Raw genomic sequence first — 114,756 nt, 5'->3', positions numbered from 1 at the left:
CACCTGATCGCGATGTATTTCGTCTGCTTAGCCATAACCACACCCCTTAGCACTCGGCAACATTGCGTCAGAGCTTGCGTTTTATTCGTTTAGCTGAAATGCCAATATGGTTGTCACAAGCTTTAGAAATCGATAATAGTACAAATTGTTACATAACCTATGTTACGAATATGAATCAATTCACTTAATAAAACGCATAGACCTACTCAATTTTACACCTAGGTATAGTTTCATATACCCTATCCTTCCTCTGGTTAAATTGTTAGTACGATATGGACCCATAATTTCTGGTTTTCGATAGAAGTATAAGTAGGGTAAACTTCTATAATATGATCCGTGAGTCGTTTTTGTTCGCCTATAAAACCGTCTAATTTGGGAGATGAGAGGAGAAGTGAATAAAACAAAAACTGAAGTAGTGGAGGGGCGGACGAGATGACGGGCTGATGAGTTTCCGCTAACAGGAGCCAATCTCGGCAAAACTAATGAGGAACGTAATGGAGAGGCCATATAAGCGTATGTTGAGAGGACTTGCCTTCATGCATCTGGTAATTTCAGACAAGCAATGAACAGCCCGTGTAATATCAAGCACCCAAAAGCGATGAGATATATATCTATCTCTATATATATTGCACGCTTGAAAATAACACGCAGCGCAGCCATCTAGGGAGAAAAGTTTTCAATAATTCATCCATGTTCCATTAAAGCCCGTCCCGACTCTTTACACGGTTGAAGCTGGTACGAGACGAATCTTGTTGCAATGCAAATTAAAAGGTTATTAGCGTGGAATAATTAGTCTTGAATGGAGTCCATTACCCTTCATATTTCTTTCATTTATAACGGCTTTTTAGTAAGGGAAACTTTCTGCTAGAAAGAAGACATATAGTAAGACTATTGTTAAATATGCATAAATGACTTACTTACCAAGTAAGCTGATTTTAAAACTATAAATTATGTAAACAAATTATTTTCCACGTAAGATTGAAAAAAAAGTTGATAAAATCGGCGACAATATATATTTAAATAAGCAAGACAAGAAAATTTTTAAAATGCTCGATTCTACTCCTCTTTATTAATATATACTTTTGATTTCTGAATTTCTTTGGCCGAATCCCCTAAAATGGATTCATATTGGACCAAATTAAGTCAGGAGAAAAATAAGTTCCGTTGAATAATATTAAATGGTGCCTCAAGTTTTGAAGCCGGTTACAATACATACAGTATGAAAAAAAAATAGAAACGGCTTAAGGGAATGCGAAGATATCCTAGATAATGAAACTAGAGGAAGAAACACATCTAATGTTGTATAGTATTGTCATAGCGGCCATCTTGAAGTTCGTCACCTTGGATTCAGGTCAAAATTTTCAAATGGGAAGAAGATCATGTGACATATCGTTTTGAGGTAGCGTTTCACCAGAAGCACAAATCTGGCACTATTTTAAAGATAGCTTTAGTCGTCTAAGAATTATTACCTGTGAAGTGATTTCTCTTGTTTACAGATAATAATTTATACACGACTAAAAGTAAATACATTAATTTAGCGCGAAAAGAACTAAAGGGATATGCACGGTTTCGAAAGAAAGAGGAACGCACAGAAAAACGCACTTCTGCAAATTATTTGTTAGAATTTTATACACCAAAAGACATGAAGGTAAACATTTCAAGAAATTAAGAGGAAAATCCAGTTGAATATGTTAGAGAAAGCGTAAATATGGATGCGTGTGTGTATCCAGACCCTGCAAGAAATGTCAAAGAGGAAAAACTAATTTTATTAGGCCTACTCCAAGACAGGTTGCTGCTCTTGATCTATATAAGGTCACTGATAGAGTAACAATACATATTCTGACAGCGACGGCAAAAGCATTAGGCCATAATGTAGAGGAACTAGTAATAAATGGGTCTTCCGTTCACCGATGCTGAGAGAAAATCCATAGCGAAGTTGCACAGGACCACCAAAATAATTTCGGAATGCGTCAAGTGCGTTAATTGTGCAATGGGACGGAAACCTACTGCCGAATTTGACTAGCAGAAAGACAACAGTTTATCAATAATTACTACAGAAGATGGTCATGAGAGGCTAATTGGTGTTCTCAGTTTGTTATTATCAAGAAGAGAACATATTGATTCTACTACAGTTCATTAGCTTGAAGAATAGACTTTGGTAAAGTTCGTGCAGGCAGTTTGTTTGCAATATGTGTCATGTCAACGGTGCCTGAATTCTGCTAGATCAGAAGCTCCAAGAATATCTTCTATATCTTCCTTGAAGACACTACATTTATGAATTGGTTTTAAAATGTGTATTTGACAAGTGTTGTGTTTCGTTTGCATCTGGACTGGATGTTCCCCTGTTTAAGCGTTTTCAGAACGAGTAATCTAAAATAGATTGTACCAACTTTATTCCAGGAATTGATGATGATGATGTAAGGAACAATATTTCCGATATAAGAAATGAAGTGTTGTAGTGAATTTTGCTATCAAACTTGTAGAAGCAGGACACTGCATAGAAGATTAGAGGGAATTTTTAGAACTGACAATCATATTCTTGGCTGGCATTCCTCCTCGAGGCGTTTTCTTTCGTTTACCTGGAGCAATTCACCATGCAAGGTGGATGGGAAAAGCTATCTACAATTTAAAAATACTTCTTTTTCGCCAAGAATTTCGTTTAATGAAGCAAATTGAAACGGATCTTCGGAGAGTATGCATTTTTCTGATACGACTGTATGTGCAAGCTTGATTTAAATGTGATCAAGCACCCCATTCACCATTAAAAGACCTGTAATATTTGAAAGGTTTGTACAGTTATAAACAAATAGATACTGAATTCAGTGGCGGCTCGTAAGTATATGATATGGTAGTGCCAAAACGTACACAATAAAAAGCGCATATCCGTAAAAAAAAAAAAAAAAAGTACATGTAAAGGCACAAATAAGATTATTTTATTACAGTAACATACACACACAACTCCGCCATTGCCGGTCCCAAGCCCGGATGAGAAAGGAGGAGGGTTAGGCATTAATTCCCTGTAAAACAAGAAGTCTGCAGACCAACAGTCAGACAAAGGTGAGCGTGAGCACCTAAAGAAGGCAACCCCTTCATCACGATAGGATACTACGGGCTGATAACTCGTATGTCCGAAATCGTCAAACATCAAAAGAACAGGGAAACAGAGAGCCGGTCTGAATGATCTGATAACAACAAGGCGAGGACTAGGATATATGAGAATTGGAACCTGGAATGTTCGAGGATTAACAGGAAAAGAACAAGAACTAACAGCAGAAGCAAAGGAGCTGAAAATGAAAATTATAGGTATAACCGAAACCAAAAAGAAAGGACAAGGTATAGAAAACATAGGGAATGGGTATACTTTATTTTACTCAGGAGTATCAAAATTCGAAAGAGCAAGAAGAGGAGTAGGTTGTATAGTACAACAGGACATTATAAACAGAATACAAGACTGGGAGTTTGTGAACGAAAACATAATGACACTCACAATCATACTAGATCAGGAAGAAGATAGACGAGAAAAAATAGTTATAGGGTACGGACCAAGTGAAGATGCTCCAGTAGAACAGAAAGAAGTATTTTGGGACACATTACAACAAACAATAGACAACAGCAACCTATCAACAATAGTAATTGGAGATTTCAATGGAAGAGTTGGGAGAAACTATAAGAACTATAATGGGCTACTAGGGCAATATGGTGAAACAATACAAAACGACAACGGAACAAGAATCCTCGAGTTTTGCGTCGAAAACAACCTCGTAATAACCAATACAAAATTTAAACACAAAAATATCCATCTGTATACAAGAGAAGAACCATCAAAGAAAGAGAAGTCTATAATAGATTACATATTAGTGCCTAGAGAAAACTGGAAAGAAATCAAGGATGTAAGAGTCATGAGAGGACCAGAAATAGGGAGCGATCATTATCTTTTAGCAATGGAATTAATAGCTACTAGAGAAGAAGCAAGAAAACCAGCCATTAGAAAAAGGAAAGTTACAGAGAAAATAAAGATTAAGAAATTGTCAGAAGAAGACTCTAGAAGAGCATATACACAAGAAACAGAAGAAGTATTCGAAAGGTTGCTACAAGAAGAAGAAATAGAGGACGTAGAAGAACTTTGGGAGAAATTTAAAACAACAATCATAAAGAAGGCAGTGCAGGTATGCGGGAAATCCAAAATTGGGGGTTCGCAAATTAAAAGAACAGCATGGTGGAATGAGGAAATTCAAAGGGAAGTCAGAGAGAAGAAGAAAAGATGGAAAAACTATCTATCAACGAAAACGGATAGCGACTATGAGAGATACAAAGAACAGAGAAAAAAGGTAAAGGATCTAGTAATAAAAAGTAAAAAGGAAGCTTGGGAAGACTTCGGGAAAAGGTTACAGGAGAATTATCAAGGAAACGTAAAGTTATTCTATGGTACACTGAAATCAATGAGAAAAGAACAAAAAGAGCCAATAATTAAAAGAATATATGATAAAGAAGGGAAAGTATTGGTCAAGGAAGATGAGATAATAAAAAGATGGGGAGAATACTTCGAAGAAACACTGAAAGAGAAGGAGGAACCAATACAAGAGAGAAATAGGAGAGTCGAAAATATAAGGCAAAAGTTAAGGAAATATGCTCATAGAGGAACCGAAAAACAGTCACAAGAAGACGACAGACACAAAGCAGAAGAGACGGAAAATAACATCCAACAGGAAGAATTGGAAAGGGCAATAAAGAAAATGAAAGCCGGAAGAGCATCAGGACATGATGGAATTGCTCCAGAAATGATAAAGCATCTAGGTACGTTTGGAAGAAAAATGCTGGTAAAGCTATTTAACTTGATTTGGAAGAAGGAACAAGTACCCAGTGATTGGGAAATCGCAGTGATAGTACCCATTTATAAGAAAGGAGACAACAAAGACTGCAATAACTATAGAGGGATTTCGCTCCTGAGTACAGTAGCTAAAATCTTTGCAAGGATTCTTGATGAGAAACTAAGGAAGGAAATCGAACCGCAATTGGAAGATTCTCAAAGTGGATTTAGACCAAACAGAAGCACACAAGATCAAATATTTTCGCTGAGACAAATCATAGAAAAAGGAATAAATCAAAATAAAGAAATCCATCTTTGCTTCATAGATCTAACGAAAGCATTTGATACCGTCAGAAGAGAAGAAATATGGAAAAGCCTCCAAAACAGGAATGTAAATAGTAAGTTAGCAAATGTAATTCAGAGTTATTATAGACAAACAAGGAACTATGTAAGGACATGTAATGAAACATCAAAAGAATTTTACACTACATCAGGAGTAAGACAAGGCTGTGTACTCAGCCCTATTTTGTTCAACCTTGTACTAGACGACGTTATGAAGGAATGCCGCAAGAACAACAAATGGTATGAAGTAGGTTTCTGGAAAATGAAACCAATAAAAATCGCAGAATTAGCATTTGCAGATGATGTAGTCCTAATAGCCAAATCAGAAGAAAATTTGAATTTTAACTTAAAGTTGTGGGACGAGCACTTGAAAAAAAGAAATTTAAAAATAAACATAGGCAAAACAAAATCGATGATAATTTCTAAAGAAGACAAAAAGCACCACATCAAAATCAGAAATGAAACAATAGAACAAGTGGATAATTTCAAATACCTAGGAACCTGGATAAATAAAGAAGGAAAACTAGACACAGAAATCTCTAACAGAGTAGCAGCTGCAGGAAGATGTTTTAATGGGTTAAAGACACAGCTCCTGAACAGAAAGGAAGTAACAAAAAGAACAAAAACAACAGTATTCAAAACGATATATAAGCCAATATTAACTTATTCTTGTGAGTCTTGGACCTTGAGTAGAAACCAACAAAAGAAACTACAAGCAACGGAAATGAGATTTCTACGAAAAATAGAGGGTAAAACCAGAAGAGACAAGATAAGGAATGTAAAAATAAGAGAAATGCTTAAAATAGCTCCATTGGAAGATGAAATACAGAAGATAAAGTTGAGATGGTTTGGTCATTTAACAAGAATGGATGAAAAGAGAATAGTGAAACAAGTATACGAGGCAAAAGTTATAGGAAAGAAACCAAAAGGAAGACCTAGGAAAACATGGCTGGAAGATATTCGAGAAATCGCAAAGAACAAGAAGGTTCCATGGAAGACGGTGCAGACAACAGCACGAAATAGAGACGATTGGAAAGCTCTCTGGAAACCCCTCTACACTGGAAGGTAGAAGAGGACGGCTTAAGTAAGTAAGTAAGTAACATACACACACACACACACACACACACACACATATATATATATATATATATATATATATATATATATATATATATATATATATATATATATATATATGTATATGTATATATATATATATATATATATATATATATATATATATATATATATATATATATATATATATATATATATATATATAGTTAGTTAGTTAGTTCGAATGAAGTTGTTTGTGCCTACAGTAAACTTATTATAAACATAAAGCAGATTTTGTCCAGCTTGCGTCCCCCTCAAACAACACACACGGAAAACAAAATAAAGCATTGGCTACATCACAGCCACAAATTCAAACTGTTTTTCAAATATATGTTCATGTTAAATTGATGCAATCTTTCCTTATTATGGATCACTTGCTTAACACATAATTTTAAATTAGGCATTGACTTTCCTAAATTTTTAACAGTTAGCTTGTCGTCATATGATAGGGACGAAAACGGATGTTTCAGTAAGTTACTTGCCGCATTCATCATAATGTATTGTCCTGATTTCACGGAAAGTAGTTACAAATATAGAGAAAGAAGAAAACAACACTACACTTAAATACTCAGCATCAAAATTTCGCAAAAATATATAATTGACAAGTTACATACACACATCACATTCAACACCATAAAACGCTCAGGTGCACAATATGTTTATGTTTCAATCAGGGGGGAATCATACCTGCGTTGACAACACAATAACGAAATAAACTCCAAATCGATTTTTGGGAGGGTCAAATCTAGATGGTACATATTGATATGTAATATGTAACTAGTTTGGAAACACTGCAATGGGAACAAATTAATCAGAAGTCACGTGTTAGAATTCCAAAAGACTCCAAACCAAAGCCCCCTTTCCTAGAGTATCAAAATATAAGACGAAACGAAACAAATCTCCCCCTTTGAGCCACCTTCGATCGTGGCACAAAACGCTAGTTATTTCTCCGTACTTTACTCCTGCTCTCCAACTAACGAGCATGCGCACAAACCATTTTTAGAACAGTCGGGAGAGCACGGGAGAACTTGGCACGAAGAGAGTAGAGATCAGAGCCCTGCAAACCCAGGCCCGAAGACGACCCGGCCCGACCCGAATGGATCTGAAGTCCGTGCCCGGCCCGGCCCGGCCGGAATCTCGAGCCGGGCCGGACACCGTGAAAGACGAATCGGAAACTAATGTTGGCAGCCTGTGTTAATCGTAATGTGTTTGGGAAATTAACTCTTCATTCAAGACTGTATAGTACTGTACTTCTACTACTCTTATTATTACTACTACTGCTACTGCTATTATTATTATTATTATTATTATTATTATTATTATTATTATTATTATTATTATTATTATTATTATTATTATTACTTCTACTACTACAACTGCTACGACTTCGCGTCAGAGTTGACATGTCTGGTGGTACATACTTTACAATCTAAGTACAGAAAGGGGGGCCGCGGTGGCTCAGTGGTAGAGCGTTCTCCTCTGGTGCTTGGGGTCCCGGGTTCGATCCCAGTCCCCAAGTGAACCTTGTGGTGGACAAACACCGTGTGCGTGGGTTTTCTCGGGGTTCTCCCGTTTCCTCCCACTTTCTTCATTCCACCATTTCATTCGTTACTCATCATCACCGTCTCCTTTAGCCTACGTGGCATAACCGTGGGACGTAAAACTGAAAGATTTCATTTCATTTTTTTTCAAAGTACAGAAAAAATCGAAGAAATACTAGTTATTATGGCCAGTCTGCGTAGAATGCGAACAGTTGCTTGACGAGGGGCAATGGTGGCTCAGCAGGTAAAGCATTCACATCTGGTGCTAGAGGTCGTCGGATCGATCCCTCCTCGTCGTCGGATAGTTGATATTAAGAAAATGAAAATATAAGTTTTCCTAAGAAACCAATAGTGCAAAATGAACATCGCTTTACTGTATGTCCTTGTACGCATCAAATAGCACGGAAACAGAGTCAACAGTTTCAGGCTTTAGAGCATTTCTCCATTCCTGAGTACTTAAAGCTCTTTCAGTAGACGCACTAGAAGCAGGGATGACGAGATACTGACGCGTTAATTTACACAATTTTGGTAATGTTTGTTCTTGTTGCTTCCACCACTGCAGTATATCTAGTTCTCTTACACATGATGACATGTTGAGGTAGATGTCTACTTCATCATCAAATTCACCAGAGACTGAATGTCTATCTTCCCAATCCATTAGTTTATTCTTCTTGGTAGGTGGTTCCAAGTTATGCCAACTAGCCTAAAGGAGACGATGGTGATGAGAAATAAATGAAATAGTGGAATAAATAAAGTGAAAGGAAACAAGAGAACACCGCGAACCCCCCACACAGTCCACCACAAAGTTCACTTGGCGAGAGCTCGGATCAAACCAGGGACCCCATACACCAGAGGTGAACGCTCAACCACTGAGCCACCGTTCCAGGAACACCTAATCGACCCTGGCGATTTGGTGATTTATTTGATCATTATATTTTGTTATATTTGTAGCATCATACTATAAACAATACATGAACATGTAACACCATTCGATATTTGCCTTGCTAATTGAACATTACTACAAATTGCACTGATCTTATGAGCACGCCAGTTCATGGTTTTGCCCTCCGTGGTCCAATGGTAGCGTACCAAATTCTACTTACTAGGTCAAGTACTTGACTTTATCATACGTTCTTTAGGTAACTAATGCTCAGGCTGTATGGATGATGATGGGATGAATTGGTGGAAAGAAAACAGTGGGAGGAAGCGGGACCACCCCAGAAACTCCCACGCACACGATGTTTGTCCACAACAAAGCTCACATAGCATGAGCAGGGATTGATCCGACGACCTCCAGCACCAGATGTGAGTGTTTTTTCTACTGAGCCACTGTTCTCCCTCGTAGATCAACCATCGGTTCACATTCTACGCAGACCGGCCATAATAACTAGCATTTCTCCATTTTATTCTGTACTTAGAAAGTAAATTCGGTACCACCAGACATGTCAACTCTGACGTGAAGTCGTAGCACTTGTAGTAGTATTAGCAGTGGTCGTAGTAGTAATAGTAGAAGTAGTAATAGATGTAGTAGAAGTAGTAATAGTAATAGTATTACCAGTACATCGCAGTCTTGAATAAAGAGTCAGTTTCCCAAACACATTACGATTAACATAGGCTGACAGTAAGACCGTACAAACACAGCAAAAATAGAGGTAGTGGAGGACATTAAAAAAACAAATAGGCTGACAACATTAGTTTCCGAACCGTTTTTCAGAGTATCCGGGCCGAGCCGGGCCGGCCCGGCTCGGCCCAGTTAGGCCCGATTCGGCCCGAAATGTGCCCGGACCGGTTAGGGCCCGGTCCAGTTTGATATTACTTGAAACGGGCCGGGCACCGGGCCAAACCGGGCGCGCCCGGCCCGTGCAGGGCTCTGGTAGAGATACATGTAGGCTTATGTACTGCTAGCGCGCGAGTAATTCTGAGCGCATTCAATCACTGAGCGCGACTCAAACCAGCTTCTCGTGAGCAATGATGACGTTGCAAGGAAAGTATTGTGCATAAAATTAAAAAGTTTGTTATTTAGTAAGATGCAAATATAATATCTATCTACTTTCTTGTCACCACATCAGTTGGGAGTATGCGTTCCTCATGGCTCAGGGGTTACAGCCCATGTCGCCCGACTGTATTATTCTCATCCCCATAAACAAGAGAAAATTTTCTTGAAACTAGATTTCCGGAATGCATTCAATGAAATCAACAGAGACTCTATGCTTACAGCCGTAAAAACGCACTTCCTTTATATATACAACTTCATACATCAGTGTTACTCACAGTCAAGTCATCTATTTTTTGGTGAAGATATCATACTCTCCCAGCGAGGTGTTCAACAAGGCGACCCCCTAGGACCTGCTTTATTTGCGCTAACACTTCAATCTATTGTCAGAAATATCAATACTGAATTAAACATTTGGTACCTCGACGATGGGACTATAGCTGGAGACAAGGAAGATGTCCTCGAAGCTTTGTCAAAGATTCGTACTCAATCTCGTGACATTGGATTACAGCTCAATTTCTGCAAATGTGAAGTCGGTTTCTTGGGAGTCTCAAACGAGCGAACTAACACCCTTTACTCCCTTTTCAACGAAGTTGCACCTGAAATCCAACTTATATCATCCGACAGAGCCTCCCTTTTTGGTGCCGCACTACACACTGATACTCGACGCATTTTGTTATTGGACAAGATATCTAAATTAGATCTCTTCTTCACTCGCCTATCTAAGATATCTACCCACTCAGCTTTTTATATCCTACGGGCCTCATTAGCCATTCCTAGAATGTTATATTTCCTTCGTAGTTCTCCATCCTGGCATGAGACAGATCTTCTGGAACAATATGATGAATCCATCCGACTTGGCCTAGAATCTCTTCTCAACTGCTCTCTCACAGACAACTCATGGCTACAAGCATCTCTCCCTGTGGATCATGGAGGTCTAGGAATTCGTCGAGCCCTTGACTTGGCTACTCCATCTTTCCTTTCATCCATGTATAGCTCTATGCCTTTGATCACTTCTCTTCTTCGCTGGGATATTCATCAGGATTCAGAAGCTGAGATAAATGATTGTATCTCCCAGTGGATATCGTACGGCGGACTCGATCTACCTGATTTTGATAAGAGAAGTTTTCAAACTTCATGGGATGCTCCTCTTACAGACTCCAGATTATCTTCTATTCTTCAGTCCTCCACCAATCCTGAAGATAAGGCACGTCTTCTTGCTACTTCTTCTCCTGAAGCAGGTGCCTGGTTACAAGCTACCTCATCTTCATCCCTAGGGCTACATCTTCCCGACGAAAGTTTTCGAATCGCTTGTGCGTTACGTTTGGGAGCAGATGTCTGTGAACAACACCAGTGCCCGGCTTGCGGAAGTTTAGTGGATAAGAAAGGTATACATGGTCTATCATGTGTTCACAGTGCTGGCAGATACTCTCGACACCACTGTTAACGATCTCATTATGAGAGCCCTCATCTCCTCGGGAACGCCTTCCGTGAGAGAGCCAATGGGGTGTAGTCGCTCTGATGGCAAGAGACCTGACGGAATGTCTTTGGTGCCTTGGAAACGAGGGAAGGCTTTAATATGGAATTTTACTTGTACCGATACCCTAGCCCCCTCTAATCTTCCTTCATCTTCCACAAAAGCTGGGACGGTTGCAACTCGCAGGGAATATGAAAAGAGACGAAAATATAACAACTTCTTGGACAAATACCACTTCGTCACTATAGCCATCGAAACTTGTGGGTCCTGGGGTCAGGAAGGTCTAAACTTCATTAAGGAAGTTGGACACCGCATAACTATTAACACAGGAGACACCCGAGCTTCATCCTATCTTATACAAAGAATAAGTATGGCTGAGCAAAGAGGGAACGTAGCAGCGATGCTAGGAACTCTCCCTCCGGGAAAAGCTTTGGACGAAATTTTCCTTTTGTAATCACTCTCCTCTCATTTATGATATTAGTCTTAGGAAGTAACTTGTTAGAAGAAAAAGAAAAAATAATATAAAATAGTTGTTGTTGATTAAAAGATGAAGATGTATGAAATTTAATTGTGTAACGACGAACGATAGAATTTATAGACAAACGTCGTTAAAGTGAATACAGGTTACTAACTAGTAAACATTTAAAAGTTTAAAAAAAAAATAAAAATAAAAAATATATTATTTTTTGTATTATTTGTGGCAGTGCCCTGGCATATTGGCTCCCCCTCAGCAGCCGCCGCTGACTGAATTGTCTGAAGGGCTCTTTCTAAACTTTCTCGGCATCTCTGGTACTTGACGGATGAATACGTAGCATTGTTTATTTTTATGATGAAGTTAGCACAATGGAGAAATAAAAATTTGTTGAAAAATTAAAAACTGTAAGGGGAAACCGTGAAGCACCAAAGTGGCTTGACGCAAGAGGTGATGCCATAAAAATTATTGTGAGAAGAGAAATCAATCATTTTGTTACAACAAATTTTTCTCGAGAGATTTAAAAAATTCAAATTTCTTGAGTGCGATCCGATTTCATGGTCAAATAACAATGACTATCTTCGAGGAAAGACAATAGTTTAATTGATCCACGTAACAAAATGATCCATGCAACAGAAAGGTGAGTGAAACTAATATAAGATTACAGCAATGTTCTTACGAAAAATGAGGAGCATAAACAGTTTCTTTTGCAGATAGTAAAGGCCCATAGAAAATCTTTTCCTAGATGTGACAAAAGTGAACTGTGTAGCAAATAAGATTGAAAACTTATTGAAAACTTAGCATAAAGCTACTACACAAATAAGGGATAGTTCGATTTCTTCCAAGTTCTATTTTTTCTTTTTCCTCATAATGGTCTATGAATCATTTTGATGGAAACCTTATTTCTAGTTCATGGGGAAACAAAGATTTAACTTTCTCTAGCAGTTTGTTTCCAATTTATGTAAAATACTTTCAAATTTCTTACAAATCTGTACTACAATAAAATAACATTACATCGAAGCATTTCGTTTTTCAGACGTAATAACTCTTACATGATTATTGGTAGCGTACAAATAATGCCAAATTTGTACTTCTCGGAAAACGCTACCTTAAAACGATATGTCACATGACCCTCTTCCTATTTGAAAATTTTGACCTGACTTCAAGATGGCCGCCATCATAATGCTATACAAGATTAGGTTGGTCTCTTCCTCTAGTTCCATTATCCATTGTATCTTCCCATTCCCTAAAGAAGCCGTTTCTAAATTATAAGGGTTTATTCTAGGTATTCCCCATATACTATATATTGTAAACGAATTTAAAACTTTAGGTCGCTTGAGGCACCGTTTAAAGTTATTCAATGGATCTAATTTTTCTCCTGGTTTAATTTGGTCCCATATGGAAACATTTTAAGGGGTTCGTCCAAGGAAATTCCTAAATTTATTTTTTCCCATATAAATAAGGACCACCCTAATATATATATATATATATATATATATATATATATATATATATATATATATACGAGATCTAATAACTTATTACTTTGTAGACCTGGTAGCCTCTCTCTCTCTCTCTCTCTCTCTCTCTCTCTATATATATATATATATATATATATATATATATATATATATATATATATATATATATATATATATATATATATATATATATATATATATATATATAATTATATATATATATATATATATATATAATATCGTAATTTATCACGAAAAACAAGCAAAATGTTAAAGAAATACTTATTTCCCAGATGCTCCATCTTTAATTCTACAAAAGATTTGAGCAGATGTTATATATTGTATTCTTTATCTTTTTCAACTCTTCCTCGTTATAACATTAAACAAATTTTATCTATGATTGTGAACAGAAAGTTTTAAAAAGAGAAAGTGATCAGAAGAGTATGCGGTCAGATATTATCATTTAGCTCCTATTTAGCCGAATTGTTAGCATGTTCGATCTTGGTCTAAATGGTGTGTAGTTCTTGGTGAGAGCGCTAAAAATTTTCCGGCATTGACACAGTATCATGAGGCAGTTAGGGAGCTACCTGAAAAAAAAGCCCCCAAAAAATGGCACTGGGAATCGATGCACTGGCCACGCACTCACATAGTTAAAAGTGAGCTAATCTTGCTAGCCATAGCCTTTCATGGGCCGTAACTCCAATAGTTTTAATTTAGGACTTCTTAGCATATTTCAATAATGCGTGATTAAAGAAAACTGAAATGAGCGTGACTTCTTTCTTATCTGTCTTACTTAGTATTCGCCTCACTACTGGGTACTAACAGAAAATTCTAAGCTTCTTATCGCAAGAACTCATGAAATATTCTGACCGACCATATGGCCCATATTTCTGCCGGTGCCTTCATATAATGCTTTATATATATTTAGGGGAGACCGGGGTATTTACGAACATTTAAGCTCTGACTATAAATAACTCTGTTGTTTTTAGAGATAAAATAAAGATTTCTTGTGTGTAAAAAGCTTGGAGTTTTTCCTGTTTACTAAAATGCCGCGGAAAGTCAAAAGTAACATTTTTCAACAAATCAGTACGACACTTTAAAAATGTACCTATATTCGGGATTACCCTAGTGGTCGGGGTAATCCCGAACATACTGTTTACTTTAAACTTTCCTTTACGAAAGAAGTTAAATGCATTAAAATACATTAAAATTATACAGTAATTTAGTATTTAAATCTTTAATAAGAATTATAATTACAAACATAACTCAAGGTTAATGAGAAGCATAACCAAACCGGTAATAGACTAAACAAAGTGTACTCTTATGAAACAAAATCATAAATAACGGTGTATTAAGTAAAATATTCATTAAAATTGCAGAAGTCAAAGATATACATATTAACGTTTACTTCAAAGGACAATGTTCTTTATTAGTTCAACATTCAAATGCGGTTAATAGGCTGAACAAAAGTGGCTAACAGCTAATGGACCCTACTAGGCTAAATAAATTTGTAAAACACTCTGAATCACACATAGGAAAAAATGCAACCTATGATGAAGGATCAGATATCTAAAATAGGGTTACTGACTATAGAGTAATGAAATAGGCTACTAATACCTTAAAATCATAAATATAGCAAAGTATTCTAATTAATAAAGCTAATAACGCTTAGGGTCTATTACTAAAACATGATCTATTTTCCAAACCAATTTCATTAACTTATTTCTTACTGTTCATATTTAATTATTATTATTATTATTATTATTATTATTATTATTATTATTATTATTATTATTATTATTATTATTATTATTATTATTATTATTATTATTATTATTTTGATAATTTATTTCATATCATGAGGCAATCCCGAACATTCTGCCCGGCATTACCCCATGAGACACCATTTTATTGCTAAAGTTGGACTACTTGTTGACTGCATACATCCTAATAAGATTTCAAAGAATATATAGCCCAAACATAGGGGAATATATAGCCGTATCCTAGGACGCCCAGCAGGGGGGCAAAGTGGGGCGCTCGCCCCCTAGAGGAAATTGTACTCCGGAATATCGAAAACCCTATATAATTTTTAGAATAGTTACAGCAAAATTTGAAACTATATTTGAAATGTCGCTTTTTCTTGCTCCCCTTGGAAACCACAACATGGTCGCCCTTGGCCGTATCAGTAACAATATAGATAAGATAAGAGCCAACTTACCTTGCGCACATTGTTGAATCAACGTTGTAAGTGAATCGACAAAAACAACAAAATATCTTCTTCCCGGTAATCCACTCCACCGACTCTCGCCAAATTTATGGTACACTTTCCCAGGCCTTTCCGCTAGCATGCAACAAAATTGTCTGTTTTCTAACAAGCTTCCTTGGGCGTAAACTTGGGTGTTCGGCATTACCCCAGTGTTCGCGAATACCCTGATTTCCCATTTTATATATATATATATATATATATATATATATATATATATATATATATATATATATATATATATATATATATATATATATATATATATGTGTGTGTGTGTGTGTGTGTGTGTGTGTGTGTGTGTGTGTGTGTGTGTGTGTGTGTGTGTGTGTGCAAACGCACTTGTGAATTATGGAAATTATTAGTGCCTTGCATGATGTGCTTCTGATTATGCCGCTGACCAGTATTGCACATTAGTTATAGCATTTGAAAGATTCGAAATTTTTATAACGAATGTGGTTTAGTTTTTTGGTAATCAACGTAAGGGAGCTAGAAATATAAAGTTGGGACAGAAAACTCGTTTTACCATTAGAACAAGGAACAACAAAGGTTTATTTTAAGATACATATTCTAAGGAAGTTAAAGGGAATGCAGGTCCTTTTCCAAGAACAAAGTATCTCAGCTTGGAAGATGAAACTCAGTATGCATCCCAAATCTTAACATGACGGTGCGTAAATACACATATAGAAACAACTTCGTTTTATTTTTTTATTTGAAAAAAAAAAGTATTAATTTTTGAAGTCATTTTATTTTAACTGTGCTTTTGTATCATGACGTACCATTTTGTGATGCAGCAAAACTGCAAATTGCTTAAGAAATTCAATATATTAAAACGAATTTTGCTTAAAAACAATTTTTAGTTATGAGGCTGCTCAGTGGTAGGGTGTTCACCTCTGGTGTATGGGGTCCCTGGTTCGATCCCAGCTCGCGCCAAGTGAGCTTTGTGGTGCGTGGTTTTCCTCGGGCTTCTCCCGTTTTCTCGCACTTTTTTCATTCCACCATTTCATTCATTTCTTATCATCACCGTTTCCTTTAGCCTAGCCGGCATAATCGTCGGACGTAAAACTCAAAGATTTCATTTCATTTCAGTTTTTAGTGATATGCTCGATAAAGCGGTAGTGAGACGACCCATTATTTTGAGAACAGAAATATACACATGCTTTAGTACATAAAGTAATAATATAGTATTACAATATAGTATAAAAGCTGCTCTTCCCTCTGAAACTGTGAAGACTGTGGCGCAGCCACTCAAGAAAGTTGGGTACTACAAACTACTAACTGCAAGAACGAATCAAATCATTCAGAGCACGTGAGTTTGATAGAGTTAGCCAATGATACACTTAGCTACTGCCAGTAGCAGACGATGCAGTTAGTTACAACTCTAGCCGGTAGTGTCGCAGCAGTGCCGTAACAATGGGCGGTGCAAGCGGTGCAACGCACCGGCGCCCCCAAGCTTAGAGGGCCCCGTCGAGCACGTTAATTACTCAGTAGGCTATTGAATACTTATATTTTATTATTCATTTCTTGTGTGCGAGAGAAAATCAATGTTAGTTTTAATATTGACAGCAATTTTTAGTAATATCTTTTTCTGTTTTTGAGTCCCCAAGCCACCTGTCCACAAAAGATCTATGCTCGAAATTGAGTATTTCAGAAACATTTCAAGAGAAACGCAAAATTTTAGTAAAGAAATATTTTGATGAACTGGCTACAGATAGTAGGCTAAATGTATCGGAAGACATTTCGTGTCACTGTATTTTCTCCTATTCTGGATTGTATTGCGTCACAACTTAGAACCCGTTTTCACGGAATGACTGAAATGCTCAATAGCTTTTCTTTTCTCACCCCAGCAACACGGCTGTCTGCATCTGAGGGAGACCTTCAGAAATCTGGATATGACTTTGCTACAAAGTACAGTAGTGATGTAAGCTCAGATTTTCCACGGCAAATACTGGTATTCAGAGATTATTCTAGGGCTGAAATAGGTAACCTTCGAACAATTCGGGAAATAGCTTTGTTCTTAGTGGAAAATGAGTATCCTACGTCTATTCCTGATGTGCTTACCGCATCTGTAATTTTTCTAACAATACCAGTAAGTGTGACTTCTGCTGAACGCTTGCTCGTTCTCGAAACTAAAGATCATGAACAACTTGAGAAGTAGTACCTCACAAGAAAGTTTAACAAATGTTGCTATATTAAACGTAGAACGAAAACAAACTTTAGAGGTAAACATAGACAAGACTGCTTTAGATTTTGCTGATGCTAAAGCTAGGAAAAAAGCTTTTTGAAACGACTTAAAATTTTTGTTGCATTGTATGGTACGTTGCATGTTTTAATATTTGAATCCATTACAATAAATTTATTTTGAAATGGTTTCAGCAGTTGTGAAACTCCCTGATATTGCCTTTTAATCATGATGTTCTTTTCCGTAAGTAACATGTGTATAACTATGATGCACTATGAATAAAATTATTTCTCATATTTTTTTGTTTTCTCTTTTAAAAAATGTATAATTAATGCTTTTCTCATTTTGACTAATATTGAAAAGACATTTCACTTACTTTGCACGATGGATATAGTACTTTGCTTTTTAAAAGCTCTGTAAAATTATCGTAAATTGTGAAATGCCTTATGTAAATAAAATATAACTTACCTTTTCTATCTTATGTTATTCCATTAAGATTATTTTGGAGGAAAGTATTTCTGTGTATGTATGTGTGTCTGTGTCTAATATTGTTTGCTGCTTTTACTATTATATTGAAAAATACCTTCTCCTGTGGGGGGGGGGGGCAAATATCCTCTTGCACCGGGGCTCCGAATAGTTTTGTTACGGTACTGTGTCGCAGAGTCATTTTTGTTGCATTGTGGGAACAATTTGAATTTCCCACAAAATATAGGGAGTGATTCATCAAGGTAATCAGTGCTTTAGTATATTTCGAAAATTCCGCTCTTAATGAAAAAGGTGCAATTTCTATATTAAAAATTCCGGCAAATTTGCATGTGAAACTGCAAAATGTAAGAAATCACTCAAATTAGAGGTGTGGAATTTAGTATTTAAACTCGTAATTTAAAAATTAATGGATGTTTCAATGTTGTCTACAATTCCGCTTCTCATGGAGAAAGGGAGCATTTTCTCTAATATTCACATTTTCGATCCTTTATACAGAAAAAAAAACACACAATGTGAGTATTCGTTTAGGTTGGAAGTATGAAATCCGGTATATAAACTTCTAGTTTCAATTACGAAACCGTATTTCAGCCTTTTCAAAAATAAGGCTTCTAAAAGGGACAAATTCTAGTATTAATATTTTCGATTCTTTATTCAGAAAATGCATAGTGTGAAGACTCGCATAAATTGGAGGTCTAAAATCCGATGTATAATCTCACAATCAAAATTACGAAAACATGTGTTACTGCCTTCTAAAAATTCTACTAGTAAAGAAGAAAAGAGAGGTAATTTTTACAATATTCAAATTTCTGGTTTTACGTTCATTAAACTTTTTCTCATGGGAAGAACGGCCATTTCTACTGGTTCTATTTAAAACGTTTCTCTTTTGATAAACACTTAACAGACTAACTCCATTTCGGGGGACTAGACCCCATTTGCCACCATTCATCCAGGATACACATTTATTTCCATTTGTTCCATTCAAGGTATGTGTCATATTGTTTTCTGGAGTTGATGAACCTCTCATAGATGCAGTGCTCTGTGGAGCAGTGTCCGCGTGCTTTGTGATGTCCTTTCAATGCGAGATTCTTCTGCATGCTGTTGGAAACTATGCCTCTTGACATATCGTCTCTCATTGCCAAACTTCCTTTTCTTGAGGTATTTCCTGTCATTGGTCTCCTAATGGCATGCATCGTGATGGAGGCTTGAGTGGGTTGGAACAGTGTTCTCACAATTTTTGGCCAATTACATAACGTGGGGGCCTGTTGAAGCACATCGTTGGATGAGGAGATTCACCCCAGCCTTGTTGATTTAATCACCTTATTTGTATCATTTTTCAATATTGCTTAATGGCTGTAACGGGCAACGGAGTCTCAAGTTGTTACTTCTAAATTCATCGTCCATGGATCGTGCTCAGCTACTATTCTTATCACCAGGGCCCGGATCTTGTTGACCTATAATTTTCTAAAAAAGTGACCTATAAAAAGACACTAAAATTCCTGTAAAATGACCCTAAAATTCACAAAAATTGACCTTAAAACTTGCGTTTTTTAAAAAGTTTATTTCGTTAAACATTTACTATTTTAAAAATATCTATTAGATTTTAATTAACGTTTCTCACTCATATTCACAAAGTTTTGTTTCAGTTAGTTGCAGTCCATTGATCATTTATGTCCATTGATCAGTCCATTGTACGGCATTGTACGTACTGAATGCGTCAATTCACTCCCGAGTTGAAACTAGGAAGCACTCTTAAACAATAAAAGTTTGCAAGTGTAGACTATTGAGAATAATAGATAAAAACTCTGTTTAAAATCCTTGTACGCCTTCTAATCCATTTTTATTTATTCACGTGATCACATCCTTTGTGGTCAACAACCCAAAATTATCTGTTTGGCCACCTACCAACCCCCACCTTTCGTCATCCCGCTACAGCTTTGTTTTCATTAGCTTGTTAAGAATGCAGTTTTTCCACCCCAATAATCAGAAAGCATAAAAAGAGATGATTTAACTTCGTCTTTTTCACATCCGTAAACAGTGTTCATTTTAAGATTTACTTATGTAGAAGAAAAAGAATAAAAAGGTCATAAGTGACCTAAAAGTGACCTTAAAATAGTGAAAAATGACCTGAAACTTCAAAACGGCAAAAAGTGAACAAAAGTTGACCCTAAAAAATTATAATTTTAAAACCTAGAGTTGATGGATAACGTTTTTATTTGAACTTGCCTTGTCCTATGCGTAACCGAAAAAAGTTGACTTGTCAACAAAATCCGGGCCCTGCTTATCACGTACAGGCTCCAGAGTAGGCAGTAGAGTAACCGGGACATGGCAGCAGTTAAATGCGTCGTTCGAGAGGACCAGTGAAAGTAGAGTATCGTTAAACTGTTGACCTACCTGGCTAACGATATCACTCTTGTCTGTGGCAGGCCAAAATTATGGGAAAATGAGAGGATGAGTGTAAACGCGGGTATGTCGCTAGCACGTCTGAGCACACCATCTGAGAAATTCAACAGATCTATTCCGTTACGCGACAAAGCTTAATACATGTGTCACTTAGCGACGTTTTCCGTTCCAAGGAGGTATGCACGGATTGGATAAGCTTCAAATGCAATCTCAACCTTTCATCGTGATGGATACTGCACTCTATTGAAGCAAAAGATTTGCAACTTCAATACCAATTTAGATTTGACGGAATCGACGAAGTCTGAGGAGTGACCAGACTACATGGTGTGGATTGGCAAGAACTAAGAATTGGATATTAAGTTACTTCCATACTGACAGCGTAACTGCAAGCGATTCTCCACCTATATTCCACAATCACCCTTGCAAGGGAGGATACGTTATCCCATCTCCCAAACGTCCATTGAATACTTAGACTAAGACATCCATTGGATCTCGAAGTGTGCTTGTTACCTCAGCACGTAAAATTGAGGTAAACAGAGCTTCTCAGAAATGGGTTGGACTCTGCCGACCCTACCGGGGGAGGAGCGGCTTGTCTCATTTTCCAAATGGGTCACCAACACGTGAAATTGGGTCCGATAGTGTATGTAGTCCGAACTAGGACTCAAGCCCCTCCCTGGTTTCCAGAGTGTTCCCGACAATGGGCAGGACAATAGGGGTTGTGGTCATACCGTGGAATTCGGTATCTTGTAAAACGGGGATATGAGCTTGCCTTAAAGCCCCGGAACCGATGTTTGAGATTCTGATAGCTTCCTACTCGCTAGAATTCCCTCCACCAATAGGTATAACTGCAAAATGGATTCCGTTCTATCGCACTAATGGGCGTTCCCCATTATTCTTCTTCCGAAGGGATTTCTTGTTCAGTGAAGTATTTTCGAACGAACAATCATGCAAGTTTTTGCAAACACAGGTTAGTTGAAATTTTAAAGTACCAGCCTGTACGAAGGGTGGTTGTCCGCCTATTGTTAAATTGGCTTCTGTTGTTCCAGAACTTTCAACCTTACCGAGATCTTGGCTTCAAAATAAGAAAATGCTTCTGCTAATAAAAGATGAATCATGTTTCATGATGAATGCTAAACATGTTTCATATAAATTCCCTTATGAAGAATTTTACAGTATTTTAACCATTTTTGGACATCGATATCTTAATTTTCCACCAGTAAACTCAACTTCAATGGAACTGAAATTAAAGTGGATTTGAGCTAACAGTGGCTCATTCTGAACTTTTAGGTTTTAGCATGTGCCGAGTTGTTTCTAAAATACAAGAGATAATCCCTGGCGCCCGAACCCAAAGTTATCTCTGTCTTTTTGGTGGCTCGTATCAGTATGTACGTTCATTAAAAATTAATTTAAAAAAAAAAGCCACTGGCACTCACGGCGCCCTATCGTGACTCACATTGGTAACTACTGATTCGAAAATGAATCGAATCCTTCAACAACTGCACAGCTACAAGTTAAGCAGCTCAAATTTGGATTTAATTCTAACTTAATTGTTACACGAAACTTGTGACTAAAGTGTATTTAACATTAATTTAGTGCTGTTAATTATCATCTCTCAACTGACCTAGTTATTTAAATATGAATAGGAAATTGTAACAATAGTAACAATTACAAGTTCAGATGGAAAGATCTTTCGCTTGCTATTAATCTACAGTAGCGACACCACGTAGCGGAATTCCGGTCTGAACGGCTTCGCAAGTAACTGGAGGGTATATGCTATCATTTGCAGTGTCCTTGCGCCAAGACTAGAACTTAATTCGTGCTTGTGAAGTACATCAGAAGACGAAATAGAAGCCATAGCCTTCCTTTTGCTTTACATTTTTATAGTAAGCTTTGTAGTCTTTAAACATATCTTTAAAATAAAAACAACTTACTTCAGAGTCTTTTCTACAAATTTTGAAAGAACACCAAAAATCGCCGCCTGCTGCGAAAAAGTTCGTCCACAATGTGTTTTAAAAGAACTGCAGTTTGAGAGGTTAATTGTTGAATATTTGCTTGAGAACAAGAGATGCCAGATGGTCTGCAAGTTAAGTTCAAACTTTGTTCTAACGTTCCGACTATTGCCCTTACCACTTTACAAACTATACTAACATACTATACGGTTATTAATGTGTGTAAAGTTTCTTTACATGATATTAAACTTTATATTTTCTATCATCACTGTCAAACTTCTACATTTCAAAAATATCTGTGTTTAGTTAGGGTTAGAGCCGAGTGTCTTTTTCTCTAGATTTGCCAAATATAAAATTTCTTTGGAGCTCATCGTGTGTATTCAGCAACGAAGCTATTAGGAATAATTTAATTTCAGGATCTAGATCTACGAACTACCGAGAATTAAACTCGGGTTTCCCGCGACGATGCGAACCAGTTACTCACGACGGATCTCCCATACTACAACAAAGAGTGTGTTGACAGTCATTGGCTTCTATTGCTTCTAACCGGTGATTGCCGACAAATTGATTTTCAAGTGTACTTTCCCAGACATTAACCTTCTTAACTCTTTTAAGATCTTTCGCAGATATAACTACGATAGGGTAGCATCTTCATTAATCTATTAAAACAAGTTACTAATAAAGCTTTTTTTAGATTTCTTTTCTTTTGGAAGCAAGGGGGCATTGTAAAACACGTTATGTATGGTTTCACGCCTCTCTGTGTTGACACATAGGGGTGATGACGTCACTTATTGTTTTCGTTAAGCCTATTTTTATTGTTTGGCGGGCTTACTTTTGCACCTAGAAGATTGGGATTTTGCACACATTCAGTGCACCCCTTAGTATTTTTCAATTTGCTTGATCTCTGCGTTAAAACAGAGGGGCAAAAAGGTACATCTCTTTTTTCGCAATTTTCCCGCCTCAGATACATAATGGAGACATGTGAATGCTACAGTTGGAAAAAGTATGTTCTATTCTGAAAAGAATGATGTACAAGTCATGTCGCTAGGATAAATAGGAATGCCTCAGGAATTTTTTATATTACATTCGGATCTTTTCCAGTGATCAGTCATTGTGGTGCTAACTGGTAAATATTTTCCCGCCCTTACTATTCAAGATAGAAACTTGAAATTTTCTACATATATTTAGTATACCCCTTGCTATTTTTCAGTTGATTTTGAGATTTGTGCGTTAACAAAAGGGGGAGGGGGCTCAAAGTTTGAAAAAGAAACTCACAACAAAAAGATTTCTTTCAAAATTTCCCGCCTCAAGAACATACGAAAATGTGAATGGTACCATTTGAAAGGTTGCACCATTGTGAAAAAAATCAAGGTACGAACCATGATGCTATGATAAATAGCATAAATAGCAATGAAGCAGTACCTGCTTAACTGAAAGTCTATCTATCTATCTATTAAAATGTTACAGTACCAATTAAGAGCGACCGAGCTATGTTAGAGTACCAATTAAGAGCGACCGAGCTCTAACCAATAACCTTAGCTTTCAAACCTTTGATTTACGGTTATTTGTGATTTCAAGTTTATAACAAAGACAAATATTTTTAAAAGAGTGTACTTTAAATAAATTACTTAGAGAGATATTTTTCACAAAGTTTATCCTTTTAAATTATTGTTCAAAGCCTTTGTCTTTTAGTAAGCCTTCTCCGAAATAAATGCAAATGAATTGTGCTGCCATCTTTGTAGTTCTTTTAGACTACGTTTATATATTTGTGGCCAATCCTTTTGACAATGAGATCTCGGAAACTACAGGCTCTAGAAAGATGATGTTTTCACTTATCGATTGCAAATTTTACGTAGATTGTCCAGTTCTAATTGAATTTTTAAAAAACATGGCCGTTATTTCTTTATTACATTTTTACGGGTACACTGGAAGTCTTGAAGTTAAAAAAAAAACAAAAAAACTAAAGCATCATATCCTACCTATTATACATTCCAACACCATATAATTGTATAGGGGCTGCATATCTCTCAGGTGTTTGTTTCATGGCCAAATTATAATGAAAAACGAAGGATAACCATTTCTCCATCTAAGTTGAATCTTTATTGTTTGAAGTGTTTTGCCCAATGAACACCATATATCACTGACATTATAATTGATTGTATGTGTAATGTATTAGCTTATTTTAAAATGTATAAAACAATAATCATGCCTGTTGTTCTGTATGGTTGCGAAATATGGTCTCTTGCTTGGAACGAAGAACATAGATTGAAAGTATTTGAGAACAAGATCCTGAGACGAATATTCGGATCCAAGAGAAACGGAAATAGGGAATAGCGGAATCTTCATAACGAGGAACTACATAATTTATACGGTTTATCCAACATTGTTGGGGTCATCAAATCTAGGAGGCTTAGGTGGGCAGGTCATGTAGCCAAGATGGAAGAAAGAACGAACCCTTTCAAAATCTTAACTGGAAGACCAGCCGGAAAACGACCATTAGGAAGACCTAGGTACAGATGGGAGGACAATATTAAGATGGATCTCACAGAAATAGGAATACAAAGTAGAAACTGGATCCAATTCGCTAAGGATAGAAGTCAGTGGAGAGCTTTTGTGAACGCGACATTAAACCTCCGGGTTCCATTGGTCATAGAGTTACTTAGTTTATGTATTTGCTTATTACATACTACATGCAAGAAGAAAGAAAACACAGATCATACATGATTAAAAACTGCAACCGGAAGTAGGCGCAAATCTTGCAAATGGTACGAGATATTGAAAAAGTAATCGAAAAAAATCTCCCCTTTACGGTATCTCTTGCCGATTTTTACCAAGATTTCTTTCACTTCTGTCTGCAAAGGGACATGTACAGATGTGAGGAATAACAAGGAGATTCATACTCATATATGAATGATGCGTTGTGTAAAGAGCGCAGGTTCAGCTAGTAATTTACCTAAAAAGACAGACAGAATTTCAAAAGGCTTAATTGTACTACATTACATGCAAAGACAAACCAACTCACATTACGTATAGGGAGATAGAAGCAGTTAAAATTAAGAAATTCAACACAGGAAATTATCTCTATATAAAGGTATATTTAGTACTTCAACTAAAGGAAAGAAAAACTTTGATCAAAATATTGAAAATCGTTGAGTGTAAATTTTATTTTTGTAGTCGGTATTTTTTCACAATAAAATAATATGGTCCAATTGTTCTATCAATAATTCATTTCAGATTTCGTAATCAATCAGGGTTTTAATTTCCAGGTATCTTCATCTGCCTACTATACATTTGAAGCTTACTTGAAGTCAGTCATATTTTGTGTCTGAAAGGAAAATAAATAACTTACACACATTTTTACTTTTTCTTATTCAAAAGAATTTTTATTATATGAAAAAAACAGTACAAAAAACGTAAACAAAAGAAAAAATTCTTAGCTACTGACTTATAATGTGATTAAATAAGTAAAAAAAAAAGTAATAATAATAATAATTGACGAAATCCAAAAGAAAATGACTTCATATAAATTTTCTAATGGTATAACAGAACTGGGGCGAAATATATTTAGTCTGTATGATTTAAATAAGCCTTTCACAGCCATATCTTGTACTTGAGGTAGTCTTTCAGTCGCAACGGAATGTCAGCCTCATCAATAAGTGGTGTTGGCATAAACTTCCTTACCGCCATGCGAGATAAATGCAGAAGAGTCGGAAATGATTTTGGTGTTGAATAGAAGGTAACATTGCCGTCAGAAGATCTGTAACAAAAGAAGAAAAGAAAGTTTCATTGAAAACGGGAATCACAGCACGCTTCAACAAATATTGATTTATTTATGTATATGTACATATTTCTGAGCATTACCAGTATCTATAGCAATAGTGTTATCTTCATATAAAAGTCTCAAATTTAAACACTTCCACCGCAAAGAAACTCAAAACCATAAACAAAAAATACATAAATAAATAAATAAATAAAAAGATAAACCCGCAAGGGCCCAAGTAAATTAGATTTTTACAAATAATAATAATAATAATAATAATTTCTCAAATCCTGATTTTTTTTTAGTCAGTGTGTGGATGATGGTTAAAAGCGCAGATATTTGTCAAAAAATATGAGTTTTAGTAATTGTTCTTCTAAACACTTAATTATTTACATCTTGTAATAAAGTGTGATTACCCTTTCGGGATAACCGCTGATAGAAAACTGAGTTGCGTTATTTCTTTCTTTCTTTCTTTCTTTTCTTTCTTTCTTTCTTTCTTTTTTTTCTTTCTTTCTTTCTTTCTCTTTCTCTCTCTCTCTCTCTCTCTCTCTCTCTCTCTCTCTCTCTCTCTCACTCACTCACTCACTCTCTCTCTCTGCTATCCTATAATACATACGAAGAGGTAATCTGATCTTATGAAAATGTGTGTGATGTGGCTTATTCTTCTTTCTGGAAAGTCTTTCTTTTTCTCCACCTTACCTTAGCGTTCTGATCAAAGATACGTAGTAAGAGTTTGGGGAAAAACGAAGAAAAAGGATGTGCTCTAAAATTAATTGAGAAATATAGTATTACCAGTTTGACAATCTTCGTGTCGGAAATCTGCATTTATGGGGAACTGAAGTAAGTAGATGTGTTCTCCATTAATTTTATTTATTTATTTATTTATGACTTCTTTTACGTGGCGAAGTTAAGGCTCTACAGCCTTCTCCGAGCACTTAACCACGTGCATACATTAGATATATTAAAAAAAAACACCAATATATAGAAAATATTAACAATTACAAAAGAAGAGTATTGAACCACATAAAAAAGAATATACTACTTAAGTAAAAAAAATGGTTAAAATGGTCAATAACAAAAATTGAAAAATAATATACAATAGAGGAAACAAAAATAACATGGAGAAACCTAAAATTGCATATTGCATATAGCGGTACTAGAAGAATGAATATATAAGATGTACAAATTAACATAGGTTACCTATTGGTTGTGTGTTCATATGTGCGTTATTAATAATCTGATAAAACGAAGATGCCTCATGTGCTACCAGTATATCCTTCTCTTTACTTAAGAGAAGGGAATTTACAGATTTTTTAAATTTGGCAACTGTGGAAACGTTGTGTATTAATTGAGGTAAACTGTTCCAGAGGCGTGTAGTACTTACTGTGAAGGATTTTGAGTATGAATCAGAATTGTGATTGGGAATGGAGAGCAAGAAATTATCTTGTGATCTTGTGCTTCTAGTATGAAAGTCTGATAAATATAAAAATCTACGGGCTAGATACGATGGTTCTGACGTAGTAAGTATTTTGTACAATAGGGTAAGATTATGTAAATTTCTTCTTCCAACTAACGTCAGCCATGACAGTTTTTTATAAAAAGATGTGAGATGTTCCCTGTAAGTTATATTGAAAATAAATCTAATGCAGGCATTTTGTACTCTTTGCAAGCGCTTTGATTGATTTTCTGTTAGATCAGAATATACTGAGTCGCAATAGTCAAGATGTGAGAACACCAGTACCTTGACAAGTTTGATCTTCAAAGATATTGGTAAAAAAGTTCTTAGTCGATTTAACGTATGTAGGGCACCAAATTCTCTCTTACAAACTCCATTTATTTGATCTGACCAGGAGAGATTTTGATTTATTATGACTCCCAAATTTTTGATAGTTGTAGAGAATGGAATAACAGTATTGGACAATTTTATATTTGGGAGCTGATAGATATTAATAGAAGAAAGAATTCTTGGGGAGCCAATTAAGATGCACTGCGATTTTGTTGCATTTAATTTTAACCCATGAGCCGTAGACCAGTTGCTGATTTTGTTTAACTCAGTATTTATTTTCTCAATCGCATTAATAATATCTTGTTGGGGAAAAGAAGCATATAACTGAAAATCATCGGCGTAAATATGGTATTTACAATAGGTGAGAATTTTAGGGAGATCATTAATGTAAAGGGCAAAGAGAAGGGGACCTAGTACGCTACCCTGCGGCACTCCACTGTTGATACAATGCCATGTCGATATGTGATCCTGATTGATCACTACTCTGTTTACGTTCGTGAAGGTAAGAATGAAACCATTTAACCACTGATTCAGAAAAATTAAACAATAATGATAATAACTGGTATTAACTGGTTGCATGCATATACTTATATTTTATTTAATGCAGTTGACTTACTGTACAATGGGAAGAGATACGCGTAGTATTGAATGTTTACCTTGAATATTATTGATATTAAATCATAGGATTGGCGAAAACTGTAAAGAAGATATTTACAGTTGTTGGAACTATTTTTGAAATGATAACTGCTCTGGAACAAACAAGTTTCATATATTCGTTACCTCATTATCTGCGGATGCGGATCAACAAGCTGCGGATATGGGTGCAGATACGATACATATACCACAGATGCGATTTATTTCGTATCTGCGCAGACTTTTATAGATGAGGATTTAGTTTCATTTCTAAGAATCAGTAAATCCCAGTTTGAATCAGATTATGAGAAACTTCGCATTCCTGAGAATCAGTAAATCCCAGTTGGAACCAGATTATGAGAAATTTCGATCATTAATAGGGTTTAGTATTACAACAATTTTGTAAAATGTACACTCATGTCCAAAATTACTGTCGCATGTCTATAAATATGTTGTAGGACTATAAACTGATAATGAATTCGCCCGGTATTTCTTATAATGTCAGTATGTGTATAATCAGCAAAGACATGTATGTGGCAAATTTCATGTCAAAAGAGCAGTAAATAAGAACAATAAAAAAAAAAAACTTTCTTATCCATTTAGGAACATTTTGTTTTACTCATTCTAATTTTCGTATTTATAATACTTTTCCTATGAAATTTACCACAAATATACATTTCCCGATTATACACATAGTATCAGTATTAAAAGTACTCTGCAAAATCATTATCAAATTATATTCTTATAAGAAGACAGTTATAGATATGCGACAATCATTTTGGACATGAGTGTACCATTATTGCTGTTAATAAATTATTCGAATATTGTTTTTTCTTCTTCTTCTTCTTTCTTCGGCCCTCTACTAAAAGGTTTTTCCATCACTGATCTAAACCAATAAACCTAACTTTTTATCTTCTTCTGTACCATCTATTTTTTAAAGTTTAATTTGTTGTGAAAGAAAAGTCATTTAATAAATTGTATGTTTACCCAATGGTCTTCATATCTTCCATAAGCAGCTATAATGCTTGTTAACATCGCTTGAGTAATAGGAACTCTGATTACTTTCATGAAATCTGATAGCATTTTTCTACCGTTCTAGATAGCATTATTCTAGCAGTTAAACTTTTCTGAGAAATACAGCAATTTCCCCGACTCACGGCATACTTTAAAAAACCTTTCCCGGACTCATTTTAAATTCGCTGATTTTTCCATTACCTTACTTAGCTTTTACGGTCAGTGCGAACCCTACATAAAAGGATGCATGCAGAAAGGCGAGGAGGAATAAACTACACCAATACACCCCACGTGAATTTCTGACTCTAGTGATGTGTTCCGAATACCGTACGTACTTGGGCTTAACTACCTGGTATCGAGATCATACTGGAGTTACTCTTTGTTCATTAAGTACATTCTGTTTCCGAAAAATCAATATTCGATATATCTCTTTATTACAGAGCTATTATAGAAATAATGACTACTAACCCAACAGCTAAGCATCGACCTGATGGTGAAAAACGACAGCAAATCATCTCATCATCCCGCACAGCAATAGCCTCCGGATCAATATCTCCCATCAAATTCCAGATGCGAACAAATCTGTAAAGAAACAAAATTTCAAATAAATTAATAAGTGGAATTCAAATCAATTGACATTTTTTTTAAAACCTTAACTAAGGAAAAGTATTCATAGAAATGTGCTTTGATAAGATTTTAACAAATACTGCGTCTCATAACAGAGATTAACTCATATTTGCGTAAAACCTAAATCTAAAAGCAATTCATCACCCTTTTTTTTTTTCGAACTGTAAACTAAGAAAAAAAGTTCTGACCTAAAAACTAGAAACAGCCATGTAATCAGAAGCCTTGCCCTTTATTAGCAACATTATATCACGTATATCTGAAGACTTCTGAATACATGATCATTTCTTAGTTTTCGGTTCGGAATAAAAGGAAGCTGAACTATTTTCGTCGTTGTCTTATTATTTTTTTATTTTTTTATTTCTTACTTTTCAGTATGAAATATAAAGTACTTAATTTAGAGAGAATTTATTTAATAAATAATATAATAAAGTTCAACTATGGTTATTAATATTATTTATGAAATAAATTGTACCAACGTAATTAAAAACCCGCACTGTCAACATCTTTCCCTAAATTTTATTGATCCTCTTTCTTTTCCTTATATATACACAGGTATTAATGAGCTATACCGACAAACTCTTTAAGAGGTGGTTCGTCGCATCAAATAATAATAATAATAAAAGTGAGAACGTAGGAAAACGAAAAACTGCCTAGTTCTGGAGCTAGGACCGTCGAAAGCGTAAAGAAATACATCACAGCATGCGTTATTTCAATCATGAACAACAGCGTAGCTGGTAGTTCCGAATACTTTCGACTTTCAGCCCATGTATTTCGTGTTTAAGGTTATCAATGTTTAGTTTCTACCTACTTGGACCCATTTTTAAATCCGTACATACCTGGAAACTCTGTTGGAAGTGTCTGGGAATTATGCTCTGTGAGGAAGGACTGGTGCTTCCTTGCGCACCATACATCATTCCACATTGCTGAAATATGAATTTCTGGATGATGTATGTCTGACTTCGTTTACGTTTATATGGACCACTACTGCATGGTTCCTCGCATTCAATATTACATATGTTCCATTTTTTGCACGCTTTTGGACGTCCTAGCTTTGAAACAATACTATTTTATCAACAAGTTCATTTAACTCTTTCTTATTTTAATGTGAGAAACCGCTTCGTAAAGTTTGTCGGTATAGTCATTAATGTAGGGTTATTACCCGCTCCGCTGGGTTAAATTAAAAAAAAAAAAAGTAATATGTTCCATTAGTCAGTCACTTTTACTACCGGTATTACTAAAGCGCTCTTTGATATCGTTCATTTTCGATCAATTTTATATGCCAACTTCTTTCCCCACCTCCATATTGCGTGGCTGAATTTGGATTTAAACGGTATCAGAAGTGTCACTGTTCATCACAGATATCCCAAAAACTACGGATTCGGCACTAATATCGGTCATTTTAAATGATTTTATATATATCTCCTCCCTCTCCCTCATGTTGCGACCCACGGCATGGGAAGTGTCACTGTTCATCTCAGCGGCCCCGAAAACTATGGATTTGACACTGATATTGGTTATTTTCGACCATTTTCAACTACCTCCCCCAAGGTGCGGGGCTGAATTTGGATATATATGGCATCGGAAGTGTCACTGTTAAACTCAACGACCCCGAAAACTATGATTCGACCCTAATATCGGTAATTTTCGATTGTTTTTAAATATCTCCCCCGTCTCCTAAGTTTAACCGTTTAAGTGATATTATAAAAAGCATGCCAGGTCCGAACTTCATCTATATTAAAAATTTGATCGAGATCGGTCGGGGAATTTAAGAGTGATGAAGTCACAAAAACAGTCACTCTCATATTAATTTTTTCTATACATCTGTCCCCCTTCCCTTCCCTTCGTTGTGCCGTCTAAGTGAAATGACGAAAACATCCCAGGCCCGAACCTTATCTATGTTGAAAGTGTGATCGAGATCGGCCGGGTGGTTCGAGTTATTACGTTTTATATATTTCCCCCTCTCCTAAGTTACACCATCAGAGTGAATAGATAAAAACACTTCCAGGCGCGAACCTCATGAATATTGAAAATTTGATTGAGATCGGTCGGGTAATTTAAGAGATTAAGAGTCACAAACATAGTCACTTTCAATTTTATAATATATCAACGGATTACGTTGAGCTGAACAAAATAGTGTGCTTAAGACACGCTAGTTTCCGAGAAAATCGAAAAAATGTTTATATCGTGAAGAAAGTGTGTCCTTCATTGTTAATCTGATGTAACTGATAGCACTTATTCTGTTACAATATATTATTTATTTAAGTACTCGAAAAATACACTTTTAAGAAAGAGATTGTATCAACTGTTGTTTGACTTTTCATTAACAGTGAGCACCACCTACTTGTAATCTAATTAACAACACCAAAGTTTGACTGTACGTACCCGTCGTCAGCAACACTCGCCAAAAAGCTTCCGTTCTTGCAATAAGAAACACCTCTCACCCAGGCACAGTTCAGTCCGGAAGCAAAAATCAGTCTTGGAGGAGGATATATATGGCACATAACTCGAACAACAGCCCCTGTGATACATAGAAAACAAGTAAATTATTAGTCCTCCGTAAATTTGTAATTACATACTTAGTTTTATAATTACATTAATCCTATCAGCAATTCACACCACGTCACCAATTTTTACAGCCTAAGCGCATATTAGTTCATCGTTGTTCTCAATGATACGATCAACAATAATACTACAAGGATAATACGTATTAAAAAAACTGGGTACACCAAACAACGCTACGCGCATAATGCAACGAACTTAATACAAGGGTCGTCCAGAAAGTAACAAGACGATTGTGCATCGCGCGCGACGCCGATCCCCAACCACTGTAATCGCGTGCGCAGCAGTTAGTCCTTCCTTCACCTCAGTGTAAGCCGAGTCTCATTGCTGTGCAGTCACGCTACTTGTTTTTACAGCGATTCAAAATGGCGGCGTCAATCGAAAATCCCGCCAAATGTGAAGTATTCGTTTTTTGAACGCGCAAAAAGTTAAGCCTATTGAAATTTATAAGCAAATAAAGAATGTTTATGGTGATAGTGCAATGAACGAGTTATCAGTGAGTAAATAGTGCATTATGTTTAATCAAGGAAGACCAGCGTGCATGATCAAGATCGGAGTGCGAGTGCATTACTTGTTACGGAAGAACTGAAGGAAAAAGTCGAAGAAAAAATTCAGGAATACCGACATTTCACTTTGAGCATGTTACACGAAAACAGTTCACAAACGAGAGAAACTCAAGCAGTGACAGCCTAGCTCGAATCTTCGGCGGCAGACGATTATAACATCGGCTTTGAAAAAATGGTCCTACGTTACAACAAGTATCTTGATAACTATGACAATTACAAAGAAAAGTAGAGTAAGGTCCTGTGGATTTGTAAATATAGTTTTGGGCTGATATCTTTTGTTTTTATTTAACCATGTCAATACGTTCTTTACTTTCTGCACGACCTTTGAATATTCCCTGTATTATTTCTAACTCGGTTTCGGGTTTGTCAACTGTTTTAAGTAAACTGCTCTTGTTAATTGACCACTGACCTATCAAAATTTTACTAACAATATCACGCAACCATTGAAGTATTGAATATTACAACAATGTGGACTGGAGAGTAATATACGTGTCTGCCACTGTCAATTTATTAAATAGAAAGTCGTGCCATCCACTAAGTCGTTAACAAGAACTTAACAAAAAATCATATATGAGCTAAATAAATGCCGAACAAGTTTGAAAAATAAAACAGTATTTCGTGGAAGGAAGAAACGTGGTTTCCAATACACATTTCCTTATGTAGAAGTCGTCCAAAGGAAAAATGAAAATAAAATATTTTAAGAAGCATAGGATACCTTGATGAATTAGAATAATTATACTAATATACAAAAAGAAAACAATTTCGACGTAGTATGGTGAGAAGAAGAAAGTGCTTTCACAGAATTGTATTTTCTGTTTCAACTTTGATGTCTTCCGTTCGCGTCTTCTACGCCTGGGCTGTAAATGGAAACGGAACCTTAGATGTATTAAGTTCCCGTGAAAATTAAATAAATGTTTTAATTCAGTGGGTTTCCAGAAGAGAACCAAACTACATTTTGACATCATTATTTCCGAACATCGTTAATTGCTTGATCATTACAAAGTGGAAACGATGTTAAGCAATTGTGAAATGATAATTCAAGAAAACCAACTACAACAGATATGATCCGAAACCTATTTCTTCTCTCTAACTTCGCTTCCACTGCAATATTGGTTCCGGGGATAGAATATATATATCTTCTCAGAGAGTTGGTTTCGGTACCGAGTTTAAAACTGATTTTATCACAAAATCTCTCTGGATTCCGCCTCTGCAATCGGTTTTCCGGGTACTTAAAATCAGCAGAACCTATTTACGCCTATTAATTCCGTTAGTGTTAACAACACTGTTTTACGTCCAAATAAGTGAAACTAAAAGATATATATCTTCCAAACTTTAATAACCACAAATGTCTTCACCGCAATCTCAAGATGTTTGAGTTTCAGAAACTACCAAAGTAAAGGCTGCAGTATGGTGTGCAAAGAATCAAATTCACTAATTTTCTTTTCGTTAGATCTATTGAGTGCCTTTGCTTATTTACTTTAAATAGGGTGAAGTTAACGTCTAGGACTAAGATAATCCAATTTAGCTTGGTCTCTATTACGGGAAAAGTATTTTAGGAGAACTTTACGAGCGAAAGAACATCACTTCAGCTACTCCATATACATCAAGCCAAATCTAATTTGCTGCATTACATCATCACACCAAAATGGCTGAACGGATTCTTTGCAGATAATTTATACGCTGATAGATTTCTATTTCATTTACTTTTATAAAATAACCAAGGGCAGAGGTAATTGATCTTGTCATGAACCTCTTGTGAGGAATTTTATAATTATAAGCCAAGCTCAAACAGCCAAATCTGCTACGTCACTGAAAATTGTTAAAAATAAAATATGTACACAAAAGACCAAGATGAACGATTAGCCTGTTATAAGTACAGTTGTTTTACATACTTTTAATGTAATTAAGAAGGAGAAGCGGCACTTTAACATGTTTAAAGTGTAAAACATAGTAGGAAGATTGTAAGAAACATTGAATGGTCTAAAGTAATACACTGTTAGTAGTAAAAAAAATGAATAAAAAAGTGAAAGTAAAGCTCCCCGATACTTATCGTCTAAAGCGCCATCTGCTTCTCAATTGATCTTCCCATAGGAAGCGTGCATACCACCTACATTGTTGCAACAATATAAACGTTGATCTCCTCAATGTTGATGCTCTGTTTTGCTTATATTACCCTCGTTAGTTTATTTTCACATTTCTTATCTAAATGGTTATAATTCTCAATCAGGTTGTCGTTTATATTTATTGAGAGAAGTTATACGTTGCATATTACATAAATATCTGTATACTTATTTTGTACCATATAACAAGCAAGATGATCGTGTGCCTGTGTAGAAATTGTTGCAGCAGCAAGTGAAACACAGTTTTCAGAAAATTCTGTGTTCTCACATTTATTTTCAGATTAACAACATTAATAATAACTAATTGAATATCAAGTGATACAAGCGGACGTGTGGTGATCAAGATCACAGAATTGATCGGTATAATTCATGAATAATATGATATTCTCCGTCGTGCAAAGGCTCCATTGTCTGCTATGACTATCAATGACTAATGGCAAATATTCAAGGTTTCAGGAATCAATTTAATAATACCCTATTTCTCTCATGGCCAATTGTAGGTGACTATTCAAAAGTCTGTATATGCTGTGAATTTTTCCCGCTTAAGGCCGAGTGCGAAGAACTATTATTTCTAAGTGAGGGTTGACAGAGGGAGCAGCCCCAGTTACGGCCAGCAAAGGATAACATTAAAACTAGAATACATAAAATAACTTTTTTTAGCTAAAAATAATGAATTAAAAAATAACACTGTTTTTTTTTCTATTCTATTGGCAGTGAATCCATTACAATTACAGCACTGAGATTATTTTCTGTTAATACATCGCAATTGCATTCGAACGATCAGACCCCCAACTTGAGCTGGTGGACAACTATCATATCATGTGTTACAGCTTATTGCGTTCTTGGCCTCCAGTGCCAAAAAACACAGTACATAAGAATGAGAGGACAACGAAGGGTCTACTGCAAACTCTATTCATATATATATATAATACAGCAGACTTACGATTATCTGATCCCCGATTAACCGAACTTCTGGATTAAGCGAGGCAGTTTTAAAAAATGCAAATTACACTTGTGAAAGATGGCGCGCATACTAGCTGTTGCTGAACTGATAGGTCCCAAATCTTTGGATTCATCCGTCTGTTATGAAACATCGCTATAACACTTCAGCATCAAAGAGAGACCAAAAGATGTTCCAGAAAAAAAAAAAAGACTAAAAAAATAATTTTGCATGGCACTGTATTTATGTAAAAATACTGTTTTCTTTTTTTTATGTTTCAATATACTGTATTCCTGTGTATAAAAAATGTATTGTCATTTACGGTACGTACCACTGTAACCAATAACGGCTGATCTCCGTATTATCCGAGTTTTGGTGTATCCGAAGTAGGCTTAGTTCCAATTACCTCGGATAATCGGAAGTCTACTGTATGTACGATATTGAACAAGATAAAGAATTACTGAGCACATAAGTCTCAATTCCTACATAAAATGGTATACAAATAGTAATAACTCTACATAGCACATAATTACCACATACCTGTGTACGCGTCCCATAGGATAACTCTGGAATCCCACGACGCTGTAGCCAAGAGTGCACTATCTGGTGAAAAATCACATGAAACGACATTGTGATGGTGTCCTTCAAGTTTGCACTGCAGTTTGTACGTCTCTGTATTCCAAATGTAAGCCTGTGGAGAAACAATTCTGTTATAGCTACACCTCTTTCGAAAACAAGGATGCCGTGATATTTTTAACAAAATGTGATATAATAAAATAATGTATATTCTTCTGCAACTAACTACTGCTCGGTTTCGTCAATTTGCAGATACACAGTTTCAGAATATTTTATCCTCAACATTTTCTTTTTTATGTTTTAGGCCTTTTTAGCACGTAGCTCTGAGACTGGGCCCCAGAACTCAACTTACACTTGTAGGCATACTTTGTCTACAATTTGTCTTATATATCTTGAACTAGATCGCAGTTTTCAAATCAGGAACTCAAAACTTTATTTATTTATTTACTTTTAATTTCGATAGCTTATACTTTCGAAAGGGAGAGTTTTGTGTTCCATTTTTATTAAAAGTTATGTCTTTCAATTCATAGCAAATCATGTCTTCAAGTTCAGAATATTTTGCTGCAGTTTGTAACTGTGAATATAATATTTAGTTTGGCCTCGTAAACACACATATATACTATATGTCCAGATTTATAAAACAATAATGAATATTTTCACAAAAATTACGAATACAATTATATCAGGATTTATTAATTATGGTTTTGTTCCACATTTTCAAGTTAATATATAGGAATAGTTTCTTCTAAGAGTGACGTATGATTCTAGTAACTACAATTGATTTCTATCAAGAGCATTATTGAAGAAGTCAAAACACTATTTTCCATGTAATAACCTTGAATTTTTTTCCTGTAGCAAGAGTTATAAATAATAAAACAGGGAAAACAACCTATTTTTAAAATTAGAAATTCTGCTTATACGCCCATCCTTCAACTGTACTTTATTGATATTGAATACTGAGTTTACCAAGAAACAAAATTAATACTTTACAATAGGGTTGCATACAGTATTGCAACAGAAAGGTAAATGGGGGAAAAACCTTGGATAATTGCTGCACTACAATTAATTTACTAGTACTTGTATTGCTATAAAATATTATCTTTAGTTATGCTAAAACGATGGGCCTTATGGAAAGGAATATAACTTCTTTACTACTAAAATTTTACTACGACAATAAGTAAAAAAGTAAATTTCGTATTAGATAATTTATTATGTAAAACTTTTTTTTGTTATAATAAAACTAAATAAAGATGTTTGCATATTATATTTTAGAAGCTAATACATTTCCATATCTAAATGATTCTTTGATATCTTCTTTAGAGCAAACGTCATCTTGAACTACATATAGGTGACATTTGCTCTGATGATAACATTGCAGAACTGTTTAGGTATTGAAATGATTAGCTTCTAAAAATATAAATACGCAAAGATAAGTGGTTTATTCGATTTTTATTATACACTATTGCGTATCATACAAAATACGAAAACTTCAACTTATTAATCACACTTTCAGTTGACACTTAAGTATTAAATACAACAAGGAAGTCGTACGAAAAGATACATAACTTCAGTTCATTTTTTGTTTATGATGTTTTCAGATTTATAGATAGTACTTTAAAAATGAAATGAAATCTTTCACTTTTACGTTCCACGGTTATGCCGGCTAGGCTAAAGGAGACAGTGATGATGAGAAATGAAGAAAATGGTGGAATGAATCAAGTGGGAGGGAACCGGAGAACGCTCTACCACTGAGCCACCGCGGTCCTTATAGATAGTACTCGATTTCGAAAAAAAAATAATTCTTTTGATCATCTATTGTTCGGATGCATGATGTCTGTTAAGGAGTTAATTACATTTTATCAGGTTTGTAATTAATCTATTTTTAAAAAAATAATGTTTAAATTAATGAGTTACAAATTTGAAAACTTTTAATTTGACCAATTATATTTTTCAGGAGTTAATTTTCAATTGATTGTCGTTATAAAATTTGCAACATTAAAAACATTTTTTTAAAAAAAATTATATGAAATTAATATTTCTGTTTTGTGACACTGTCAATTTTGTTCGAAAACAGTAATTATTTATCATACCAGAGCCCCTGCTGGAGTTCTGTCCATGTGTTTTTCCCATACCCCCCTCGAAAGAGAAGGAACAAGTTGCTGTGGCCGACATTCTTCAATAGGGACAGGATTGCCACATTGAATTATTTCACCAGCTTCTCTGTGCACTGTCTTGTTAGCCACTCTAAGTAGCCCACGATCTTCACTCGCCAAAACCACACGGCTGAATGCCAAATTGGCAACACAGCCGAGGTCATTCACTTCTTTTCTCTAAGTACAGAGTAAGCTTCCTCAGTACGAGGGCGGCGGAGGCGGGGCCGAAGTATGTTTCACATATTTTCCGAGGGCACACTTGAAATAGAGAAGCTCTAATCGACAAATTTTCTCATGTCCTTCACTTTATCCATTAAGTTTTACATTAACTTTCACAAATCAAAAGCAATTCTCATTGAAAAGTAATGAAAATTATCATTTTTTAATTTTAAATCTTAATACAATACTCTTGAAGTTAATTTTAATTTGAACCGTTTTCTTCTGACATTATTTCTTTTTTTCAATTTAATCAATTACATTGATATTGGCTTAATTTTTAATGTTAATCCGTTAAATTTTTCATTAATTTTCCAACTATGTATTTTAAGCTTACAAAAACCTAACACTGGAACAGAATCTTAATTAATCGAAAGAAATACGTAGTTGTGTTATTGTTTTGCAACATTTACGTTTAGAGGGGGGAAGGTAATTTCTTTTTTAATCTAATAAATTAATATAAATTTATAAAACTATATTACTTTAAGTAAGCAGAAAATAGCTAATAATATAGCATATAGATCCACATACTTGTGAGCATATTTAGTAAAAGAAATATATTTAAACCATCGTTAAAAATATTTTGCTTTTAATTATACAGAGAGGTGAGATAATACACAGACAAACTGAGCTGATAGTAAACATGAAATTAAGCCAGAAAAAGTCGAAAGCGACAAAGTTTTTCCGTGAGAGGCGTTGAAAGATCAGCAAAAGCACTGATATAATACCAAATATCGTATGAACACGGAAATATATTGCTGTCGAGTGAAAAGATAACACACAAAGTTATGCCCGACAAATGTAATGATGCATAGATGGGAGTAGAGAGGTCGTCGCGATACGAAGATTTATACAGAAAGACGGAGAATACACACACACATATTCCCCATTTGTGAAAATCCATGTTGCGCGGCGACCACACTGCTCTCATCTGTATATCATCACATTTGTCAGATGTGATTTTCTGTGTAATCTTTTCATCCAACAACGGTATCTTTCCGAGTTCGTAAGATAATTTTGTATTATATCAGCGCCTTCGCGGTTTTTCAACGCCTCTCACAACGATGTCACTTTCGCCCTATGTTTTTTTTTTGGACATATTTTTTTTTTTTTTTCTTAATTTCATGTCTGCTATCATCTCTCCTCTAGTTTGTCGATGTACTACCTTACCAGCCTTGAAGTTTATATTCCTATTCAAATAATAAAAAAGCTGAAAAGAAAAATTGTGCTTGGAAGTGATTTTAAAAAATAACCTTAAGAGTACAGTTAAAAAACATATCAGATGTTCGTATGGTTAAGCAGCAGCTGACACAAGTTGAGCAGTTTGAAAGTACTCAATCATTGTAATTACAAAACACATTTATTCTGTAACGCAGTAAGTAACGTGAATGATACCGAAAAGTCAAATATGTCTAAACACGAAGTTTGAATGCTAAGCTACAATTGTATCACACAAGGAACGACAAAATGTCGCATGTTAAAGTGAGTGTTGCGTCATAAGAGCATTGGTCCTCAAAGCTATTATTTCTAACTTTACAGATCCGAGTTATAGACAGCACAGAAAATGGATGAAATGATTTACTACGTATTATTTTGTATTGATGTGATTAAGCAATATTCACTTACAAAACTGTAAAGACTATTACGAAAAAAAAAAAAAAAATCAGCATTGAATTCTGAATTACATAATTTTAATTACATAACTTTGTGCAAGGAAAAATAAACACAGACAATCAATAAAAAGAATGTCTGAGTATCTGAATTCTTTAGTTTAGTCAGTAAAATATATCTATCGATATATACAGAGTGAATCAAAAGTCTGGACACGGTGGAATAAATCGAGAACTTAACTTCGGATCGAAAAATCAAAAAACACGTTTTTAGTAATATTAAAAAATCTATCTGATGAAACCAAACTTGACCCTCTAGACCCACTCCCTAGGGGTTGGAGTGGGGTCAATTTTGAAATTTCTAATGGAAACCCCAATTTTTGATTGCAGATTTGGATTCTACGGCCCAAACTATGTAAAGTTTCATCAACACTTTTCCGTCGATGCATAACATGGCGCAGTAATCGGGGAAAATAAATGGCCCCTAAATACTCCCATTTCGTTCATGAGCTTGGTACCTCTGTTCTCGTTCAGTGTCACTGGTTCACTTCTCTGTTCCTTCACGTCACTGGATAGAAGCACAACACACAGACAGAAGACACAGAGAAAGGCACACCTTCTTCATTGGGGCTTCGGGCAATATCAGTGTTGCAAACCAGAAAATTCAAAAGCGGCGAGTAGAGGACAAAAAATAAAACAATTAAAAGTAAAAGGAAAATTGAAGAAAAGTATAGCTATTGAAGTATCTGCTTATTGCACTATGGTGTTTTCTGACTTCTGTGTCTAAGATGAAAATGTATTGATATAACTGTTTTCTAATCGCTAAAATATGACATTCATTAGGGTCGATTGTACCATTCTCTGATAAAGATAAATTATCGGAATGATCCAACCTTGTCGCGGTAGTAGATCTCCTCTTACACAAAATAACACATGACCACTGTGACCAGTGTTATCTTATCTGACGATTAAAAGATATCAGGATAGTGTAGAATTGGCCCTATAACGTGCAAATGTTTCAATGGTGTGAAATTATCAAAAATAGCCTGTAACTGTCAAACTAATTTATGTTTGAAATAACAGGTAAACCAAAAGTTTGGCCACGGTAGAGTAACTGGAGAAATACACTTCTGATCATAAAAGCGCAAAAAAACGTATTTAATATGTTTCAAGAAGCTATGCGATGATATCAAACGCAACACTCCGCCCCCACCTTCTGAAAAGAAGTGGGGGGGGCAAGGATTTTTCAAATGGGAACTCCAATGTTTTATTGAAGATTCGGAGACTGCATCCCAAATAATGTAAGGTATAATCAAAACGTTTTCGTCGATGTGTGATATCATGCTGTAATCGGCGAAATTAGATGCTCCCCTCTTCGTTTATGAGCTTGATATTAGCCCCGACCGTCTGTACAAGGTGCAGTATTTTGAGAAATACGCGTCGGATCAACAAAGTTATTCAATGGTACCAAACACGATACCGCACCCTACCGCTAGATGGGGTTAGCTGAAAGATTTGAAATGGAAGCTTTTATTTCTTATTGCAGAGTCGGATTCTGCGCACAAACCTGTATAAGATTTAGTCGAAACATCGTTGTGGCTGTGTGACGTGGCGCTGTAATGGCGAAATCAGGAGAACTTCCTATATGAACTTTAATTAGCTTCAATTCTGTAGACGTGATGAAAGAAGTATACATGTGATCAAAAAACAAAAGAAAATGTGTGACTATTGGGTTTTTTAGGGTGTTTATCGTTCCTTTTCCGCAGTGGGACGAGAGAGACGGTACCTACAGTTGAAAGTGAGATCCGAACCTCTATTAGGTTTTGGAACCGAGACGTTCCCCATGAACAATTGCCGACGAAGTTTGTCCGACCGTCGTCGATTATTGGGTGACAGCAGCGAAAAGGGTGTGCTAGTGCTGGTTCAAAGGCGGCTGCCTATTTGTCGGCTTGGCAGCGAACACGGCAACTATGAGACAGACGGTTGTCTTGGCCCAGCAGTGGCACGACGTCGTCCCCCGAAGCGACGGCATCATGATTTTCGCCATCATTTCGCCTGATTTGTGCGAATAGTCGGACTGCGACTCACAAGACTGCTCGCAGTCTCGCATAGTTTTAGAAGGGTGAAATTATTATTGAATTCTTTCTTTACTTCTTCTTCTCATTATTATTATTATTATTATTATTATTATTATTATCTGCTAGTAGTTGTAGTAGTAGTAATTGTAGCATTAGTAGTAGTTGTAGTAGTAGTAGTAGTAGTAGTGATAGTAGTAGTAGTCTGTGAAGGGTAGTAGTCTGTAGTAGTATGTTTTATTTTTATTTTTAATCCTTTTATCCTTTAATTTTTAAATGTCTATAATGTGCAGTGGCGTATTTAGGGGGTGGCTTCCGGGCTTAAGCCCCCCCGAAATCTTACTTAGTATAGTAAAGTAAATGAAATATCTTGCAGAATTTTCACATTTCCAGGCAAAGTCCCCCCGAAAGTTAGCAAAGTCCCTCCCGAAACAAAATCGTAAATACGACATTATTAATGTGTCATCAATAAATTGATCACATCGGACCCTAGACAAGATTAGATTCTGTCGTTCCAATATAATTTCAAAACTAAAGGAGTTACCACTAAAGAGCATTGTGTGAACAGAGTGCACATTTCAATACATATGTACGGTACCACCTTAATTTCGTGGCATGGATGGGGCCACGGTGGCTCAGCGGTACAGCGTTCACCTCTGGTGCTTGGGGTCCTGGGTTCAAAACCTGCTCCCGCCAAATGAACTTTGTGGTAGACAAACACCGTGTGCGTGAGTTTTCTCGGGGATCTCCCGTTTCCTCCCACTTTCTTAATTCCACCATTTCATTCATCTCTCTCATAATCACCGTCTCCTTTAGCCTAACCGGCAAAATCGTGGGACCTAAAACTCAAAAATTTCATTTCATTTTCGTGGCATGGAGTCCTCTTAAGTACGTTGATCGAACTTTCGTTCGGGATAAACATGACGAAGGTTATAGGCGTAACCTGTAATTTGAGCATTATAGTGGAGCATTTGTACAAGAAGTGATACCTGTGTGTGAGTGTGTGTGTTATTCGTTTCATTATTGTTTTCTCTTCTCACATGCAACGTATGGATGTGTGAATTATAACACGTTTAGTGGCACGTGACATGGGATTGCAACATTGGGATGGCATTGCTCGTTCGTTCATTCACATGTTAAAGCGACGTTCACCTGAGCGATTCGTTTGTAAGTGGCAGGTCGTTAACGGTGACGGATCTGTTGGTAACGATTCTCGGTCTAACAGCAAAATGTCTTTCTTTTTCACCCCAAACAGTTAATTTATTTTCGCCGATTATGGCGCCATATAATGCATCGACGGAAAAGTGTTGATGAAACCTTACATAGTTTGGGCCGTAGAATCCAAATCTGCAATCAAAAATTGGGGTTTCCATTTGAAATTTCAAAGTTGACCCCACCCCAGCCCCCAGGTGGTGGGTCTGGAGGGTCGAGTTTGGTTTCATCAGATAGTTTTTTTAATATTACTAAACACGTGTTTTTTGGTTTTTCGATTCGAAGTTAAGTTCTCGATTTATTCCACCGTGTCCAGACTTTTGATTCACTCTGTATATATGACCTGCAACTTCAAATCGAGAATCAAATTCAGTTATCCCGCACGAAGGGTGAAATTTTTTGAACACGAATGCATAATGCACAACTTGCACAACTGCTTGTGTCTTCGTTCTTATGACATTTAAAATGTATTCCATTGTGCCTTATTGTCAAATTCATTCCTGGATATACTCTTTTGTCATTTAACTGCTTTTATCACTAAATATTCATAAAATACATACAGGTATTTTAAAATAAGTAATATTTTAATGGGTGGTTGAACTGATTATTCTGAAGAATAGACAATTCAAATGAACATGTGATCAACTCTCAATAAATCTGGCAATTTACTTGTCTGAAACTTTTATGATGAGTATTAAAGAACGACATTTATTTTATATTTAACTAGCTGCAAACACGTACCGGGTTTTAATTCAGAACCTGAATAAAAAGTGAGAAATAGGATGTCCTTAAAAGAATATCTCCACAACCAATCCATTGTCCGGGTATTTATCCTCTATTGCTATGTAAGCTCGCATAATTAATACGTAATATTAGTTGCATACAGGTCAGGCGTTCTTAGACACCACCGGAATTGTGCATACATTTTGAAAAGAATACGTATAAATACCGAAAATAATTCATGCATAAAGATATTATTAACAATAATGAATGTAACTGACAACTTATTTTCGTGAGTAATGTTATATAACCAAATTATCTTAGAGGGCAAGTGGAGAGCAGAGAATTTTTGTTTGGAGATAGTTAAACTGTAGAACACCTAATATTATAAATCGAGAATTCAAAGATTTCTCACAATCTTTCGTTACTTGAATGAAATACTGTAGTTTCAGCAGCTGTTTGGTAATCCAAAGAATATCTTTACACACTACCTTGACAAATTTCGATTTGCTTGCTGAGACAACTTCTAAAGTAAAGGACAAACTGAATGGAAAATGAACTAAGTAATGGAATATTACCGGACAACGTGTGAAGGTTAAGAGCCTGACATATTAAAAATAATAAAAAGTTTACCATTTTTCTTTTGCTTGTTTTTCACAAGTGAAAGGAGATAATGAAATACAACTTAACACAATCGTAGATAATGTTATTCTACGACAGAAAATATGAACCTGAAGAATTTTCAATGTTGCTATCCATAAAAAGTACAGTGTTGCTAGAATAACATTTCCTCCAAAATCTACGTTAAGGCTGCGACTAGAGGAACGAACTCAACTGCATTTGATTACGTATGTTGTCTTGGAATCCTGTGAACTACTTTTTAAATAACAGCTGTATTTAGTTTGTAATAAATAATATAGTTTTAACATACAGTAATTAAAATTAAATAATAATGTTATTTAAAAAATAGTTCACAGGATTCCAAAGCATCATGATACGTAATCAAATGCAGTTGAGTTTGTTCCTCTAGTCGCTGTCTTAACTTAGATTTTTCTTGAGGTTCATATTTTCTGTTGTAGAATAACATTATATATGATTGTGGTAAATTGCATTTCATTATCTCCTTTCACTTACGAAATACAAGAAAAAGGTAAATTTTGTATTATTTTAGTATGTCAGCTCTTAAGGATCTAAAAATATATCTTGGTCTCTTTACTATCTCATGTGGGAGAAGCTACTAAGAACAGCCGTTGTCCAAGTTTCGGACATGTTAATCGTAGTTATGTGGTACATACACATGATAATCAAGTTCCTACTATAGAGACAAATATTACGATTAGATTTGGAACACATGAATTATCCGCCCATAAACAAATTTAAGGACTCCAAAGAAAGAAACTGATAAATCAGATCCGGGGAATGGAATAGCCAAGGAAAAAAGATTGATGTATTTATTAGCTGCAACGCTGTACTGTGTAAGAGTATGATTGTGGTGCTTGTTTTTTTACCGCATCCCAGTGAAAATGACTACGGCATTAGATCTATGTACAGTAAAACTATCAATAATACATTACAAATTTCGACAGCTCCTCTTGCTATGGAAAAAGTACTATATAATAAGACATTAAACACCTGTTTCTGTATTCAGTTACTTTAAACGAACACACTATTCAAGCAATACATGATGTACGTTCTTTAATACTGCTAAGTTTCAGTGTAACCTCTGAATAGATTGAGAATTTGTCTCACATTCATATGAACTTCATAATTATTCAGAATACTCAATACCGTCTTTTATAAATCTGTGGAAAGAAAATGCAACATTATAAACACATAATGCAGTACATATTATATATATATATATATATATATATATATATATATATAATGTGTGTAGATAAAGTGTTCATACACAAATCTATACAAATACACAATTAATAAAATTGCATGGAACATGAGTCCAAGTGAGCATACCGTCAAAACTTTTTTTTAATCACTAACAGATGTGAAAGTGCACAGTTCTTGTACGACTGTGGCAACAACAACTGTTCCTCTGAACCTGTGAAGGAGACAGATGTCAAGGCAAAATGATTTCTACAAAAACAAATTATATAAAGTGCTAACAGCAAAAATAACAGAATAAACAATACTATAAAAAGAAGTGGATATCAGCAAAAAAAAAAAAAAAATAGGTGGCAGTTAAAAATTCATTCGCTTGCACACAAGCCATACTGAACACTGAGAGACATTAAAACAAAAGGAGACATGTTGTAGTAAACTGAACTGCTTTTTTTTTTTTTTTTTTTTTCAGCAGAAAGCGGTCTAGATAAATATTGGGAAGCTTAGATATTCGCTGCATAAGAGTTGTCAGTAAAATTAGTTAAGTTTGATCCATTTCCTTTAATACTAATAACACAGCTCGTTCGTGTCCCTAATACTCATGTAGCTTTGTAAATGGATCATTTCGCAAGGCTGTAGGTTGTACGTGCCATTTTGAATGAGTTTAAAGTAGTACCTTTATTTTATTTTATTATTTACTTCTTAAGTTATGTGAAAATTAAGAAGGAGAACGAGTGGAGACAGATGGTATGAATTATTAACAGCAACATTTAACATGAGCCATAAGCATTTTTCATTATACAGGGCGTTTCAAAACAACACCGACAACGTTTGGGAAGTGATTCCTGACACCAAGATAAGACAAAAAGTATAGACCAACCTCGGTGCACAAATGCGGAGTTACAGTCTGCCGAAAATATGAAAAAAATATGTTTAAAGGTCCATAGCTCCAAAACTATGGAACCTACCGTAGTTGGGTCAAGACTTCATTTAGGAACTAATATGTGCGCTATCCAAAAATACAAGTTTCAGAGTTCTAAGTTACTCGCGCAACAATTTTTATGGAGACAGTTTGACTACGGGCATATAATCTGAAGTACTCACCAACTACGTCTACTATAAGAATTGTTGCGGAAGTACCGCAGGGTTCTGAAACATGGATATTTGGATAGGGCACATAGTAGTTCCTAAAGTTTTCGACCCGACTACGGTAGGTCCCATACTTTTGGAGCTATGGACCTTTTAAAGTTCATTTTTTCATGTTTTCAGCAGTCTATACCTCCGAAAGGAACCATTTGTGCACCTAGGTTGGTCTATACTTTTCGTCTTATTTTGGAGTCAGAAATCACCTCCCAAACGTTGTCGGTGTTGTTTTGAAACAACTGTATAACAGATCTATGAAGTTGTTCGAGAACGAAAAAAAAAAAAAAAGGGCGGCATAATTGTGCAATGTAAGGGGTACACGCTACTGAAAGTATGCCAATGGAAGCTTCATGGATATATTAAAGTTGTACTATACCTATTGTACTAATAATTGATTTCCTTATAATCATCGACCACCTTATGAAGTTTTCGATTATTAATATAATACATGATGTCTAACCTTTTGAGGAGTTATTTGAGTAATTATGAGTTTGCAATTATACAAGTATCAATTATAGTTGATTCATCTTTTCAAAATAGCAATGGCAAACCTTCAGTTTAAAAAAAAAAAAAAAAAAAAAGAAACACTGTGATGCACCTGTATGTACGGGTAAAGTTATTAAAATTATTGCTGAACAGGTTAAAATTTTCAATTGATGTTTTAAATTATACTACCAAAGAAGATACATGTTACTATCGAAAATTTACGTAATTTAACGTCAAGATGTTTTGTAAGGTAAGCTTAGAGTTAAAAGATAAAAGTTTGTGACATCATGAACATCAGTACTAGAAAAAAGTGCTTGAATTTCTTGTCATTAGACGTTCAAAATTCAATTTTTTTGAAGTAACTATTTATTGGGTGAACAGATTTATAAAATAAAACAAACGGAGCACTCGGAAAACTGGTGTAATTGACAGATCACCTAGATGTAGTAACTGTTATGTCGTTATTCATGCCAGTGATAGTAGTAACTGTAATGTTGTTATTCATGTCAGTGATAGTATAACTGTTATGTCGTTATTCATGCCAGTGATGGTAGGAACTGTTATGTCGTTATTCATGCCAGTGATGGTAGGAACTGTTATGTCGTTATTCATGCCAGTGATGGTAGGAACTGTTATGTCGTTATTCATGCCAGTGATAGTAGTAACTGTTATGTCGTTATTCATGCCAGTGATGGTAGTAACAGTTATGTCGTTATTCATGCCAGTGATAGCATAACTGTTATGTCGTTATTCATGCCAGTGATAGTAGTAAATGTTATGTCGTTATTCATGCCAGTGATGGTAGTAACTTATGTTGTTATTCATGCCAGTGATACTATAACTGTTATGTCGTTATTCACGCCAGTGATAGTAGTAACTGTAATGTCGTTATTCATGCCAGCGATAGTATAACTGTTATGTCGTTATTCATGCCAGTAAGAATGAAGTCGCTAGTTTTTCAAAATAACTGGTTGTTATTTATCTAAGCTTATTCCAATTTTAATTTTTATATTATCTTTTATCACTTAAGAGGAACTAGATAGAATTAAGGGCATCGACTGTCTCTTATTTTATTATTGTATCACTGCGTTTCTCGTAGAAGGGTTGAATTTTCATATCAAATACTGTTGAAATTCATACAAGAAATTACTATAGATATACCACACTGACTTGACACCTAGTCTTACGTTCAAGGTGCTGCTATCGGCTGTAGGATTTCCACTCCCTTTCTCTCGCTTAGCAACAGCTGAACCCTTATTGGCTCAAGTGGGGGGGGGGTCGAAGGTGTTAGCTTTAGTTCGCACTTTGGCCACGGCTCAAGACATTTTGGCAGCACTACAGAATGTTATACAGTACAGTTCCAAAAGCAGTGCATTTTGCATCCCATTTGCATATTTCTCGGGACACCAGACGACTTCTGAAAAAAAGGGACAATCCCGCTAAAAGTGGGACTTCTGGTCACTTTAAACTATTAGTAGGCAAATTTAAATATGACATCCATTTTTGGGGTATTCTGACCCAGTATACTAAACGTAGTCAATAGCGATTAATACTCCTTATTTCAATTGTGGTGAGACCAAACTGGATAAAGGGATGTGAAACGAGATATTCTACACTATTTAGTTGTTTCTATCATTCTTTTCTTTTTCTTTTCCTACCGTTTCGAACATTTTTCGCAGATCTTTCGTTCCACTCAATTTTCATTCTTCTCCATAGCTACATTTTGAACGATTCTAGTTGATTTTCATAGATTTTATATGAATTCCATATTTGCACTCAGTACAATACAACACTCGAGACGAAACATTTGATAAATATCTGCAGAAAAGTATACTTTCTTTTTCAATTTCTGTCCTTTGTTTCCTCATCCACATTTTAAAAAACTAATACTGGAAATTTGTCTATGTTCTACATTCTTTTGACCTAACTTTAACAGTTTAGATTTTCCTTTGCACCACCTACCGGTCACTGCTTTAATGCAACTGCGATTATTTTAATAAACTCTACATTGTAACCACGAGTTTGTTCTATACAAAAATCTTACACACAATATGCATTCTGTGATACGAATGAGAAACTAAACAACAGACAGTAAAATAATACTAAAGAATCAATAGAATCAAATGTGTCAAAAAGATTCTTCCTTCGATGGAAAAAAATTCTCCAAATAATTAAAGAACTGTGTCCCCAAAATGGTGTACCTAATCTATGTCCTGAAATGGTTCCATTAGCCGTATTCTTTTTTTTAAAACAAATATTATACTTATATGCAAAATACCTTACAACTGAAGGTACAAGTTCAATGAGTAACTTACTAATAATTCTGTGCTAGTACTTAAGACATTCGTAACTACGTATGTTTAGCTTTGTTCTCCGCACTACGAACAATTTGAATCGTTCAATTTTTATTTATTTATTTATTTATTTATTCATTCTACATACGATGGACAACATTAGTTTTTCAGCAGTCTCGTAATCTGCTCTATATGTTGTGCTCAAAATTCTCATTTTGTTGCGTTTGTAGTTAATTTTCGTAATAAGAAATTATACACAGAATAACGACCTAAACCAGGTAACACTGCACAATTATTTAGTTGGCTGAAAAGATGCCTAGAAGTATCAAAGTCCGTAAGCTCGACACTGTGTGTCTATCTTCCTATTCTTTACCATAGGGGCGCGTAATTTTGTTGCAGTAATTGTTATATTTATATGTAAAATAAGTATTCATTGTACGTCTTTTGAGTTTTTATACGAAGATAAAAAGTTTCTCATTTTATTTCCAACATTCACACATTTCATCTTAGAAAAAAAGTTTTATGGCGCCTTGATATAAACAATGTGTATCAATAGAAACAGTTTTAATTTTAAAATGCACAATTTGAGCGTTGGAAGTGCTTAACAAATTCAAGCCATGCAAAAAATATACGTATTTCTATCGAGTCTATCATTGTGTTTCAAGCAGTGTACTGGTAAAAGCCCAAGAAAATTTACTTTTATATGATTAGAAGCCCAAAGCATATGCCAGACGTAAAAACAGTATCTAACCGAATATTTTCACATAGATCTTATTGTGACTGTCTCCATGTTTTTAAGTTCTCGTAAATAATGTAAAAATCAATTAAAGATATTAACATATATACTTAAATTCGTAATAAATTTAGATGAGAATCTCGCATATACTCAACTACATTATTTGAAGCAGATATACACTTCACGTCGAAAAACAAATTATGAAAAATGAACCATTAACTGTGTTATGATGGTTCATTTCCCATAGTTTAGTTTTTGACGTGAAGTATAGATCTACTTCAATTTTTCTTTAAATCCTTTTCCCCTTCCTACATGCTTTTACCTTTATAACTTTACTTCAGACATAAGTTGAAAGTACTACTTAATTTTTTGGACTTCGCGGTGAATATGAAGCTTTTTATTTTATTTTTATTTGCTATGATTATTACTGTATCACCACTCGCGATTTGTACCGTATATATATATATATATATATATATATATATATATATATATATATATTTCAAGAAAGAAAATAAGAACTGTTCACATGATACATACATTCTGATTTTTCTTCCATTATGATTAGCTCAAACTAAGGTCAATAATTCTTGCAAAGGAATTTTCCTATAATGAATGTAAATAAGCCTTGAAGTGTTTACTATTATAGACGCATCTCAAAATTTCGGCAACTTGCAATGTCCTCGAGGGAGCAATTAATAAAAACGTATTAGGTACAAATGGTCCAACAAATAAGTACACATGGCTTCTACGTTTATGTAACTGATCTTTTAAAAAAATTTAAGTCCAACACCAATGAACCTTGTCGTAATTTAATGTCGCCTTCTCTTAACCTGTATTCTTTGAAGGCTTATTACATGGAAGTGGGAACTATCCTGAATTTTTATTTGTCACAGTAATTGTAGCATCTATCGTAACGCATTCTTACTGAGTGTTCCGCAGAAGGCAACAGCAGAAGCTACCGAAGTTTTAAGCTCCAACTACAACAGTAAACACTAAAAGTTTCGTTCACATTTATTACGAATATTATGTATCCTTTGGGTATGATTACCAGATGTTTCTTACTTATTTTTAAACAGAAAACATTCCATATTCAACATACTCTTAAAGTAGAAGCTCTCAGCCCTATTTCGTTATAATTCTGTAACCACATGAAATGACTTACAGTGTTATTAACACATTATTATTAGTGGGTATTCTTAATTGAATCAATGAATTAGGTATTACTGAAATTATAACACGCACTTATCTACAGCTTTCCACTTCTACTGAACATTCAAATATTCGAAAGTACACCGTGCTCATAAAAAAAAAAAAAAAAAAAAAAACTATACTTTAAAGTGGTATTACATCGCTTTGGATAATCGTAATTAAATAAAATTGGTCACATTTGAAAGAAAAACTCAAATATTTTTACTGTACCTCATATACATTGACTGTGGGCTCCATGAATGGCGATGCAGACATCAAGACAATATTCCCATTCACACCACACACGCTCCAACATATCTAATGAAATTGACTGGATAGCAGTACCAATAAGAACTTGCACTTCTTGCAGATTTTGAAGCAATGGAGGTACACTCATGTCCAAAATTATTGTCGCATGTCTATAAATATGTTGTTGTACGAATATAATTTGGTAACGAATTCGTCAGGTATTTCTTGTAATGTTAGTATGTGTATAATCGGCAAAGACATGTACGTAGCAAATTTCATGTCAAAAGAGCAGTAAATAAGAACAATAAAACAAAAATAAAACTTTCTTGTTCATTTAGCAACATTTTTTTTTTTTTTCGTATTTATAATTCTTTTCCTACGAAATTTACCAAATATACATTTCCCGATTATACACTCATAGTATCAGTATTAAAAATACCCTGCAAAATCAGTATGAAATTATATTCTTACAAGAAGACAGTTATAGATATGCGACAATCATTTTGGACATGAGTGTACATAGTCACAATCGCATAAAAAGAAGTCTCAGACCACCAAGTCAGGCGACCTCTGCGGCCACTTGTTCTACAATTCCCACATTGACCGATGGTCACCCTAAATGGCCTTTCCTTTGATGACATATACATATGCAGCCACGATCCACAAACTTACGGCACCACATCAAAACTGACGTGTGGGGGAAGGGGGCTACTAATGTTGAAACTTTCGCCTAAAAGCGAACCTGCGCCAGACTCTGCGTGCTGTGATATTCCAAAACACATCAACTTTGTTCTTGTGGGGGTCATCATAACACCTTAAAACTTATTCTTTAATAACAACACAACACAACGAAAGGAAATAAAATAACGTTAGCACATTAAGGCATAACAGTACAGAAGCATTAAACCTTCCCAAGTGACCTCCAGCAAAAACAGCAACTGCCTGCTAAATATCCAACAATGAACCCATATCGACTAATCACAAAGTAAAAATGAGTGAATTTACTTTTTCCCTGTTTGATCCCCTTCATTACTGACATTGTTGTAAATTGTTGACATGCACAAAAATATTTTGAGTTTTTCTTTCAAATGTGACCAATTTCATTTAACTACGATTATACAAAGTGACATAATACCACTTTAAAGTATTATAGTATTGTTATGCACACGCTGTATTTTAGTTTGTAACATTCCGTGGCACAAAGCTCTATTAAATATTTATTTTTATTAACGTGGCATTTAAACCTAGTTTTAATTACGCTCATTCAAAAATACTATTCACTTAGATCTGGCTCTACTAAAAATTAAATTGACAGATAACTGATTTAAAAGAGTAGTAAACTCCACAATATACATACATTTCGATTCGAAACCTAACTTTTTATTTTTTTAAATCCCCACTGTAGATAGAGGCGGAACTTCACTATATACCTTACTTCTTTTTCTTAATTATTGGAAATAACATAATGGGAGAAAAAAAAATTGTGGCAATTACAGAATGTAGGCAGGTTAATATTTACCAAATATTGTTAAAAGAACTACTGTTAACTTTCGACGCTTTCCATGTGAGACAAAAGCTTGAGAGCAAACATATGTGAAATCAAATACTTTCTGAATATCGAAAATACTGAAAGCTACGTATTTATAAGTATTTAAATTGCACTTCGTATATATAAGATAGTTTATTTTCAAAATTTCCATTACTCTTCATTGTCTGTGTTATTCACTTATTTTTTTTTAGAAAAATGGAAAGATTGTGGAGTGTTAACAGTCTGACATACTAAAAATAATACAAAATTTACCATCTTTCTTTCGACTATTTTTCATAAGTGAAAGAAGATAATGAAGTGCAACTTACCACAATCATAGATAAAGTTATTCTACAACAGAAAATATGAATCTGAAGAATTTTCAGTGTTTCCAGAATAACATTTCCCTCAAAATCTAAGTTAAGGCAGTGACTAGAGGAACGGACTCAACTGCATTTGATTACGTATCATGTTGTCTTAGAATCCTGTGAACTACTGTTTAAATAATAGTTGTATTTAGTTTCTAATAAACAAAATAGTTTTAACATACACTTATTAAAATCAAATAATAATGTTATTTAAAAACTAGTTCACAGGATACCGAACTTAGATTTTGGAGGAAATGTTATTCTGGCAACACTGTAATTTCTATGGATAGCAACACTGAAAATTCTTCGGGTTCATATTTTCTGTCGTAGAATAACATTATCTACGATTGTGGTAAATTGCATTTTATTATCTCCTTTCACTTGTGAAAACAGGCAAAAGAAAAATAATACATTTTGTATTATTTTTAGTGTCTCAGGCTCTTAAGCGTGGTTTGTCTTCTTACTTTTGTAACATTATTACAAGCTAATTAAGTATTTAATGAGGTCAGCGTCAGACATCATGTCTTTGCACTATCCTTGACATCTGTTATACTTAAATTTGTTATAAAGTCATATTGAACTGAAAATAGCATTATAATTAAGTTTGTAGTATTTGGGATCAAATATTTCGGCACCATAAAATAATTTAATGGTTCGAGAGACCTGCATTTCCTGTATTTATCTTCAAAGAAAGTAACAAGATCTGAAGAAAAAATAATAATAATAACCTGGTAATTGAAAATCTGTACCATTTATCACAGAGCAAACCTTCAAAATAATATATTCTCCAGATATATTTCATTCCTTGAAGATGAAATTAGTTAGTCTCGAAGCCTTTAAATTACACATATGGCAGAGAGGAATATTATCAAAATACTAATTTTCTTGTACAATGAAGATTAAAGTATTTCACGATACCGAACTAGAATTGTTTTTCATAACGGAACAACTTTTCTCGTTCGTCATAAGTCTGGACAAAAATTTAGTAGGAAAAAAAAATAATAATAATTCATTTGCTCTTAGACTTCCCCATCTAAAATCCGACATTGAGATGTGCATGCTACGTCACATCAAGTTACTTTTTTTTTTTTTTTTTTTTTTTTTTTTTTTGTACAAACTTATTACGAACAGAGTTTAGATAAACATGCACTTCACTGAATGCAGTTAACTCATAACACCAGATCATTTCATGGAGGGGAAGCAGTTTCACGTCAGTGGAACTTGCATGTACGAATATTATGTATCCTGTTTGAATCTGCACAGTCTCACGTTGGAAATAAATACAGCACACAACGCAGCCTTTCAACTGTCTGTTAAATCTAATTCCTGATCCACTTGAACGAGTATATAACATACATCATACATTGCCATATTTACTTCATTTCTAAACAAGCTACTTCTCAATTTAAATAGGTTGACACTGGTCTAATACTGAAATTAGAGATATCTTCACCAGAAGTTAAAACTGGGTTATTTTACTCATAGATGTAAATGCATGGTATTTTCTAATATTATGTATGCAGATGTCAGACTAGAATAATCGATTTCAGATACAGTTATAAGTTGTTGACAGTTTAAGAGCACGATAATCTGCACATGCACATTTTTGTTACTTGGCTCTTTCGAGCACCGAAGCTATACGAGACGTAAATCTATAAACTGTAGTGAAAGTGCGATTCGCACTAAAAGTACTCCTACCAATAAACAAACCCAGAGCTTCCATTAGAGAAAAACTATTATTTAGCGATTTTCTAACGATTTTCTTAGGTATTTCACCTTAATATGTAGGGTACTGCCTCCAGACTTTAAACATCCCAGAATCCGAACAGCTTGGAATACGAACGAAAAATTCGAGCAAATTTTCCCTGGAATATGATCACTGCATTGCACATTGTTTGTGTGTATGAGTGTGTACATATGTTTCCTTTGCGTCTGGGCCAGCCATACTCTTTTGTCATTCATTCATTGTCGGAAGCTACAGTGAAAGCTTCTCATTTGATTTTAAGCTGATAGTTGTTTGCTATTGTACTTATTTTGTGTTAGCTTTCGTATAACGAGAAGTATATTAACTGTTGACCCAAAAAAGTTCATTTTTTGCTCACGTATTACTATCTATTTTTATTTTCTCTTCAAATCCAATCACTCACTGTTAAAATAATTTTGAAAATTCAAATTCGTGGGACCCAGAAACGGATTAATCCCGCCTCTATTGTTGGAAAGGAAAAAAAAGTCTTAGAACTTTAACGGAGTTTTACAAACAGATTAAGTTCGTATTCCATGGGATCACTGTATTTTGCACTCAGTTTACACAGATTTCCGCAACATTTCTGGATTTAACGTTCAAGACAGTTAGTTTTCATTGTAATACGGTACTTTTCTTTGACGTGTACTTTTGCTTTTAATAATTTGTCTCTTACTTAAGACATTATTTGTACCACTGTACAATGCGCAGTTTGCAGTGAGATGAAATAGTGGTTAATAGCATTTACGATCAGTGAACTATCTTTACATTTCTATAAAGAATTTCCAAACATGCAAGTATATATAGTACGTTTGCAACTGAAACAAACTTCACCAGAATGAAATGATCTGACATGAGCTAAACAAACTTGACTACGAAAGAAATATATATCCTTAGACACACAAGTATTAATATAGCATTTATTTTCTTTCTTTAAGACATAAATATCAACCGTGTTATTCTTTCAAGCATACATACATACCATGTCTTACTTTTCCACCCACCTGGCATTCCATTTACCCACCATATATCTGTATCACCTCCAACGTAAAAAGCACGTACACGAGTGATGTACCTCGGCCTCACCAATCAAACTACTTTCGAGGATTTTTGAAACAAGGGAACCAACCAATTGAAAACAGGGACCACTTCAGCAATTCCCCGTCTGGTGAATCACAGAAGCGAGAGTCCCCCTAACCTACAACCAGGCCAACAATAATACACACGCACACATACATAGAAAGTGAACTGATAAAAAAAAAATCCTATTTCGTCCACACATCATATAAAAATATGTATATTAAGTGTAAAATTTCCATGCAATTTTTATAATATTTCATACATATTTGTAGAATTGAGAAAAAATATTTATACAATGGAAAGAACTATAAAATTTTGTGTACTGCCTCCGGTTTTAAGGACTGGGTAGCGATATAAAAGAAAACCCCCAATAATGACAATCTATAGGAAAGAGTTACATATATCATACAAGAATATTCCGCTATTAGCAACTTAGAATAGCTCGTACTTTCTAATAAATTCACCAAATTGGATTTTAATATACTACTTGTAAAACAAGTATATAAAATAAATAAAAAAAACTATCACTGTGTGGTCATACAGATTATCGAAAGCCTTCCACGCCAGTCTAGTGGCTAGCGCGTGTCATTGGCACACGTGGTCCTGGGTTCGATTCCCGGTGAGAAATACAAAAAATTTCGTCTCACAACAATTCATTTATTATTCATCCTTCTACAATCTAAAGGGCATAACCGCAGCACATTACGCTTTTAAAGAAATGTTTGTTTCATAACATTTAACAGTAACTTTTCTAAATATTCTATTAATATACGCTTCACTTGTTCATTGAAATTTAGTATCCCTTTTCAGTACCCCATTCACAGCTTAAGGTGGAGTTGAGTTGATTTTGAGTTTAACGTCCCGTTCAGCAGCGAGGCTATATGAGACGTGGACCTACTGATTAACGTGGAATCCGAACCACATGAGCTCCCGCTGGGAGCTTAAGGTGTAATCCGTACCTTAGTAATGTGGTCAATGCTCTCACACCAGGAATCGAACTCGGGACCAGTGGACCAAACGCACATGCGACCATTTTTCTTTTATACACATTCTTTTTTTTTTTTTCCATAATATCTAGCTGAAAGGGATTAAAATCTCGGAACTTTTCCTTGTGTACGCTACTGGACTGCACTATGGTAGGCTTTTGACAGTAGAAACTGAAAAAAAAAATCGAAATAATAACTGCGTTCAAAGCGTCAATCATATTTCTACCATGAGATCTTTGACAGTATGACGAAAATACTTCAGCGTGCCAAGAGTAAGGGTACTCTAATGTCATAACAATCCCGCCCCTACTCACGTGATCTAATTCCTAGAGTAAGAGGTACATCTCCAACTTGTGTGTAACCTCCCACGGAAACTATTTCGATAGTAATAACGCAATTTGTAATTTAGTTTAAATGTTTAAAAAAAAAAAAAAGTAATCCGAATACTTTTCGACTACACCTCATACATTAATTTCCAGCAATATTTATGATTTTAAGGTATATTTCCAAAGTGCTTTAACTGTAACTGCAAGAAATACACCTGTATTTAATGACAATAATTTAGATCTAACTTTAGCCATGATATTTTATTACATTCGAAACTAAAATTAAGATGTCAGATCAAAAATAACACTGAAATAATCAGAATTGCAATTACTTCTCGCGACAAAACTGTAACAACGACCTTTTATCTACATTTAGAATACTCACACACGCTTCAGAGCAACTTCCCTGTTCTGATCTAAACAAATAGTAACATAGATGAAAACAACGGTGATCAAAATGTTGTTACCAGCATTTCTAAAAACAACAGAATGCACTAAAGAAATACCAGTTTAATTTCTACAAAAAACTGTCTTCCATATGGCCGTGACGTACATACTAGTAATTATAATAGTGCAAGTGATATGATTTAGGATTTAGATTTCTGGGCTTTCGGCATCTATGGCCATTTAGCCCGTCACGTTTGATGGATGACGTTCATCGGCGAGCACACTATCCGAGGAAAAGGAAGGAAGGAAGCGGTCTGGGACCTATAAGTTAAGTACCACTCCGGCATTTGCCTGGTGTGAATGAGGAAAACCCCATTCAGGGTGGCTGACCTGAAAAAGAAAGCGTTTTACACTTTTTCGACTGAGTGCCCCCACCAGAAATCGAACCCGGAACCGCTGGCACCGAAGGCGAGAGCGTTAGCGACTACGCTATGCGGGGCCACAATAGCACAGCATAAAATAAGTAACTGATTATGTTGGAGTAAACCTTTAGAATTTTCCGACAAGTCTGTATTTACACAATAATATTTTTTGCCATTATTGGTTGTTCTCTAACCTTAAAATCACGAAGCAGTATTTACAAAATTACGGAAGTTCTTCCATTGTTGCGTTAATTTCTCTTTAAAATTTCAACCATTGTATAGATAAAATATTTTCATTTTTTTAAAGTTTTTTCTTTTCAAATAATGCTAAAAGGAAAAAAAAAATATATTTGATTCATGTTAATAGAAATTTCAGCATCAAAAATTTATGGACAACTGTATCAATTTGAATTTGGCACTTAATAAAATTTATCAATTCATTCAATCATAATAATGTAAGGTAAAAATAATACTCAAACAAAAGGTGAAACGTAACTGAAAGACTTTTACATTTTTTTTTTTAACAACTATTTCATTTCAAGTACACTTTTGTCACATCAATCTGTTATTATCATTTTCAGTTGTCGTTTATATCAATAGAAATATGGGAATTTACTTAAAGAAGGACATTTAAAGAGAAAATTAATGTTGAATAGCTATTTATTGCAAGATGAGCGTCAACGGGCGCCAACTGCAAATAAATGACAGGCGCTTTTACTATTTTTCCAATGTATTTTGTACGGAGTCAGTAATGAATATAATCAGTTTTAAGAGATGGATTGCAACTCTGTTCATGGACAATATTAATCATTAATCATCAGAGGAAAATCTATGAACCTTTATATGTAAGTTTCGTTCATTATTGAGAGAGTTTAATTTTTTGCATTTCGTTACAGAGATGTGGAATAAAGCGTTCTCAATAAGTAAAACAAAATATCTTAAAAAAACGTACAGACTATTAATTCAATTTTACCCTTTGGCTATTTTTCAATACCTGTCTCTTGATTTTCATTGCATCATTGTAAATAATGTTACTAGCCAATAATAAATAAATAAATACACTGGACAGATAGGAGAAACGCCGTGCCATCTTTCGGCGACTGGTGCTTGTTACACTCACCCTAATTTGAGCATATTTCAATCTACCCTTTGTATTCGCTGCAGGGTTATTCGCTGAATATATTAAAACTTAAGAGATATTAGATTCGGACCTCATACAACGGTCTTCGGCTTTTCGAGAAAACTAGTCTAAAAACGTAGTTCCCTCCGCTTATTTTCTATAGGGAAGGAACTTTTGAAAACCCAAAATTCGATAGTCAAAATTGATATAGAAGAAAGTAAGTAGTGTACCACTAGTGTTCGACTATAGATATTTATTTTCTTTTTCTACTTTCTGTTTTTAAGCAACGTTATCGTAAATATCAACTACAATGTCTTCGGTTTTCTTAGGCTTGAAACTCTTACTTATTCACTCACGTCAAAAAGGCGCGTGGGAACTATTATATTGGCGCGAATATAGTACATGTTTTTTTAAAATATAAAAACACTTCCGAAAAAAATCGTACTATAATCACAGTTTGGAAAAACTACAATCGTACTATAATCGTAACCATTTACATCTGAAAAAGTAAAAAATCTTATTTCGTAGCATGCAGAACTGTAATGGTTGAACTGTGATAACCAGCAGAATCAGAACATATGGAAATCAATAAATAAAGATTGCGATTTCAATATTTAAAAACAGTCTTTAAATTGGTATGTTTTCTGCCTTACGCTATGGATAACTTTATTAGGATCATGCAAATGGGACTTATAAGACTGTAATGTTAGTATGCATGTTATTCCACATAACAATTCTTCTGGCGGAGGGTAGATAGCTATAGAACTAATCTTGACTGAGTACGTTAATGGAGTTAACATCTTAACGGTGATCTTAATATCAACAACCCGTTAACGGTGGTTGTGTGTATCCTATTTTCTGCTGTTAAAGCAACGGTATATTACTGTAGAATGATAGAAGCTATAGATCACGCCGTTAGATGGCAGTAAAATCCTACAGACAGCATTGATATCTACCGGACGAAATTAAATCTTCGCATGGTTCTCTTGACAGCTTTTAGAATTTTTTTTTTCTAAAACCGCCTCAAAAACTTGTGGTGGTTGATATATCCGAGGTTGCGCTGTATTTGGGTATTTTTGGAGTGCGCTGTCAACAATTCATCATTATACCGTATCTTCTCTGACAGTCTATTGATTGTGAATATGCGCTTGTGTCTGTTTATACTGTACTTAATTCTAAAAACATTATATCACAAACACAGTGAAGAGGAACAGCTACCAATTGAGAGCTCCTAAGCTATAGGCCCATATTTAATTGTATCAAAGAATTAATACAATATAATTCACGCTGAATCGAAGTTCAATTTTTATTCTCATCACAACTAAAAAAAAAAAAAAAAAAAAAAAAAAAAGTTTTATTTATTTTAACAGACTGAAGCCACTTGTGTATGAGATCAGAATCTACACCCTTAAGTTTTTTCTCGACGAAATCTTATATAATGTTATTTTTCTCTCATTCAAGCACTTGAATATAAATTTACGAATCAATACAATTTCATTTAAAATTTCATGAAAGCCGTATAGAATATATATATCATGCTTTTATTCTATAGGGAATTAAAGGGATATACTTTATTTAAAAAAAAAAAAAAAAAAAAAACGTCATTTGGCGAATCAACTCTTTATGAAAGACTAACTATCAAACCTGAATTTATGGTGATAAAACACACTTACAAATTGTTTTCGTACGTTTAAATATTGAACAAAACTTTAAATTCTTTCTTTTCTTTCTCTATTCATTGTTCTTTCAGTTACTGCTGCGTTTCTTCTACAAAAGGTTTTTTTTTTTTATTATTTTTTTCATACTGTATAATTTAGCATTTCAATTTAATACTTTTTAACTTCATATTTTACTCTTCGGATAAATATTAAGAACTATGATCATCTTGAGCCACAATGCGACCATAAATGAAATCTATGGCATTTAATACGCAGAAATTTGAATCCCCGTCGATTCTGATGTCAGAACGTTGCCGCACTCAGTACGCATTCAACTGTGGTAGCATGAGAACTTAACGCTTTTACTGTGCTTTCTGCCTGACGTTTTACAATGTACGCTGCAACAGAAAATTCTTCCTCTTGTAAGATGCGTTCTGTGATTAGGTTTTTGTTGCCAAAAAACCAGAAGCTAATTGAAATCCATCGCCAATTTTGTGAAGTGTACGGACATGGAATAACGAGTGAAAGTGTTGTTTTTCACGACAACGTACGTCCACACACAGCCAAACATACCGGGCGGAGAGCTCTGGGATGGTTTTGGGTGGGAGATGTTCACCCACCATAGAGCCCGGATTTAGCGCCGAGTGACTACCACCTCTTCCCAGAGATTAAGACATGGCTCGCTACGCAACGCTTTGATACTGACGCCTAACTGCATGCTGATGTAAGCCAGTGGTTGAAATCGCAGGCGGCAGATTTCTACCGCGACGGAATTGAAAAAACTTGTGCCACGGTATGGTAAGGACCTTAATTTGCATGATGATTATGCGAAAAAATACCTAAAGAGGGTACGTTTCAAATGTATTTAATACAATTTGGTTTGTTTATTCTGTTACTATTCAGTTTCAAAATGTCTGTAACTTTCTGGACAGCCCTCGTAGTTTCGTTCTAAGTTTCTGATTTCTTTATTTTCATTATTTATTTATGATCTTTTTAAATAAGAGCATAAAAAAGAATCTTAATACAACGTAAAAGCTTGCAGAGATTATCAACGCTTAAGAATTAACCATTCTTAACGAAATTAAATAGTGCTGAATGGAGAATTCCATCTTCACCAACCTAGAGTTAGATGAGTTGCGGGTTTTAGCTCTCTGAACGTACCATTTAAAATAAGCAGCATCCTATTATCGTGAGACAGTAAGTCAAAATGACACATATTTTCTTGAAGTCTGCTGGAACTTGTTAGTATTGCTTAATGCTGTCGAATACATGCTTCGGACTCAATGCTACCACGTGCACACATACTCAAGATATAACGGAATCAGATGATTTTTATTTTCTTTATACTCTTCGCAACCGGGATAAAGATGATGCTGTTGTCGTTTAGCCGTCAATGCACGGATTGCTGCTCCCTATATGCACCAGTGATTTGGTATTTGTCATATACAACGGACCAAGAACATTTAATGATTAAAGCAATGAGTGAAACACTAATTCTGTTAATTGAATCTGTAAGATTTTTACTGGACGGCTTCGGCTACATAAGCTGTGACCTTGCTCAGCAGGAAAGTTACACTAAAATCAAATCACTTTATAAACACAATTTGCACTTTTAACGCTAATGGAAAGAGACCTTCTTTCTAAAACCGGTGGTTTATGTAGAATTTTTTTACGGCATTCTTTATGAAAGAAGTGACAATTTAACACTAACACCGTGGGAGTCCTACAGACACTAACAAAATGTAAAAATCTTTCTTAGGCTGTTCTTGTTTTCTTCATGTAACTAATTCACTCCTTTAGCCCCCTTTAGTCTAAGAGGTATAACCGTAGGATGTTAAGCAAAAAAAAAAAAAAAAAAAAAAAAATCAAATCATTAAACTTGTATGCAATGATATGGCTGAAACTTGCACACCATCGTAACTCCAACGGCCAAATAGTTTAATTTCTAGAAATTCTGATCAGTGAGCAAGAATCACTTTTTCTTATTACTTGATTCAAAATATGATACATAAATTTTGATGTACGACAAACAGGGACAGCGAACACGGAGGACGAAACACTCATTTTCTTAAAGTAAATGAACCAAGAACATATTTATCTCTTAGCAAAATGGAAGATATTTTAATTATGCTCAACGATGAAAGCGAAAACGATAACCAGCAATACATTTTTTTACCGGTTCTTAACACCGAATTCCTTACACATTTTTAGTATGGCAAATACTATCATCTTCATAACGGATTTTACCTCGAATGACGGCTTACACCATTGCTGCTGAAACACGAAGTCAAGGTGTCTTACATGAGCCTTTCAAGTGAAAGGCTACAATTTATTAGCTACAGTTTGACATTGAGCCGATTTGATGCTTTGATCTGGTTGTAAGATGTTTGTTGACATAAAGTCAAAGTGAGTGGATCTTGGTTTGCAGTATAAAAGGCAGAACAATAGCCGAATTCTGTCTCTTCAATCCAAACTCAGCATTATATTACGCAAGGCTTTAGGTGTTCCGTCAAAGACTGTTATGATCGCTTTAAAATGCCAAAGTTGGAGGAACAATGCTTTTCGCATTTTGATCTACAACTTCTAACCGGCGTTAACTACGATTTGGAAGCCATGACCAATGCAAAGGTGTTTAAACAAAATGGCATAAATTTCATTAATGGTAGCAATGGGCTCATCAATGGAAAATCATCATAGTCCTTTCAATATAATTTGTGCATGTCAAAGAATTGTTTGCGTGATATTTGATAAATAGAGACCTTGATTTCTTCCAGTGATCTTTATTTTTTAAAAGCATATGTATACGAATTTCAAAGTTGATGATTATATTTCTATAGCCGAAGCTACTTATGAACAGTTTCAAGTTTAAAATACAGGATAGCTACAACCTTAAATTTATGATAAATCATAAAATTTACTAAAACATACTCTTGGTATAAATGCTGACAGGCAAAATTATGGTATAATAAAATCTTAATTTTAACTTTACATTACTAGAGCTAAAAGAAAGTTCCCTGTTTACTAATAGTAATGCCTCAACATCATTACGATACAATAAAACCAAACTTTACCGGTTTTAATTTGAGTAATAATAATAATAAATAACAGATGGAAAATTTACCATAGATCCGTGATATTTTAGTTTCAAACTTAGAAATGAAAACAGAATGTTAATATTAATCAATGAATATTACCAACTTACATTTTGTGAATGTTCTGATTTATATGTATTCCATAACATGTTTAATGCAGTCATTGTAGCAAAATGACAGCATCATTATTATTAAATTTTTATGTTGTAATTATGCTGCTCCTGCTTTTCCCCTTTCTTTTGGTGGTTTTACCCCCCCCCCCTTCCCTTCCATTGTCTCCTGCTAGGTAACAACACTTTATATTTTATGCATTATTTTGTATAATACACGGAGAAAAGAAATAATATATGCATCATTACTGGAATATATAAAATATTGTACAGTTAACTTCCTTATATGAATATCATAAAAAAATACGATCACAGAAAAACACGAAAAAAATCTAGGTCTCTATTTTCACAAACATCGCCCAATATACTCTGAATTTGCAAAGTGAGTTACTCGCTTTAAGTTTAAATATATTTTCAAATTACTGAACAATACAGGCACAAAATTGGGTCATAAAATAATTGTCCATGTACTTTGTAAAATTATCCACATTTATCACATACACACGTACACACTCATACAAAAGACAAGCAATTTCAGCTGTTTAAAAATGAGTTTCGAATTTTCTTTATGACTTTTCGTTAATTAAAAAAAAAAATACACTTCTAAGTAGTTGTAAACATAAAACTTGAACATACTTCAAATACACACACACAAAATATTTAACACTGAATTATTATATAAACATCATTTCATTGTATTGTTATAAAGTTAAATCTATAAAATACACATCTTTATTCTACTTACTGCATATTTTATCTTAAATAATGTTTAATAAAGTTTAATGCCGACATACAATAATCAATATCTTAATCAATATTAGTACTGACATTATTTACTTACATCTTTGCTCGGTCCAGTGGAAGCCAACATTTTAGCATTAGGAGACCATGTGCAAGACATGATCACATCAGAATGACCTTTTAAAGTTTCAAACAAAGTACCGTCATCTTTTAAGTCCCACAGCTACAATAGGAACAAAAACAAGAAAAGAAAAATCAGCATGTTACATAGTTTAATTGTTATATATACACACTTAATACCAGTAAGAAAATAATAATAATGGAATATCAGATAATTTTAGTCGCTAAACTGGCAAAACGAGAACTCCGGTCTTCTATTTGACGACAAGATTCATGCCAAGTGAGTTTACCAGGTGTGCGTTCGATTTTCTGCGATTCCGACGCTTTAAGTAACACACGCTTAATTAAAATATGGGCAGCAGTAAATTGCCTCTACAAATAATGAATGGGGTCAAGCATAATGCATTTCCTACAATACATATCTACTGCTAGATATCCACTCGCCATGCGAGAAATCGATATGTGAGTCTCTATCAACCTCATGATCACTTTTCTTTTGTTATTATTATCGCAATGCACTTTCATACATACTGATACAAAAGTGAATAATATACACTTTATTTATAGATCTACAACTCTTGTAAGTGAAAGGAAGACTAACTTGAAGTAACACTATGTATAGATTTAATCTAAAGACTCCTTGTATATTTAATGTTTCTTTAGTATATGAAACGTGGACATACACCTTAACGTGCTATTTGAACAACGTGATCATATCGAGAATCGAACCTGGGATCGTATGAAAAGCATTAAATGCTACCAATGTAACCATGATGGAGTTCTAAGCATAGCTAGAACTGTCATTCCTTGAAAGCTGAAGATAAGGTAATGGATAATGGTTTACAACAACGTGGCAGAAAGCGTTTTTGAAGAAGGTAAACATAAGGATATGAGATTGGAGTGAGTGCAATATGCTGTAAAGGTCCTTTCGCACCGGTCAATGTCTAAAATTCAGTAATAAGTTTACCATGAAAGAAAATATAATATAGAAAGCATGCAAACATAGTGATAAAAGAACTAGGGTAAATTTAGTAACAGTGGAATATTAATCTTCTTTTGTCAGGACTACGCGACAAGAGTAAAGAAAGGCCTGTGTACTAACTGGAACTTAGCTTTAAACCCTAACAAATGGTCTACCCTTTCTGTCTCTTTAAAAAAAGAATGTACTTCTTGAAATTTACAATGTCAACAATATACTTATTAAACATGTCTCATCTCGTAAAGATCTAGGTGCTGTCTTTCACGAAAACTTCTCCTTTAAGGATCACATCTCTTCGATCTTACCCAGAGCTATGAAATTACTTGGTCTACTTCATAGATTTCCTGAAATACGGTCTTCCAGCTCTTACAATGTTTTATAAGGCTTTTTATTTCCCCGATCACTGAATATTATTCACCTGTATGGAACATGGCAGTTCCTACTAATCTTTCATGCATTGGCTCCGTCTTAAACTTCTTTATAGCCATAGTTAGTTTTAGAATTCCCGAGTACGTGACCATTCGAGACAAGAAATAATGTCTTTACGTACCCCAGACAAACAACGCCGAGCAGCAGACCTACATTACCTACATTTATCAATGGTAAAATTGATTCTGAATCCTTCCCAGCGAACTCGCTCTCTTAATTTGCTAACTTACGAGACACCTAGGTTATCAACTGTAAAACGCTTCTTGTTTAACAGACAAGCGCATGACTACAATACATTGCTAACAGGACGTAGTTTTTACTTCTCAACGAAACTTTAGAACGCAGCTAAAGAGGACATTCGAAATTTAGAGGTGAACCTTTTGTGTTTGTATGTTATTTTATTTTATTTTATTTTATTTATTTATTTATTTTGTTTTGTTTGTTATTGTTATGTTGTTCATTTTCAGTCGATTTGATTAGTGCTGTATGAAACTCTGTGAATAAATAAGTTTCTCTGATATTGAAAGGTCATCTTTCAGTAGCAATGAAGGGTAAATTAAAACTGCACAACTGTCATGTGAACATTTTGTGACTAGTAAAACAGGTAGGTTTCTGTTTCATCACTATACAAATTTCGTTAAGTGACACTTCATTGCTAGGCCTGTCACGAAATTGTCCGTACGAAAAGGATTTCTTACACAGTATAGCGTTGAAAAATTTCATTGATAGAATACTACATGATAATAATAACAAAAATATATTTTTACCTTGAGATCCCTTGCCATGGAGGCGGATGCCAGCCGGAGAGATCCGTCCGGAGCAAAGGCCAAATCTTTAATGGAGCATTTGAGATCCACCAATTCCAACAACAGCTGGCCTGAAGAGGGAAACAGAAAATAACAAATAAGTGCCTTCCGCCACTAGTATTTGAAGCCTATCTTCTCTTTTAATATTGGGGAAATATTTAAACTCTGCTTCAAACCTGAGAAATTATTACAATATTCTGCATAACTAATGAAAACTTTCGCTTTAATCTTTTTCCTCCCCCCCCCCTTTTATTTTCTTTTTTGCGGGGAAGGTATTATATCCTTCTAGTAATACATTAGAATATAGATTTATTGAAGTTGTAGTACCGAAGCTACATTTAATTGATTAACTTACTGGAATTTAAAGGGGATGTTAGCAACGAGGTCGAAGCTACATGAGAAGGAAATCAGGTCCGAACCAATGATCTATTTTTTCGAGGCAGGTACGCCAAAATTTGTACCAGGACCATGCGCACACTAAACATACAAATTAGCCATTTGCTCATGATGGAGTAGTCAATAGAGATTGGAAGAGAACTGATCTCCTTTTGTTTTCATTGATCTTGAAGCAGAAGCTTTTCTCACTGCTAAAATCGTTCTGAGAAATTCGTATCCGCAATATTGAATCGTAAATTTAAGATTTCCACATTCATATTTAACTCAAAATGTAAATCTATAACTTTAAACTTGTCAGACATACAGATTAGGTATGATTGGGCCCTATTTTAAGTATCAGAATTATATTCTGGAAAACCTATGAATTAGCACACAACCCATTCGCTTCATTAAAAAACATTTATGCAGAAACAGACGCAAATTATTACATAACTAGTCACATCTAGTAAACAGTCACTACATAACTAGTAAACACTCACTAATTATTACATAACTAAGTTCTGAATAAAGGATGAGAATACCACAGGACTAATTTATTCTGGTAAACAATCAACTCGTATGAACAAAACAAAGTTTTATACGTTTTAGATGAAAATCGAACATCACCTATCAGCGATTTTGACTTATATCTGAGTGAAACTTACAAATCTCGCACGTAGTTTATCACTGTGTTTTACTTCAGGTTTCTCACAGTGTAAAGATAATATTTATAACAGTACTTCTCTCTCTCCTCCACAGACATTTAATAGATTAATTTGCATTCTTTCCACCATTCTCCATTGCATAGTTTTACAGCCTAAGCAGACAACTTGAGTGGCTTATAGCAATCTCTTACTAATCACAACATTCAAAACGTCGATAAATATCTTAATCATTCCATAATCAAGGCAAGATAAAAGTTGCTTTCTCTAAAACTTTTAATAAAGGATAACATTTGTACTGAATGCAACCACGATATTATAATAATAACCATGCTTACGAAGGCAGAGGTTATGAATGTTTAAAATTACAAAATGAACTAAATTTTCCTCTGCGCCAGGAAGTAAGCTATAGTAAGACTCAACAACAGTAATAACTTTCTTGCTTTCGCTTACAGCATGGATACAATATAAGGTATTCGGCTACATTAAATTAATCGGAATACACTAATACTTTTCACCACACCACGGACTATTATTCATTCCACGAAACTTAATAGATGAAACTTACTCCTGACCACGCTCTCGCTCAGAATCTAATCAACATAAATATTGCTGTTTCTCTTGCCTTCATACATCTCCTGTACACGGAGGTTTAAGATGTATTTAACATATATAAAGAATTAATTGTAACTTTCATAATAATACATACATATTTTAAAACAGTTTATTACCCTAATCTGCATTAGCGATATAAATAGCATCTCTTAATATAACTGTAGATTTAATTTAACATTTGAAGTTTATTTGATAGTCAGGTGTTGTTAGATGCTTTTAGATGCCAGCGATGACACTTGGGAATTCAAAACGTAGAACATTCATACGATTCACTGAATTTCTAGTATGCCAAATTAAGAATACGATTAAAATCATATTTTCAGTGAATAATAATAATAATAATAATAATAATAATAATAATAATAATAATAATAATAATAATAATAATAATAATAATAATAATTAAAATATAGCTATTGCTAGTTGCAGGGATTTAGGATTTAGATTTCTGGGCTTTCGGCATCTTCGGCAATTTAGCCTGTCACGTATAAAGGATGGCGTCCCTCGGCGAGCAAACTACCCGGGTACCACCCCGGCATTTGCCTGGTGTGAATGAGGAAAACCCAGAAAAACCTTATTCAGGATGGCTGGCCTGAAAAAGCTTCATACACTTTTTCGACCGAGTGCCCCCACCGGAAATCGAACCCCGGGACCGCTTGCACTGGAGGTGAAAGCGTTAGCAACTAAGCTACGTGGGGCCACTACTGGTTGCAGGGGTTGACAGTGGGTAAACGAAACAACAGCTCCTTCTCAGCAACACCAAACGCGAACGACTGGAGTCAAAATTTAGATTTTAAACGATCAAGTATCTTACAAACAGCTTCTCTCCTTGACAAGGTCAACGACTTGCTTTTCCGTTTTATACTGGTGAAAAAGGGGGAGTGGAAGAGTTTTGTTTTGATTGACCATCAGCTTAGATGGAATGTACAGTAAAGCCATTATTCAACTAACCTGAATCTGCATCCCAAATCCTGATTCGTCCGTTGAAGTGGCCAGTAGCAAGCACCATTCCTTTGTTATAGTTGAAACGCCTCCATTGTTTCTCAAATGGTTTTGAGAGATCATCGTTGCAAGTACCAGATCCAAAAGCAGCTGAACAGACAGGGGTCAAGGTCCAAATAGTCACTATATTTCCTTCCAATTTATTCCCTTCAGTATCTCTGCAGTCTTGCGTCACTCTAGAAAAACAAAACAAATGCTAATAAGGACTGCTATTACGTACTCGAGGAAGCTACTTAAAATCAATTCCAATCCATTTATGCAATATCTATCTGTACACAGCTGTCTGTTTTACTTAAGATGAAATGACTTTTATTTCACAAGATGCATTACTTTGTTTGTTTCCTTGTACCATAAGTATAAGAATAAAACACAAACAAGGGAATGTGATTTCTATTGTTTATTTAAGAAAATAATAATAAAAAACTACATACTTAAAAACATAAATTATTACACATAATACATGCTAAAGGATAAAATATTGCGTTTATCTATATTATATATATATAAGTGGAAGTAATTATGTTTGTGACTTCATAGCTCTTGAACCACCCGACCGATCTCGACCAAATTTTCAACATAGATACGGTTCGGGATTGGGATGATTTTTATCATTTAACTTTGATGGTACAAATTAGGGGAGGGGGATATATATATTGTAAAACTTTGTGTATTTTTGTCTCATATATAAGGAAGAGGTAGAGCAGTTAATAAAAAGTGTGTCCGGAATCGACTCCCACTACCAGTTTTATTATAAAAATCCACTATATGAGTATTTGTACAAAAATACTATACAATTTGGTCTCTATTTAAAAAGGTAAGTAAAAGGTAGTCTTTGACCGAGTGGTCGCAGACAGGATCTCCAACAGACTAAGAGGAGTGGAGTTAAGGAACCAATGCTCCGTAGCAAGCAGAGGCAGGTTAAGTTGCCAACAGAGCCCCGTAGCAGGCTAAGCGGCTGAGGTTGGGATTCACAGACAGAGCCCCGTAGGAGGCTAAGCCAGGAGATAGGATAGGCGTAGTCCCGTAGCAGATTAGAGGAGGGTCACCAGAGAACTGGTCTCGAGTTGCCTTCGTCCATCCAATTTATAGGGTCCTTTTGGGTGGCGGTGGCGCTGCTGCTCCGATGTCGTCTTCTGCTCCATGGGAGGGGCTAGAAGCCGTCGTCTGCATGTGATTGTAGGTCCCTCTGGCGGGAGATCCTCTTGCTGAACCATGTGGTGTTGTTTGTAAACATTGAAGCGTGGAACTGCTTGTTTACGACATCACATAGGATATTACAATATTGTAAATCTTCATCCCATATAGGTATAGGTAGAGCGTTAATAAAAAAGTGTCCGGAATCGACTCCCACTACCGGCTTTTATTATAAAATTTCCACTATAAAAAGTATTTTTACAAAATACTATACAAATAATCTCTCCAAGTTTGCAAGGTTAGTTACAGGTAGTCTTTGACAGGATCTCTACAGAGCCCTGTAGCAGGCTAAGCAGAGTGGAGTTAGGGACCACAAATTATAGAAAATGGCCGATATTATTGCCGAATTCATAATTTTCTGGGTCGCTGACATGAACAGTGACACTTCCAATACTGGTTAAATCCAAATCAGCCCCGCAACTTGGGGAAAAGTGAAGGGGGAGATATATGAAAATGACCGATATTAGTATCGAATCCATAGTTTTCGGGGTCGCTGTGATGAACAGTGACACTTTCGATGCAGTTTAAATCGAAATTCAGCTCTTTAGTCCAAAATGAAACGTATTCTCCCCGTGCGAAGAACGGGTACTCTGCTAGTGTATAATAAGTAAAATAAAATATATATTTAATTCCGTACGTTATTTTCTCATTCAACATTTCAGTAACTATTCAGCTGAGTTACTGAAATATTGGGTGAAGAAATTAAATAACAACTTACGAAATAAATATTTTAGTTTACATTAATACTGAAGTACGTAAAAGAAAATGAATACTTCAACGTTTTATGATATTTATTTATTTGCCTAACACAGTTCCAAACAGAACGTGAATTAATGCCACTAAAATTCGGAGTTGTTCATTATTCAAAGAAGTAGAACTCTCCAGTGGTTCTCAAACTGGGAGCGTACCTTTTTGGAAGTTCTGAATAGCCAATACAAGTGTGAAGACAACTGAAAGATCACAGCATATAGGCTAAAAATGGTGAATAACTATTTGGTACATTTACTTCTGAAATCAAATTCACAATCGCACATATACCAAAGGAAATAATATTATTATCTTATAATAGTAATGCTTAACGATGGAAAGGAATTGTGGAGGGAAGTCGACCAAAGTTTATGTTAAAAAGTTCCAGTCCAGCATTTGCCTGGTAGGACTAAGTTCACATCATGTAGTTTGCCTGGATTTTGGGAATACATAATTTAAAGATGTGGCTGCGGGTTCGAACTCGAAATTTCCTGGTACTTGATGACGTTTTGCTGAATATGTATAGCATGCTCAGCTAATCGCTTTGTCTCACTTTAATTTCATTTCTTCGACTACGACAATGAATCATTTCCAATCTTTACTCAAAAGCCCGAGAAAGAGTGAAAGAAAAATGAATTAAAATCTTCCAGTTTAACGTCCCACAATTATCCCCTTTAGGCTAAAGGAGACGGCTGATTAACGAAGTGAATAATAATGGAATGAGGATGTGGGAGGGAACGGGAGTACCCGAGAAAATCCACGGACACGATGCTGTCCTCTCCAAACTTACTTAGCCGGGGACCGAAACAGAGACCCCACGCACCAGAGATAAGCACTCAACCACTGACCCACCGTGGCCCCCTCAAAAGAAGAAAGATTATTGAAAATGTCCTCTTTGCCTCCTTAAAACTAGAATGTTTAAATACACTGGGACACAAGTCCGTTTATTTATTTTTTTAAGAGTTTTTATATATCGAGTTTAAACTTCCTAACTTGTACAGCACGTGAGCTACACATTTTTTTCGCATATATTATGACTCCCTCTACCTCCCGCTCTCCCCTTAGGATATGCATTTTAACTGAAGTAAAGATAAAAACCCATTAGAAGTAGTTAATAACTTCATTTCAAACAAACCTGCAGTTTTTCGGCGATTCGGTCACAAGCAAGATCACTTTCTTTTTTATACATTACATAAAATAAAATAAAAATAATAAAAAAAAGTAAAAATAAAATACAGTTCATTTTGTATTTACAGTATTATTGAAACTAAAACTGTAGATGTACTTACGGGCAATTTTTGAACCGATTCCATGGTACAATAGTTATCTTCTTTCTATCACAAAGCCATGCAAATCTACTTTCATCGGGTGAAAATACAACTTGCCAACATTCCCTGTGACCTTTAGAATGAAATGGCCATTGGCCTTCTCCAACCGGAATATCCACTACCAACTCTGAGGCTTTGGACGCATGAGCTGATTTAAAAAAGAACAAAACAATATAATCACGTGTTACAACATTACATAACATCATATTGGTTAAATATAAATTAAGCAACATATAACTAAAAGATAGAATCTTATGGATAGAAGTATCGCAATAAAAATTTTATCTGAATTCAACTTTACATAATAAAATTATCCATATGAAAGTTGGATGAACTGTTTGACGGACATACTTGTGGAGAACAAACACAACCAATCTACTTGATTTGCATGACTTGTTTTCTCCTTTCAAGGAAGGAAAATTATTTCGCATACTACGGAAGTAGCAATGTTTGCATACAGAGACTGGTTACAAAATAGCACGCTCTTTGCAGTCGTGTTATTCTAACTTTTTAACAACCGGTTCTGTATATATATACAAGGGCTATAGCTCCCCTTGACGCTCAGGTATACACTGGATAAAATGTGCTTCAATCCTGCTTTACACTGGATAAAACGGCAAAACTTGTTTTAGCCCCTCCCTTGATCATATCCGTAGAGGAAAACAATTTTTTTACTGGATACCACAAGTGACAAGTAGAGACCTACGCAGCATCCAAATACAAGGTGCTGTGACGAAATTAGGTAACGAATTATCTAAGATAGATGGTTGTCAAAAAATATTGGAAAGACCTTAATCCAGCAATGGATTGACAATTTTTGATAATGGTATGTATGCGTTTCAAATATAAATAATCCTCACCACTGCACTCATGTGATCCCAGTTCTCATTCTTGATATCTGGGCATTTCAGATTAAGAAATAAACGCTTACACCTTGTTCTGAGAGATCATATGTTCAATCCTGTAAGTAAGAATTTCTAGAAAAAAAAAATCGTTAAACTAAAATTTACTTGTTTGTGGGTGTAACTGGGCAAAGTTTGTTATGTCTGGGTATAACAAACGGTTCTGCGAGCTCGAAATATTTTAACCGGTTCTACCGAATCGGTTCGAACCGGTTGAATAGCACCGCTGGCTCATTATCAACATTAACTTGGACTAACCTTGGTATTTGTTTGAAATAATTGAAAATAACTGCTATAATTTCAATGGGAACTCCCATTTAGTTCAGTGGTATTTTCTTAAAATATCGTCTGCAAATTTCAATTTATACATTCTGGCATCACTCATCAATGTATATTAAAAACTTTTAAAATTAAAAATAAAGGAAACAAACGGGCTGAGGTTCCGTAAACGCACTTTCAAGGAAGTGAAATCTAAAAATGTAAGTGAAAATGTCAAAATACAAAAACAAAATAAGGAACTTATACAGGTGAAAAGCCAAAAACAGGGTATTTAAACTAAACAGATGGTAAACAAAGGGGAGTCATTGGATCAGTCAATTGATCAGTTAGAACGGGCATCATGAGTCAACTTTTAGATTGGATCCTTGTCAGTATGGACCTCAGCCTATACCATGAAACCTTCCTGTAAATATTTCATTAATTATCTTAAGAAACAACACATAAGAAGTTCGTGCATGGAAGTCTTCCTCCATGACAGGCGTAAATTGTTAAAATTTATAATTTCTATATTTATTATTTTGTAACCTTCTTCTCTATGTAAACTGTTTCAATAATAATCAAGATGCATCTGAAGTAGTGTTGTCTTTCTACCGAGGATAAACAATAAGCAATATCCTATAATCATTAATTTAAATTAGCAACAAATCTCGATTTTAAAGTTACGAAACATGGCTCCCGTCACGCGGGAGACCAGGCTTCGATTCCCCGCCGGGGAGCCATGTTTCGTAACTTTAAAATAAAAAGAGATTTGTTACTAATTGGAATAATGATTATAGGATATTGCTTATTGTTTATCCTCGGTAGAAAGACAACACTACTTCAGATGCGTCTTGATTATTATTGAAACACGTTACATAGGAAAGAAGGTTACAAAAAATTAAACATAGAAATTATAATTTTTAACAATTTACGTCTTTCATGGAGGAAGACCTTCATGCATGAACTTCTTATGTGTTGCTTCTTAGGACAATTAATGAAGTACTTACAGGAGGGTTTGATGATACAGGCTGAGGTCCATACTGACAAGGATCAAATTTGAAGGTCGAATCACGATGCCCGTTTTGACTCATCAATTGACTGATCCAATGACTGACCCTTTGTTTACCATTTGTTTAGTTTAAATACCCTGTTTTTGACTTTTCACCTGTATAAGTTCCTTATTTTGTTTTTGTATTTTGACATTTTCACTTACATTTTTAGATTTCACTTCCTTGAAAGTGTGTTTACAGAATCTCAGCCTGTTTGTTTCCTTTATTTTTAATTTTAAAAGTTTTTAACATACATCAATGAGTTGAATTTACATTACAGAAGCATCAAACATAAACCTTTCTTCTAGAATTATATATATTATATTATTATATATTATAATATTATATTATTATAGAAAATTATATATAGAAATACTTTGCTCGTATCAGTAATAAAGGCTGAACTCTTGAATATCTCAACTTTCACGGAACACACTCAAACTTTCCTTAAACTCGACAGCTTTCTAGTTTGGCATACATGTACTATACGTTCCCACAGTAATGCCTCTTTACGCTACAGGATACGGACGATTAATGAAAGATTGCGGGAAGGAAATACGAGAATTCTGTTGTCCATCACAAACTCACCTGGCTGGGATCGAGCAGAGATCCCTTGCACCACGGGTAAGCACTCTACCACTGAGTCACCAAGCCTCCCGATCCTATACGTTTACAACCTTGAGATTTTTGTTCTATACAATTACAACCTTGATACCATCAATAGTACTAATAATGTGGGGAAATTTTAGATATTTAAGAGTACAGCTTTTGTTATTAATAATATCAAACTTAATTATATATATATATAAATTTTGCTTCTGAAAGAAAGTTTTAGTTCGATACTTCTATGTCATGAGTTGAAATTTGGAGTCGATGCTTTGCGAAAACGCCTTTGAGGAAGATGGCAGTTTCCATTGAAAATTTCGAAACGTATACCAAATTTGTCAACTTAATACTTGTAATCATTCGTCACTTCAGCTTCTTACATTGTTATGGTGAGAATAGTGGCCGACATACGAAGAGCGTTTTACACTACAGTAAATACCGTGCAAAGAGTTTCCTCATTACTTGAAGTTCCCATTAAATAGTGCATATGGTTACGATAAGAGAGAATTTTCCATAGAAAGAAAATTATGAAAATGTTCAAGTAAATTAAAAAAAAAAAAAAAAAATGATAGAGAGAAATACTGAGAAGTCTCAAATAAGTTGGCCGGGATGTTTCTTGCATGGTACTTACATAAAGGAGAATTCTAACTGAGAAATCTTCTGGAAAGAAGCATCTTGGTATACTAAGACAGACAGATATCAATACCACGCAGATTCTTGGAAATATGAGTAAAAGCATCAGCACTAGAGCAAGGGTTAGTTTATATGATATCGGCGACGGAAATTAGGAAGTGTACTTGAATCATATCATATTGTATCATATCATACGGTGTGTAAGTGTTGCACCACGAAAAAATATTCGGCGTCAGTGTACAATGATTTTTGCATCTACGTACCTGTAAGTACAAAGTAATCCCATTTATGAAATGGATTCATAACAATAATAGCCGGGAAATGTTTTTGCACGATTAGAACTTCTGTCCAAAACAATATCTGGGCAGAGAAATTAACATAATTCTCCATATTCAAAAAGTTTCAAACTAGAAAATCAGCTGACAAAGCATTCTGTTTTGATACAATTTGTCATTTCACACACTCATCACTAATTTTACAACAGTATACTTCGAATTATAAAATTTCTATAGACAAAGAAACTAAAAAGTACTTACGTATTTTTTCTTTTGATTTGTAACAAAAACTTGCCATATAGCGGATTCACACGTCAAATAAGAACAACCTGGAAAAGAAAATAACATATGTAAAAATCAAATACATAATTAACCTCAAACAATTAATACTCCTAAGAAAATACGATATTTCGTTTAAGTTCAATATGGTAAAAAAAAGTAAACAACAGAGCTTTTAAAATTCTATATTCGAATAATTTTAATAGTACTGCACTAAATGAACTGTTGGTCTAAAATCCGCCCGATCCGTTATTTGAAATATATTTTTCAAGTAATCTTTCATTTTTTTTTTTTTTTTTCTACATAGATATTCTTTACGTTGGAACATCCAATTTACCCCCGAACATTGAGAGAGTAGTTCAAAACATAAAGGGTCAATTATCCCACTAAAATAGTAAGTAAACAGATTTTTCTGCATTTCTTCAGGAAGTAAATATTTTATTACCGTTATGGCAGTTTCCTGTCCCTGTGGTGTTACTGTACGATGAACAAGTTTCTCCAAGATATGGCTATTCAGTTCTTGTAAAAATGTTATACTGTACATTGTCTCGTACGGTCCTTCACAGCAATAAGTTCTTTATGATTGGTCCACCATCTAGAACAGCTGTTCCAGCTTGCATATGGCTGATCTAAATGATGCATCTTTAACTGGATGATACGTGGTCATCGCACCTGGGCTCAACATCATCATGCCTGGATTCTCGACCAGAATTCGATTGCAATTTATCGCAATGGCTTTTCTATTGCCTTAGATACTGGCTCAACAACAACAACAAAATTCTCATTCATCTTGAATGTAACTCTGGACCACGAATACTAAATTCACGCACACTAATCTTTAGCTAATAGAGAAGCTTGATTTTAAATAACGCTAATGGTGTAAAATGAAGTTGGACCGTGGTGAATATTTAATGAATATCAAAGAAGAAAAAACCCTAATACCGTATTTTCCCCACTCTTCCCTCAAGAAAGAAAGAAAGATAAAAATAAGGAATTGGGACCGAACCTCCATATTAAAGGATGGGTTATTTTCTTTCTCTCCCCTCACTTTTGTAATTAAGCAGACTAACGATAAGCTCAAAGTACCGTAATGATGGGAGAAGAAAGAAGGGAATTTCTCTTCATTACTCTATGTTAAGAGCAAGATAATACCTCTTTCAAACGCAACCTAAGTTTACAAAATATGTGAATTAGATTATTTTTCTATTTGCGGCAATAAGTTTTGGTTTGGTTGCAGTTTTATCTCTATAGAACGAAGAATGAAACATGTTTTACGCGTAACACAGGATATTTCCTTCATGGTTGGTTGAATTTGAGTTTAGCGTCTGTTTCAGCAGGAGGACTATATGAGACGTAGACCTACAGTGCAACGTGGGATCAGAACTATTGGGAAACGAACCCGAGTTCCCCTGTACCGACAATATTGCGACCAGGGAGATTAAAATCACCTTTATATTTAAATGACAATACTGTTATGTTTCTCGTCATAGTCCCAACATAAAAAACAGAAAAAAGCTCTATCAAAATATTCACCAGAAGTATACTCCAAGCCACTCTTAGGTGTTTTAATAACATCAATACCATACATACGCTCATTAGTTTATTTACAGAGGAGCTTGAGTGTTTTAAGACACCGCACATGCCTCTAGGAGCGAGTCCTGGGCAATGACGCTTTGGTATCTGCAGCGGTCCTCACAAGGAAGCCCTAGTATACAGGAAATGTCTAGGTATGCCTGTGGTAGGACAACAAAGGACAACAGCGAAAACCAGTCAAGTATCGGTGAAAAGTGCATTCCTAATTGGTGAAAGGAACGGAAAACCACTAATGTAACTCTCTCAAGAACACCCAGCAACGGAATGTTGATTGTTAGAACTGAATTACTCGAAATAGATAGAGCGATAAACTCAGAGTCCCATACTGTACAAGCAGTCAGCTCCATGAATTACACAATACAAACTGGAGGATAAGTATCAGAAGTCTAACTATAGTAAGTAAGTTAGAAAATCTGAAGAGAAGATAGAACTCAACTCAATTGGAGATTATTGAAATCGAGAGTGGTTGCAGTTTCTAACATTTTTGGTTTAAATGGCTCAGTGGTAATTGCTCACCTCTAGCGTATGGAGTTCTTGGTTCGATTCCAGCGAACATAGTGGATGCGGTTTTTCACGGATTCTCGTGTTTCCTTTTTTTTTCCCCCACGATTACACCCAGTGCATCGTCACCGTTCTCCTTAACCTAGGTGCATACCCGTGGTACGTTAAGAAAAAAAAATCTTAGGACTTGAATCAATCTAGCAAAAAAATCTTGCTATCTCTAGCTGTATTTGTTCTATGGGATCCAATCCCGAAACCGGAAGTGGTAATAATTTCCAACATTTTCGTCTTCAATAGTACGACAAGGACTGAGTCAGAATCTACTCTGGCTTGCTGAATTCATATTTTAAAAGAAAAGTACCTTTTTATTATTTACAGTTTTTTTGCTCTATGGAGATCAATAATGTTAAAATCGGAAAGTGGTAGCAGATACTTAGTACTTCTGGGTTAGGTAGAGAAATATGGGTGGAGATGGAACCTATTTTTCGAATTCTGAATCAATATATGAAGTTTCTAGCTAGTTATTACCGTTTTCTATCTAGGGGATCAACATTAAAAACGGCAGAAGTGTTTCAGTGCAAGGTATGAGCGGAGACTCTAGCAGCGCCGAATATATAAACACTTTCTTGCTATGTGTTACCACTTTTTTTTCGAGTGGGCACCTTTATTGAAACCAAAACTTGTAAATATGTACCACTTCCGGTTTTAATAAGGAGACATACGTGCGGAGATGGAAACTATTCTTGAGAATACTATATTAAGGTTTTCATGTTCGTATGTAAAGAAGAAAATTACAGTACTTTACCTTAGCTTATTGGATGTTTATTATTTGCCTATCATATCGATGTCTTAATTAACTGATGACATCTTCCGGGCCAAGTTACTAAATGAGACGTGTGGTCCGAAAGTAGATTTCAGCAGATATTCAAGACATCGAAATGATACCATCATCATAATTATCATATTTTTCTGTCTTAATACCGTCCATTAACTGCAACCTCTTTCGCTTCCTCCCTCTTTTTCCTGCCACCATACCCTCTAACACGTCTTTCATGATGCAGTTCCTTTTCAGCCAATGCCCCAAACAGTTTCTCCTCCTCTGTTCAAATTGGTTTCTTCGTCTCTAATATTTTAATATCTTATTCGTTTTCCTTTGATACAGCTAATTCTCTCCATTCTTCTCCACACCTACATTTCGAAGGCTTGTACTCTTTTTCTCATCGCTTTCATGTAATGTTCATTTTCTGCTCCATATACTTCTATATTTGACAGGCATATAACACACTCAAATACGCTAAGATAAACTACTGTAATTGTCTTAATTACCATTTATTCCTGAGAAGCTGAATCCATCTAAAAGCCGCTTCTCAGAATCTACCACCACTTTTGTTTTTCGGTGTTCAGTGCCGAAACCAGACATATAATTCTACAATTTTCGGTTAAAATAGACGGTGGAAACTGGAATCTACTTTTGGGAAGTGAATCCGTATGTATATACTTAAAAAGTTCTTGCTATCTTACTGATACCTGTCAACAGACAGACAATACATGCTGCTTTTCCCATTATTAGAAGAATAATATGGTACAGGTAGAAAATATGGATGAGATTAGTTATGTCTACTTTTTGAGAATGTGAAAAGCACAACCAAGACACTAATTTCAAAAATAAATAAAATAGGAAAAAAAAAACGTATGCAGGAATAGCGGACGAACAGAAACCAGTGGCTACGATAAGAACAAAACTCAAGACTGTGGTGTCACTCTCTATTTACTTCTTCCTTCCGGAATCCAGTCTTCCTCCCTCCCCCTTTCCTTACAGCACAATCTTTGATGTAAAATTAAATAAGCTAATATTTAAATTTAGCCTACAGGGTATACATATCGTGCACTAAACTCAACACTTAATTACATTTCAAGGTTACACGCGGCAAGTGTGCGGATAGCTAACTACAATACCTTTCTTCTCGTGGACTCCTTCGTGGCTAAGCGGTTAGCGTGCGCGTCTTTGGCGTAGGAGACCCGGGTTCGATTCCCGGCGGGAGCTCATGTGCTTTGGATTTCACGTTAATCAGTAGGTCCACGTCTCATATAGCCTCGCTATTGAACGTTAAACTCAAAGTTTCTTATCGTTTAGAGGTCGTTGCACGGCATTTGAAAACCAGAAATGGTCGAACACAGAATAAAATAATTCCCCACACCGCATACTGGTATTGAAAATGAACTGAAATTTCTAGTCTTATGTTCTATGGCAGGGTTTTTCAACCAGGGGGTTGCGAAGATAAGCGGAAGAGATAAATATAATTAGAATCTAATACCGGAAAATGTTTTTAAATATCATTTTGAATTTTGTTGTTAGGAATATTTTTACTTTTATACATGAACAAAAAATAGATCTACTAAACATTTTCAACAGGTGCAGAGTTGTTTAAAAGTCAATTTAAATAAAAGAGGTACGATATGCATATAATGAGAACTGCTTATTGAAATACCAGAAAAATAGAAATGCAACAAAACCTGCATATTGAAATAGAATGAAAATTGAAAGCTAATGTAAAGAAAGAAAATACAATGAAAAATAAGAATACAAGAGCATAGTGCGATTTCACTAGTGCCCCATTGTACGGTTCAATCTTCGTGACGCACATTATCAAGTCATTTAACATACTCAATACCTTTTTTAACAACTGTCTACGTTTTTAAAGCCAAAACTAGAAATCAAGTTATTTTTTATTATATGACCCAAAATTAAGGGAGTTAAGAAGTTCTAATATTTTCAAACGGCCTCCATTTTGAAACCGTATGATGGATCACGTTCGATATAGGTGAAATGAACTGACCAAATTTAGTTTTAATTTATTCGCTTTTAGGGAAGTTACGATATCCACTATATACAAGAAATGGATTCTACTATTATAGAAATAGATGGATATCGTCAGATCTCCGCAATAGGTATATTAAAAATGCCATACAAGCTTGATACAAACCAGAAATTATAAGGGGGTCGCTGGCAAGAGGATGTGATAAAATGGGGGTGTTGATAAGAATAAGGTTGAGAATCACTGTTCTATGATTATGCCCTGTAGATAAAGTGAATGATTATTAACACGAATTCAGAAGCCTTAGAATCAAACCAGTCTCCCTTCGCACCTAAAATGAGACGGCATTATCCATGAGTCACTGTATCCCCCAACCACCTCGCAATTACGATGGAATTTCGTTACAGTTATTTAGTTTTTTTTTTCCTATGATTATGTGCCGAGGCTGAGAGAGAGGAGATGACGATAATGAACGAAATGATAGAATGAAGAAAGTGGGAGGAAACGGAAGACCCTTGAGAAAACCAACGCACACCGCCAATGTTCACCACAAAGAAAAACTTGGTGTGAATTGCGACCGAACAAGGGATCTCATACACCATTGATAAGCACTCAACCACTAAGCTGGTGTGGCGGCCTCCTTATACTTATCTATTTCACTCAGCAAATTTGATACCTTATTCTTTGATAATTTCCTCGAATTAGAATGCAAATTGAAACATCTATGTATAAGAACAACACGTAATGAGTGGTGTTGCCAAACGCCCTGTATATAGAGGATTGTCCTGTATTTCTTTACTCGTACCGGTGGTTCAATCTTTTAAGCTATAAAAAAAGATGGTATTCTCATTATGCTTCACGCCTTCATGAAAGAATTGAAATATAACTCTCTGATGGCGATGTGCTCCTCGCAAGTGCCATGCTATAAGGGAGGGGGAGGGGGCAAGCGGGTCGACGGCCTTTGGCGCCGAAGTAAGGGAGCGCAAAATTCGTGAAGAAAATACTAATATAAAATAGAAGAAAAAAAGGTAATAAAAGGTGCTCAAAATCAAGGAAAAACATAGTTTATTTTTGAAAATTTTACCACGCTTGGCGCCAACCATGGTGGCGCTTCGTGGCTGGTCTGTCGACCTCACACATATGTACAGGAACGCCGTCGTATACTTTCGACCCGGGCGCTGATTTTCCGCGAAACAGCACTGCTTCTCGCGATTTTCTGATCGACTCTTTTTCGGATGAACGAGAGAGTAATTCCTTACGATAGCAATGACAGTTGCCTAAAACTCAGTATCTCAGCACATAATTCTGATATGGAACGTATATTTTCATTGATGAATGAAAATGAAATGAAATTTTTGAGTTTTACGTCCCACGGTTATGCCGGTTAGGCTAAAAGGAGACGGGCATTGATGAATGAACAGCAGGGTAAGGAGAGAAACTTGACCTAGTAACAGTGCAATCCATGTCAAAGTTTTTACGCCTAGTGACATTGGACGTGACTTCCAGTGAATTTCATAACTATATGTTGCAAGACAAACAGCTGATGAGAAATGACAAGTCAGCGAATGAAATACACTGATGAAGACCGGAGTTAAACATCTTACTTATTTATTTAATAATCACCAGATACAGCTCAGACAACAATAACAACAATGGAAAGCATTTGGGAAGGTATCTACCAGGGCCTGTTTAGTAGGTACCATCTCGGCATTTGCGTGGCAGGACTGAGGAAAACCCGTCAGGAAGAAACCTTTGAGTTTTATGTCCCACGGTTATGCCGGTTAGGCTAAAGGAGACGGTGATGATGACTAATGAATGAAATGGTGGAATGAAGAAAGTAGGAGGAAACGGAAGAATCCCGAGAAAACCCATGCACACCGTGTTTGTCCACCACAAGGTTCACTTGGCGGGGGCTGGAATCGAACCCGGGACCCCAAGCACCAGGGGTGAACGCTCTACCACTGAGCAACCGCGCCCAGGATGGTCGGCAGCGGGAATCGAACCCATGACCGAATACGAAGCCAACGCTCTGCCACTTGTGCTACTTCGCTTGATCTTAAGTTTATGACGTCGCTTTGTGCTACTTCGCTTGATCTTAAGTTTATGACGTCGCTATTAAATGAAAATTAAGCGTGTTGTTACAAAAAAAGTTATATATCGCATTTATATTTTAAAAATGAAATTTTTTTTGTTTGTTTGTTTAACGTTCCACAATTATACACTTTAGACTAAGAAAGACCATGATTAAGGCAAGTGGATGAAGGCAATGAAAGAATTGGTGGAATGAAAATGAGGGAGGGAACGTGAGTACCCCGCGAAAAACGCACGGACACAATGTTGCCCGTCACAAGCTTACTTGGTAGGGGATTGAACCAGGAACCTACGCATCAGAGGTAAGCGTTCTATCACTGAGTGACCCTGTCCCCCGCATTTACGTTTAAAATTCTGCTCTCAATTTTTGTTTGTTTGTACCCGCGACCTGTATTTCCAGTGGAGAAATATTGCATTCCTAGTAGACCGAGATGTTACTCATCGACTTCCTGCATGGCTTATTCTGTTTCCTGTGACTCGGTATTCACGTAAGATTAGTCACTGGTAAACTGCGACATCCTATGAATATTTACAGCATATTCATAGTCACGCACCATTATATTCTGAAAGATTAGAATTAATTCAATAATAATTCAACACCCACCAAGAGTGACAGAATGAATTATTTGCATCGATTGAGTATCATTGTCTAATAAAAACCCTAAAACACTAAACATTTGCAAATTTGACGATTAGCACCTGTCGTATTCATTATTTGTTTTTACATATTTTCCCGTGCTATGAAAGTGATTAAGAAAACTTCAATCGTTGAGAAATTCCTGCATTGTAACTATAAAGTTTTACCTATGATTTTTTTTCTACTTACCTTTCTACTATAGTTTTTTTTCTACTTATTAGCACAAAAAGATTTCTGTTAACTGTTCCTATAATTTAATTGCATGTTTACTCAAAATAAATATACATCACAAAGCAATAAAATATTTGGTAAGAGTGCATTTTGAGCAGAACAAGTGATTTTGGGTACCTTTTTGTTTCTCCCCCAATCTTGTAAATATAATATTTCCACCTTTACTTACTTCACAAAATATAGCTGAGCGAGCGAAGGGGGTTAGTAGTCCCCCGGGGCTCGTTTTGGTATTGGTTGCTATGAATGTTTTGCTCAAAGTGCACTTTTGCCAAATATTTTTAGTAGTAGTTTATGAACGTTTAGTAATAACGTAACTTCTGGGTAGTTTAGTGTTGTAGAGTTAAATATCGAACGAATTAAATTGAAAACATTTTCGGTATGGAGGGACACATCATGTAAATCCTGGACTGTTTTGGCTAAAAAGAAGTCTGGAGGACCTAGTCACTGGATAACCTTTTAGCTTAACGTTCCACGATTATGCACAGAGGCTAAGGGAGACTGGATAATTATAATGAAATGGGGTCATGAAGGAAGTGGGAGGAAACAGAAGAACCCGAGAGGTAATAGTTAAGAACAGCTACTTCTCATCTCCCGTGCACGAGGATACATCTTACTGTTGCACTACCTAAACACCCTAAAAACAAGGGCAAGAACTCAGTCTATTACCTACTTTTTAACATCCTAGATAGTCAATGAATAATTCCTGAAAGTATGGCGTTTGTCGTCCTTCCCTAAATGGGAAGTACGGCTCCTTAACTATAACCACCCGAGAAAACACATGCACACGGTATTTGTCCACCACAGTCCTCTTAACGAAGCTGGGATCGAACTAAGGACCCCAAGCATGAGAGGCAAGCATAAGTAATAACAGTTACTAGGATGCCAATGTCTGTCAGTTGTTGAAGTTTAGCCTCTTCACAGCTCCAATGAGTTGAGTTGATTTTGAGTTTAACGTTCCTTTCAGCAACGAGGCCATATGAGACGGGACCTACTGATTAACGTGGAATCCGAACCACATGAGCTCCCGCTGGGGTTCAGAGATTCAAGTTTATGTGGCGTGAACCTATAATTTTAGATGGAGTCTAAACCACCTTAATGTGCTCAAATTCGAATGTTGTCGAACCCAGGAGACAGTACATGCTAGCTATTAGGTAAAGAAGACCATGAACTGTGTGGAAGTTTGAGTTTAACACACACTGTTTATATAAGGATCACATACTGAGGCCCGGTCCACAAAATGTGTATATATAAATCTATTGTGGCCATACTAGCTTCACTACTTATTTCTAGACATTATACGAAATTCCCGTCAAGAGTACATTTGGTTTGAATTTCCGATAAATCCACCCTTCACCTAGTCTGTCTGAAATACGCTGGATAAAAAAAAAAAAAAACGCATTCTAATTTAACACATGATGAAACTCCTGTACTGTATGGAAACGCCTACGTGAGACCTCGAACGTAGGCTTACCAGAATACCGTATCATTAAAGAAAAAAAGTTCCAGCGATTGATGCTTCTCTCTCGATTTTCTAATTTTTAGTATTTATTTAAATTATGCACAAGCAAAGATATATTTCTGAAATGTGACGTACACCTACGCTTACGCTATGTAAATTATACATGAATCTAGGTTACATGTTTAAGGCAATAACAAAACTGTTGAATAAATATTACGAAAATCAAACTGACTACATTCTAAAGAAATCTAAATACACAGATTATCAAAACACTGACAGCAATGCGTCAAAGCTTACACTACCGCATTCCACCATAACATTGTTGTCATACCGTACTTCAATGTTGTCAAACAAAACACACCCACCTTCACCGACGAATCGTTGAACTCTACGCCAAAGACCCGTAGACTTCACTTTATAAAATGAACCAACTACGGGTGGGGCACACCACCACCTCACACGCGCAACCACTTCACAACGAGTTTCTGTGAATTGTGAGTTGACGACTACAAAATGCTGTGTTAACCTCCTACTTCCACAACTCCAAAGTGATCTATGGACTTTCTCACTTCGCGTTCGGAACAAAAATTGCAGTCCACGCACGCAACGAGACTGCAAGATGAGAAGCGATATCTCAAGCTTGTTCAATTCAGTCTTGACCTCTATTGACTAAAGCGGCTGTGCTCGAAGTCGGCTGCTCCTTGCCTCGCTGGACTGTTGCCAAGCGAGGATATTGAAAGCTGAGTCAAGACCGTTGTTTATTGATTTTTCTCATCGTTTGCATTTTCGTGTCGCCTAAGCTCTAAATTTGTTAACTGCGCTAAATGCAATTGCACCATACAAAAGCAATACAAACACTTGACCCATTACAATGAATTGTAAAAGTTAAATTATTTTTCAACCGTGTATCGTCATTTTTCTTGTCACTGATCATAAATATTCTCCAAGAAATTGTAAGCACTGGTACTACTGTCGCGCCTGGGTTTATCTTCGTTCTAAATATAGACTCTTTTTTTCTTTCCTTCTGAAGTATATTTTTGTAGAGCCGTGACAATGTATATGAAGCGCTTACATTTTCCAGACTGCATAATAGGGCATAATAACATCACAATAGAACACACTCAAAAATTTTGCTCCATAATATGGCTTACAAAGATGCAATTTGCAAATGTTGTCGGTTTCGTACACAGAACGCAATAAATACAAGACCTTACGGACAGTGACGGCGATTGGGCGTTAAAAGTGGGGGGCAGGACATAATCTGAATATTTGTATATCAATGTTGGTTTCCCTGATTGATGCTAACACTTTGTTTGAGAAGGGTTTTATAACTAATAGGATACTATCTTTTTCAGTTAAAATATCGTATTTCATATTTTATTAAGTAAATTGACAAGAGCAACACAAGTAGGTACCAGCCCTTTGTACTCTTAAATAACGAAGATGTAAGAAGAGACTTCATTCCTTGCTCATGAACATCTTAAAATTATGTCTGGAAGATTGTATGATCAGATTATTTAATAACAAAGGGCATCTTTAGTGATTCCTTACTTTCTTGACTGGTGAGTACCAGGGTCGATATGGGTATGTAGAGAACCGATAGGTTCTGTAGATCACGAATACTTTGGTTTCGATGTCGCAAAGTGAAGTGTCTTCGAACAGGAGTCGAAAAACAGATCGACGGTTCCGAGAATGTTGTAGTCACTTCTCGGTTCACCGTGCGCCACTGAAGAGACTTCCGCTGGAGATCTTTGGGTCTATCCTCATCTCTTGACTTGTGTAATTTTATACCGCACGTTACCCATGAAACCACAGAGATTCAGCAGAATCCTCTCAAAAAGTGACGAGAACCACCCCAGAAGCACGTATTGTTTAGGCCTACTTATGGGGGCGCGTATCTCCGGTGACCGACCTATCTCTCGGGCAATGTGGGTATGGGGAGAACGTATGTGCACGTTCTCCGAATATGCAAACGCGTTAGTTTCCGAATATGCAAACCGCGACGTCGCAGTTGAAGTTGTTCCAGTACCAGGACCCAAAGCAGGCAGAGACTGCTGATCACTCTCGGCTATTTTGATCCACGAGTCAGCTGAGCTTGCTTTGTGTGTGTGTGTGTATATATATGTGTGTGTGTGTGTGTGTGTGTGTGTGTGTGTGTGTGTGTGTGTGTGTGTGTGTGTGTGTGTGTGTGTACGTGTGTATGTGTATAAGGGAACAAATTGAACTGTGCTTCCCCTATAACACACTCCTAGCTACTAGCCTGTCGAATGTCACAACTAAGCCCAAGAATGGGTTCCAACTAGAACAAACCAAGTTCATCTGACACATGGGTCGAAATAGCCGAGAGCGATCAGCAGGGTCTGCCAGTTTTGAGCTCCGCCATTGGAATAACTGCAATGTGACACCGGGATTTGCATATTCGGAAACTAGCGTGCCTTCCCGTTCTCCCCATATCCACAATGCCCGTCGATCACCGGAGATACGCACCCCACAAGTAAACAATACGTGCTTCTGGGCCGATTCTCTTCTTCATTCTTGTGCGGATGCTGCTGGATCTCTGTGGTTTCATGGGTAGTGTGCAGCATACAATTACACAAGTTAAGAGATGAGGATAGACCCAAAGATCTCCATCAGAACCCTCTCCAGTGGCGCACGGTGACCCAAGAAGTGAAAACAAATTGTCGGGACCGTCAACCGGTTTTTCGACTCTTGTTCGAACACACCTCACTTTGCGACATTGAAATCAACGTGTTCGTGATCTACAGAACCTATCGGTTCTCTGCATACCTATATCGACCCTGGTATACTCACCAGTCAAGAAAGTAGGGAGTCAACAAAGCATTGGGTGGATTGCCTTTAAAAAAATAAATAAGTAGAGAACAATATTAATCATAGTAATGAATAATGACGCCTGTTTTGTAGAAGTTATATTGATACTGGGATTAATGAACAACTTATATTTTTAATTCCATACATGCTATTAAATGTATGTTACCAAGGGCGACCATCAGGGGGGGCAATGTGGGACGCTCACCCCCCTAAGAGGAAATTGTACTTGGGAATACCGAAAACCCAATAGAATTTTTACATTAGTTACAGCAAAATTTGAAACTATATTTGAAACGTCCAATTTGATGTAGATTACAATTTTGGATTTCAAAAATAGTTTCAATAGCGTCAATGGCGGGCTCTTGAGGGAAGTCACATATGTTAAAAAAAAAAAAAGATGTCACTACATTCTATAAGGGAGAACGCTTCACACAGCGTCAGAAAATTCTATATAAGAATCAGCACATTAGATACCATAAGACGGGGTTACTTTGCACACGATTTAAGGAATTTTAAAGAAAATCGCATGTAACTTACAAACGTAATGATTTAGAACACTGTATTTTAAACATATAATAGCTAGATATATGTCGAAAATATTCGTGCAAGTTCATTGGTAAACATTCAGTATGACCATAGTTATTGAAATATAAACTAACAAGTATGTTAACATACGAATATAACTTTTCTGTGCAATGTTTTCCCTTCAGTGTTTATACATTTTACTTTCTACACAAAACTGCATACAGTTTATAAATATTGATTTTAGAATGAGGGTACTGATATCGATACTTACATGTTAGTATGAATTACCAATATTTGTGAAGAAAATTAAGTATTTTCTGGTATCGGCACAGGAACCACATTCTAATAGTTTAGCATATGTCCCACACAAATGCCAACTCAGGAACAAAAAAAAAAAAAAAAAAAATCCCCGTGAACTGATTTACCTTGGTTATTCCTTATATCCAAGAATATCATCCCAACCGTAGTTAGTGGAAGATTTACGGGGTTTGGGACTTTCAGGCTGAAGTCCACCCAAATTGCATGATTTCTTTTTCAAAACATCTAATGCTATATAGTCATTCCTATGCGTATAAGCTGCAAGCCCCCCAAAAGTCTAGTTATTTATAATAATAATAATAATAATAATAATAATAATAATAATAATAATAATAATAATAATAATAATAATAATAATAATAATAATAATAATAATAAGTGAAGCCTTTGTGAGTGAAGCCCCTCTCAAACTACTATTCTGGATCCGCCAAGGGCGTCAACTTCTCTGTAAATTTCGGGGGGGGGGGGCATTCAGATGCAGAAGGTGCATATATATGAAGATTTTAAGACAAATTGCACTCAAATTATCCCAAATATTGTATACTCATAAATACAATTGGGGGGCCCACATGAGCTTTTGGGGGGCCAGGCTCCTTCGGCTCCCCAGGATCGGCGCTCTTGGGATCCGCCACTGTTCATAATTTATTTTCCAACAAGAAATTCATTCCGGCATCTACCTAAATAGGAAATTTACCTAAATTTAGAATGCAGGAGATTCCAGTAGTAATAATTTCCTATCTAAGCGGTATTTTGGACCTGTGCAAAGTAACCTCGATTAGAGGCTGAAACCGCCTGCTTCCAGTTTTACTTTTTCATGACTTTAAAACGTTTCACATTTCAATGTCAACTATTGCATCGAAGTCCCATTATACACAGCAGTATTCTACGAAACTGACTTAACTTTGACGGAAAATATTGTATGCGATATCTTTCAAATTTTGCCGGCCTTTACAGTGACTGCTTTCCATGCCTCTACAACAACGAACCCTCCCGGTAATTAGAACTGATGTTAACCGCCACTATTATAGCCAAAATACAGTTAGCTGTTCTTGTTCATGGTTTTGCCGACAGAGGACTAGTGTTGCCACGAGACGAGACATTTCTCGGATCTCGTCTCGTATCTCAAAAATGCAAACGCTGGCGGGAAAGGCCAAGACTGAAGTTGCCTATTGTCATATAGATTGCAAAAGGAAAATCCCCTTTGGGAGAAAACATGTTGAAAATCCTTCATAGAAAAGTGTCCTCTGTCTATTGAATGAAACAATCGTGATACATGAGATTCCAGGAATATCATCCTTGTCCCAAATTCCCCTTGCTGTAAACTGAGGAATTCTCTATTTTTTTTTTTTTTTTTTCATTTCTGGTTGGAATGATGAAAACAAAACAAAGACAGGGAAGATTTTTACAAGCTCAAGAAACCGAACTACCACGACCATCAAGGTGACCAGAATTTTCACTTTGCGAAAACGGAACGTATACGAATCGGCTACGGGGAAGGGGTGGGGGGTATCTGACTTCCAGATTGCATTTTGGGACTCAGCAGAGTTCTCAATTTACAAAATACACAAATAAGAGTGATAACACACCGTTTCTAACTTTATGTGTACCACACAACAAATAATGGTTCCCGATTGTAAGTTCTACCCAACAATTCTTTTAATTAGTTGAACACTCAGAATTCGCACTTGAACCACGAATACTCAATTCTTATTTGAAAATTCAGAAGTTCTAGACACGGCTCAATCTTGGCAACGAGGTTGGTACGGAAGAGAGTAGAATTTCCATTTACGATTTATATTTTGAATAATAATTACGGGACACCTAGGTCATTTTTACTTAAAAACGGGACATTCAGGCGTCCCGTTCGAGAATCAGAAAAAACGGGACAACGGTTAGAGAACAGGGACTGTCCCGGCTAAAACGGGACGTCTGGTCACCTTGACCACACTCTTCAAAAGCTGTAGTTGAAAGTTCTGGCTGAGGTGGCGGAAGAGAATAAACTATAGTGGTCTTTATTCTCTCGTGGCGGTATTCTTTTTGCTAAATGCACCGAAAACGGCAGTTGAAGCACGTCATCTGCAACTAAAATTTTGTCTTCTCTCTCTCTCTCTCTCTTTCTTTCTTTCTCTCTCTGTCTCTCTCTCTCTCTCTCGCGTGCACACACACACTTACACACATACTTTTACCATCTTACTAATCGCTAGCTTAGGGGCATCTACAACATACAGCAGTCATGTAAAATTCAGTTCGTTTGGAAGCCGGGCGAAGGACAAAGAAAGCCAAGATATTGTCGACGAACCTTTCAAATTGTTTGCATTCAGTAAATTTATGATAGTAATGATAACACTGGAGGTGAATAGGTTGTCTTTGTTTTGTTACTCGGAAATGCTGGATCTGACCAGAGTGTGAAATTGCCCTCTGCTTCCATGTTGAGAGGAGAAGAATACTTCCCTTTCCTAGTGAATAATATAAATTAGAACCTGAATTATCTTCAAAAACGGTTTCCTACAGGCACATAAAACCTTTCGTACTTGATAAGTGTAAAGAACATTTGGTATAATATTCATGGAAATCCGTTGAAAGCAGAAACTATCATGAGAACGGACAAAATTCGAACGCTGAAGAACATAATTAACAAAAAAGAAATAGGACACCAAACCATATTTTGAATCCTGCTATAAAATGTATATCCTATATTTTTACTAATTTCTTACTCCCATGAAAGTAGCCTGGGGAGGATATTCTCCCCAAATTTTTCAGATTGAAATCCTCTTATCCCGCACAATTTTGCCCTCTGACACTGATACGAAAAGACAAGTGCTGTTAAAATCCTTACACATGACCCTTCCGGGACTCAACCTGGGGCCTTCGAGCCGATGCTATATCGCCGCAGACTGCTCGGCTTGGTATGAAGGTGTACGTTGTACGATCACCAATAGATCACGACAATATAAGAAAATGTTTTAAAAAGTCGCCATCTTTAATTAAAAATGGCAAACTAAAAATCATTTTTTTACACCACTAGCTAATCTGGGTGTGCCGTCATGAGTTTGTTACACAAACGAGGCAAACACCATATAGGGGCACAGATCCCGTGGGTATGAGGACAGATTTGTAAAATGGGGGTGTAGAATGTCCCCCAAGCATTCTTTCCTCCGATGTGTCGTTCAATTTCCAGTACTATGGCTCTTTAAATAGAGCTTATTGTGCAGTAACCTATAAAATTTCAATTAAATACTTTTTATTACTCAATAAAATTATTTTGTTCCAAGCTTTTTTTTTTTTTTTTTTTTTTTAATAATTGCAACACATCTAAACATGCTAAAAATGGAAAGTAGTTTTTGGATTGGTCTGAGTTAACACTGAAAAACCTAAAGGCTGGAATATATGAAATCAAAGTATATACCTAGGTATATCTTTCTGGAATATATGAAATCAAGTGTCTTTGTCTTCGATGTAATTATGAGCAATTTACTGTATATTCGTGTATTCAAACTTGTGAAATAAATTTCTGTTTCAGAATGTTAAAGAAAAAAAAAAAGACAGGATCGAGAAGAATCAGACAACTAACAGCAGAGAAATATTATTTTGTAAACTATTTGTCCTTGCCTTGTGAGCTTTTTTGAATTTATTTTTAAGACCTTTAGGCAACTTTGGCTCACGCTGAATGGATGATGATGAGAAAATTAGTAGAATGAAGAAAGTGGCAGGATACGAGGCAACTCCTAGAAAACACACACACTCGTTTTTCTCCACAAAGCTCACATGGCACTAACCAAGATCGAACCGACTACCACACGCACCAGAGGTGAATGCTTCACTGTGTAGCTACCGTGACATTTCTTGTCTTCTGTGTTCTGAGTAATAACATTGTTGTATCTTGATCAGCATGGTGCAGTCTGCTACATTTTACTTTCGTTCGTATGATATGCTACAACATTTTACGAGACAAAACGAGACAAACGAGACGAGACGAGACAGGACCCTTCGAGACGAGACGAACATATCTTTTCGAGACGAGACACGAGACGAGACAAGGCAGCTTGAAGTCTCGTCTCGTCTCGTCTGCTTACAACACTACAGAGGATTGTGAAACTCTTTTCATATTTTGTGCAAAGTAACCCCTGATGTGCAAACAGGGGCGTCATTTAGGGGGCAGGGAGGGGCATTTGCCCCCCCCCCCGAGTTTGAGATTTATATAGATTTTATTAATAGAATAGTAGTAAGTCAATGAAAAACACGAATTTCTACTTATATCAAGGGGTCTTGCCCCCCCCCAACCCAAATCTGAAATGACGCTGCTGTGTGCAAAGTAACCCCGTCTTACGGTACTGTAAGCTTTTCCCCCTTAGCCTGTAGCGACCCTTAAGCGCTACCTACGTACAGGATTATTTTCGAGTCTCACGAAGGAAGGGACTATTTAGTTAAGGAACTAATACATATAATACACAAGGCCATACCAAGCAACAGTACCATTTTAGATTTTGCTGTGGAGAGAGGGGTAAGATTCTCCATTGGCATAAAAATGTATGTTTTTCATTAGTATGTGGTGGATCCAAAGTGGGCACCCCCCTGAAACGAAGATATAACTCTTGTTGTGTTATTTCAATTAAATGAGACGACCTTTTATTGTCAATATGGAATATTTTGCATCTGTCCAAACTTTTTTTTCTTGCATGAGTTAGGAGATATAAATTTCCGTAGTCCAGTGGCGGATCTATAAAGGGGCGCGCGGGCCTCCCTAAAGGAAAAATATAGCCATTTCTGTGATATTTGCGCATACTTTTTTAAAAATATATTAGAAGAATTGTTGGTCTAATTATTGGTATAGATTAGCGTTGTGATTTCTTCCAACTTTCCTATTCCTCGTCCCTGTTCCCCCTTGTCCAAATGGAAAAACAAATGAATGATGAAAAAGTAATAAAGCAAAGAAGATTGCAATGATAATAGCCCGGTTTCGGTTAAACTTTGTTGTATATACAGAGGGTTGATTAATTCGTGTGTCAATTTCATTTGTTCACTGTGCAAAAGTGGTATGAGGTAAAGCGGTGTAATTTGGTGTAACTTTAGACGTAGGACATAAGTTTTGTTTCGTCATAGAAACATGTTACTTGTACTAAAGATTGAAGAGATATAGGGTTAAAGTAATGTCCATACCTCATCATGTGAAATGGGTTCTCAAGGTGACCTGTGACCTTGATCTGAGAGTGACCTCTGACTACGACACTTGATTGACGCATATTTGGTCGGCTTGCGACATGGAATCATACCATGCAGCTTTTTCTTTGTTATCACTTCGACTTACGCTTTTCTTCAGACTCCTTCAGAATTTACCATTGCAATCCCATAAGGAAAAAATCGAAATTTGACCTTTGACCCTATATCAGAAATACCTTAATTAGAAATATAGGAGCTTGTCGCCCTCTCTAATCAAAAGTTTGCGTTCAGTTATGCTCAGGCAGGGCCTAGTTTAGGAAATCTTGTGAGCCGCAGGTTAGTTACATCCGGTTTGCATAATTCTCATCATTACGGTGTTTGACGAAGCCAAAATCTATATCATTCGTTTGCACATTGTCATCCGGGAAAGATGGGTTCAATGTTCGAAGTGGGGGAAAGTACTGCGAGAAAAACATGAAAATACTTCCCATGTTGCGCACAATCGAAGATATGCCCCGCCGGCGGGGGAAATTTCGTAGCTCCTGAGGGAGAGAAGTACCCAATCCCTGGCCACCGCCTGAAACCATCATTGTGATTACACCTAACATTTTACGTTTAAGTTATTGACAATACACTTAAGAAAACTGTGGCATCGAAGAAATATAAATGTTTTTTTTTGTGTGTGTGTGGGGGGGGGGGGGGTTGTGTGTGTGAATTAACTGGATAGACACTGAAGTTTCCGGCTCAACGATGAATAAGCCAAACAAAAGTTGCCTTACAAACTTGTTTCGCGAGGACAAGAGATTTTGAGGTTAATGAACCGTAAAGAAAACTGGCTCCTATGCGACTTGTTCCTAGACAAGTTACACATTCAAATAATATAGGGGAAAAAATAAGATTTTCAGATTATTTTACATCAAAAAAGATCAGACGAATCATTTTTCGATTCACCATGTAATCATAAGTTTTATTCCAGATACGAAGGCAATTCTCTATTAATCTACAAAGATGTAGTAACCTTGCAACGTAAAATTATACAAAAAGAAAAAAGGTAACAGTATTACATGTATACCAAGTGAAGGAATTTGGTTCATATGGTGTGATTTTTTATGAATTAATATCAAAACAGGAAGTGGTAGCAGACTTCTACGATTTCCTGTTTTAGCAAAAATGTTAGATGTTGAATTAGCAAGTGAAAAAAATTTGGGATAGCAGAAAACCGCTTCTCGCTATCTATTACGGTTTTTACTCTATAGCGATTGACGTTGAAACCGGACGTTGTAGATTTCTGCCCATTTCAATTTGAATAGAGGGTTAACAGAGAAGATAATACTAGTGTCAGATCCAGGATTTTCTGAGGAGGATGCAGCTATAACTACCAGTACATTTGAATTGAACTGGAAATTTTTAAATGCCTTTAGGCATCTGTGGTGTGAATGAGAAAATGCCCTGAAAATGCTAAGTGTCTGTTCTTGTTGAATCCTTTTCTTCAAACTTTCAGAAAATTGACTTAAACTATCGATTTTGTAAAACTTCCCATTAATAATAATAATAATAAATTTTATTGCAGAAATATCTGAGAACATCAGATGTATTACAATCGTCAGAAATGGAAGTTGAAATGTTTAGGGTTGCATATATAACATACCATAATATACCATAATATAAACAAAGATCACTGGATAACAGACGCAAATATTTTAACTATCAATTTTGAGTTAAAAAAATTCTTCAACACTATATATACAATTATTAATAAGTAATTTGTGTACTTCTTTTTTAAAAGCCAGAAATGGAAGTTCTCTTACAAATATAGGAAGAAAATTATAAAATTTAACTGACATATAGGCTATTAAAAGGTTTTTTTTTCTTTCTTACTATATTCACATGTAAATAATCCTAAACGGTTCCTGTTTCTAGTTTGATACCTATGAGAGTACCCTAACTCATTGTAAATATGATTGTTTTCCTCCATGTAAAGCAAACATTGGTATATGAAAATTGCAGGTACTGTCATAATTCCTAATTTAACGAAGCTTGACCTACAATGCGCACGACTAGGAAGACCGAGCATTAATCTTACACATATCTTTAGTATTTTCAATAGGCTTTTAATGGAGGACTGATGACCCCAAAGTATCGTTCCATAACTTAAATGACTGTGAATTTCATTGTTTGAAGCCCAAACGGAAACATGACAGCAGAAATTTTCGAAAAGTGTTGCTATTTTCACTACTAGCTTCTCACTTTAGATAGTGTATATTTACAACGAATGGGGGGCGGGGGGAATGTACGTACATCTCTGCACCTCTCCTAAATCCGGCACTGGATAGTACCAATTCTTAGAACTCTAAATCGATTTTTAAAAAAAGAAAAGAAAAACGAATATATTCTTCTTATCTCGTAATATTTTCGCTCTAAATAGATCGATGTTGAAACCAATTTCAGTTTCAGTGGATTTTTACCACTTCCGTTTTTAATAGAGAGTTACATGATAGAGATGTATTCTTGGGACGCTTAAGAGTCTTCATCCCGGCGAAATTAAAATACCGCTAATTTTACAGTAATTATGTGATATCTTCAAATAGATAAAAGATAATTGAAATATGGAACAAGAGCGCCCTAGACAATATTATTTTACATAAGAAATCGTTATCACGACTCACTTATCTGCTTTCGATTTCGAGCCATTTTGAAAATCGGCATTTATTTTCGCGTTTCTAAACAGCTGAAAACGGAAAGCCACTAGGTGACTTGTGATAACGGTACCTCACGCAAAATAATATTGTCTAGGGCGCTCTTGTTCCATATTTCAATTATCTTTTATCTATTTGAAGATATCACATAATTACTGTAAAATTAGCGGTATTTTAATTTCGCAGGGATGAAGACTCTTAATCAAATACAGGAAACAGCTCCTTGCTATGTGCTATACCGGTTTTGTTCTATAATGACCAAAGTTACAACTACAAATGATTGATTTCGACCACTTCCGGTTTCAACATCACTTCTATCTTCTTCCGGTTTCAATTCGATCCCTATCTTTTAAAACTTCTAGATCCCGGCCAACATTGATGGTGATCCAACAAGTAGTTCTTGAGATTTTTGTTTGTTTGTTAGTTTGTTTGTTTCCTGGACGGACTGACGCGTGGACATACATGGCAACAGTTTAGGTAACTAAAATCCTTTACAATGGGTAACTGTAATCGACATAATTGCTGATAGTCTATTACTACTGATAATGTACGTGCATCCGTGGAAAGAGCGCTGATATTGGATCAGTAGACAAAGGAAGCATGGGTACCCTTTTGCGAAGGATAAAGAGCAGGGGCGTCATTTCAAACTTTGCTTGAGGGGGGGGCAAGAGGACACTGACATAAGACTCACGTTTTGAACTAGTATATCAGTAGACAATCGATTAAAGTATATGGCTTCCTCAAACTCTTGGGGGTCAATTTCCACCTCCTGCCCCCTAAATGACGCCCCTGATAAAGATGCATTACTGTACCGGTACATTATAGGGTGTACACTAAAAACCGTAAACTTTGACTACTTCTGTAGCTTAGTTTTCGTGGAAACTTCAATTTCAAGTAAGATATGTAAAACATACTTAATATCTTGCTTAAGTTAGATTTTTATGGGTACAGGATAAATAGTCAAGAATTTCTCTGTAGTTACGGGGAGAGAGGGACAAGGAGAGACTTTGATACCCGTCAACAACTTTCTGAAGAATATAATTTTAAAAAACATAGTATGTTGTATTATAGAAAATTATAGGGCCTACACGAAAATGCTCAAAACTCGAGTTTTTATATTAATAATTTCCTGTGGGAAAACACCTACCTGGAGCCCCACTCGACTGAGGAGTATTCCAAACGCCCGGCAGAAACCCCTAAATCCGCCCATGCTCAAAACACGACATTTATGTGCATTAAGGCAAGAAGACACACACATAAATCAGAAAGAAATAATTCAATACTACACATCAAAATATAAACTAGGTGAACTTCTTTTGAAGACATCTCATTTTAAAAACAAAAGTTAGGAAAAAGATAAAAATTTCGCTGCTGTCAAGTTAGAAATTATTTCTACATAAGCTGTTCGTCAATTACTGTGTACAAAAATTGATTTATTAAAAGTATTTAGCATCTACTTTCCAGTGACGGTATGTTTTGCTCACCGAAAAACCAGAGGCGGTATGGCATACCACAACATACCCTCTCACTTCGATCACTGTTAGTGATTCCTTGCAGTATTTCCCAGAGATGAGAGATTTGAAGACATGTTAGGAAAAAAAAATCAAGACGAGGAAAGGCCAATAGGAAATTCACAATAGATGCTAATCTGTGCTTAGACATTCTGTCGCCAAGAACTAGAAGAACTGAATTGCACCACCCGTTGAGATTTTGGATAAGTTGCTCATGCTTTTCATTGGCAAGGTTCTTCCTAGTGGTTGTTGGTCATTGACCTCTGCAGGAACATCAGATGATTAGAACATGATTCCTAACTGGTGTGTCGCGCAGTCCCACAGTGTCACGAAATTTTAGAATTTAATAATTATGAAAGATAATTAGTTAAAATTAGATGTGTATAAGTCAACACCTCCAGCGCCAGCAACAATGATTAACATTACATAAACTCAATACTTCGTAAAAACTTATTATAGCCTTCCATCATTATAACTTATTTTTTAAAAAAAATCGAGTGTGTGTCGCAATATTGTGGGCATTTACTGTTTTAGGGAATGAACCTTTTTATACTTTGAAGAAATAGAGAGAAATCGTGAATCATGTTCAAACTTTGTGTCACCGGTATACATATAATATAACAATGGTTAGGGTTAACATATTATGACAGCAAGAAGTCAAGTTGTCATAATTTAACTTATAATTAATTTATAAATTTCACAGAAGCTACACTCTCTGTCTCTAAAGCTTAGATGCACTTTGTGTTTTGAAACCTCTTTCAATTAGTCAACTTTGATTATATATATATATAATCAAAGTTGACTAATTGATATATATCCTAACTTTTGTTTTTAAAATGAGATGTCTTCAAAAGAAGTTCACCTAGTTTATATTTTGATGCGTAGTATTGAATTATTTCTTTCTGATTTATGTGTGTGTCTTCTTGCCTTAATGCATATAAATGTCGTGTTTTGAGCATGGGCGGATTTAGGGGTTTCTGCCGGGCGTTTGGAATACTCCTCAGTCGAGTGTGGCTCCAGGTAGGTGTTTTCCCACAGGAAATTATTAATATAAAAACTCGAGTTTTGAGCATTTTCGTGTAGGCCCTATAATTTTCTATAATACAACATAATATGTTTTTTTAAAATTATTTTCTTCAGAAAGTTGTTGACGGGGATCAAAGTCTCTCCTTGTCCCTCTCCCCCTCCAACTACAGAGAAATTCTTCAATGGTTTTTAGTCATTATGTAAATAGAAATTCAATCTTTTAGGCAACATATCCTCACTATATTTGAACATTTAGACAGCCGGTATGTCGAATCAAAATCGTAATAAAACATACCACCTCTGCTTTTCTTCCTCTTCGAACACTGATCACTAACATAACAAAACTACAAGCTGTAAATATGCATACATCACTCTGGCATTAGTATCTCCTTAGGATAAAATAAATGAGTGTTATTACTTACTGGTATTCCAACAAGTACAAATGTTCAAAATTAGATATTATTTATAACATATCATTATTATTACACTAGACTCTCGCTAATCCGGTCCTCAGTAGTCCGGCCTCTCAATAATCCAGCGCACATCCAACCAAAAACACGTCCACAATGAATTATCGTGCGCATGCGCAACAATGCTTAGTTAAACAATGCTTTATATAATGTACGTATTATTTACGTATGCTTTATATACTGCATGTCAGACACTCAATAATTCGGCACTTTCGTTAATCCGGCACCCATATGTGCCAGGAATGGCCGGATTAGCGAGAGTCTAGTGTATTTTATAATTGAAAATTGACCTTGACTATTATGCCTTCTTTATTTGAAAAATCTATACACTTAGCGTATTACTATCCAGCAGCGTACTTTCAGGTTTTGCTCTTGGTAGGGGCAAGGTTCTCCACCAACATACAGTGGCGGATCTAGAAGATAAAAACTAGGGAGACCAGCCAGAACCTAGACTATGATAGATATATCATGACTTTAATATAAACTTTCAAAAAATATATAAATTATAGTTTAAATTATTTTTGTCACTCAAAAAATTGAGGGGCCTAGGGCCCCGATCCCAGGCTACATCCGCCACTTCATAAGAATTTCACGTTTTTTACTAGTATATTAATATAGAATTCATTAAAATATATGTATTACTTAAACTAAGGGGGATAATGGCCATTCTGCCCTCCCAAAATGACATCCCTGTTACTATCGCTTCACACTACAGGATGTCTATAAAGTCTGGGTACATAGGGAATTCTAATAATTTGTTTTTGTTTTTCCAGATTGAATGATGGCTCTGTCTAAAGAAGAACGAGTCGACTTGGTACTCTTAAGTGGACGAGAAGGATGGTAGTATCGCAAAATTGCAGAAGAATTTAACCTTTGACACCCTCGTCGTCAACCTATTTGTTTTACTGCCGTCGGGAAATTAATCACCAAGTTTAAAGAAACAGACAGTGTGTTGGATATACCCCGTTCCGGAAGTGAACAGACAAAATCTCAATACTGGTCTCAAGGCAACCCACATTGGATGAGTCCATCCAAACAACAGGGCTGCCAAAAAAGTGATGGTGTGGTTTGTGGAAAGCTCATGTGCTAGAACCTTTCTTCTTCGATGAACATTTAACAGGTGAGGCTTATTTGAACACTGGATTGGAAGAAGAGGTCATGTGGAGTGGTCCCCTCGTTCGCCAGACCTTTTTTCCTTTGATTTCTTTTTCTGGGGTATTCTGAAAGAGAAAGTTTACTCGATGAAGGTTAGAAATTTAAACCACCTGACAGAACGCATTACCAGTCAGTGTGCTGAAATCGACGGCAATTCAGATCTATTCGATCGAAATCATCTTAATCTTGCAAAGCGCATCAAATTATGCATTGAACACCACGGAAATTATGTTGAAAATTTTATTTATTAACATTAAATTGACTAAAATGTGCTTTTTCCCATACACCCAGACCTTAGGGACACCCTGTGTATTTATTGTTGATGCACAATCTGTTCAAACAATATCGACACTAGAAGGAAGAGGGCAGACGTCGCCCCCGGTGGCATCGTCCGCCTGCTGACTGTCCCTCAGAAATAATGATTTATAATGCAGGTCAAGTAATACAGTATAAAACTATTATTTTCAGTACACAAAAATGTATCTGTCCCTCTCATTGCCCCCCAAGAATTTAAAGCCGGCATTGTCACTGCAAACACGGCAGTAGTATTGATTTAGTGTGGTATCCATAAAAGAGATGCGACAGTTGATAAGAGATAGTTTATTGTTTGTTTATTTAAGGATAAGGGGGTAGTATTGAAGGAGGTGATGCAATAGGATTAGGAAAGGGGGAAAGGTTAATTGATTGATAAGGAACACGTGATGTGTTTCACAATGATAGATGACGAAAGGAAAGGTTGAATGACCACTACGAAGGTCACAGTGGATGACCCCTGGAAATGGCCCCCAGGACCCAAGATTGACCCCTGTATAGGGACCACGGTTTTTTAGGGACACCCTCCCCCTGTTTAATGAATTTTTTAAAAAATATGAAATTATATTTATGTGCACACAGGAATTGAACTTGGGAAAATAGGAAATAACTTTATTTTATTTTATTGCATTATTCAGCCATATTTGATTACAGTACTAAAGACGGAGTCTTGTTCTTGCACATCCATCACCGAAGAACTTAAGACATGAACTGAGGTTTTGCGCGCTTTGAAAACCCGGATGAATTGACCTTTGTACGATTAGATAAACTTGTTGAACGACGAAACATCATGTGATGATGAGTAATTTTGACCGTTGATACATGACTAAACATCATGTGATAAGTAATTGGAGCTACAATCGTATGATTAAGTAACATGTGATTGATGACTAACCACATTTGATTAGGCATAAGATGAACACGTGATAAATCTGAAAGTACTTTAAATACAAGTTCTAAGAGAGAAAATATATAAAGACACACAATGCAGTCGTATGAGAAGAAGGACCACGGCGATATTGAAGCATCATTATCTGATGCTGAAACAGAAATATATGAATCATCTTCAGATGAAGAATTTGATATTGATGAAATAGATTCATCAGTATTAACAGTTTCAGAAACCCCAGCATCATCACCATCAAGATTTTGGAGTTTAGACTGTTCTTGTAATAGTCAAAATGTGGACCGAGAATGTATAAAGAAAGCTATTGAAAAATGGAAATTTAACGACACGTTAATATGTGATGGTTGCAGAGAAGGATCGTATCATGTATATGCGCATGATTGTATGAATTTACCCCCAAAATCATTGGAAGTTCGTGCTTGGAGTGTTATAGCAAGCCCTAGTGTTGAAGATGATGTGTTTTACCTGTATGCCAACACCCACATTATTGGAATACTAACAAGAGAAAAATTTTATGAAGCATATTTGGAACTATTAAATGATATAGACTATTTTCCGGAATTACTAGAGGTTCTATTAAGAAAAGACAGAAGGAAAAATGTATCCGAATAGTGTGAGTGTTTTATGTGTGTTATGTAGTGCTAAAAATATTAATGTGAATTGTGTATTAAAAACAATAAATGTATACTTACGTGAGAATAATCCGCTGGATTGCAAATCAAGTACTCTTCATGATATTGGATCATTTGCAGCAAAGTATTTATCTCTTGATAAAACTCTTGGTGAACTTTTTGAATTGTATGAACAAGAACATAGTGAAATCTCATTTATATGCTTTATGCGTAAAACTTGTGATCTTTTAAAAAATACAGAATTTGTTGGACAAATTATACCATATTTCATTCAGCGCACAAATGAAATTTCACCTTGCGTAAATCAATACATTATTGATATTCAAGGTTTTAAAATGTCTGATAATGAATTTATTATTCGTGAGTTTTGTCTTAGCGCATGTGATGATACAGTAAATTTCCATTGCTTGGTAAAATCACCAATAGAATATAACTTATTGTCAATAGGTTGCCAAAAACAAATTGATTGGCTGACATCGAATTTACACGGTTTGAACTGGGATAGTAAAACAGGATATACTGTATCATTCATACGTAACCTTGTATATCAATTATGTACAATGAATTCAACCTTTTATTGTAAAGGTTTAGAAAAATCTCTTTGGATTAAGAGAATATTTGCATTAGATAATGTTATTGATTTAGAAACGAAAGAATGTCCAGCATTAAATGATTTGTGTGGAAATACATTTAATGAATATTGTTCTTTTCACAAAAATGTTGTAAAGAAATCAGGATGTGCATATCGTAACGCACAACAGTTGAATTACTGGTGGAAATATGAAAGATCAACAGCATTAACTAATGCATTATCAAGATTGTAACGAGGATTTGTAAATTAAATGCATGAATATAGTTTAAAAATTTTTATTGTAAAAAATATATATACAATAATAAAAAATAAAAAAAATTACTTGTGTTTTCTTTTTAAAATGTTGTTTACATGCTTATAAACAATATCATCATTCTTTTTTAAATTTTTGTTGTTAAACAATTTTAAACACTTTTCAAATGATTGAGTGCGAATAATATGATGCAAAAAATATAATACAAAGTATCCGCATAACACAGAATCATCGTGCTGATATTGTTCACTGTTTGTAAAATATAATTTAGTATTTTTGGATAAAAAATTTTTTATTTCCTTGGGAATGTCCATAGCAAGACTGTCAAAATAGAATCCATGTTTTTTCTCATTAATGTACACTGCTACCCAGTGTGATCCACTTGAATTGGATGTATCAAGATTAATTACAAGTGCTGCAGGTGGTTCTACCATTACAGGAAGTTTATCAATAGGATAAATCCCGGTAACACTTGCACCAGTCACTTTATCAGTCACTAACACTTTTAACAATTTGTCACTATACATGATTATTATTTTTTAATTATAGTAGGTATGTAATTATCACTGTTTTTCACATGTAAAACATAATCATACACTTTTACATATTCACTATATAGTAATGCTTCATGAATACTGCACCTATATTGTCCAAAACGATGTTTATTATGTGCACACTTGTGAACGTGGAAACTTAATGCAGTATACTTTGGACAGTCTATTTCTTCCAAATTTGTAACATTTCTTTGCAGAATTTCTTCAAGAAAACACTTTCTAGTTAATCCATACGTGTAAATACTGGTGGTATTTGAACAATATGATTGAATTATTTCCTTAAGAAGTGAATACTCTACATCGCCTTCGTGCCAGGTAATGCCATATACATTTTCACTTAGATATTTGTTTGTATTTATGATTGGCTCAGACAGCTTATTTAATGGATATGGTGGTTTAAATATCCAATTTTGTAAAAACGGAACGTCAGGATTTACAATTGCTAGTTCCTTTACAATAAATTCCTCATCATTATTATGGAATGCGGAGAAGTGTACAACAACCCTCATTCTACTCAACTGAATAAATTAGAAGGTGTTATCAGTATAAATATTTCTATCTTTGTCTATTTGTGCTAACGAATCAAATTGCGCATAGACAATACATGTAATTGGTTCAGTTAAAGTTTCTGAAAATGATACTTTTAAATTTACAGGAGAATCACGAACTACATCCCAAGTGTTGTCATCTAAAGTTCCAGTTGGAGATAGAATAAATGCATACAGAGTATATCCATTAGGATATTCTTCAAGAGTAACAGTATGTGAATAATTTTGATAATATATACCAGTACCTGATATCAGAGTATAGTAACTTAGAAGGTATAAATCATTATTAAAATCAGGCGTAAGGGGGTTGGGAGGGAATGATTTTGATCCAACATGTAATTGCAGTTTGTTAACGTTAAAGTTCCGGAACTCATATGGATTAAGATGTGATTTACCATTAAAGGCTGTGTTGGAAATGAAACCAATAACCAGACCTTTAGGAACATTACCCAGAAAGAGATTATCAAGGTTATATGACTTGACTTGTGCGGGAATAGTATAAGATCTTGTTTCTACTCTTGTGAGAGGTAACTTGGCCGTTTCTGAAACCATTCGTGTATTTAATTGCATAGCTAAATCTGCAGCAACATCAATACGACGTACATGTAGAATAACTTCCTCAAGTGCAACTTTGTAACTTGTATTTTCAGGAGACATTAAACAAAAGTTATCTTTACTACGATGTAATTTTACACGTAAACTTACTTTATTAGGAAGCATACGATCTAAACTTACAATATCAGTATGAAGACGTCCGTACATTTCAAAAGATTTACTATTTTTTATTTTATTGGCACGCTTTTGAAAACCATCATTTGTATTGTCTAATTTATTAAAATTTTTTGCAGTATCTTTATGCCACATAGCACATGCTAAATGTGTTTGAGAAGCATCATGAGAATAATTTAATAAAGTTTCAATGTATGCACGATAAGGATAAGATCCTGATGAAGAACTAATTAATTTATCATTTAACGAAATATCAATTTGACTAAATAATGAATGTAGGAAATTATTTACTGGTGCAACAACATCATCATTAACTAAATTTTTACCATCATCTTTTGTAATTTTACAACGTACATAAAGATATAGATATGCTGGATGAATAAATTCTCCTGTTTCTCCAGGAATAACAAATTCAATTGGTCCTTCGGATGTTAATGTAGAAATAGGTCGATATTCAGCATTTATAGTTGCTTCAATAGCTGTTTGTGTCATTGGTATTGAAAAGAAATCAAATTCATTGGTACAGCATTCAGAACTATCGGAATTTAGGAGCGACATTATGAAAAGATATCGTTTATATGTTTACGTTTTGTTGGTGGTCCAAAATTTACAATTGCAGGAGCCTTTCTTTTGCGTGACCGTCTCTTACCACTACCAGTTAGCAACTGTCCAACTTTATTAATAGCTTTTGTCTTTAAATTATTACCAGCTTCTTTTACACGTGCACGAACCGCTTCTTTAAATGGTTTATTTTCCAATACATCACCCGCAACTTGTATACCGGTTTGCAATGCTTGACGTCCTACAGTTTTTGCACCTTGTTTAAGAAATGGTAATGCAAAACGAAATAACCCTTTAAAGAAACTCCCTATACCATGTCCCCTTTGATATACAGGTCCTGAAAAATATGGTATTCCACGTCCACGATGTAAAGTAACACGTCTAGATCTCATTTTATTATTATTATTATTTAACAGGAGAGCGTTTAAAATGAAGTGTTACGGTCAGTGTCCCTGATCGGAATGGCAAATTTCGCCCTGCATGATCTTTTAATAGTATTTCAATTGTATTAAAACAAAATTTTGCAAGTGGCATATAATGAATATCTTCAAAGGTAATTGTTTGAACTTTTCCATAATTAATATCTGAAATTGTTGCTATACGTAGTAACGGAGCTTTTGTATCACCTAAAAATTGATATTGTATAATGTCGGTATAAATAAAAATTTGATGTGGATATCCAATATCTACGTATGGCTGTTTGAATCCACGGCGTTCTTTTACAAGATCTGATTTTTCAGAAAAACCTAATTGTAAAGCTAATGTAGGTGACAATGTAACAGATTCTACACGTTCATCGCATTCAACACGTACAATATTTGAAAAGCTAAATCGTATAAATCTTGATATTGTATTTAATTCATCTATTAAATGATGAATGGATGGATAATATCCAACAACAACTTTACTTTTCATAGGGTCTGCATTTTTAAATTTGTACCATACAACATTTTCACCTTCGGTGACGTTATAACATGTTAATGGAATATGTACTTCACTTAACCCTACGTACCAATCGGATTCTGATAATCGTATATTATTTTTCAACTGATTAATAAAATGTGTTGGATTATTTGTAGGATATACATTTGTACTAGCATTTGAAACTAATGTAATGTAAAAACTATCATCAATACTTTCAGAAATCATTTTCGTTTAAAGTGAAGTGTCAAGTTTGAAGTCCCGAAACGAAATGGTAATTTTAAACCGTGTTCATCTTTTAAGTTTACTTCTATTGTATCAAAATATTTCTTTTCAACTTTAACATAATGGGGTGTATGAAACACAAAAGATTTTACATTACCGTGTTGTACATTATATACACTAAGTTTTCGAATTAACGGTCCAATATTTTGTTGATGTTTTACAATATCAACACATACATTAATTGAATTGGGAATATTATAATCTAAATTACATGGAAATTTACCCCGTGATAATAATAAATCAACATTTCTAATTTTTGTGTATACTACATTTTTAATATCGTGTGTATTTTCATTAATAAATCCAAAAATATGTTGTAATCCTGGTGTAATACCAATCATACATTGATCTTCTAATTTTAAAGAATGTTTAATTACAATTTGATTTTTATTTTGTAAATATTGTAACATACGAACATTTTCAGGAATTAACTCAAGAATAGATTCAATAGAAGAATAATATCCCGGTGTAACACGAACATGATGACGTTCAACTTTATCATTGATAACAGTAGTAATTATAATTTCTTCATTTTCACCAACATTATAAAAACTCCACGGAATATTAATTTGTGTTAATGCAACACCCCATTCCCCATCACTTAAATCAATAGGTTGTGCTAATTTAACGCGAAATGAAGCTGTTGTATTATTATTAAAAAGTTTACTACTGGCATTTGAAGGAAGAGTAACGTAAAAGTCATGTGTAAGGTTTGAATTCATTTTGCAGACTGAATAGAATCGGATCTAATCCATGAATTCATACTTGACGGATATCCCAACCATTTTACATACATCCACCCATTTTTACGTTTTAATACTTTTTCAATAAGATAAGTTTTTTTTGAATTTATAATTACTTTTTGTAATTCTTGGGCGTAAAATATTCCTTTAATTTCTTCTCCATTCCAATCTTTTAATTTATAAGTCACAGGATTAGATTTAATACATTTATCGACAATAAATATTTCTTGTGACCATTTAGGTAAATATCCTTTTTCCAATACATGTTTATACTTACTAACACGAACATAATCACCCGGACTAAATTTACAACTTGTATTCTTTTTATTTATTGTATTTCCGTATAATGTTTTCCACACTTGATTCACATTGGAATCATTTACTTCTGCAGGCGCCATTTTAATACTTGAATGATATGAATGGTTATAATTATTGACAATTTGATCTAAGACATTAATATAACGATAAGTATTTTTTGCAGTAAAATAACGATACAATTTTTCTTTTATCGTTCTTATAAAACGTTCTGCTAAAGCACATTTAATTTCAGAATGAACACTATAATGATTAATTTCATATTCTTTAAACAATTGTTTTACATGACGATTATAAAATTCTGTACCTAAATCGGTTTGGACATTAAACACGGGTAACTTGAAATTTTTTAAAATTTTTCTTATTGCTTTTACCATTTCAGGACCTTTCTTTGTTTTTAAGGGGACACAATATGCATAACGTGAAAAAATATCAATACAACATAATATATACTTATAATTATTATTATACTTTGCAATGTTTTGCATATCTGCCAAATCCATTTGTAATGTTTCATTTGGTGCACTAACATAATACTTTTTCCGTTGAAAAACTTTACGAATTGGTGCATGCAATGTATATGCATCTTGAGAAGCTAACCAATTTTTAATTTTCTTTTTAGATAATTTTGTTTTACGATGTAATGTTTGTATACTTGATAAAGAATTAGGATTTGAATAATCATAATATATTTTTGATAATTTTGTCATTTTTTTACATACTATACTCTTTCCAATGTTTAAATAAATTAGATACTGCTTTAGGACTGGATGATTTTCTTATTTTACGAATACGTTGTCTACTACTACTAGTATTCAGTTTTGATGCTGGTGTACCAATAAATTCTTTAGGAACATTAAGATCTTCTAATAAATTTTTAAATTCATAAATACCTATAGGATTTCTTGAATATTTTCTTGTACGAACAACATCATTTACTAAATCTATAATATTTGAACCAGGTATTGTTTTTCCTTGGATACGGACTATGCCAGACTTATCCCACTGAATTTTATCAGAATTTGTTAACTGCTTTAATAATAGATCTGTTTTCCTACGTAGTGTTTTTGGTACTGAATGTAAAATGTCTGATACAAATGGTAAAATAGAAGTATTGTTATCCTGTTGCAAAGCAAGTGATGATAATTTTTCTTCTTCTTTTTGTTCATCTTGAATAACAGGTAATGTAATAGGTTTATGTGAAGAAGAAGAAGATGTATACTGTAAGTAACGATGCAAAGCTTGTTGATATAATTTCCATTTTTGTTGTACACTAATATCATGACGTTTTAAAATATTATTCATTTCTTCATCTAAACGTGATTGATGTGAATCTATTGATTTAAGATTGGACTGAATTTCATGTATTGCATTTTCAGGAACTAAAATCATTTTACGTAATTCTGACATAATTATCGACTAAAAATACTACTGCCTACTGCTGCTAGAAGTGGTCCCAAAATTAATGGTAAAAGTGCACCACCTTTCTGTAGTAACAACCTCTTCTTTTTCTTTAATGCAGTACGCTGCTGAGATAAAGCGCGCAAGATCTTTTTATGTCTACGTAATCGTTGCTTCTGACGAGGATTTAAAGGGATGTTTCCTTTTATTGTGTTTTTAGCTACTTGAGAAATTGTTCTTATTAAATCCCCTGAAGCATTTTGTAAAATTTGTTTCCGTTTTGTATTTTTGCATTTGCACAGAGCACGGAGCGTGCTGTAGTGTTGTTTTACCTTCAACATCTTGATAGCAACTAAATAAAAATTTCTGTATGCATGTCTTTTATGTTGGCGTATACATGCATAATTTCATTAGGAAAAATATTTGTACGTATTCGCAATGCATCGTTTGTTTTTTGGGTTAGGTCAAATAACAAATAAGTGTGAGGCTCACGTGTTACTTCTTCGAATACATTCACAATTTCCTTACTATATCGAGGCATAATTTGCCTTGCTAAATATTGTATTTGTAATTTATCACGAGGATTTTTAAATACTATAATATAATGTGCATTTAAACTAATATCACGTGCATGTTTTCCTTTTGGAAATAAATTTTGAATAATAAATATAACAGTCAACTTTTTATGATGTGCATACTTTGTAAATAAATTAGCAACATCGCCATTAGTTTCTGACATTAAATCATCAAGTATTAATAATGAATTTTTTTTAATTTCAAAATTATTCATGTCAGGTATCCCTTCTACAAAACGTATTTTTGCATGTGCATCCAGGTTTGGTATTACTGCACCATAACACCAAACAATATCATTAAATTTTATACTAAACATTTGATCACGTTCATTAAGTAATCGATTTACAAAACATGTTTTTCCTGCCCTTGATGGACCCGCAATTAAAATGGTAGAGGGATGTTGAAACTTTAACATGTTGTACTCAAATGAATGCATGCAATAGAGCTTTTGCTTTATATACACTCACACATTTAAAAAGAAAAGAGATAGAGGTTTGTAAGAAAACAATCAACGATTGTCCTGAACTTCTATAAGAAGCAAACAAATAAATAATTAACAATAAGCTTCTAATGAAGCGAAAGAACAATAAAATAATTAACAACGAGCTTCTATAAGAAGCGAAGGAAAAAAAAATAATTAACAATGCACTTCTATAAGAAGCAGTCCAACAAATAATTAACGACTTTCCACTGGAAATTTTAACAGACAGTTTCCAAAGAAACAAAAGAGTATAAAAGCAGAGTTTCCATAAAAAACGAACTGGTTAAAAAAGAAAAAAACATTCACACAAGTCACATTTACTCGTTCGTGGGCCTATATCCGTAAGGTAAAGTCGCACGTTTTGTTATTGGTATATTGTCAGTCACGTCATCTTCGTCAACTCGTTTACGTTTTTTATTTACCTCACGGTGTGTCTTAGTCTCTGTACGACTAAAGATGCGGAACCCTGGTTTACGCACAATACTATTTGGGTTTTCTATTACTGTGGACTCTAATTGTCCAGACACTAATTTATAGAAACTCTCAAAGTTAATTTTTTGAGAGGTCCTATCGTTTAGTGTTATCCCCCTAATTTTGAGTATGTGCCGAACATCCCCATTGGCATTAATTAGCCTATAACAATAATTTTTCGCACCTAGACCGTAGAAGGTTGTAAATTCCCAACCTTCTGGAATTTCATCTGTTAGATCACCCAGATAGTTTCCAAGTGGTAACAAAGGTTCCTCATCTTTTTTCTGTATATACATAATACTGTCAGTGTCACAGTAAATGGCTCTGTCTGGTCCTACAGTCGTTAGTAATTTATATAGTTCAAGTCTAGCCCACGAAGTAATAAAGGCAGCTAATATAACGTTTGAAAATTCCAGTGGGACATTTTCAGTTTCATTATCTCTATATGTGATAATTAAATGATCATCATTAATTGGGACCACACTTTGAATTTCATACCTTGCCGACGTTAAATACCTAAGGAACGTAACTTCGTCACTAACGATTACACTATGTGACATATCAGTGCGCTGTCCCCATTTGCCATATAATGAATTGAGGTAAAGTTTTGCACATTGCCTCAATCCCG

General features: G+C 35.2%; 1 protein-coding gene across 2 annotated transcripts; it reads right to left on the bottom strand.

Annotated features, from left to right (window-relative positions):
- Positions 1 to 25,863: 25,863 nt before the first annotated feature.
- Positions 25,864 to 88,878, bottom strand: LOC145694639 (WD repeat and SOCS box-containing protein 1-like). 2 transcript variants are annotated; one of them, XM_081771052.1, is made up of 10 exons: positions 88,526 to 88,878; positions 78,815 to 78,882; positions 74,792 to 74,978; positions 71,511 to 71,737; positions 68,869 to 68,978; positions 66,674 to 66,796; positions 37,055 to 37,205; positions 32,712 to 32,847; positions 30,171 to 30,284; positions 25,864 to 26,266 (listed from the first exon to the last, which is right to left on the bottom strand). In XM_081771052.1, the coding sequence occupies exons 2-10, from the start codon at positions 78,849 to 78,851 to the stop codon at positions 26,101 to 26,103; spliced, it is 1,251 nt and encodes a 416-aa protein (XP_081627178.1). In that variant the 5' UTR covers positions 78,852 to 78,882; positions 88,526 to 88,878; the 3' UTR covers positions 25,864 to 26,100. The 2 variants fall into 2 exon arrangements, with proteins under 2 accessions (XP_081627178.1, XP_081627179.1); XM_081771053.1 differs by lacking the exon at positions 88,526 to 88,878 and adding an exon at positions 88,438 to 88,460.
- Positions 88,879 to 114,756: the final 25,878 nt, after the last annotated feature.

This window comes from Thermobia domestica, chromosome 9 (assembly GCF_964235325.1).
Source record: "Thermobia domestica chromosome 9, izTheDome1.hap1.1, whole genome shotgun sequence".
NCBI lineage: Eukaryota > Metazoa > Arthropoda > Insecta > Zygentoma > Lepismatidae > Thermobia > Thermobia domestica.
The sequence above is the reverse complement of the archived record's forward strand: the minus strand, read 5'-3'. Positions and strand labels throughout refer to the sequence as shown.

Excerpts from the sequence above, each read along its gene's own strand:
- LOC145694639 (XM_081771052.1), bottom strand. The coding sequence starts at position 78,851 with ATGGCAAGTTTTTGTTACAAATCAAAAGAAAAAATAC. Across the intron at positions 32,848-37,054 it reads CCTATGGGACGCGTACACAG|GGGCTGTTGTTCGAGTTATG; the intron begins GTATGTGGTAAT and ends TATGTATCACAG. Across the intron at positions 26,267-30,170 it reads GGTCGATGCTTAGCTGTTGG|ATCTTCTGACGGCAATGTTA; the intron begins GTTAGTAGTCAT and ends CTTTTGTTACAG.